Source organism: Barbatula barbatula, assembly GCF_947034865.1.
Source record: "Barbatula barbatula genome assembly, chromosome: 15".
NCBI lineage: Eukaryota > Metazoa > Chordata > Actinopteri > Cypriniformes > Nemacheilidae > Barbatula > Barbatula barbatula.
Window position 1 is genome coordinate 4,917,079 of NC_136778.1, and position 119,998 is coordinate 5,037,076.

Consider the following 119,998-nt stretch of genomic DNA (forward strand, 5'->3'; position numbering starts at 1 on the left):
GGCCAGCTGGGCAAAGAGAAAGTACAGTGATTTTTTCGGCTAAAGTTAATGGAAGCAACACGGCACAACAGGGAATACTCCGTGCGGGAATCGGGATGACAGTCCAGTTTAGACGTAGTTAACCTTTAACGGTTTTGTGAGCCAAGATGTCACATGCAGTTAGCAAGAAAAACACATTCATCAGTGTTGAACTTTCATCAGCATTCAGCCCCCAAACCTTTAACTCCTTTGAACAATTATATAATTATGTTGTTTTGTTTACACGTATGCATTAGGAAAACGCTTTCAGCCAAAGCGACTTACATTGCACTATACTAAACATTTTTATTTCTAGTTATGTGCAATCCACTGGGATCAAACCCACGACTTTTTCATTGCTAACGCCATTATCTAACCACTGAGCTACATGAAAGCCAACAGTTCATACAGAGTTTTAGAAAGTTTTTTTCTGTGTGGGACTGTTGACATTGAGATGAAACAGGAAGTAAGGGGCCGGGTCAAATATAAAAATGTGTGAGGTCACAAAGACACAAATCTCCAGTTTTGATTCCACGCTCTTATACTCTTATTTTTTTGCAATTTCTTTGTGCCATATTGCGTAACACAGTAGAAAATCATTTCAAAATAGAAGTGAAAGCTCAACTGGACCAAAGAACACATTTCTGACCCCGTATTAACTCTTAAGAGGCTCTGAGTCTTCAAAAGAGCAGTCCTGCTGGGCGATCACAGCACCAGAGGAATCTCGCAGGGTGTTCATTAAGCGGCACGTGGTCATATATTAAGAGACCTCTGAACCCTCAGCGCTGCGGGAGAAACCTGCTGAGCACAATAAAACGCTCAATCAATACCGTCCTCAAAAACGCCTGTGCTAGATTCTCAGCTGAACGTTCACTCAAGTGTTTTACCTAACTTATGGATTGTTTGCGGTTCTGCTAGTCATAATCACTACGGCGATCGGCAATGACATAATTGATATCTCTTTATATTGCGCTTTCACATTCTGGTCATTATTCACAAAGCTATTCGAGCAAGATGCAAGGGTGAACATGACGCGCTTCCGAGATTTGAAACTTGCTAAATGGAACTGAATATCTACTTGTGCTTTTTTTATTTTCTCTCTTACACTCTTCTATCCATCACCTAGAAAATGATTTGGCTCCCAATCTGCCACTCCGTTGCTCAGGCCTCGCTAAACACAGGTTGATCAAACGCTCTCTATGAAGCGAAGCCCGCTCTCCACAGAGATCCGGTAATACCTGAGTCAGGAAAACCTCTACAAAAGAACAAAGCTCTCCCTCTTAAGCTTTCTGTTTCAGCAGCTCATAATCCTGGCGGGTGGATAAGTCTAGCTTTGAACGCTCGTCTATTGGCGGCACGGTTACATTTTCACTTTTGTTCTGATCAAATCTGCCGCAGAAATATAAAAAGTGTGAAGGGGAAGAAGAAATACAGCGTCGATTGTACCAGCACAATACACACAGCTCAACACAAAAACACGGCTTTTTATAAGGGGGAACAATGCAAAATGGTAGCGCATAGAGTTCAGACTCCAAAGTGGGAGTTAAAAAATCTAATCCTTACAGTGTTTGGCATGCAAAATATGGTTCCTCGAGAGACAATTCTCAAAATATCAAAGTAAAACGAATACAATGGATTTATTGTCCCAATAGCAGGAAGTGAGAAATGCAATTATCACCTCCACAAAAAACGACAAGTCTGGTTGCAGCTCTACAGTTTCTGCTGCACTGAACAACATCAATTTTCCGAAATTTTGAAACGCATGGCGGGTTGCTGACAGAAAGCTATATTTGATCCTAGCATATGAGAGAATTCCTTAGAGACAGAAAGAAAGACAGCCAGACAGATGACTCCGTTTGAGGAGTCTAACCTCCTGTTTTCAGATCGGGTGGGTTCTGCTCTACATTATTGATCGAATGTGATTCTCTTTCCACAGGAGTCGGAATTGAATATGTTACTCTGGGTCACAAATAAAAATGACAACAAAAACTGTTAGAAGATAGAAGATGGCCGATGTCTGTGCTAATACATTGCAGCGATAATAATTTGCATTCAATGAGGCCGGATGACTGTAATGTGTGATGGAACATTATTCAGAACGAGCGAGAAGCAGAAACACAATCTTTATAATTCAACAGTGTGTGCACATGACTAACTGGTAATACATCCCATTCTTCACAGACACGCTAAAAGTGATCGTATCATCAATCTTCATCTCGTGCTCCGCTTTATGATTTTCATTTAAATTCACAGCCACACTCTCGAGTTTAAAAATACAGATTTCAGAACAAGCACTTTTTTAAGATTCAAAGAAAAATCGAATATATGTTAATCCGAGACATTTGCTTCCCTGTGAGGTGATTGTGTTAATTCTTATCTGAAGTCGCAGTCACTTCGGAGAGTAAATGAAACATCACTTTACCTTAAAACTGAAAAAATACAGCATTTATTGCGGTCTTTTAAAAAGAAGTGTTGCGGTTCTTAGTTTGTGTGTAAGCTGGATGACATCTAAATATCAAAAATCTTTAACAGATACGGACATTTAAAATTCTCAACCACCCACTGTGGCACATTTTAACACCTATTGTTTTGTGAATCAGACATAATGTAGTTCAGGCCTGCAAATAGGCTGTTATTGAAGCATGGGTCTGTGCCAACCTTATTAAACTTGGCCATGAACCCACGATACATAGGCGTTATTGCTCATTTTAAATGCAAAGAGTTTGGACAATCGTAAATTATGCAGTTTGTGTATGCTTTTAACATACAGGAGAAAAAACGGCTTAAAAGGAACATGTTTAAATGTGGAATATGCTGAATGTGGTTCAAAATCTATCAAAGACTCTTTCTCCTGTGGAACACAAAATAATATATTTTGAGAAATGTTTTATGTTTGTGTCCATGCAATGGTCCGGTTTTGTTTGGTAATCAACATTCTTCGAAATGTCTTCTTTTGTGTTCAAGTCATATCTGAGTACATGATTCAAAGAATTACAATTTTGGGGTGAATTATGCCTTTAAGGGTCAAAGAGGGACATAAGTGGACTTAAAAGCAATAATGTGATTAAGAAAAACAGCCCCCTGCAATTATCTTAGAAACATACCCCATTGAAAGTTACTATCCCAAATGATAAACTATAGCTCTTGAATATGCCACCAATGTGCATCGTGCTGCACAGACATCAAACACTCAAACACAAACTGAATTCAGACTCAATTGCTGGCGTATCAACACAACACTCACTGTTCACAGCTGTCCGTACACAGCATTTCTAGAACTTTATACACCACTCCATTTATCTGGTTTCTCGCAGACACGCATGTGAAATTGAGGTTTCAGTGCTAATAGCTTGAAAATGCTTTGATTCTGTTGCAAATGTAATGAGCATGTGCTCTATCTGTTGCTTAATTGGCTGCGATCGCAATTTTGAAACACCTCTGGTAGATCACCATCAGTCACATTCTCTCGAAGCCGAATCAGAGGCGAGCGAGACGGAGGGAAACACTCAGCGAAGCACTATCTCTGATTGAGCATAATTGTACAGAGCTTGAAAACTGCTTTTGACAGCAAGCTATCTTCACTACCCAGCTGCAGCGCTCAAACGCTGAATTTGGCATTGCAGGACACCCTGGGCAGAGCGAGATGCTTTGAGTGGTTAAGATATATGATGGTCCACAGCCCAGCGAGTCGAGATCAGGATTTCAGTCCAATTTCATTGTCAGAAAATACTTTGTTGCAACATTCCGACAGGAATAGACTTTAAAATTAGAAATCCATTGGGGTGGTCAACGTTTGGGTGGTTTGTGTCCACAGTTGGTAGATTTGTAATTACACCACTATGAGATCAAAAATGACTGTTGCATTGACTGGCATTCAAAAGCAGGCATGTACTTTGGTGATATAAATTTTGCCATAGATAGGGATATAAATGGAGCTAGTGAGAGGCTTGGAAGATCTCATGGTGTCATCCTTACCATGGTTTTTCTGGTGAAAATAATAATGAATCCACCCAAAGGAAAGGCTTCTAGACTTTTACCATAACAAAAAAGTCACATGACATCTAGAGTCATTGGCACAAAACATTTGCTCATGATGATAAGACGGCAACATTTAAGTTGTGCATTTTTGTGACCGATGTACAGATCGTCCAACCTGATCTCGTGTGAATTCATAACTATTTTACTAGGTGGCTTATGCCTATGACTTCGTACGTTGTAAATCATACACAAACGTACTATTATTAGGAAAACGTAAAACTGAAGCTGCAGCCATAGCCCCGCCCCTAAACCTAACGTCACTTGCAAGAAAGCAAATCGTACTGAAATGTATAAATGAGATCGTGCGAATCGCTGAATACATTACGCTTTATTGCCTCCCATACATGACCGCCCTTATCGCCCGGCCATAGCAACATTAAAACTAACTTTAACTTTGCACCACAAGATTGTGACACGCAATAACCAGTTTAAAGCTGTTACCGCCTTCAAAGCAGACGCCTGCCTGACCATATTATAGAGAATCAAATGTATTTAGACCCTGAAAAACAACAAGGGAAAAGAAAATGGAAGGTGACACTTAGCGCTCGCTTCCTTAGGTCAACCTGAAAGCAGAGAGAAATGAGAGGTTATAAATTTGAGACTGCAAGGAAACACACAGAAATAAACAGATCCTCGGAGGACAACAGAGCTTACAGAGATATTCTGATGAGGTTGGGGAGACGAGTCAGGATGTCAGATGTTCATATCGACTTTGTTTGCATGGGTGAATTGGAACGGGAATCAATGATTACCTGTGTGCTATCGTAATCCTTTTCATGACGCTGGTTCAGCTGATGTGATCACTTAGAGCCAAAGGGAAATCTGAGAATGAGAAAGCTTAGCACTGAAAGATCCATGAGTGCAAAACCACAACGTCCGCTGAACTTTAACTTCATCAAAACTGAGCTGTTACATGATAAAAACGTATTTTTATATAATATAAAAGTAATGAATCACATCATAAATATACATCCTTAAAAAATAAAATGGCAGATAAATCTACTGTGATTTTTTTGAGAAGGAAAATGCTGTGCACTGAATGCTGCATTCTTTAAAAAAAAAACTATATAATAAATATTTTTAATACCAAATAGACAAAAAAGATTCTTATCGCAGCTTGTTTTAACACTTAGCATGATCTCTGGATCATTTCGATCATATATCGGGATGATTTGGCGTTGATGGGTGTGATGATGCCATGACATAAATGTTTTTTTATGTCTGCAGTTGACCTGAAGCCATGATGCTAAAGCATTAATGACAACAGCTTGTGTGGAAGGTGATGTTTTTTGTATTTTGTTTGCTTGACTATTTGCTTAGATTTTCACATATCTATATACAGTATATGAAATATTAAATGTATTTATTAAAAGTATATTTTATTAAATCTATTATTATTATCACGGATATAAGCATCAATTATTAAAAAACTAATTTAAACAACAAAGCAAGTAATTTTTTTTATGTCCCTTGCCCACTTTTTGCTTACGGTTTTCACTCAGCAATCCATCTTACATCTTAACACCTCAGGCAGTCATCAATCATTTCTCCATCACAAAGGAAAAATCTAGTGGTCTACTGTACATCATGGTCAATATTTTTGGTTCACCCCAAAATAAAATGAATAATTTACCCACCCATGTCATTCCAAAGCCACATTCTGTATGTTGTTTTTGTGTAGCACCTAAGAAACCTAACAAGTTATTTATATGCCGACAGTTTACATTACGTTCAAGTCTTAAAAAACGGTCCATACATACTACTTGCCACTGCAGTCCAAGTCATCTGAAGCATACGATGGCTTTAAGTGAGGAAAAGAAGTGAGGATTTCGTTTTTTTCCTTCATTTAACCTTGATTAAAAATTGCTGATGGTAGGTGACTAGACTTTTATACTTGTGACCACTGAAGCGAGTACCCATTGGGCTTTTTTAATGAAACTTCAATTTAGAGTAGGATAATAAGATACTGCAGGGTACATTACCTGTGCTTTACACATTAGAAAATCTAATATAGCCCATCACTTACTTTGTCACTGTGTATCTGCGGTTTTCTGTACCTAGTCCAGTTGCGTTCACTTTTTTCTTTAAAGCATGGTGAAAAGATATCTGATTCTTCAATAGGGTAACTTTTCAAACTCCTTGAATAAAGAGACAGAAAATCAATTATAGTCGTAAAGGCTTTAAAGGTCTAATGTGTAATTTTTGGGAGGATCTATTGACAGAAGTGCAATGTGATATACAGTGTCCTCAGAGGTGTATAAAGACCTTACATAATGAAGCGTCTTGTTTAGAATGAGCTACTTTTATCTACATGTACCGCAGATCCCCTTGCATGTAATTCGCCTTGTTGTTTTTACAGTAGCCCTAAATGGACAAAATTGCTCTAAAGAACGTGTTTGGCAAATATGTTATCTCCTTTGGCAAAGAATCTCTGTCCTGTGTCAGCTGCCGTAGTGCTTGGAAAAGGAAGGGGGAGGGGTGGTGTGAGCCGTTGGTTGCAATTCGCAACTTCACCTATAGATGTCATTAAATTTTATACACTGGACCTTTAATAGCTTCAATCTCTCTATTAGTGTTAAAATCAGGATCTTTTGCATCATATCTTTAATTCATTTAATTTTAATGCATTTAGCGGATTTGAATATAATATAATTTATACATTATATAATACTATATTGTTTATTATACTAAACGAGATCGTCGCTGTCCTTGTTTTATTAGGTATGGAAAAATCACTGTGCTTTTTAAATTATACAGTATATGTGATTTATGGCAAAATCACAAAATATGGATATACAAGGTTTCAGAAGCGCCGATAATAAAATATAATAGTTTATTATATATGATACAATCTGAGAATAAAAAGCGAAGACGACAACTTTATCCAAAGTAGGGAATCACCATGGAACACAACTGTATTCTACATATACTTAGCACTATGGCCGATAAAAACGACCTATTGGAGTGATTCAGAGCTATAAAGCATCTGAAATGCACATTCACAAAAAGAGCTGACATATTGGATCGCCTGAGTGCCATGAATGACTACAACACACTCGTCAACGGGGAGAGCAATGCATTCTGGGTAAACGGCAGTGTTCTGGCAGGATAAGACCGTAATCATCCCTCTCTCACTCTTTCGGTGTCCGTCTCTCACATGGAATTGTGGAGTAATTTCTGCAGAGGTGGGATAACGTTGAAGGTTTCAGATGAATGGTTAGAAGGGGGCTGATTAAGCCGTTTCATCAGCCCGCTGTGATACTGTGCTGACAGCCCTAAGAGCTTATTCCACTGAAGCCTTGTTATTAAGTTTCTCCAGATAGCTTTAAGTGTCTGCGAGCGACACTTTACATTATTCGCCGCGTTCGCTATGTTGATGAGTTACAGAAACACAGGTCAGGTCAATGCGTCAATTCGGTTAACCTAACGTATGCCATCTCAAAAGCACTTTGTTATTTTCAGATGTAACTCAGATAGAGGCGCTTGCAACCTCAGGGTCACATGTTCAATTTATAAGGAAATAAATTATTAAGGACTTAAGGATATTTAGGTTGCTAAAGGCTCTTCAAAAAAACATAACTTCTATTGTCAACTTTTTTCTTGCTTTTCAGTAAAAATATTTGAACATCCATGGATACTTGATATAAACGCAAAAAATACACTGTATCTTAAATTCTATTTTATTTCTTTCTTACCCCAAAGCTATGTGTGACGTCAACATCATGACCATTTCTGAATAACACATTTACATTCCTCAAATGATATTGACTGACCATACATCAACATAGAATATCAAACACTGTTTCAAAAGAGCAAAGCAAATTAAATTTCTTCTATGATGTACCATTTAATTATCTATGTCCCTGAATTCACATTTAAACTAAATATATTTGATCCTGACATTACAGAAATGAAGAAACAGATGACACAACAAAGCGTTGCTTTTTTCACTTTGTTGTGCACAGACACACATGAATACTCTCTGCACTACTAAAACGTGGAACAGCTTCAAATAGAGGATTTGAGACTTGTTTGATGAGGTTTTGATAGGAAACATCCCACCGATAAACTCACAAGGAGAGAGATTGGAGGCACCGCCAGCCTATCTGGGCCTTGGAAGTAAAAATTTTACTTTATTTATTATTTTAAAGACAAGAAGAGATAAAGATGTATATGAACTTTGAATATGTTCATACTAACAGGGACACAGATCCCTTCGGCTCTGTCAAAATAGGACAGATGCAGGGAATGCTACATTATTAACATTTTATTTAGAAGTGTGTCAATGCATATGCACAGACTAAAACCCAAATTCAAACAGAAATGAAAACTGTCTATTGCAGTCGGGGAGAAAAGTTATACAAGACGATATAACCAGCATACTTAACAACATCTCACATGTGCAGAGTGAAACCCTGAATTCCCAAATCAATACAATCTCCAATGCGCTGAGAAGCACTAGATAAATTTAATGACAGAAGCCATTATGCTGAGTGCTACAGCCGATCGCGTAAGCACGATGCAATTTGTCAGTTGGTTGTTAAATGCAAGCAATCGCAGGAAACAAGCTTACACAGGATAACCAAAGTATCACTGACACAACAACAATCTGTGTAGGCTATAAATACACACCCATTTACATGCTATATGTACATACACTCTTAAAAATAAAGGTGCCATATAATAATAATAATATGTTTTATTTATATAGCGCCTTTCCTGAGCTCAAGGACACTTTACAATAAACAAACAACAAAAAAAGGCGGTTGACAAAGACAGCAGACAAAACAACAGTAGATAAGAATTAGGTGAATGGGCAGCACATAAAAAATAGAAATAGAAATAATAATTATGAATTGTGACATTATGAAAAAAGGTGAGTTTTGAGCATGGATTTGAATTCAGAGATAGTGTTAACAGAACAGAGAGATCGGGGGAGAGAGTTCCACATTTTGGGTGCAACAACACTAAATGATCGGCCCCCCATTGAAGCAAGGCGATGCCGAGGGACAACGAGAAGGCAAGAGTCAGAGGATCGTAAAGTGCGAGTCGGAGTGTAGGGGAGGAGCAGGTTGAAGAGATAAGGAGGAGCCAAGCCATGCAGAGATTTAAAAGTGAGAAGGAGAATTTTAAATTTAATACGGTAAGCCACCGGGAGCCAGTGAAGATCATGCAGAATCGGGGTGATATGTGCAGAACGCTTGGTGTGGGTTAGTATTCTAGCAGCAGATTTTTTGATATATTGCAATTTGGAAATGGAGCTTACAGATAAGCCAATGAAAAGTGCATTGCAGTAATCAAGGCGTGATGTGACAAAAGCATGGATGATAGTTTCAGCATCTGAGATACTAATGATGGACGGAGGTGAGCGATACGGCGTAGATGAAAGAATGCTGATTTAGTGATAGAATTAATGTGAGAGTGGAAAGATAGAGACGAGTCAAACAGTGCTACATGGTTTGATATGAGAGCCAGTGATCTCACAGGTGAAATTGGTAGGAATGTTCTTAGTGACTGACGGAGGTCCGGTGAAAATAATCTCAGTTTTGTCCATGTTAAGTTTTAGAAAATTTGAATGGAGCCAATCTTTTATTTCATGCACACAAGTAGAAATTTTGTCGGGTGTGATAGATATAAGAACTTTATTTGTCTAAATGGTTCCATAGAGAACCATTAACATCAGAAGAACGTTTCTGTTTTACAAGGTTCTTTGTGGCGAAAAAGGTTCTTCAGATTATACAAAGGTTTGAAAGAGATGGTTCTTTAAAGAACCTTTGCCTGAATGATTCTCTGTGGTTCTTCTATGGCATCGCTGTGAAGAACCTTTCAAGCACCTTTACTTTTAAGAGTTTAGACTGTCCCTGACCAAAGATATTACATTTGTATATAACATTATTATAAGGCAACACTGTAATGTAGAATGCATACAGTACATCCAGTGCCACCTTGTAAAAATAAACGTTGACTTTCATTATTTTAAAATTCAAATATCAAACAGAATGTATTTCCGTATTATAGACATTTTAAAAAACACATTTTAGTTTACGTTTTTGAAATGAATGATTTTAACCAAAAAGATCATCCGTTGTTCGGTTGCCAACATTCCCCAAAATATCATCCTTTGTGTTCTGTAGAAGAAAGTCAAGTTTAAGATGATGATTGATAGAATGAAGAAAGGAAGCACGGAAACTAACAGATTTACTTCATATTAGGCTCTTCTCAGTCCCTTGGAGACAATTGATTGGTTTCTAATGAACATGCACCCTATTTAATGTAAGACTGTAGTATTACGGTGTCAATTGATTATAGCACTCAGGTGGGTGCAGGCGTGTGAATTGGGTTAATGTCCTCATCCTTGCCGGGGTGCAAAAGGGAGAAGCTTAATCTAACATTCTGGCCCGTAAACATCTGTCTGAGGACAAAAGCTGGTTGCTAGCCAAATATAATGTTGATTACAGTCGATGTGCTTTCTAATAGCAGTCAGCATCCATTTTTCAACAGATGGCAACACTGTCAATCACAGACAGTCGATTTAACCATCTTAATTCTTGACTACTTATTGAATGTAATGTGATGTGACGCTACCATTTCTAATATTTATCTAAGATTTATAAATAGAAATAAACAGTAAATCATGTATTTCCTATTCCTTTATTTTTCTATAGGACCTGTACGTGATGCCGCAGTATTGGAAACGTACAGAACACTGTGAAAAACTCTGTTAGCGTGCGCTCGCTCAGCGTGTTTCTTTCTGCGCCAGGAAACAGCAAAGAGCTGACAGGACCTGCAAGGTACATCTAAGGCGATCAGTGTTTCTCTGCTGAAACAAATGCTGTGACAGGTGTTCCGGCTGGCTGGATAAAGCCGGCCTCAGACAGAATGCTCCGGAGGTGAATGTGTTAGTATCAGAGATTCAGGGTGTGTGAAGGAACAGCCAGTCTGTGCACGTTACCCTAAATATTCTGCGCGACTCTAAAGTGGTTCTTAAGTGAGCCGGAATACGACGGACAAAAATGAACAAGGCAAAGTGACTTGAAAGCGACTGCTGTATTATTTGGATGTTAATACTCAGGAGGATGTTGCTCTGCTTAAAATGTAAGATGCAAAATGAGGTCGCAAACTGAATTTGTAGCAGAATAGGTTTTGGAAACACATTTTTAAGGAGGCAATAACGGTGCATATTTTAGGATAGATACTATCTATCCTAAAATTTTATTGTTGACTATTTCTAGGGATTTTATGTTGACTATTTCTAGTGTTGCCACAGAAATCAAGCATTAAGGCAATTCTGAATTGTTGTTCAAAATATACCCTTACAAAACAAAACTATATGAAAATAATTGTATTATATATATTACTATATATTGGAACCTAGGCCTTATAATTTTCAATATATTGTCACTGTCCGACTACTATGTTGTCAGGGTTGACAAGTACTTTTATGACAAACATAAAGGGTGACTAATAATAATGATTAATGGCAAAAAAAGAAATATCACAAAATATGGAGATACTTGTTTTCAGAAAGACAGCAGCTATATGAAAAGTGGCAACTCCTAATGTATTACTCAAGATATTATAATATTGTGACGCAAAATACACTTTTGCTGATCAATAGATTACAGTTTCTCTCGAATGTGTGTTCAAATGCAGAACATTAGCTGTATAGTACTGCAGGTTTCACAGTGTCAATGCTAAAGATCTGTGTGTCTGAGAAGTGCTTTTTTCAGACAGCATGAAAGCAACTTTGCAGAGAATTCAAACTTCTATAACTAATTCCTCCTACACAAAGGGCTGTTCGGATTGTAGACGGAGAAAGAAACCACTTAGAGAGTCAGAATATAATCGCTTGTCCATGCGGGGAACGTGGGATTTAAAGTCAGAGAGCTTAAAGCATAGATCAAGTCTATAAAAACCTGGTGAGAAACTATAAAACAAACAATAAAAGAAGCTATGAAATACAAACATCCAGGAGCGTGCAGCAGACATATATTTATTGTCAATGCATGTCTGCTGCAGTCAGACAGTATAGTTTTAATGTCTAATGAATAAGAAATTCTGAAATGTGGAAATGTGTTGGAAAACACGTCATCATTGAACCATGTTTAAACAGAAATTAACACTAGAATAAGCATTCCAGATGTACCCAATAACGCTTTTTGTGTGAACAGTCACAAGAAAGAAATGGTTATATTGGAGCGTGTTTAAAAGTAGACCAAAGCATATGGTGCGCTCTCCCTTTTTTCCAAAAGTGTGATTCAGGTCAGGGGCTGGCAACATGCCTGGTCGTAATGCCATTGTGGCTCTCAGGAGCAGCTGTTCAATGGTGAGTAATTTGACAGCAGGTTGGATTTTGTTTTGTGGAGATAACAACAGGCTATGAGGATGATTATGGTGCACAGACTGAAACCACAGCTACACGCTGGTACTCCTTTGGGTTTCACTCAAGGTGCAAAGTCTACCATCAGCATGGAGTGTACATCTACAAGGACTGCTGTCGGTAAAAGAAAAGTGAGCTTTTGAGTACATTATCTTATGTATTAATACATAGGGTTAGGGAACAAATATCTACATCGAACTTGCATGCTATTCTTTTTCTAAATGATCAGATTTACAGTGAAGGAAAGATCTGAGCTTTATTTATGGTTGAGAATAATACACGGGATGGGCTCTTATAAATTGGTAAAGGTAAAGGTAAACTTTATTATCCACAGGTAGGAAATTCATGTGGTCACCATTACGCTCCTGCCACATGCCAATAAAAACAAATACATTAAATACAAAAACATTAAAACATTTAAGCATTAAAACTAAGAAAAAAAATAAAAAAAATAAAAACCAGACGGACAAGACCGTAAACTTCATAGAAGCATGACAAGCATGTATAAATAAACTACCTGAGTGCCAGCTGATTATTGTACAGTCTAATTGCTGTAGGCACAAAAGAATTGCTGTACCTCGTGGTCCTAATTTTCCTCTGCAGTAGTCCCATAAGCAACCATTTAACAAACACCCAGAATACTCAGCAACTGAACACTAAAAATAAAGCTTTATAGCAACAAACTGGTTACCAAACACAACAATCTAGCATCATTGCTGCAAAAAGCTGTTTTTATATGGTAATACTGCTCATGGTTTGACAAATATTACTTTACAATTCATAATAAGAATGACTTTTTTTAATGTATTTTTAACTTGAATGCTGTAGTTTTGAACGCAGGTGGCACTATAATTTCTCTGGAGTTCATCCGACCAATGCTTAACAACTAATGGTTTTAAAGGGAAACTTCACCCATGAAGTACAAGTCTGTATATATTTCTTTGCTCTGTTGAACACAAATAAATATATTTGTAAGAATGTTAGCAACTGAGATTTCTGGGGCACCATTGACTACAATTGAAATGGTTGTCTAAGGTGCACAAGAACTGTTTTTTATAAACTCTTCAAAATATTTTCTTGACATATTTCATGACATAATTAAAATTTTTGGGTGAACGTACCTTTAAGCAGGAGAAATTAAATTGTTAAAGATTGGATAACACATGCAGTTTCTGCCAATCTCATATTAATCTTGAGTACCTATAGAGTAGTGTCGCATACATCTTCAAAGAGTATTTCGTTTGATCGAATTTATAAAACAGAGATACAGCTATTTTTTGGAAAATGATGAGCTGCTGGAGGCAGGCAGGGGGGAAGGAACTACAGCACGAGCATACAATACATCATCGCATTATCCTTTTGTGTTGTTTACATTATGCACGTACGTGCTGATTACCAACAAAACACAGACATATGACTTAGTTGACCTTCCGCGTGCAGTTCATGTCTGGCATCTTTTAGCACTGGGACCACGCCATTCATCAGTTTCAAACATTCTCCAAATCCAGTATTATATCCAGCGTTTATCACCAATCACCGAAATGCTGTGATCAAACAAACACAGCTCAACTTCTCTCACTATCGCAAGAGTACAAGCTGCAGCTGTAGGCGCACAGCGCAGCCAATCTTGATAAGCAGGTCTTCCTATAGGTCATCGGTTAGCGAGTGCTTTTCTGGGAAAATTTCCCAATAAAAGGAATAGGATCCAGACTTATAAAAAACTTTCCGAAACAAGTTGGAGTGCATCTAGCAAAGAAATACTACATCATACGTCCAGCTAGTTTTTTAACAAGTTAACCATGTTAAGCATGAGAAGCCAGCACGTTCAACAGTGTAAAGAAGTCAGAATGCATGACATGGCATGTAAATCTGGTGGAAGTAAATGTGTTGGTTGTACATGTCTTAAAACAGTGCTTTAGAGTTTAATGAGTGTATAAAAGCGTGATTTATACACATTGGCTAAAAGTAAAAGGTTCATATGATTTCAGGTCAGGTTATTTCTGAGATTTAACAAACTTTAAGGGAAGCAGATATTGAAATCGATTTCAAAAGAGTTCAACACATCTAATAAACAGACTCAACACAATATCTGATATCTAAACTCAACGCTAACTTTAACATCCTCTATTATACATGTCCCAATACACGTGATGTTCCCCGAACAAGTGATCAATACCTGAAAGGGAAGAGAGATTGATTTCCCCCTTGTTCTCATCCATCAGGCGTCTCCAAAACGAACACATCCATCTGTAAGCATATTGCTTATCGACCCTGGGTAAACACAGATACAAAGCAAATGCACAATTATCAAGATGCATTCCGCTGTTGGAAGAGACTGTCTGTCACTGGTCAGGTGATTTGTACCAAGCACTTGAGAATAACAAACTAGTCTGTTCGTACACCCACCCTACACTGTAAAATTGTAAAGATGGTCAAGAAAACTCTAGGCGCCAATTAAAAGAATGCCAAATGTACTATTTATAAACTTTGAAATATAATTTGTATGCCTTAAAGGCATTATGATGGGAGTCACTGGAGAAATCGTTGACGGTCTTTCTCGTGGAGCTGAAGGGATGTTTGTGTTGTGAAACTCAGTTTAAATTATTAAATCATATCATTTTCATTTTTGAAACCTCGAAAGACCTAAACTTTTTTTATCGTCTTCTGATCAATACACTAAATAACCGAAGTTCATTCAACACATTAATTCACTCTCAGTTAATAAAGTGTTCAAATCTTTTCATCAGGAGTTTTGTCTTCTTTTTCTCTTTTTACCAAAAAACATATTGAAAAGCAACACGTCCAAAACACAATTTGTATTTACATTTTAACATGATATATAGTATCAAAATACATTCTCTAAAAACAGCATGCCTTAACATATTTGATCAGCTTGATATTGCGTATTCCATCAATTTATAGAAAGATTTATGACTAAATCAATCCAACCCAGCAATAAATAGTCTCTCAAATCACAATCATGCTGTCGGTTGATATTTCCGTCCATATTAAGCAGCAAAGCTTAATAATTCAATAACTAATGATTTGTAAATCAAATTTTCAAGTGATCATAATGTTTATATATTTATTAATATTTTATATTTATTATCGAAACCAATACACAAATGTTTAGTAAAAGTAGATGCTGATGGAAGGCTATAACGTCTTTGAAATATCTAACATGTGTTGATGGTCTCATCTCACATCTGACACATGATGTAGTAAGGGCTGGATGCTATGACCGAATAAATCACTAGATGAACTTCCAACTCTGCTTTCAGTGTTCTGTGCTTTATAGATTTTTTTCTCTCTACATTAAAATCTGATATACTACATTCTTGGCACTTTGCGATCTGCTTCAACAGAATGTTGTTGTACTTGCACATCTTATGCCTTCTGTGTTGCCTGGTCTTGCAGCTTGAGATAATGGTTACAAAAACAGTCCCGAGCAGCACTGTGGCAAATTGCCTGCTAGATTTCAGCCTGTCAAATTTGAGGGTGTGAGTCTGATATAATAAAAGGAAAGGAAATTAAAAACATATTTAATAGGCATCATGCTATTGCTTGTTCTTTCAGGAATGCATCTGTCTTTCGGATAGCCAAGTTTATCAAGAATCTATTCATAGAGGTTAAAATGAAAAATTGTCTTGTCTGATGCAGACGCAACCAAAGGCAACAGAGCAGAAATTGACCCTCCGAGAACAAGCATTGTGCCTGATGTTTGGTTAAGAATTACTTGCGTCTCTCAGATGCCCTCCAGTTATCAGATCATGCAAAACCAAGACAACAGCTAAAACTTCCACGGAATCAAAAGCTTGAAAAGAACAATAATATCTGTTTACATTCAGAAAGCCCATGAAATTACACTTTAAAATAACGTGCATGTTTTCCCTCCCCACAGTGCAACCTGGAAATTGAGATAAACAGACAGCTAAAAAGAGTTGAGGAAGGCATGTCCGAATTTGCATCCTGCAGAGACGTGGCAGGAATGTTGGCCATGGAGACGAGCTTCAGGCTTGAGATTTAATATTGATAAGATCTAAGAAGGCACTTCTTCTTGATTTCTCCAGCTCAACCTTTAACTTCCTCCAGCACTGTTGTTTTTACTTCCGTATTCGGACACATTTCAGAGTGAAAAGGAAAATTTTGTGGCCATGGCTTGCGTTTTTCACTGTGAATTGGTTGGATTTGTAAAAACAGCTGTTGCATTGGCAGCAGACTGACAGTTGAAGGGGAGGGGTTAACGGATGCTTCGGCCAAGCCGTCTAATTTACGTCATTTGAGATTCATTTCAGGGGGGAAGTGGATCTTCAGACTTTAAATGAAGGTTATGAGGGCACGTGAATTTTGAAGAGAAAATGACACACATTGATAAACTATTTACAATAAACGCTGCAATATTTCATGAAAAAATAGGCTTTGCAAATTTTTATTTCACTTGGACAAATGCAACCTTACTGTAAAGTGTCACCACTATTTTATACCCAAAACAATACAAATCCCCCCAAAATTAATGAATTAATCAATAAGTGACCAGATTTATAAAGCACTCTGGCCTTTTGCCCATTATAATCCAATAATAAAATCTATAGTAAAATACAAACATAATTGAAGATCAGACGTGATAAATAGACGGCATGAAATAACAGATCAAACAAAAGCTCGATTTCCAACAAAGTCACACTCGATAACTATACAATCAATATATCTGAGCTGTTTAATTCAAGTTACATTTTACACTCCAGCTTCATCCTATTACAAAGTGAGACGGGAAAGGCCTTTGCATATTAAACTACTAATCTGTCTCTATGCCTAACTTCTGCTTTTTCTGAGTCATAATGAGACAGTAAATTATGGGATGAGAGAGAGAGAGGGAAAAAGGACCGTGAGCTGGGACTCGAGTTCAGGTCGCCCGAAGTACTGCTGCTCAACATGTCAGCACACAGTCCCCAGGACCACTGGCGCCGATGAGTCGTAATGAACCTCTAGGCCCTTTAAAGACACAAAACTACAGAAAACCAAGGCCTGGTAGCTGTTTACACAGCATGCGAAAATTTATTTTATCCAGATGTGATCACTGTACACTGAAGAGAAAATGGTAATAGACAGATTGGATGTTAATCCTGTAATGCACATCATTTGCATTTCTTGGTGTAACTAAATGTTTTTTTTTAAATATTGCATTTAATTTCAGTTGTGGCTCATTTTAAACGGTTTTGCTTTCTCTAACAGTATACAGCAGGGATGCCTGTGGTACTCTATTGAAAGAGTCTCTATTGAGACTGAATGCCTTTCCTAGTGCCTCATTTCTCAATGACCTTTTTCCACATACTGTCCTTGGAGAGTGAAAGTCTAAATGCCTAAATGAATGCAAGACTTGTCTACTTTGACCCATTATTCAAACACTTCTTTAGCCCAGTTCACCAAGCAGTTATCTGTGAATACATGTTAATATTTGATGTGTGTGCGGTCAGAAGGACCAAGGTGAGTCCCAGGAATGCTGACGGTGACAACTGTTGTATGAAAGATGCTGTTAATTTTTCACCACCTGGTTTTTGTGCGGTCGTTTTTGCGGGCGTTTGGAAAGCAGAACGAAGGATAATTCCTGCTGAGAATATCTTTTATTTTTTCATTGCGACTGAAAGAAAACACAGCTCATTTCAACAGACTGTTTCAGTTCACTGTCTCCTAATTATAGTCTTTCTATCAGCATTACCTCCAATTACAGCACAACACCTCCTCTTTCAACGTCCCCACTGCGTCACCCAGATCAACACATTTTTTAACGCCAAATTACACCCACCACTCAGCCATTTTATACTTAGTAAATGAAGACGTTTCTGTGAATTTATGTATTTACTTCTTGGTTTGACAGCCTCAACAAGTAACGATTGCAAAGACAGGTACCTTGGTATTTGTGCAGCAAATGCACAGAGCAACAGGATTTAAAGGAAAAGTTCACCTCAAAATCAAAATTGTGTTATTTTTACTCACCCACATATCGATTGAAGTCGTTATTTTGTTTTGTTTTTTGCACATAAAGTATTCTCGTCGCTTCAAAACAAATTTAGTTGAGCCACTATGAGCGGATGGACCAATTTACTGATGTCTTCAGTACTTTTCCGGACCTTGACAACAACTATAACCATGATGTCTATGAGGAGGCCTGGAAATCTCTCAGATGTCACCTAAAATATCTTTATTTGTGTTTCGAAGACGCCGGGAGGTCTTAAAACATGTTGAACAACATCTGGGTGAGTAAAACATAACTCAATTTAGATTTTGAAGTGAACTTTTCCTTTAATGGGCCGTGTCAGGAGGTAGGGTCACTCTCCCGGGCAGATGGCTAGAGGGTTTTGATACGCTTCTTTATCAAAAAGTCAGGGTTTTTTGGACCATAACAGCTCTGTTTTTGCCCTGGAGGCTGACAAAATCTCAACCCTGCTTAAACTTGGAACACATGACTAGACTATGGTATGGAGGGTTAAATATTCTTGTGTTTTAAGCATTCACATCAAACCCTCAAATGATTAGTAAGTACGTGTTTTAAGAGGGGTTAGGTGCTCAATTTATGATGACAGATTAAAATACATTACTAGAAATAGACTACTAGTGCCCGTCACCCGTGTCAGGGTATGGACCGCCAACAACAGCTCTCCAGAGTCCCCTGTCCTGGGCCATTTTTTTCTAACTGACTCCAGTTGGAGCCCATCTTGGTGGTGTCGGCCTCGATGTCGAGTCGCCAGGTGTTTCTTGGGCGACCTCTCTTCCGCTTTCGGTGGGGGTTCCAATTCAGCGCTTGCCGGGTCACGGTGTCCTATCCATCCCCATCTCCTCTTCCTGATTTCTTCTTCAGCAGGAAGCAGGCGGGTCCTTTCCCAAAGGTCAGCGTTACTGATGATGTTCGGGCCAGAGAATCCTCCTGAGGCAACTGTTTGTGAAGGTCTGGACTTTCCTGATGGTGGTCTTGGTTGTCCTCCATGTCTCTGCTCCATACAGCAAGACCGACTTCACAATGGTGCCTTTACGTCCGTGTCTGTGCCGCCCTGCTGGTCTATGATGCTACCGAGGTAGGTGAAGGACTGCACTTCTTCCAGGGGACTTCCGTTCAGGGTGACTGGTTCGGTACTGGAGGAGTTTATCTTCAGTATCTTTGTCTTGTCCTTGTGGATGTTGAGGCCGACTTCCGACGTAGAAATAGATTAGGCAGTTCATTATTAGTAGTATTTGTTAGCAAGTCACGTAGTTCGTCGTTGGTGTTATCTTTCCTAATATAGTTAATTTGTTTTTGTAACACTTTACATGCTTTTCTTCGTATACCAAGCTCAGCACACGAATTTGAGCTTGAGCTGGTGAGCCACACCAAATTATAGAAGGGCAATACTGAACTCTAGTGGTTAAAAACGTCATTTGAGCACGAGACATGGCCAACAGCAGAGACATGTCCCGAGTCTATCAAAGCCTTGTTTCATGGGTCTTTTCACCCTCTACATTTTTTATTTTTGCTTAATAAAATGTTATTATTTCATTTTTACGTATTGACATGGTTGTAGTTACTTGTAAGTCTGTGGAATTAACAAAGGACACGGATAAAAAACGAATCTAAAAACTTTATCATGGACAAAGTTTGACAATCATCGTATTCACGTGATATATCAAATATATGTCATATCAAAGTACAAACATTTCTAAAAAAAACTATATAGAGGGAATCTAAAAAAACTTTATAATCCATTAAAATAACTCATTATATGATATCTATAGCCTACAGTATTTGGGCGATCTGTTGGTTCCCATCCGTCAAATAACATCAGAAAACATGCCACCAACAGGATCCCTGCAGTGACCCCATCCGCACACCCCAGAGCCCATTTTAGTTTCCATTACAACAAGTTTGGTTCACAGCAAAACCATTAGCATTTCTGAGATGCTTTCTATTGTTTTAACCATCAGGGAAAGCACACAGTCCGGTGAATCCAGACGAGAGCCCACAGTCTCCCGAATGCATTCGACTGCGGCGACGATTTATAGGTGTTTGGCTTCCTGTGTGTATTTATAACAAATTATCAGGTAAGCGACAAACAAATTGGCTTCTGCTATTGACGTTATCGCTAGATCGCGATGGTAACGTTAGGTGAATCGTGATTCAATCTCCGCGGAGGGCAGATTATTATGTGTATATTCTATGCAACACGACTACATTACTAACTTACCCGCAATTATTAGATATTAATCACACTGCTTAGTAAACTATATTCGTCGTACAGCTTAATGCGAAATAAAACAGCACAACGCTCTGTTGTTTCTTGTATTTTGTCACATCGTGCTTTCCGTTGCCACATTATATTAAAACGCCAACGCAGCCGTTCGAGGTAAGTCGCTGCGCTGACTGATCGGCGTGTGACGTTAAGTACCGCGAGAGCAGACGGCTGCTTATACTTTCTAATAGCTCTCGCGTTACTTTTATGACATGCGCGGATCGATCTGCGCCTCGTCTCATGGAGCACAGCTGTTTGTTTTGCTAGCATAAAGCAGTTCTAGACGTCTTTTCTGAGTCGTTTATTGCTTTAGTAATGAGTTTCAACTCACTTAAAATGGTGTTGAAGAGTAGTTTTATGATATGAGAACGTTACATGTCTCGACACAGGAATGTTAACTATGCCAGGCCCGGTGTTTCCTCAAAGTAAGCTTCTTACATATTAGCATCGAGTTTGTGTGTTGAACCCAAGCATGATGCTGTTCGTTTTAACATTTTCTGTTTTACTTGATGACCCTTGTGTGCGTTAAAATACACATTATTGTTCTACCAAGCTTAATACGTGTTCATTTTACTTGAATGAAACAATTAGGTTAACTTTACGTCATATTTTGTCAAATAATACTAGTACATCTTCATTATCATGTGTATTGAATACCTCTTTATAGATTGAAAATAAATTTACAATATTTCTAATAGAATTGCATAACCACAGTAAGTGTTGCCATGGCATTGTTTTTCTAAGCACTGTTTATTTTTCCTCTTGCAGTCATCCCATGTTTGGCCGTTACCTGAGCACGTTGGGCTCACCGCCAGCTCGGACCATTTTGAGACACTGGTATCCGCCTGGTCATTCATGGTGGACACCACCGCCACACTTTCAGCACCAATCTACCTCTTTCGGCTATTTCAGACATCCTTCCAATCGGCCCCCGCGTCCTCCAGATCCATATAACTGGAGCTCCTGGAGGAATACCGGTGTCCTGCCCCACACACACCCCAGACCAGGCGTTCATCTTTCTAGAGGTCTGATGGACCGTTCTGAAAGGGAGCCACCGCAGAAAAGGAGAAAGAGCACGGATGGAAGGTCACCCGCGGAAATATCTTCACGCTCACAAGAACGTTCACCTCCTAAAGGCAGCAGGAGTCCTAAGGGTAGTCCCGAATGGCTTAGAAATGGAGCTAACGGTCCAGGGCCACCTGGGAAATTTCCTTCAAGCCCAAAAAGTACTGCAGACACACCAGGTGAGGCTAAAGGGTTTACATTCGTATTGTTATTTTTACATATGTTTACATAGTAAAAACCATCCACTGTTGTCATTACAGAGTTGACGAGACATTGGAAGGATTTTTCTCACCGCTGTGATGCTAGAACGTCTCCAGAAAGGGGGAAACAAAAATTGCCGTTTGATTTCTTCGTGATGTCCTACAATATCCTCGCCCAGGACCTGCTCTGTGATAATTCATACCTATACAAACACTGTAATGCCTGTGTTCTGGATTGGAACTATAGGTTCTCGAATATAATTAAAGAGTTGGCACAGCACAGCGCTGATGTAAGTGACCGAACCACTTGCTTTCAATTATTCTAGCCACTGTAATGCTATTCTGTCCCTATTTACACATAAAACTATGTACATCCAATAATGTGCTGACATTTCTGCAATCATTTTCACTACAGATAATTTGCCTCCAGGAGGTGCAAGAAGACCATTATGAAGAACAAATCAAACCTTCTCTAGAATGTTTAGGTAATCTTTCAAGTATTTTTTGGTTTCTATGGATTCGTTGGTGTCCGTTCTTCAGTATGCATGCATTTCTTCAGACTTTATGTATAATGTATAATATTCAGTTCCCTGCCATTTAAACAGGTTACCACTGCGAGTTCAAACGAAGAACCGGCGTGAAGCCTGACGGATGTGCTGTGGTCTTCAAACGCGAGCGCTTCTCTCTCGTCTCCTGTCATCCTTTGGAGTATTTCCGTCGTGGCGTCCCTCTCCTCGATCGTGATAACGTAGGCCTGGTTTTGCTGCTGCGGCCTATTGACTGCAATGGCTCTTTTGCAAACATATGCGTGGCCAACACACATTTACTGTACAACCCCAGACGTGGTGACATTAAACTGGCCCAGCTGGCTCTGCTGCTGGCAGAGATAAGCCAGGTGGCCCGGTTACCTGATGGCGGCGTCTGTCCTGTGGTGCTTTGTGGGGATTTTAACTCCGTTCCTTGGTCTCCTTTGTATCACTTTATTAAGGAAAGCAGACTGGAATATGATGGCATGCCTATTGGAAAGGTAGAAAAATCTTGGAATAAAAAATAGTTTTGTATTATATGAAATTAAATGAAAAATGTACTACTGTTTTATCTTTCACACCCTTGGCATCTCTAAAATTGTTTGATTTTGCAGGTGTCAGGACAGGAGGAGAACCCAAGAGGGCAGCGTATTCTCACCGTGCCAATTTGGCCCAGAAGTCTGGGCATCTCTCAGCACTGCCAGTATGAAAGCCCAAGCAAAGGTGTTCACTTTTTAGCCCTAATCACGTATTATATATTACCTGATATAAAACAGCAACCGATTTGTTAAAGATGGCAACAATCTATATTTCACCATTTACAAATAAAGAACATTGAAAGCGTTTTTTCTGTAAAAGCCTGCATTGATTTGATTATATATTGAATAATAAGCAGTAATTGCGTTTTTTTGTTTAAAATATTTCATGTCGTAATTTATTTTCACAGATGCTGAAGTGAAGGATTTGGAGCAGGCGGCTTTAACAGCAATTGATGGGTAAATCCAGATGTCTAAACCTATATTAATTTATCATCACAATTATTAAGATGCTCGAATATTTGAAATGCTCTTTTGGAAAAAAGATAATACAGTTTTTTTTATTTGAAAAATCTGGTTTTTCATTGGGCATTCCAATTCATATCAAGCAAACTGCAGTTGGGTCGTTTTATTTAAATAATAAGTATAAAATACTTATATAGTATAGTATAATGCGATGTAAGTCACTTTGGATAAAAGCGTCTGCCAAATGCATAAATGTAAATAAAAAATACATTTTTAAAAATGTAATTACTGATAAACATTTAATTTCTAATCTCTTTTTGTATATTTATGTTTTCAATTTTGTCCTTTTAAAACCCAACTGACCTGACAGTCAGCTCTTCTGACAGTCAGACTTCAACTCTTTCCTCTGAATTTCTCATGTCAGCACGTTCATCTTTAATTACCAATATTAATCATTGTTTTCTCATGTGATGTGTTGTGTAGATTTACTAAGCCCAGCATTCAGCACAGTTTAAAGCTGACCTCAGCATACTCCCACTACCTGAAAGAGAGCAGACATCCTGAGATCACCACCTGCCACTCACGGACGGCCATCACTGTCGATTACATCTTTTACTCTGCAGCTCTGGGAGATGTGATGGCTCATCCAGGTTTGATTTATATTTCTTGCCGCAGTATTTTATAAAGTGGCTGTAGCACTTTGCAGGCGACCTTGTCGCATGAACTTGTATGTCCATATTTGTATTCTGAAAATGTGCTCTTAAAGGGATGCAGGGAGACTACCAATGTAGCTGTTACATCACTGCTCCTGTCAGCATGTGAGCCGTGATGCTGCAGTTTGATGCAGTGCAGTAGATTCTAGAGAAAAAACATTACTGTGGGATTACCCACATTTATACCTTACAACAAACCAATGACCACTGTCAAAGCATCGTAAACCCCAACAACACAAAGATTGAAATAAATGAGCAACAAAATATGAATCAAACATGATGAAAGTTTTTTGGAGGGATGAACTATTCCTTTAAGTAAAATCTGCAATGCTGTGCATATATAAACTGACTTTTTTATTTCTTACCCAGAATACAGTGTGTCACCAGACAGGGGTCTGCAGCAGCTGGGCAGACTTGCCCTTGTGGGGGAAGCTGAACTCCAGAGGGTCAATGGCCTTCCCAACAAACACAACTCTTCTGACCACCTGCCCCTTTTGACCCGTTTCCGTCTGCACCCTCAAACCGAAGGCTGAGAGATCTGCAGTGTTTACTTGCACCATATAGGTGCTTGCAGTGTGACCAGATTAACAATGACTTTAAACTCACAGTTCGATGAAAACTGTTCAGTCATGACTGTGTGTGTTACACAGGAACTTGATCAGAACTTAATCAGAAACTTGATTATGAATTGTCACATATTTAAATTCCCTTTTTGTCTTATGACAAAATTTAAATAATTGGAGCTTGTCTGTAATGGGACAGTCCCGCACAGGTCTCACTCCAATGTATAAGGGGTGTTATATAAAAAAATAAGAACGTTTTGACATCAAGCAAGTCAGTGAATAAGATATTTTTATTTTCAGTTTGAACCGATTTTAAAAGTTGTATCCGTTTCATTTGCATACATTTTAAAGATGGAAATAGGAATATGTAAAATAAATAATTTTATCAGTCTTATTTGTGTATTGTTGATATGTGTGCTGTTTTCTTTAAAAGTAAATTTATCCTTTTGTAGATCTCATAAAAGACAGTGAAAGGCATTGGTCAAAATGTGCAGGAACAAACACGTTTTGTAATTAAAATGACCTGTGGACTTTTTGGTTCCTTTGACATCTTTGTGGCGAAAGGTTCTTCCGATTATTGTCTTTAAAGAACCACTGACTAGATGGTTCTTTGTGGAACCAGAAATGGTTCTTCTATGGCATCGCTGTGAAGAACCTTTTAAGCACCTTTATGAGTGTAGAGAGGTGAGAAATCTCATATTTCACAGCAGTTTAAAAACTAGTGATGACAGACTGTACAGATTTTCATTTTGCCCCATGTGGTCTGACAGCTGGATTTAAAGGTGTCTATAGAACCTCATATGTGCTAAGCAAGAAGACAGACTGATGATTTAAGCATTTATATTTTAATATCTTTGGGAGCTGTTGCTATGCAGATGTATCACTCAGTGACACTCAAGAGAAATGTTACAGAGCGACATTTTGTAATTCTGCCAAATGAGAATGATTGAAAAAAGATTGATATGCTTTTTACAAACGTGCATTCACATAGTTTATCCTTTTCATCCTATACATCCATTCTTAGAGAACTGGCTCACTGTACCAATGAATATTTAGATGAGAGTCACACAGAATGTCACTGTCTGAGCACACAGAAATACACAAATCTATACAAAAAAGATTTTTATTAAAACATGCTACAGAGGAAAATAAACCGATTACAGAAGTATTTCGTCATTGGCAAATGCAGGTGACGCAGAAACACATTTATGACTGAATAAGACTTCCCGGTACAGACAGCGGTAAGGCTTTCGAAAGAAACAACTGAGGGTCAATCCAAATTCATAGTCCTTAATCCAAATTCAAGTCCTTTTTTAAACTAGATTTATATACACAAACAGTTCAATCGCAAAATTGAATGCGATGATCAACATTCGTCTCTTAAAAATACATTTACAGTCAACTTCTGATCAATAAATAATTTGTACAATACATCAACATTGATTGTATTTTCAGACACGTCAAGCCTGCATTACGACATAAAACAAAATTCCACAAAAGTATCGCTACTCTTGTGAATATTAATTCTAATGAATTTTGTGGCAAAACACAAAATATGTGTATTGTCTTGAATAAAGGTAAATGAGTCATCAGTGTGCTTCAATATCAGTTCTATGTGCTCTTCAATCACAAAAACAGAGCCAATGCTAAAATAATGTTATTTAATTCTTTAAAGACGTGTCTTGTCTTAGCACCTTTCAGGAGAGATCATTGCATTTTCATTTTACCAAAACTATTTTTTGTGATTAAAAAGTTCCAAACTCACAATTTCACAAACATTTGCTCAGTTACCAAACATCAAGTTATGAATGCTTAAAATCTGTAACAATTCGTCAGGTGCCAAATAAAGCGACAGATCACTTCTCTACCATAAAGTGTCTGATCAATGGTACGACAGGTATAAAACCGGCATGATCTTCATGTCAAACCTTCAGTCTTACAGGTGAGTTTAACCTATATGATAGTCTGGCACTTGTGTGGTTCAAAGCTTTTGATAGAAAGCTGGTACCAATTACAAGGCAGAATGAGCTATAATATGATAATTCAGTCAACAGCACCTGTTCAGAGTGAAACGTTCAGGAACTGCTCGAGACACATCCAAAGAATAGATATCAATATAATTGCTACAATGTCAAAGACAGGTGTACTGTCAAGATGAACAGATCCAAAGACCTGTTCCACGTGCATAGCTTATTCTCATACGAGGTGGTATGCTGTGGATTCATAGATATGGGGTCTATAAAAACGGGCAAGATATGCCAGTGGATGCTCTGACGTCACCACATTATTCATACGAAAATGAGTATTGATTGTTGCATGTTGAAGGGCAACCAAAGGTTTTACATTAATGTAAAGATAAAACAAGAAATGACACAATGGGTAGCATAGATATGTATACATAGATGCCACATTCGACCCCTCCAGTCATCGAGAGATCCGCCATATTGGCACATTCAACATTTCAGCTACAGTCAAACTGTGAAATGTGTTTTCTGGTTGTAAAAGCACAAAAATGTCTCAGGTGAGAATGTGATTGTGTTTTATATGTATAATATCAATATAACAGTACTTGTTGTAACGTGTTAGCAATTATAATGTTTATGTGCATCAACTACTACTGTTACAGATGCACAGTCAACTTCGCAATTATAGACGGCACAGATACAAATAGGCATCTATGTATAAATATCTACGATGTGTGGTACGTCATATAATAGACAACCACGCCTCTCAAAGAAAGTAACAAAATAACGAAACCACGAAACACTGCACTGGCTAACCAACCAGTTAAAAACAAAAAAGAAATATAACAAAATAAAAAATCCTTAAAGTGTAACTTTTTGTTTTTATCGGATGTTTTTATAGAGGAGGGAAGAACAGCACAAAGCATTTTTATTGTACGGCAGACTTGAACCTTAGTCAATAAATCATTTATATTACAGGAGTGTCTGGGTTTTTGTACAGAATAAAGCAGACTGGATACAGTCCTGTGGGCAAAGTGTAGCTCTCAGATGTTCAGGTCCCCTGTGTCCTTATGCCTCTGGCGAAAAAGCATCTGACCTTTCCAAAAGGGCCAGACATCCCCAAAATATCTACTGTACCAAAACACGAGGCACCGAGGTTTACATCTACGCCAAGCACAACACGTTCTCACCGCTAGTGACGTTTCTAACACAATATTTGATTGTATGTTGTTGTATATTGTGATATCAATTCTAAATGCTTAACAATGATTGGGGTAGTTATGTTTTCATTTTGGTTACTTTTAACCTTCCACCTTTGCAAAGATAAATATTTAATGGCTGGTAAATGTAATTTTTTGTTCTTCATCTAAAAACTTTGTTTGATGTTTAAAATACAGTTGGTCTGAAGGAGGTGATGGAGAGGACGGCTGGTGGCTCAGATTCTGATCTGATATCCATCACTGAAGGTGCTGAGCTCTGCTGGCTTTCTGTCCAGTGCTGCTGGCCTGCAAAATAAACAGAGATGAAGAGATTGCAATATTACGTAATGACGAAAGCTCCTCATGGTTTAAAAATCGCGGAGAAACAAGGGTGCCGAAGTGACTAAAGAAAAAGAGAAGGTGACTGGACGGATCCAATGCCTCCGCCTCTGTAAAAACAAGTATAGAATGATAGATTACTAACTAAATCTTTTTTCTCACGTCTTGGTTTTCATTTCCAGCTTCTATATAAGAACACACAGACAGCCGCTGAAGAACAAAGCGGTCCATCACAGACCTGCTCTACTGCCTTGACTTTTGATGGCTTCAAAGGTTCTCCACCAAGTTCTCTCTCTCTCTCTCTCTCTCTCTCTCTCTCTCTCTCTCTCATCAGTGTCATCATTTACTTTCATTGTGTTTCTCCAGTGGAGAAAATCAATAGTCCTGCGTGTTCTTCTGACTGATGTAGGCTATTTGAGCCAATGGGATGAACGTCAGGAGATCAATCGCATATATCTGCTCCAGCCCTGCCTTCTACAGTTCTTTCACAAGAACTGAGAATAACGGTTTCTCATGCATAAAGTCATCAGGGTTACCAAACAAAGCTAAACTCGTTTGTTACTTGGAAACCATAGCAGCCTGCCTTGCTAAAGCACCAGAAACGTTTCTTTAAACCTCTATAAACTTTTCTATAAAATACAGACACATTAGACACAATTTATTTTGTGTAAATTGCATTGAATTCAATGTGATGACTTGCAAAGTCAAATGATTTACACAATTCATAAGGCTTCGAAAAAACAAGCGAGAAACTGGATACGAACTATCTAAAGGAACAGATTACTTAAAAATGAAACTATTCATCATTTACTCATCCTCATGTCATTTCAAACCTGTAGGGAACACAAAATATGTTTTTTAAGTATGTTGGAAACCAAACACCACTGGCTCCATTGACTTCCATTGTATGGACACCAAACATTTCTTCAAATATCTTCTTTTTTCCACAGAAGAAAGAGTCATATACAAGTTTTGAATGACACGAGGGTGAATACATTGACAGTGTGGTATAATCATTTAGCAATGTTCTGTACAGCACTCTGCGTTCCGAACAAAGGAGGCAGCCGAGGAACACTGAAAGCTGGAGACGGAGGAGGTGGGGATGAGATTGTAGACAAACATCCGTTATAGAAATAGCCCAGACTTCAGATAATGCACTTTGACAGAGACTGGACTCAGGAAAAGGGCAACGGCATCTCTCTTGTAGCAGAAGTAAATATCTGTTCCCAGTAGAGCCCTGTTCACGGAAGAGTACTGATGTAGACAGTCTACACAGCAGATCAAATGGCATTTTTGTTTCATATTTGTTTGGTGAACTGTGTGTCTTTATTGAATGATATGACATGAACATGCATCCTCAAGAGAATAACCCATCCTTCGCACATCAAAAAAGCATAGTATTGATGCAACCTGGCTGTGATCCAATGGTATTTGAGAGGCTTGTTTAAAAAGTACTATAACCAACCAGCCAAATAACCAATCTGAGATATACAGTTAACTCAATATTACATTTGTTAAACCCACGTGGTGTTGTTTCTAAAAAAACTAAATCTTAATGGCAAGAACTGCCTTTTTGGTTTTTACCCTCCATCCATATTTGTATGCTAAAGAGCATCATGAAGATTCTTTAAAACAACAGCATGTAGTTTTGAAAAGACATGAGGATGAGTAAATATTTAGACTGTTCCTCGAGGCATTTATCTTTATGACAAGTCCTTATAATTATAATCTTAAAAAACGTGGGGGACTAAAGAACAATTTCCTAAAAATGTTCACTTACATGACAAATTCAAAGCCAGTTAAGAGAAAAATTACAAATAAATCAACACAAACTCATATAGCAAGAGATATATATGTGTTCTGTGCAGTTCTTCCAACGCGTGTGTAATTGCGGGTGGTATTCTACTGACGTTAAATGGGTGGTGTGATTCACCAGCTGTCTGGCAAACTTGTGTATGTGTGGAGTTCAACAATTAACATATCAGATGTGAAAGGGAGGGAGGGGGGCTGTGGAACATAGCAAAAAATAGCTCTAATCGTGATGCAGGAGGTCCAGAGATTTATAGTCTAAACTTTGGTGCAATTTCTTCCAATGTGCAGCTGAGCTTCTCTGCATTACCCAAAACAAAGTTTTTTTGTAAGACATATAATAAATAATAAATCTGAGGTTAAACGCGCAACCTGTAATAATTATTGTTACATAACTTAATTAAATTGCTTTAGGGCGAAGACTTAAATGATAGTCACCCAAAAATGGGATTTGTGTCTACAGCAGTGAATGGAAAAAAGACTAACTTATTAAAGTCCAGCGTATGAAATCATTGCAAGAACAGCTCACTCCTCCACTCACCCCTCCCTTTCGAAGCACTGTGGCGGCTGACACGGTACTAAGATGTCGTCGCGTTTTTGCTTCAATCTCGAAGGAGATAAAGTATTTATGAAACGCACTCTGTAGAGCAGTTGGTCCGTTTAGGGCTGCTGTCGAAACAACATGATGAATTCCATGCAAGGGGACGTACAGCTCATTCTAATAAAACATAACGCTTCATTATGTAAGGTCATTATACAACTCTGAACACATAGTTAGGTATATTATTTTACGTTTCCGTCAATCTATCCTTCAAAGACTTACACATAGCACCTTTAGTAATTATAACTATAAATATGCTAAATATGCTCAACTAATTCCGCTAGTACTTTTTTGTAGCATCCCCAGATGCTGAAACTCAGCATGGCTTATTATCTGGCTGAATGGATTAGTGGATGCACATTGGTTCGTCTTGGTTTAGTGTGATATATCTGTGATGGCCTCGCTCACCCCATCTGTTCCACCCAGCCCACATCCACCTCACATTAGAGTGAATGCCAACGCATGTAATGCCTGAGGGCAGCTTGTACTGACAGCGAAGCAGTGTCACATTAACAGAAAGTGTTTGAAACAGCAGTCTCCATAACTAACCGGCTCCAAACCACGGGTCTATTTCCACAGCTTGGGGATCCTTTTGTGTGTGCTTATTAATAGCAAAATATGTACTCTTATTTAATGCATACCCATTTTTATGTATATATTAGTGGTGAAAAGATACAACGGTTTTGCTTCCTGTGCAATAGTAATACAACTAGAGACAGAGCATTGCCTATATTCCCATGGGCACCGCTAAAAGGAAAGGAGTCTTATTTCCTCAACGCCACAGACAAAAGCAAGCCAACGTCTCGCTTGTAAAATGATCGGCAAGGTCGAAAGAGGCGTCGTGCTCCTCTCAGCACAATTACAGAGTGTATTCACCAATGCTTGTGTCGTGCTGCTATAGAAACTCTGAAGTAAACCGGGTTACGCATGAGTAACCGGAGATGAGGGAAACCGTGTGCAGATTTTCAGCGTCACCAGCACAGCTCTAAGGAGAATGCAGTGGGTTAAGACCTCGGTGTGAACTCGACACATGAGTGGATGTTAAATGTAATGTCCAGTGACAGCTGCAAAAGAACACAGAGTTCCAAAATTGTGAAGGAGCTCACAATCTGACAACGATCTGCAGTGATAAAACTCCATCAGTAAGAGTTCGTAATGCGAAACGACAATGCAAAGTTCATGTTATCTGCCCCATGATTGGGGATCATAGAACAAAATGGTCAACTAGTCATGGAACACCTACAACTAGGTGAAGCGGACTACCTAGTGTAGATGTTTTCTTTACATATAGATCGAGTAGCATACATATCTGCTCTCTCACGGAAGTGACTAAAACTGCAATTCATAGAGTGTCATGATTCTGCCGCATCATGTCATGTTTCTCTTGGTTTAGTGGCAGGATCATGACAGAGTCACATGTCTTGTGTGGAGAGACGCAGTTATGGCCCTTATGGCCATCCATACACTCGCTCCGGTCTCGTCTCTGTTCCAGTATTCTCGTTTCCTCGTTATTGATTCATGCCCTACACCTGAACTGTGAACTGTTCCTTTAACTGTGGTTGTGAAAGATCTCAAGTAATTACAGCCTCTTGATACAAGTTTACTGTACAAGAACATCTTAACATATAGCATATATATTAAAACTTAATGTACTATTCTACCAAGAGCCAAAAAGAGGATGTATTGCACTGTGTATTTCTCTTGTTTGGATTTTCAATGGAGTGTCCATTACTTACGATTTGTCTCTTCTGTGGACGTGTTGGCGCCTTTGGGGACTGGTGCCGGATCGCCGCCGCGGTGATAAAGATTTGCCTCGGCTTCGCTCTTTGATGGGAGACTGAGCGCTGGACGACTTGAGGATCTGCAATGAAACCCACATAATAATTTTTACTAATAGTCTATTGAACCCCGACGCAAACAGAACATTTATTTTTCAGTCTGTAAAAGTCTGAAATTTAAGGCAATAAGAAAAAGAAAACGTAAAACATTGAAATCTGAAACAGAGGAACAGATAATGAAGATTGCCCATCTTCAGCCCGGCAGGATGCCAGTTCTAAAAAATAAAACGTCTATAATGGATTTACTAAAGGCGTAAAGCTTGAGCACTTGCACACTACGGGGAGTAAACGCTGTATCACTCTCAATGTTTTTTCTCATTAGTAACTGCGGTCTCAACATTCTGTTCATTAACTTTATGATGCTCATTAACTCCATTACGCCACTAGTCAACATATTTCCGAAACTCTCAATCGCTTGATATTGCTTTCCTCAAATAAACAGCAAAGGCAATGAGGAGTAACTTGGCATTATAATGTTCTCATTTGCTTTATGCTGATTTAAAAGAAAAAAAATCTTTGCAAATGTTCATCCCTTTACTCCTTTCTCATGCTTTGAAATGAAATGTTCATCTAGCTAACAACAGATAAAACAGAGGAAATCTAAAATTCCTCATCGAGAAAAAAATTGAATTTCCACTCTCTACCAATGTGTTGGATGGAAACTATGTCACAGCTGACAGTGATCTTCCACAGAAGTCTGACCTACTTTTACTGTCTACATGATAAACGTGTCCCATGTTACAGTCAAACCAGCTGATCTCTTACTAGTCTGTTGTTCTAACTGTTCATGGATGTCCAAAGACGGACTAAGGGTTAAAAAATGTAAAACATAGATGCATAAAGGCATCTGTACTGTGGCTCTTCCTCCCAAAGGACATCTGACCTTATTTAGCTCTCACAGTTTCCATAAACTTCTGGTACTTTTCACAAATAGGGTAGAAAAAAAGGTGCTGAAATGCTTCAAATTCTCATGAGATTGATAATTTTTTCAACCAAAATCAGCTATGGCCTCACCTTCATCCTCATATCCCGTCCGTGCTTCTCCAGCTCTTTCCGCATGTCTTCGCGGACCTGCTTACTAGCGTTGATCACCAGGTAGTTCCACTCGATAGGCTGGAAAACATGTGGATTGTGGGGCACATACAGGCCGATCTTTACTTTCTTCATCGTGTGCTGGTAACGCCGGTACGAGTCCTCAAAGTCGAACACCAACTCGCTGAGCGTGCGGAAGCTCAGGGATCTGTCCATGAGGTCGGGACGGCGACTCATGCCCAGGGTACCGTAGCGACCGTTGCAGTAAACGCCCAGCACCACATGATGGAAGTGGTGCCCAGAGAACTGCGTCTTAAAGCTGATGGGGAAACGCTCCACAGAGGTCAGACCGTTGGTTAGGTAGCTAGTAAGATGGAGTCAAGGGTCTTCCTAAAAGATGATTTTATTCATCAAATGATTAAATTCATTCATTGGTCTTGAGTTGATTGAAGTAGGTTGTGTAAATCAGGCAGAAATTCTTGAATACATCACTTTCAAGTGCCGGATTAGCAGCTCCTTGCGAATGAGGTTATAATGAAATAATAGATCGATTTTCAACAGTGTGTTAAAATTCAGAGACTTACCCATGTGTCTCAGGAAAAATACCAAGCATCCCCAAAGTTTCTCAACTGCCTGTGTGTTATTGCTTTTTCAGAAGTGATGTCTTTGAACTTTCAATAGCTTTAGTTCGCTTTCTGAAAATCAATCAGCTTCTGTCTTGCTGTATCAACAAGAGACTCTGACGGGAATCATGCAGTGAATTACAAACTACCTTACCTAAATCTTCAGAGTGTAATCCATCCCACACAATTTGGAATACAGATATGAACAATGCAACAAATCAAAAACTTTGCCGAGGAGTCCAATAAGTACTCAAACATATTTTCACCTGACAGACAATAAAATGTTTAATACAACAGCACAGATTGAAGGGCTATAACAGGGCAGTTCACCCATAAATAACAATTTTGTCATCATTTCTTTACCCTCATGTTTGGTCAAAACCTATATATGACTCAAGATATTTTGAGAAATGTCTCAGTGGTTTTGTTATCATACAATGGAAGTCAATAAGGCCGAATATTGTTTGGTTACAAACATTCCTGAAGATATATTTTGTGTTGTGCAGATGAAAGTCATACAGGTTTAGAATGACATGAGAGTGAGTAAATAATGAACGACTTTAAGCTTCCACCTGACAATAGCCTGGCAACCACCCAGAACACCCTGGCAACCATAAAACAACACTATAAATTACTGAGTATGACATGACCGCGTGGCACCACCCTGGCAACCCCCACAGAATCATGGCAACAACTTGTGCACACTTTCAGAAATGTAATACAGTCCAGTTTTTAATACAGTCAATACTGACAACCGATAAGTGAAATATGGTAATAATGTGATATTTGTAGAGATCGGATTGGTCAGCAGGTAATCGGCTAGACTGCTTGTCCCCTCTGGGCTTCTCCCTGTGTCTACCTCATCTCTTCTGTAGTGTTATGAAAGAGCGATCAGTGTTCACTGATACGATAAGCTGTTGCCAGCCTGTGAGTGCATCCGCAGGGTTCACACTAGAACTCATTTGCAAACCTGGAGATAAATCCTAAAAAAAACTTGTGCTTTGATCTCATACATATGAATGACAGCAGTAAAGGGAGTGATTTAGGGAGAACTTTATTAAACAGAAAGATTTTGAAAAAAATGTTGACATCCGAGCATGCTGTGCCGTCAACATGATGAAATGCTTTGTACTTTGCAAACATCTCTTTCATGAATCACAATTGTCACACTTTTCAGTAAACAGTGTGCGGTTTCACTTTGTGTTAAGCTTAAACTGCCAATTCAGCCAAAGGCGCAGGCAACAGATCTGTTAAGCCTGCGCGTCCAACAATGCGACGTAAGGTCCTGGAACTGCTTCGCTGCTTTACCATCTGCCCTTCCAAAACGATCACCAGCGTACCCGTCTACACAATCTGCTGATATTCCTAACACAAGCTTTTCTGTTTATTAATGATCCATCACAGACCCCATACAAATGAGTAATATGACATCTAGCTGAAACTGAAAACCAGTGTAAAATATTGTATAGGGTGTCCATTACAAATGATCATTATGACATTATTGGTTAATGTAAATCTTAGTTTCAATAGAATTTCGGAAGTTGTCAGTAGACGGTCAAACCTATTGTTTCTCTGTGCTGATGTTTCTTATTGCGTAACTGCCTCTGTGTACACACAAATACACACACCCACATAACCCCCTCTAGTGATATAAAAGTGTCTATAGGAGATGCATAGGGACAAGGAAGGCCTCGAAACCTTGTAATACCAAATAATAAATGATTGAAGATCCTGGATGTCCTCTTTCTACACCTTAAATCGAAATTAAAATCTAATCTTCTGGCCTGAGTAATTCTTAAGTATGTTTTATTCGTACTATGTCTCATTGCTCTTTTCTTCCTTTTTTTGTCTGTTTAGCCTGTAGTGTTGTTTTATATTTTGTGTAACACAGTGGTCAAATAAAATTAAATGAAGACACCACGGTTTCACATTACCCATCCACAAGATCACGTGATCTGCTCAGCAGCGGTGCTGTGAATTTCAACATTTTAATCTGTAAAGTGTTGGGATTACTTCTGCTATAGGCTCCGAGAACACGGTGTGGAATTATCATTTTGATTTACGTCTTTTACATTTGCAGACAGCTGGCGAGTTTAGTCTTTTATGAGTTTGCAAAGCATTACATAACTAAACAATACATGTTATGCAATGCAAAGTGAAGAAAAATTATGTTATGTACAGGACCAAAAACTCCCTGTTCGTGTCACAGATTTCCCGAATGAACTGATATGATCAAAATGTATTTACAGGATTATAATAGGTAAACTTTCACCTGTTTTATATTCATGTGCTTAAATAAGTAATCCATGATGGACAAACATCTAGGAAATGTTTTTATCTTTAACTCGGGACACAATTAAAATGTGTTTATAGCTTCGTAAGCCATTTCTTTTTTTCCATTGCATTTTATGAGTTACATAAAGATATGAATATATCTATACATACATGGCAAATGCCACAAATCAGCAAATACCAGCTCAGCAACAGCTTAAATCAGCACATGGCCAGTTTAGGACCACCTAAAACCAGCACATGACCATCTTACACCAGCGCAAACCAGCTACCATACTTCAAAACCTACCTAACCAGCATATGCTGTTTTAAAAAAAATGCAAATACTAGTAGTATCACACAATCCCATTTTGAACGAACCAGCTTTCACATAACCAAATTGAGAAAAACAGTTCAAATAAATTGCCCATTAAAAAAAGGTAGCATTCTAAAAGTGCAGTGTGACTGTGGCATTAGCCACCAAAAAATAAATGAATAATACAATTAGAAACTAATTATATACAATTAGAAAATAACATGAATTGCCTTAAAATCGTGTTAACTGACTACGCTCTAAAAAACATTTTAGCCAATTAAACTAGTGTGACTAGCTGGGTAGTTTATTTTCCCTCGTCTCCGAGCCTAGCAACCAGCAATCTAACCAACTTAACCTCAAACTTCAGGAAATAGATCCATGATCGTTGCCTCATTGTTCTCTGATACTCTGTCCATTAGTGTTTGGGTCCTCTGGGACCTTACATCATTAAGTCACAAGTGTATACTGTTTTACACTGTTTGCCTGGCCGGGGGGGCTGCTAGAATTTTATAGTTTTATTTCTTTAACACTGCATATAGGAATTTATGGTCTGATATTTTACCTGTGTTTTGACTTGCATAACCGTATATGTTTTGCTTATAGTCAATATGTTTTCTTGTATAGCTGTGTGACAATTGTAAATAAACTTGACTTGACACAGCCCTTAGAAAAAGGCAAAGAGCGTCAGATTAAAGGACTAGTTTAGTACACAAAGACACGATCACAGAGAGAAGTTAACTAGAACCCCTCTTTCAACAGCCTGACACAGCACTACAAATCTGAAAACAGAGAAAGCATCCATTCATTACTAATGACCCATGAGATGCTTTTCAAAGAGCAGTCTACACTGAAACCTTTTCATCTCACAGTAGCCCCACGAAACATGGTACGATCGGCAAAACAGATCTCTTAAACGCATTTCCGCCGAAGAAGTCTGAACCAACAGTGCGTCTTTGTGCGTTCGGCTTCTGCTTGGACCCGGATGATGACATCAACCTTGTGTAAACCCATGACCCCTGATAACTGACGCTAATGGTTTTCGAAGGAACTCAACCTCCCGGCGTCACTAAATGGCACAGCTGCCTGTACAGCATGCACTGCGTCTTTCTTTAGAAGGAGAATCTACTACGACTCCTAGTTTCCTAGCAACAACTGAATTTAAGTTCCTCACGCTTAAAGGCTTCCTCAGGCTTCCTCAGAGTTAAAGGCTGGGAGATCATAAGGAAATAAGTGATGTGAAGCACATCGCTTTTGATAGATCAATGCTACTTATGAAGCTCTCCATCTCAATTTGAGTCCAAATGAGTTTTTAGGAATAATTATGCTAGTAAGAAAGTGAAATGGGGTTTTCCCAAGAAAAGTAACTTTACTTGATGGTTTATTCTGAAGGAAGTGGTTTATGTTTGTTTGCTTCTACATGGCTGCTAGGTTATATCATACCGGATCAAGTTTAAACTGCTAACCCTCAAGTCTCTATATTCTGGTCTCTAAAGCTCAAGTCCCTTCCTCCAACCAAACTAAAAAGTCTTACTGACAGTAAGGGTGTTTAGAAAATCCGACATCTCAGCAAGCTGCAGGATTTGCGGCATCACTCACAAACAGTGGTGCAAAATTACACCAAAGTGAATACGTAGGCTTGAGGATAATGTTAAAATGCCTGAGCTGTCGTAACAGTGATGCAGCACTGAGGGATTTCACCGGTGTCTCAAGAAATCAGGTGCAAGGATACATTCCAAGGATAACTGCTTCAAGGCATTTAATGGGAAGTGATTCTCGTATCATCTCTCTGGCGGTCTCCATCAACCTGAAGGACAGGGAAAGAGATTTGATCAAGTAAGGCAATTACAGGTTTTCAAATTGAAATTAACCTACATGTTTAGATACACTTATGGGAAAACAACCAAACTAAAACTTCTTTTTAACTGCAAATCTAAACTAAATGTGTCACAGGCCTTTTATCCTATTTTGTAAGCCCTAGGGTTATCTTGTTTTGTTTCATACTTAATATACAAATAATATTAAAATAATAATGTGTATAAATAATATTAAATAATACATTGTTAATAATACATTTAAATTGTTTTAAAAAATATTAAATATACATTTTACATATAAATAAACAATTTGCAAAATGGGTCGTATAACTCTATCGCATTTAAGTTTAGGCATGTAATGGTTGCTAGCTAATGTAATTTACTTATTTATTTTGCTTGTTATCAGAAATAACCTGCAGGGACTCTATTCTTGGATGGTGTTAAATTCAGGCCACAAAAGTGTGCGTGCACAGTAACGTTTGTTTTGTTTATGCTGTTGCTTTGAAACTGTCTATAGACCACTTCGAAAGACTTAAACAATGCTGGTCCAAAATAACTTCCTGTTTCTATTTTTTTAACTGCCTAAACATTTTTAACAATTGTTTTTTTTAAGTTTGAACAAAATACAATCAATGAATAAAAATGCTAAACGAATATATTTATGATTCAATTGTATATGTAAGATTATTTTCTACATTTACTGTACATCTTGCGAAGTGGTCTATATGCACGGTCAAGAGCAGTGCGGCCCCTTTAAAAATCACAACCGTAAAACTTCACTTTACCTTGAATTGAAATGTGTAAAATAAATTATTGCAAGGTTATGATCAGTGTTAAGTGTTACATTTAGTTGTTGTTTTTTTGTGAGAGGACATATCAGCATTTTACATTATGGTTGCCAACACTGCAGAAAACAACAAATCGATGTTTTCAATAGTGTAAAATTAGTAGACAAGTACAAGAATAACAGGAAAAGGGGGGATGATAAAAATGTCAGGATGATGTCAGCACTCACCCGCTCAGAGGTCTAGTTTTCTTTATCTCAAAGAACTGGGTTCCAGTGTGGTTGTATCTGTCGGCAGTTAAGGAGCTACGTGAGGACGTTAAGTTTGTTCGCCTCATTTAGGAAGCTCATTTTTCCTGTTTTTTTCATTATGATTCATGCGTGTCTAAGCGCACAGCTGCTAACAATATCCTGCTGAAACCTACATCCTCATTTCCTCTCACTGAAATATTCCTCACACACAGTGATGAATGTAAATATCCTCAGCAGCTGAAAATATCTTACAAAGACTGCTGAAGACATTGTGTTAGACAAGATGTTATGACGTGATCGAAATTATAAGTTACATAGAAATCTATATCAATACACAAAATCCTTAATCTGTCTACCTTTAAAGTACAACATAACTCAGCTAAAAGAAACATCGCATTTCTGAGTACCTAAAGTATTCAGACCTGTCCGTAATATCAGTCTAAATTAAAGTGACTGACACTTCAACTGAATGTTGTTTTGAGTGACTCAAGTAACAAATTATACAAAGAGGAAGAACATCACTGAAATCCTAAATAAGTATGTTTGCCTCAGGGTGTTAAATGCAAATGGTTTGCACGGGGTAAAGGATACTGCAGGTTTCTCATGTAGTTCTGGACGGCGTGCAGCCAGTCAGGCACAGACATGGATGGCTTAAAGTTTGGAACCGATGGCACGGGGGGCTGAAAAAACAAAGACAGTGTTACTGAAATAACAGAAGAGTACATTTAAAGTGTCACAGGAAGGGGTCCATTCAAAAGGTATGTATATTGCCTAAAAATATCATTTTAGCTCAATGTCAAGGTAGCTTTGGATGAAAGGCCCAGACCCAGAAAAACTAATATTTAGTGTGAATACTTTGAGTAAATAATCCTTTAACTCCAAACAAAACCCTTTAGGGGATGGTTCACCGAAAAAATGAAAGTTCATTTATCGTTTACTCACCCTCATACCATCCCAAACCTGTATGACTCGCTTTCATTTGCAGAACACATTATATATTTTGAATAACGCTGGTAGCCAAACAACATTGGCCTTCTTTGACTTTTTATTTTTGGGTGAACTGTGTTCAATAAGAAGACCAGATTCAAACCAAGAGGGTCACAAGTCAACTTCTCCTTTCCAATAGAAGTCACCATGAGTTTCACAACCACAAAATCTAAAGCACATCAGTCTAATTTAATCTGATGTCTAAAAGGAATGAAAGGTCTTTATCATTTGATTCTGTAGAAACAATAACTTACTGAGCATTTGCACATAAGATCTGCGTAACTGTAAATGACCCATGAAGAGAAAAGAACAATTGAAAATACTGTATGTCTTCTTGCACACAAGAAAGAGGAACAGAAGCTACTAATGGAATGACAATGACATTTATAGTACATATAGTATCAAAGCTTTTCACATGCAGGCAAGGTCTTATTTATATTAAGCTCTACGATAAAAGCCCCATCTCTACTGTAGAAAGATGAGGAAATGAGAATTAGAATCATCTCCTGTTTCTTCTTTATCTCTTCCCTCTCGGTGCAGAGGAATGAGAGACTAGAGTTTCAAAAAGGAGAGAAGTCTCATATTGACTGTTGAAACCTTTAACAACCCGATAAAGAAATGAAACACACATTACAATGTTCTTAGTTCTGCAGCAACGTTATGATGGCAGAATATCAATGCTGCTGTTCTGAGCAAACTAACTCTGAGCAGCTTTTTTAAGAAGATGCAAACACACCTTCATCTTCTCAAGAAAGGTGTTTGGAATCCTGAGGTGCTACAAACGTCACTGGAACATTAAAGCCTTGTGAAAGTAGTGCTATCGAACAGTATAGCATATCTTTTTTTATTTACAAGAAACATTGTTACAGTACATCCCTATGTTTGGACCGTGACCCATACATTCTAAATGATCTTATCACAGAACTGGTTACTGATAGGCTTTGGGTTTTGTTTCCATACAATGGAAGTCAACGGGGGCCAGTGTTGTTTGGTTACCAACATTCTTTTAAATATCTTCTTTTGTGTTCTGCCGGACTAAGTCATACAGTTTTGCAATGACATGAGGGTCAGTAGATGATGAAATAATTCTCATTTCTGGGTGAACTATCCCTTTAAATCGCTTAACACCAAGCACATTTTGTGAACTTGAATATCGCTGCTGTCCTAAATTCGCTATTTTTCAGAAAATGGTAAAAGCAATGTCATTTTAATCGATTAAACACTGTACAGCACTTTTTAATACTTTGTATTGGTTAGATATTTCCAAAACCCGGTGACAAACATAAATCATTATTATTAATCACCCTTTATGGCAAAAAATTTTAATCACGAAATATGGAGAATTCAGAAGGACAAAGCAGCGATGTCTGAATACATACGTCATTTCAAATATAGATTTTGACAGTCTGAATTCTCAGAAGGAGTGTTCATTTACTCTTCTCTACTCCATTGGCTTGAGTCTAAACTGGGTCTGTCCCTCCCTGAAAAGAGGTCAACAAAAATAGGACACTCTCCACCATCACGGTACTGTTAGTTGACCACTGCCCACTCGTGGGACTGTACCGAAACTCGAGACTAGCTATAGATGACACTACAGCCCAGCCAAAACATTTGTCTATCTATAGCTTTTGACTTTTTGGTTGGTATGTTTTCCATCTTTTAGGTGGTTAGTAGTACATCATTTGCTAGTTTGGTATGTATTTTAAACATGTGATGCATCAAAACAATTTCATTAGCATTTTTGATCTACTTACTGTAGTTTGGTTGCTGTAAAATTCAAACCACTAGTCAAAACAACTGGATTGACAGGGATTATCTCCAGTAAATCTAGACAATGGATTATATCAAACTCAACTCCAAGACTCTATGGGGCGGTTTCCCGGACAGGGATTAGTTTAAACCAGGACAAGTCTTAGTTAAATTAGGTTGTTTTTATAAAACGTACTTTACCAAAAACATTACCGGTCTGCATCTCGAGACAACACAATCGCATTGATATATTTTAATGTGAGTGCAAGTTGTTTTCGATCAAGACACTTCTAACATTTAAATTAGTCTGGCACTAGGCTTAAACCCTGTCCGACAATTAGACAAACACAACAAAGTGGTTTTAAATATGTATGAAGCATAAAATTCACTGAATAGTGCACAGAATCGTCTTTTTAAATATTGTTTACTACACTAACACGGATACTGCTGAACATTCCGGTATGTCATTTGTTTGCATGAGAACTGCAGTGTCCTCGCATCCAAGGTTACCACAACCAGAGAATGTGAATCTTCGTCAATAAAGGCGTTTGTATGTTCAACAGCACGACAGTCACTCTCTATCCATCAGGATTTAACAGGAGGGTCAGGTTTGTGCCGATCTGTCTGATCACATGATTCACTGTACGCACCTGTTCAACACCTGCTGGTGAGAAATGCCTTATATAAATCACTCTAACATCTGGGGAGCTGAAAAAACACTTTTGACCAATCAGACACATGTGCTTTGCATTCATCAGCACTCTGTCAGACTGTGTAGGAATGAACAACTGTGGTCTAACAAAACAATACACGTCGTCTGCTATGCACATACAGCTTGACCCATCTGCTTTGAGGACTAGGGATTACTTTGTGAGTCACTTTATCCCTGATTCCAATTTATAAGGTAACTCTATCAAGGGTCATTCAGGCATTACTGGTTTATGCTTAGAGGATATTGTCTCAAATAATCAAATTTTTCTATCTATAGATGTGCGTAAAAGCACATCATCTAAATAAACGAACAGTGTAGTTTTCATTGGATCAGATCTCTAACTTGCCTGGATTGTAATTAAATTATATCAAGGGACAATGTGGCACACTGTTGGAAGCCAGAGGGATGAGTAGATAGGGATGAGTAGATCGGTTCACGTGTCATACACTTCCTCTCATTGGAATTTGGGTCACATAGCTCGCAGTTGTGGGATGTCCTTTATATATCGAACGTATTGAATACAATTCTTAAGTGACTCAAATACTTAATTGACCGACTATAAGCTGTTATATTATAGCTATCAAATTATGGTTTCAGTGTGGTAAGCAGGGTTTAATTCTAGTAATGAAATATAAGAAAATGCTTACTACACTTTTACCATAATAAAATCATGGTTGATATAACAATCCTAAAAGGAGGTTCAGTTATCAATATGTTGCATCTGTGTAAAACTTACCCGTATAACTTCAGTATATGGGGCAATTCTAACTATTAGTTGTTATTAGCATGGCTATTACTACTTATAAAGAACGTATTCTGCATGACCGTATTCTACATCCCCAATCCTACCCAATACCTAAACCTAAAAAACTACCTTACTAACTATTAATAAGCAAAAAATTAAGAGTTTAATAGGGGGAAAGTCGTAGTTAATGGTTAGTTAATAGTGACAATTGCCCCCAATACTGAAGTGTGACCAACTTACCGTACAAACAAATACTGTGCCACAGCCATGGTACATAATGATTACCCTAAATACCATTGTATCTAAAAAACTAGTATTCCCATGTCCAAATAAACCATGTTAGAACAAATAATACAGGGTCATCTGCACAAATATAAATCAGTTGACCAAAAACTGCTGTCTTGGTAGTTATTTAAACTTACTTTAGGGAGGTGTGTTGCATTTAGTATCCTATCGACCATATCATGTCCATCAGGGTGAACTTTGGCGACGTGAGACCACATTCTCTCCCAGGTGACAGTGTCTATTGGAAAGCCCGTCCTGTTCACGTAAAACGGAACCCCTCCATCTTTCTCATCTTCCTCACCGGACGACCTACCGGTGTTGTTTGCGGCAGTGGACAGGGGCGATTCGGGGGCCGGACCGGTAGCGTGACGGTAGGTACTGGTGCTTTTGGACCGACCGTGTCTGCTGATCTTGGCCGTGGAGCCGCTGCTTGTGGCGGTCGGTCCGGTCATTGTTCCGAAGTCTTTAGAGGGGGGAGTTTCCCGTGCTGTTCCCCAAATCAGTTATGGTCGCCCCGCATTCATACGAAACGACGTGTTGCGCCGCATTCTTGCATAGTGATGTACCGAAACCGCATGGTGCTGTGAAAATTCTGGTGGTTTTGAAAGAGATTCGGAAAAACGTGGAGTAGGGTTGAACGATTCGGTTCAGATTGGAAAACGCATTCGCGGAAACGGCTGTGCCCAGTGTGAACGGTACCGGGTGTACAGTACCGCATACTGTGGGTGCCGATCAGCACCAGATGTCCAAGGTGAAGCTGCTTCTAGTCCAGTTAAAGGTCTGCCGCTGAAACTGTTTCATCCTTTCGAACCAAACCCACTGCGAGGGCGTCCGACTGCATGAAAAGAATGCATCACATGCGGAATGATGCAAAAGAAGTATACTTCGAAATTGGACTGTATACTATTTATGACTATGAATATGACACTTATGGATGTAGGCGTGTAACCGCATCCCCTGACGGTCTCAACAAATGGTTACTGTAGCGCTTTGATAGTGTTATTCCATCGCCGTAAACGACAGCCAATCACGTTCCGACCGCTTCTCATTGGACGATGCAACAAAGCGAGGCGGGATGAATTCCCCGTCAAGGCAACCGATTGGTCGATGATTGCTTTAAATTGCGGAAATGGGCGGGGACATTAGTTTTGTATGCACTTTTGTTTCCTATTAAATATGTGGTGTTTAAAAACGTTACTCAGATGCGACGGTTGCCTTTAAAACATTAGGCCTACTATAAATGAATGGTAACACTTTGCAAATGCAACGGGCAATATAGTTTATAATCTTTGTTCATCATTTTAGTTCACTGTGCGAAGTTAATAGATGCAACCTTTGATTTAAATACACACACACACACGCACACAAATGTTGGGTTCCTATTTTTTGTAGGGACTTTCCGTAGTACTGATTATTATAGGCTACTATAGAAATTGGATATTCCCCTAACCTTAAACATAACAGAAAACTTTCTACATTTTTACTTTTTCAAATAAACATTTATTTTTAGATTTATAAGCGTTAGACATTCTTAAGGTCCCAACGAGAAAATAAATAATTTACCTCTTGCTTTGTTTTATTGTTTTCGTGATAATACATTTGAGTGGACTTTCTACAAAGAAAGCGAACAAAACATAAAATACTTTGTAAAATATTAGAATCCTCTGTTGGGGTCTAAAGAAATGCAATCGTTTTTTCCTGCTGTTATACTATTAAAATCGTTTTTACTTCAATAAAAACTAGAAGGCACAAAATAAATGGACATGATTGTATTGCAATCTTGAATGGATGAAATTCAATTTTTATTTATTCCGTGTGATCACAAGAGGGCGCTAGAGTTCTAAAATAAAAAATGTGAACCACTGTTCTGTAATTCTGCACTATTTGACATGTCCAATTACTTTTCAACATCCAATTTTGCATTGGTTATCCTCCCAGGACAAATGCATGATCCACACATTTATTATTTACAGCAATGATGGATCCATGAAACACGTTTTCCTCCAGTGTAATGTTCAATACCAGAAGTTTTTGTACTTGTATGTATTTCCCAGCATCCTTTGTGGCAATCAGTTACACAGCTGCTTTTATCAAGCAAAAATCCTACTGTACAGAAACAGTAAAAATTCAAACCAAGAATTACTAAATATAAAAGACTATAATGACAAAAAGGCATTTCTTAATAAATATGCATTTACAATACAAAAATTAGCAATAGAAAGCAAAGGTTATCAAATGCTTCAAAATAAAATAACAAGAGTGCTTTTTTCTACCACACTTAAAATAAACCACAATCATACCTAAACAAGTTACTTTCTTTATGTAGCACTAAAACACATTCTTTAAACTCTTGTGCAGTATGTGCTATCTTTAAACCAATTAAATCAGTATGGTCAAGATGTGAATGCCTAACTGCAACGGTTTAAACCCTTAAAAGTGGTTTAGTTGCATAAGCACTTGAAATGACTTCAGTGTTTTGTTTTGATGATTTCCTTCACTAAGCAGTTCCATGCACTTCACTGTGCAGCATTTTCAGTTGAGCATTCATGGCAACCTAGACTAGAAATGTTACTAGCAGATGTGTTCTAATGCATTTGTAGATATTAGAAATGAACAACAGATATCCACAGGGGCACATTCGAGACAGGTCATTTGTGACAGAACACACATTCATATATAATGTACTGTGCTGTTTTTAACACACAAACAGGATGGTGCATATGGGCATTACCAGCCATGTTACCAGATCCCATATTTGGTCCACAGTTCTTGAAATGTTGTACAATACTGACCATTATTACATTACGGCAAAAATACAATTTCAAGTAGTCTCAGGAGAGTCCATAATCTGTTGTTGTGATGTTTCATGTGCTTTTTATTAACATTTATATCGAGGTCTCGTTGCTAGAGGATACTTGTTTGACAGCAACGGATCCCTTCTCATAGGGTGGTGCAGTGGGCACCTTTGAGGGAGAAAAACACATCTTTATTAAAACCTGAAACTTTTATTAAAACCTGACATTTTTATATCCCATATGGCAAATAAACACTCAAATTATTTTGTAAAATAGATTATATATCTATTATATATCTACCATTGTAGCTGTGTCTCTGTTTTTATACTATACAATGTTCAAAATAATTTTTATAAAATATTCTATAAAAAGTCTGAATGCATTTTATTTTCATATTTTATAAACTTGATTTTAACCATAGCACTGAATAATGAATATTCCCTTTTTGATGAGCGTTGTTCATCTCTCTCATTGCTTGGCAGTTGTCCCTTTTAACTTTGATCTTGCTTTGTAAACTAACTATAAACTTAAGTCACTGAAATCAAATGATCAGATACAGTACGTCTTCTTCAGCCTGTCTCTGTTTCTCATACTTAGTTCACAAAAGACATCAGTGATTAAAAGAACACTGGCCTTTGTGAGTTTAACAACCAAAAACGCATAAAATAAGATGGACTTACAGCTTGGCCTTTGTTAATGTTGCCCATGTTGACGTTGTGTCTTTTGAGGTCTGATTTAATCAAAGCTGTAAAAACAAGAAGATACTTTTATATTGCATGTTAACTTAAAAGCTGATCAGTAAGAGATTAACAGATGTCCTCTAAATAACAAAAGTAACCTGTTAAAATGATGCCCAGAAAGATCCATCCACACAAGAAAATGTTTCCGATGAATGGGCCGTACTCTGTGGTGAGTTGTCCTTGAATGAGAGTAAAAATGATGCCAAACACCTAAAATGAAAGATACAGCAGAATAACAGTCTATTTTTTTACAATGCATGGTTCATTCGGTTAGAATGTGAACCTGTCTGGCAGGAATAGGGAAAAAGCCTTATTGTGTCTTAGAAACGGCAGTTGCTAAAAGTGACTACTTCATTTGGTGGGAACGTTAGATGTCATTGCGCATATAAAGCTCACAAATAATGCAACGTGGCACAAATCTCTTAAAACGTAAGAGCACGTTTAATTAACAGAGTACTTACTTAGCAGGGAACACATTTTTAATAAAGTTTGAGAGAGTCGTCGGAGGCTTGGTGGTTGTGACGTTAATATTGAGTGACCTTTGTGGTCTGTTTATAGCATTGTGTTAGCTTTTTACTTCTGCCGATTGTATTTCGGCTTTGAAAGTAGTGCGTAAGTCTGCTATTTACTTTGTTACTTTGTTTTAGCTGTTGCCTAGACTGTTGCCTGTTGTTAGTTAAGATTATTTGTGATTGTTTATTTAACCTACTTGTTAACCGAGTGCTAAGGTGTTTTTCTTCCGTTGGGTACTGTGTTACTGAAGTCACATTAAGTTGGCATTAACCGCTCGTTATGGCTAGACATTATAGTTTTGCACTTAAAAGCACAGAGCTAGTTGATCGCTGTTCAAGTTGTTCAGGCTTTGTTTAGCTAATCGAGAAGGCGAGTTCAAACGACGATAAGTGCATTTAAGCTGCCCGATCTCCTCCCATCTCCTCCAGGCCCTTTCCAGCACAGTCACACCCATCATCAACGCCTCCCTGCTCACCGGCACTTTTCCATCCAGATTTAAACAGGCCCAGGTCATGCCCCTACTTAAGAAACCCACATTGGACCCCTCTACTATCGACAGTTACAAAAAAAGGGCCGTTTTCAACCAGGTACAGTGAGGCCGGTGATGTAAGTGATCTCGCATCTCTCAAGGAGAATGTAACAACATTCAATAAAAGAAAGGAAGGAGGCGGGAACCGGCAAACGTAACACAAACTTCTAATAAAATAAACAAACAATCAAACGAAAGTAAAATGCCGGCAGCTGACAGACAAACGAAAATGAAATAAAATACATCAAAATGTATAACCACTGACTGAGAGTCTTGTATGTGCATATATTTTACCTGTGCAAATGCGTTCAGAAGACCTGAAGACGTCCCCTCAGGTTCCGGGTATGTGATTTCGACACCAAATTCAAATCCAATGGGAAGATATCCGGTCATGAAAAACCTGTCAAACATGAAAGATGATGATTTAGATGATGAGATATACGGATCTACCAGGTGGAACAGTCATTTTACATTTGACATACAGTACGAAGAAATTAAACATACAGCATGTACAAACATGTTTAATAGAGTAATTTAAGAAAGTTCAACTACTGACACCTGCTATGGCTTTAAGAACACAACTTAGACAATGGAAAACACTTCATCATGAACCTCCTATTAGAATGCTTTAAATGGTTGTTTAAAAATGGTGCTCTAATAACATGTAATAATTAATAAAATAAAAATAGTATCAAAATCATCCCTTTATAAACTGTCTGACAAACGATCCATGTGTTTGTTTATTACAAAAAGGGCTCATGCAGACATACCCCAGGACTCCAGAGGTGAAGAAGACCACGAGCAGATTTTCTAAGTTCAGAGTGAATGTGAACACCAGCATTCCAATGAAGGACAAAATGTAGACAATCAATGTTGTCATTCTAAATAGAGTAAAAAAATGGAAAGTTAATTGAAAGTGACAAATTTGTATACCATTAAAATAAGTTACAGAGTTTAGCAGCTACTTATCATGAAAATCCGACACGTATATGAGTGCCATCAAAGCCATTTCTAGTAAAATGAAATAAAAACACTGGAAGAATGATTTCCATGAGTAGACTTGACACACATACTTGTACATTTTAGTACGATCCAGCCAGAGTCCACAGAGTATGGAGCCCACCATTCCAGCCACCACCAAAGTCAAGCCAATTCTACCTGCATTTAACTCCTGGTTCTAAAATGTAAAAGAGTTTAAAAGTTATATTCTACAATGTACAATGCAATACTCAGACATATTTCATTCGACAAGCCAAAACAAATAGGTAGGAAGATGCTAAAAATATAGAGCAGAGAGCTTCAGAGTTCAAAACAAGTAAATTTCATTAACTGTCCTTAAAATGCTAGAATTAGTGTACTTCAGCAAGTTTTGATATCAAGATTATAGCAGCACCTACAGACTAGGGATGCACCGAATGTTCGGCAACCCAAAATAGCAAAAAAAGTGTGATATGATCAAGCAGCAACCAGCGCAGAGAGAGAGAGAGAGCCTTACCAAAAAAGTCTGCGTTAAAATGAAGTATGCAGTAATATAAAAGCTTTCTAATATCAGTATATACTTTTCCCAATAGATTTCCCTTCAAATGATCCCTGCAGACATTGGGAATAACCCCAGAAGGAGAACTGTTTAAGGAGTCAATTATGTTTATTTTGAATTACTTTATTAGTGATGTAACAAATTAATTTACTCAGAATGTTAGTTTACTCTTCACATGTTTTAGTGTATGAAAATGCAAGATATAGACGCCATGTTGTGTTCGGTATCAAGTGTTTCATTTTTATTCGGCCAAGAATTTTCATTTCGGTGCATCCCTACTACAGACCTAATCGTACATTTTTGCATTGTCTACATTTGTCAGCAAGACATTCTATAAGAGAAGGAAAAACAGTAAGAAATGTCACATGGTGTGTGCCCCAGTCCCCATACATACTAAGCCTGGTGGGAAAGCCTGCAGAATATTCAGACAAAGACCAGGCGATGCTCACCAGCATTTTGGACTCTTCATGAGTACCAGGCATGCAGAAAAGTGGCTAGTGGACTGCAAGAGCCAGCTCAATAAATCAATTGCCAGCTCTCTTTTCCATGCTAAAAGTACAGTTGTTTGTGTGTGGAGGATCTCAGTTACCTATACACAGGCCCTCTTCCACACTGGGTTTGCTACAACTATTCAGCCGCCAAGCCAAAATTAATTTCGGTTAACTATTTACAAATATGTTTTTATTTAATTTTATTCGCTAGTGACAACTTTTCCTCCAAATTCCAAATGAAACTTATTCATTAGTTACTTGCATTTCTTTGCAGAAAATGTGTAGGATAAAATGCTATGTTTGCTGATCTTTAATACTGCAAATAAAACAAGATCATTTTCAAACAACACAAACACTAATGTTTTAACATGCATATTTGGAGAAGTTTAAAAAGGAATATTGCGTGGTATGGCATAAGCCTGTTTTTACAACATTCATGCATCTTTGCGTTCTCTGTCTTTCACATTGATTTTGGATGACTTTATGTCATCCTTGAAGTTTGCATATTGAAATTCAACAATGGACTGGAATTGCCACAAAACATACAGAAATGGTGGTTAAAGGCAGTTCTCTTAATATTATTCTGTGGCTATACATGCAGAGTTTATTAAAGGACACTTACTGGATAGTAAGTGATTATCGTTTGATTGAGAAGCGTAGATACCGAGTAGAATGATCCCGTCATAATGCCTGAAAGTTTTTAAAAATTGTAGACTTGACCATGCAGAAAACATTAGCATTAAATACTTTACTATATTAATTGTTATGTTTTCATTTGATGGCGCTTTTCTCTATAAAGCCCCAGACACAGAGTTGAACAGTTGGTGCTTTTACCATACGTGATGAGGAGCAAAATGAAGGGCTTGTTCTTGAAGAGATTGATGATGGATTTCTTATAAGAATAATCTTCAGCTGGGCCCGTGGACAGAACAGCTTGAGCGTTGCTGGGTGGCAGTGGAGGTCTGTCCCTAATGACTGAAAAGAATGCAAGAACAGCACATTCATTCCTAAACCAGGTTTAATATATACATAATATCTAAATATATATCGTCTTATAGTGTGTTTAGAGTTATTGTGAAGGATTAACTGCACTTGTATTATTTTTATACTCTTTTAACATAATTATTGCCTATAATTAAAGTTTTTCTTACAATCAAATACATCCTTTGCAAATAAAATATGCAGGGTCTCTAATTTTCTCCATCCATAAAGTGTTAGTTTGACTTTTTTCTAAATACTTGTCCAGTGTGTCCCACGTCAACACATTGATTTACTTTTTCTATTGTACACTCTAATAACAGTATGCAAACGATAACGTTTTTTGCATGATACGCTTGGTCAAAATACTCACGCAGTATTAACTAAAGTAAAGTCCTCTGTTGCATTATTTCTTCACTGTCTCTCGTTTGCTGCAACAAAGTTCTGACTATATGTGATTTAGACATTTATGCTTACCAAATAGTGTTAAAAAGAACAGCAGAGTTGAAACTCCGGCTGTGCCATAAAACATTATGCTGATGTTGTGGCCCATAAGCTCTTTGTCGTCTGCAATATTGGGAACCAGGACAGGTGGCAACAAGAAACCAATAGCTACACCAAGCTACGGGGAAGTAAACATTGAATGGACACATTAGCATACATCTTTTAAAGGGATACTTCACCCAAAAATGACAATTCTGTCATGTTTTACTCACCTTCGAGTTTTCCAAATCTCTTAAATGTATTTGTTCTGATGAACACAGAGAAAGACATTTGGAATAATGCTTATAACCAGACAGATTTGGCCCCCCATTGACTACCATAGTAGGAAAAATTGAATGGTAGTCATATGTTCCCTGGACCTCTTTGCTGTCCTTTATTCTTCAAAATGTCTTCTTTTGTGTTCAAAGAACAAAGAAATTATAAAGTAATTTTTCCTACTATAAAGGTCAATGGGGGCAAGATATATTTGGTTCTAAGCATTCTTCCACATTTCTTTATCATTTTGTTCATCAAATTTAACTTGAAGGTAAGTAAATGATGACAGAATTTTGGGTGAAGTGTCCCGTATAAGTAATGTAATACAGGTACATTAGTGTGCATTACTGTGCGAATAGGCAAAGACTGTCTATGTACACCTAAAATACTGTGTTTGTGCATGTGTGAAATTAATACAAATACGGTTATGAACCATCGTGGTTTAGCATTAAAACCATTACATCAATTCTTGAAATGTTTATTTTGGACTCAATTATAGGATTATAGGAGAACCCAATATATCACCTCAGAGAAACCATTATAATTTACATTAAAGTCAACACAATTCCCATTTTAACCATTAGACTCTTTAGAATTTCTTTAATGGTTTCTTTTTTCTTCAGCAGCGTTTATAGAGGCTAATTGTGATTATATTAATAAAGTATTAACTGTAGTGACATGTAACGGGTAATGCAAATATTATTTTTAACCTAATTTATCAATGAAGACATGTTGAATTTAAGGGTCACACCTGATTGCCCAACACAGCTGTGGCACACGCCGTGGAAACTTCACTGGGCCCGAACCAAACGGACGCGATTCTGGAGGGCAGACCGAGAATGAACACCTGTGCCACCGAACATATGATCTGTGCCGTCATGGTAACCCAAAAAAGGTCGGGCCCCGCACTGGCACATTTCACCCACGCGCCCACCGCGTTCAGCCCGGCGCCCAGTAACACTGTCATCCTCAGCCCCTTCTTATCCAACAGCCACGTAGCGGGGAAGATCAAAGGCACATACGCGACCATATAAACCACGGAGAGCCAGTCAATCATCTGGCTTGATACATTATAATAGTCCATGAAGATGTTGGTGATGATGCTGTACTGGATCCACTGAAAGGCGTTCACGAGCGAAAAGAGGCTGAACACCGCCAGTACCGCGAACCTCCTCCAATACAGTTTGGTTTCCAGAGGTTCGTCCTGTTCGCCGGGTAGCATCGCTTCTTTCTCGTTCGGCGGTGGAAGCTCTTGCTCCAGCACCTTGGGATCTACGGGTATATTAACGGATCCATTGGAAATCGCCTTGTAGCCCCTGTCCTCCGTATTTCCTCCAAACGGCGTTTCATTGACAGTGACACTCTCGTCAGGTGTACTGTCGGGCAGTGGGAGCAGCTCTCCCGCCACCATTATGATCCAAATGTATATCAAACCGATACGCACGCGCTAGGTTGTAACCGAAACATGGGTACCGCTTCAACTCGCCGCTTCCTGGAGCGGCACGCGTATGAAACAAAGAAGAAAAAATTGAAAATAACGCGAAATAATAAAATCTTATCAAGATTGTAGGTCTTATTCGGAGCTACGTTTCCGTACAGTGCCGGCTTTTACAGCATGTTGGAGATAGTGATGGCGTGATGTACGCATCCTCTTATTTGGTTAAGGCGGGGTTATCCTGTAGGCTGAACTCAGTACAGTAAGTGGCTTCATACGCATAGCTGGTCCAATGAGACTGAAGATGGGCGGGGCAAACAGGCGATATTTTGCGTATGAACGTGTTCTGTGCCAGCATGGCCTTCCTTCTGTTTCCTTTCTCCGTCCTCACACAACGTAAGCTACACTCGAAGGGTAGTTTTAGTTTAGAGAGAGAGTCGAATGACTCGCTTGTAGTGTACGATGTGATGTAAAGGTCAGTTTTATTATTTCATATTTATTATTTGCACACTTTTACGGTAATAAAAACATGGTTCATGTGCATGGGTTCTTAATGCACGTTTAAAACATAGTACTTATATTTAAGAACACCTCGATGACGACATAAAGTATCACATTTGACCCATATTAATATGGGTCAGAAGCTGCGACACTCCGTTTCCGGTTGTTAAGGCACGCGCATATCCGTGGTTACCATGGTTTCTGCGATCCAAATAATCGGGACTGCTCGTTCCACGCGTTCTTTCGGCTGAGGATATATGATATGACAGTACAACATGTCAAATTCAAAGCAGGAGAAACTTTACGAGTTGAATATGCAAAGGGAGAGCTGGTGTCTCGTAGAAACAACCAGCAGGTTCTGGAATCTACCGGAAAGGCGACACTTCCGCGGTCACCTGCAGGACACCTTTGACTTCGGCGCGCTACAGAAGGCGAGTCCGGAGCGACGGTCCTCCTGGATGGAGAGCAGCAACACTGGACATCCAGAGAGAAGACACTTTGAAGAGAGCTGTATGAAGTAGTTTAATCCGTAGGGGTTTCAAACAGGGATCCGAGGGATCTTTTTGTAAAGTGTTATTCTTTAAATTTACATTTATTATTTACATCAATATTAATGGTTTGCGATGTCATGTTGTTATTATTATAATACATATATTATTTAAATCAACATTAATGGTTTGCAATGTCATGTTGTTATTATTATAAAGCTGAGAAACTGAGTAGAGGTCCCTGGATCTGTAAAGGTTGAAATTCCCGGTGGCAGAAATTCAAGAACTATTTTGACAATATTGAACATTTCTTTTATGAGATAACCAGTAAAATATGTTGTACTTTTTTATTACAGATAAAGCTCATCTGGTGTGAAGAACTGCAATCAAGCTCAATACAAAGCAAATGTTTTTCTCCAGACAGTAATAAAGCTTTATAATCAAACAATATGCAATAAAGCAAAGTGCTTTATTTAAATGTATGCATTATATATATATATATATATATATATATATATATATATATATATATATATATAAATGATGTACAGTATATAAATGAATACAAAACGTATTTGTAGCTTCAAAATATCACAGTCATAGAGAAAAGCTCTAAAGTTTGTTAATATAGGTTTATAAGTGAAGATAAAAACCTTTTCTGACCATGTGACACATATTTAGATATACCACTACACTATGCTTTTCCTTCAATATTCAGTCCAAGTCATCCATTTCAAAAACTTTTGATTTCAAAATGCAGTTCAAACTATTATTTCAGTTTTATAGTAGATTGAGATCATGAGAAAAAATTTAGCCAGTGCCTATTGAACGGTTGTGTTCATTCAATGTACAGGATGTTCTAACTTGTACCAACTGGCATTAGATTTGGAATAGGATAAGATTGGATTGTGCCCGATTTATACCATGTTTTATGGCAGACTTGCATGGTTAGTTGTATTGACAAGTAAATGTGAATCCTTATATGACCTGTTCCTTTCTGAAGACTGAAGGGGGGGGGGAGGAGAAGCAGAATCCAGGCTGAACTCCTTCCATGGCAACTTTATGCAATAATGCTTGTCTAATCCCTAAAGATATACAACCCGACTGACGCAAGACATTCAACTTTGAATTGTAAGGTCAAAGTGAACATTGATGTGTAAATTATACTGACAGAGATAACTCTTACCTTGTTCTTTCATTGTGGCTATAGTAACCGTGGCTGCGGAATGGGAATGTACATTCCTTTTAAGATAAGAATGCAAAAGTATAAAAATGCAAAAAAGTAATCTCTTAAAGTAAGCACCGTAATCTTTATTACACTTCGCAGAACTCACACTTGTAAATGCAGTTCTTTTGATATTTCAAGTAGCTCTTTAAAGACTTGATATTTCAAGTTGCTCTTTAAAGACTATCTGTTCATCACGCTCCTGAGTATTTGTGCATAGCAGGGGGTGAAGTCAAGACCAATCTGCGCTGAAAAATTATGACCAAGTATAAACCGTATTGCAATAACCAGTTTTAAAGTTAACAGACAAATATTGAAACAAGAGTTGATAAATATTTAGAGATTTATAAATGTTTAATTGGTTTTATAAAATTGCATTAATTGTTTAGGTTAACATTTATCATACACTAAAGTGTTAAACTCATGTCATTGGGTTTATTCCATGTTCCTTTGTCTTTGTTACAATAATACGGCAAGGTCAAAACAGGAATGTAAACAATATAACCAAAATAATCATTGTGTTTTCTTTTGGTTCGGTAAGTATTTGATCTTTTGTTTAAAATGTTATTGTTTTAATTCACTAACAGCATCTGTTTAATGTGATTTTAGAAAAGAATATATACATTCTTTCATGCTTTACCTCCCCCACTGCAACAATATCATCTTTCTTCTTCTGGAACAGTGGAAGGAATGGTTCCAGAACCTATAAAACAGAGCTGATGTTTTTATTATCACCATGAGGTCATAAAAGAAAATCTATAGCATATAATATAGCACATAAACTACCTTTCGTTGTGGTGTTATATCCACCTGAATCTTGATACTATGCAAGTCCTGCCCAGATCCTTGGAGAGGAGGAATGCCGACACAAAGGAATATAAAACCAGGATACCTAGAAACATGAAATATTATTGAAACTCTATGTGTTCTTAGCTATGTATATGCAAGTTCATCTTTTACAAAAGCTAAATTGGGCTCATATTGAGATTCAGGAAATATTTTTAGTAGGAGCCATTGAACAAAATTATCTCTGAAAGCTCTGTGACATTGTTGGGAAACATTGTATGTGCAGTGTAGTGTAGCATACTTACACTTGCATAAGTTAATAACTCTCTCAAATTTCCTCTATAACTGCACCCAGGCTTTCAATCCAGCCTAAAATCACATTAATTATACAAAATATATTATTGTTACAAAATGTAACTCTTCAGAAGCGCTGTTTCTTTTCTGTATTCTGTAACAAATAATGTGAAAACAAACCCACTGAGTGCAAATAGTTAATATTAAAAACAATGGTACAGATTACATACATTTACAGTTAACACATAAGCAAGGTACATAATCGCATGTTCTTTGTTTTAATCTTTATTTAAGATAATAAGGAATCAAGTATAAGGCGAATACAGACATAGGTAAGGTAAAGGGGTCCAGATATTGTGGGAGTGTCAAAAAAGTGTCAAGATAAGGGACACTTCCTGTAAATAATTTTAAACAGCCTTTCCACAACTACTATACTTGTTTTCCCAGATTTTGCAGATTTTCATACGGAGGGTATATTTGTTTTATATTCTTAACAAACAAACAAACAAGTAAATATATCCTAAACACTAGATATTGCACAGTATCGTTATGAACTCTAGCACACTTTCAAGAAGTGGTGACCGATCAACTCATAAAGACTTTAATGAGGATCTTATTAGATAAGAATTTTGCAATAGATTTGATGGCTCCATGGCTATTCTTACCCGTGCAAACTCATTTGCTGACACGTGACTGTAGCAGTCAATGAACTATCTAGCCATTATGATTTCAGGGCATATTAAAACAATGCAAAAATTGAATTCTGTTCTACATTCAATTTCATTTCAATCTCACTCGATGTCTCGTAGTTGTAATTAAGGCATCATTTGCTGCGTTGATCCTATTTTCCCATTTGTTCGTGCGGAGGCCGGAACGCTTCTTGCACTAACGCGTTACCGTCCGGTTTTATTTTCTAGTAGCACATTTCGATTCAGTTTCCGGGCTACGTTTTGAAAAATAGGCGGCAGTTATGGAGGAAGAAGATTGTGCACGTGAGACAGATTTTAGAGTAAATGTCAAATCAAAAGCCATCGTTCGTGAACACCTTGAAAAATATAAAGACTTGTTTAAGAAGTTGCTAGATGGCCAATGTCAAATTTCGGAAGAGGACAAGGCCAAGTTGCTGCAAGAAATGGTCGTCGTAAGTCTACTAAACCGTCATGATTGATCATTCTTGCATATGGTTAATTGTTCCGTGATTTTACACAGTAATGCCACAAACTGTGAGGTTAAATATCGTGGCGGAAACGATAAAGTGTATTTTTTCATTGAAACTGGGGGCTATGATAGATTCTTTCACGTATAGCAATATCTTTTAGTCTACTTATTTTTCCACAATAACGTTACTATGGTTCAGAGCGTTACCTTGATCTTTCTGTACTTGTTGTTATAATAAATACAAATGTTATAATATCATTTATAAGTGTATTTTCATAATGGATGAATTTGGCTGCTTGGTTTTTATTTATGTATTCACCTTATTGTCTTATTTATCTTTCAGAACTTTGAGTTTACAGTACAAGAAAATATACTTATTGGTGGCTTATCATGGGATGAGGCATCAGAGGACTATTGTGAGGGTAGGATACTCGTATATTAAACATGCAAATAAATTTTTCAGTAGCCGTTCCCTTATGTTACTTTCATTTTTTGGGGGTTATTAAACTGTATTCAATGTATAATCGACTAAAACCAAGGCTATGCCAAAATGTATTACAGTATGCATTTGCATATTCAAATTTATAACTGTTGTTTGTATGTGACCATTTTATGTTTAGACCATGGGAACAAGTTAAATGACATACTGGATGAGAAGATTGTGGAGACCGCTTGGAAACGCAGCTCCTACCCAAAGCAAATACGCAACCAAGTTGTGCGTTCATTGCGAGCGGAGAGAAAGCTCATGGTGAGACATGTTTCTTTCTTTTCTTGTTTTTTGTTATCCAGAGTACAAATAAAAAACTCGATGTAAGTACAAAGAGTATACCTTCCTTAAAAGAGGGCTACATATTGATTTACGTTGATGTTAATTGTTTTATGTGTCCCGGCTCTGGCCACTAGAGGTCACAAGAAAATTTAGATCGTGATGTCTTGTTAGCAGTGTCATTAATTTGATGGGAAATGGATGATAGGAATTGCTCAGTTTGGAGTTCTAGAAACTCAGAATATCCCCCGGTGTTGTGAAAAACCTAAAATATTTTTTACTAGAAATTACGCTGTAGCTGTGTCATAACATCATATGATAAAACATATTAGTCTTTTGTGTCTTTTTGTTTTTACATATTCAAATCCTACAGTAAAAACCCTGATGTTTAAATATTGTAAAATCCCAATGAAATCAAAACGGTCATCTATACGAATGGACTGTCACAATATGTTTGCCCTTTATTCATCATTTTAGGGTTTGTATGAACAAGCAGTAAAGCCAGAGGACATAAAGCCAGACCCTGTTCAAGGTCTGCTCCCCTTCTCTTTTTTTTTTTCCTCAATTAAAAGCATAAAATATTCACACTAATGGTTAAACAATATTTTCACAGACGCTATCATGAAAAATGTAGCTACCAGTGCCCCTACAATGTTCAGGCAAGCCAGTGATGTTATGAAGGTATCTGTAATACTCCACCACCTTCTGTCTTTGACCATGTGTGAAACTTTAAAGTATTTTAGTGAACAAGATCGTTGGAAGTCATAATGGTTGTAATATGTTTACATTAACATGCAGTTTTTCTGTTCAGTCTTTGAAAAGTCTGAAGCAGGCAGCTGAGGGTTTGCGTCAAGTGCTCGATATGAAGCCTTCCGCGGAGTCGGCGGAAATCTACAGAGAAGTTTTAGGCGGGTCAGTGGGAGCTGCTTGTCCTGATCTCCATCACAGGCTTCCATCTACCATCAAAAGAGCAGCGTCTGATGTAGAATACAGTGCAGATTATGCACCCGCTTCAAAAATCATCCATAATGAGACTAATGATAATATGTAGTGTGTGTTTGTGTAATTGTAAATAGATTATTGTGTAAATGTAATTTTTTGTATGCTGACAAATACATTTATTGTGTAACAAATTTTCACTCCAGAAATACTATTTAAATATAATTTATACAAAAATAAGCGTGTCACTATTTTCCGTTTTCCTTAACAGCCAATAAATTACCTTTTTAGAGAACTGACGTGCTGATGTGGTCCAGATTCATACCACACGTTGTTATTGGTCTACCAGAGTTTTTACACCACCCTTGATTCCTGTAATTACTTTACAAGAATAACCAATAAAACACAGGACCCCTTATTTAATGGAAAACCGAAAATATAGACACGCTTATTTCAGTGCGTGATTGATCCATAATAAAAGCGATCAAATACGGCAAGTCTATTACATCGTTCATCTACATTCACCGTAACGCTGACACAGTCCCCTAGTCACCACGTGACTTCAAAGAAAAGGCTTGTTTGAGATGCGCCTCGCCTCGCCTGAAATGTAGTAGGTCGCCGAGAGTAGGCGGCTGCAGTAAGGGGAGGAGTCAAAAAAGACCTTTGAAGTCGGACACTTTGTGAATCTCGCTGTTTTGTCGCTTGTAAACGTGAACAGTGGAGGAGATCGCGTTCGCGTTTTTTATCGCAGACGAAGTGGATGTAATCGAAACACCACTATTTTTACATGAATATGGTTACAATAATAATCACTGAATGTAGTGTCAAATAATGTCCAAAAAAAACATCTTACACAACAACATGTAAGACATTTTCAAGGATTGTATAAACAAATGGTAAATTAAGTAAATAGCAAGTTGCTTTTGAGAGACAGAGGTCATAACAAATGTTTGTCATATTTAATAACAAGCAGGTTTCTGCCTCCATTTCACGTCCATAGTATTTTTCCATACCACGCAGGTCAAAGCTGTATTGTAGCAAACGTTCTTCAGAATTTCTTCCCTTGTTTTAAGACCCAGACACTTCTCAGATGAAACCACACAGAGATGAGGCATAATGGCTAAACAGTCCATTTATATATGATTATCTTTTTGGTTGATATTATGTGATGTATACTTTCTCCTTTGTTATGTTCCTGTTCTAAGCATCAATAAAAAAAATTAATAAAAAAAATATATATTTATGTGTGCATGTATATTTTTAATGGATTGATTTATTAATTCACACAAACATACAATAGAATAAAGTGAAAATTACAACAAGGAAGAATTCTAATGAAGAGAAATATAAAATAAACGCATGTCCTAATTATTAACTTCACAAGGCGTGTTTTGTTTTTGTTTAGTTTGCATGTAAATATAAATAAATAGATGGGTAATCTTATTCTTAGAATAAAGAGAAAATGTATCAGTTGACATTCTCAGCCAATGAGCATGAAGCTGTGTCGTCAGTCAGTCGTTTCCCATCATGCTTTTGAATAGCGCAGTCGGTGGAGAGCAACTGCGCTCGACTGCTCAATCAGACACAGCCGCCTCGCCGTCGCGAGAGTTTTTTTGCACACGTCAGCATGACATCAGAGCAAGGCGGACGTAACTCGGACACTTTTTTTTTAAATCTTTATTAGATCTTTATGATACAAACAGTAAAATACACAAATAAAGTCATTAATACAAAACAACAAATAGTAGACAAGAGCAGAGCCAGGGGGAATTTCAAATGAAAACATTAAAGATGGTTTTAGCAGCTTATTCCTTGAATCATAAATGGATTTGATGTACCGTTCCTTCTCCTTACCAAAAGCAATAAAAGAAGGTTTAGAATGACTAAATTTGTCTTTGTGAATATGATATTTCCCTAAAATGATAAAAAGATTAATTAGGTATATTTCTTTCTTGTTTTTATTTTGGTTATCATGGAAACCAAACAGTACATTCTTCCAAAACAAAGAAAAATCAGCGATACGTTTAATCGTAATGTATCGGGACAGGTCTTTCCAGAAAGTGATAGTGTAGGGACATTGCCAGAACAGGTGTATCATTGTTTCTGGACATATTCCACATAAAGAACAGTTAACACATATGTCAAGCTTAAACCTAAGGAGATATTGCTTAGCAGGATAATACCTATGTATAATTTTGAAAGAAACTTCTCTTATTTTATTCGTAAGGAGGTATTTGTAAGGAAGGTTCCAAATATTCCCCCAATTCAGGTTGTCAACAAAATTAGACCAATAAGGTACAACATTAGGGATGCTGGTTACATCTCTCTGGAATAAAGAGCGAATATTACGATTATTATTCCTCGTTGTAGTTACGAAACATATATTACCACTTTTCTAACCGGCATGCAGCTCGCGGTGATCACCGGTGATCGGTTCTGCGCAGATTTTGCTCATCTCAAACAAGCCTAATATCACGAGAACGTTCTGAAACGACCTGCTATCGCGATATCTGCGTGTCACACGCCGATCGGTCTTCGCAGCGCCGCATAGAGCAGAAGACACTTATAATGTCACCCAATAAGTTGCTGTTTGTCACTCAGGAAAAGGTTAGCTTGGGGTTTTCGCGGGTTGTTGCATCTGTCATGTCACTTTTCAATGTGATGAGTAACTTGACTCAAAACGGTGCTCCGTCCTTACGACTGTTTCGGAAAAGCGAGGTAAGTTACTGTTGCATATACATGTTGTTACATCTGTTTTCTTTTGATCCTTTTAAACAACTTTTTATGTACAACATAGCCTACTGTGACACATAGAAAAGTGTCATACATTAATTTGACAATAATCAATTTTATTAGTAATATTACGAATGGCTATGTTATGTTTTTACTAATAACTAATAAGCTCCTTATTTTATTTTCACAAATAGTCTATATCATTATAAAAAGGACTCGTTTATGACGTAAACAAGTTAGAAGTTGAATAATTTGAATATTCTTGCGATTTGTAAAATTTTTAATTGTGCAATCGATTTGTTTTGCTTTATTAATATGTTAATACAATTATTGGGACGTTTGAAGTATTATACATCTAGCCTTTATTTCCGTAATCTGTACTGAAAACGTACAAAACAACTCCATAATTTCCCACACGCTGCAGTCCCCTGAACAGATGATGTACTGTGATTTAGAGCTCTGATGATGAAGAGAAGAGGTTAAAAAGAAGAGAAAAGAACCGCGTGGCTGCACAGAGAAGCCGGAGGAGACAAACACATAGAGCCGATGAGCTGCACGAGGTTTGCAAACTGTAGCCTACGTTATACAGAACATATAGTAGGGGCTCTGCTCAGTAAGATGCAGCGATGATACAGTATTTATTTATGCGCTTGGGACCCACGTGGGTTGTTTTGATATCTGTGGGCTGATGTTGGGAAAAAAACGAAATGCACATTGATGTTGGTGTGGTTGATGTGGCTTTTGAAATATTTTCTAACCAGGCTTATGAGTGTCTGGAACAGGAGAACAGCTTGCTGAAGAAGGAAGTTCAGTTGTTGATAGAGGAACAGCAACGCTTGACAGAAGCCCTCAAAGCCCACGAGCCTTCGTGTCCTGTCCTCAACTGTGGTATGACCCCAACAACAAGGTGCACAGTGCCACATGAGTTTGTCTAGATGGGCCTCATATCTAATCCGCACAAAGTCTCAGTTTGCAGTATTTATGTCATGATATAATTTTGAAATCTTTCTTGAATTATGATGTACAGTCTGGTTAAACAGTTAACTGGTAAACATGCTGCTTTTTTCAATTTTATGTGAACATTTAACAGTTAACCCACTTTTGCTTTATTGCCATCATGCATACAGCTAGAGCGGTCAAGATTTCCCAAAAAGCATCTCGGTAACTCTTAACATACGCATGGAAATCTTACATTTTATTCAATATTGCCACAAATTTGACTGTTTGACACAGTCTTAAACTGTTATAAAGCCATATTTTACATGAGGACTCAAACCCACTGTATATAAAAAAACGAACTTAATAGTCCTCTGTTACTTTTTCCAATGTCAGTACATATACACTTTAGTATTTAATCTGATAAATGACCTCTAACAAACCAGATTATCAGTTTCAGAGTTTTGTTATGCATTATTAAAACTAACAGTAACAGATTAACACAATTTATTACACCTTGCAATGAGGTTAAATGCATTAACTTAATGTATTGGGTATAATTTATTAACAACAAATAATATTTACACGATTATTCTTAATTCATATTAAATAAATAGAAATCTTATTGTAAAATAGTACTGTAAATGTTATTGATGTCATAAGGTGTTATTGTACAACTCTACCGTCATAATAATTTAAACATGCAGTCAAGCCTTTGTAGGCTTTTTAATACATTTCTGTATAAATTTTGTTTGTACATGCATTTTGTGACGCAGATTCTGTGTAACAAATCAAATGAATTGAATGTGTTTTACTCAGTATGTGTGGAACTATATTGGGGTGGTTGCGGTAAGACGATGGTCAGTTTTTTTTCTGATTGTATCATTTCCTCAATGCTCTCTGGATTTACCTTCATAACCAGTGTTGGGTGCATACTTCTACATTTCTCTTCCAGTTTTTCTCTTCTCTTCTGAAAAGTCCTAGAGATCTACACGATAGGTACTGCTTTCATATCTAAACTAAAAATAAAGAATCTACTGGTAAATTTCAGTGTGCTAACAAAGAAAACATAAAAACATGCCATTTCAGTACTTTATGTTTGTCAGTGTTTGTAGTATTTTGCTAACACAATTAATTCAATCGTTTATTTTACTCAAAGAACACATGGTTTGCATTGAAGGCTTTGAGATGTTATATTATTTGAAGTTGCTTTGGAACAATTAGCGGCATACAAATAAAAGATTTAGCACACCACTTTGCTGGTGTGATGTATTTGATGTGTGTAAGATGCATAGTATCTGCAAAAACAAAAGTATTTTGGGGACTTTTTCAAATGTATTATACTTAACACTGTAGCAACTGCAGCAATCACATAAAAAGTAAATATTCTATACATGCATTCAAATGAATGTATTATTTTTATTATTTATTTTATCATGAGGAATTTTTTGACTTTGTGGACCAATTAAATTATTTGATTGTTGTGCCCTCTTGTGGACAGAGGCATTTCAGATTTTATCTACGTCGTTTTTTAATAAACCTTCTGAAACGTTCGGCCTGTTGAGTGAAAATGTATTTAAAGCATAATTTCCAAAACACAACATAAACACAAATGTAACAAAAAATGTCTTGAAATGACAGTTAGGCTACTTCTGTTATTTATCTATTTTATCAGGAACAACCCATTAATAAGATAGTCCTATATCCTATAAAAGTCCTGTAATTATCCTTTTTATAATGTGCATGCTTTATTAACAGAAACATGTCCACATTTTTAACATGTAATTCTATAAAAATTCCCTAAATGGTCATACATCACTATCTTTTATGGGAGTGGATATTTATGGTACTAAAAATAGGGGGAAGTTTATCCTTTTATCATTTGATGTTTCACATTTACCTTTGCATTTTGGAAATATTTTAAAATCTGAATATGCAAATATAATTGTTAACTGGAAAATGAGGGGTGTGTCCTGTGGATAGCTGAAAATGACACAAGGCGGAATGTACTGTAATGATAACTCTTCCTTCCTGATCCGAGTTCCTGGTAGCAATTGTAGGCGGTTACCCTGCAGCTCAAACTTTTGTAACCTTTACAGGAATTAAAGAAGAATGTAAACTTGCTAAAGTAAAAAGAGATGACATTGTTTATTTTACTGAAAAGGATGTGGTGTAGACTGTTCTTTAAATGCATTCATTGACCTATGCGCACTGTAGGAAAAAAACAATGATTTTAAAGTCAATGTATTTTACACCTCAGGGAAGTTGATAGCCTTACTGTAAAGTGTACAATGACAACTATGTACCATAACACTCCTAAAATGTCTCTTATAGTTTAAAACCTGTCAGTCATGCCATGCTGTTTCTGACAAATAACATACAGGAATTACATACACATGATATTGTAGCTAAACTTCTGTTAAAGGAATACGACATTAATGTTTGAAATGAAATAATCACAGTGCTGTTGCAACTAATTGACATCTGTAGATTCCATTGCAACAGTTTTAAATAGTTGCATCAGAATGTGAAGTTTCCTCCGGTTGCATTTATCGCCAAATGCCATGACCGTATTAGTTAACATCCTGGCAGGACAAAGTGCAATTGCATCATGGATGTCAGGTCAGTGTGTTAGGAGTTGGGGGCACTGCCAACTTTGAGATGTGAAATGAATACATTCACATCATAAAAACTCAACTGTTTCCATTACACATTCATGATATTGATTTGTCTTGCATTACATATTGTTTTTTTCTTACTCCACTTTACTTTGTAAGTCACTATGTATAAATACAAATCTTTATCTACATTAAAACCTAAAAATGTACCTCATTTATTTAAAGAGGTCACCTAAAAAAGAGAATTTCATCATCATTTACTCACCTTTCCGACATTTCAAACCTGTATGGTTTTCCTTCTTTCGCAGAACAACTGTTGTACCCATTCACTTGTATTGTATGGCCAAGTGAATACTGCCATTGTTCTGTTACCAACATTGAACAAAATATATTTTTGGGGTTCTACAAATGGAAGAGAGACAATAACAAAGGTGTATTGGTAAAGGATGACAACATGTTTGTTTTTGGGTCAACTATCACTAATATTGCTGAATCACTCTATCTAGGCTGCACCAACGGATTTTTTATGGTGTAGATCAGGTAGAAACAGATCCTTAATGTGACTAATTTGAGTCTACAGTGTTTCGGAAAAATGTGGAAGCAGTTATTATGACATATTCATATGACATAATTCTCCATTAGCAAGGATGAAGTAATAGGCAGCAGCTTTGACCTGATTGCCACATAAGCGTGTTTTTTTACTCGAAGCGATGAAAGCAAACAAAAGAAGCTGAAACTAAACTTGAAAACAGAGAATAAAGAGGCCAAAAGAGACTGTTTTTATGATGCATCACAGAAAGGGTGGAGTCCAAAGCATTGAACTGCAGTGAAAGATTACAAGGCATTATTCTACCTAGAATGATTGACAGGTAGTGTGTCTATTGAATTCATGTTAGACAACCGATATAAGATATAAAAATGCCTTGTTAATGCTTAGTACACTCTTTATAAGAGGTGCTTCAAAAGAGGCATCGAAGAACCTTTTGGTTCCATGAAGAACCTTTAACATCTGAAGAGCCAGGCAGAAAGTTGATCCATATGCAGTTTAGAATTTAATAAAATAAACCAAAATGAACCAAAACAAACCAAGGTAATCCACGAGCAACACAGGAACATACAAAAAAAAAACAAAGACCAACACCAAACAAAGGAAACACTAGGACTTAAATACACCGGGATAACAAGGAAACTAGAAACACCTTGGGAAACTAATAAACACAACAAACTACAAAAGACTACAAACATGGTATGCAAACAGGAAGTAACCTAAAAGTCCAAAATAACAGGGGAATGCAGAACAGATCATAACAACCACAAGTTGTGAAAGGTAAACGCGGGCATTTCTTAGCAACTATTCAGAACTTTCCCAAGGAGAAAATTTCCTAAAATAGCTCAATGGTTCTGTTGGGAACACATTGAGCTTTCCAAAGAATTTCTGGGGAAGGCTGTCACAAAGTTTAAAGTCCTTTGACTTCTTTTCTTAATTCATGAAATCATAATGTAAGTATTTCCTTTGTATAAAAAACACCTGTCCGACAGCATCAGCAAAAAATGCTGTATCATTCCAGTCCAGCAAAACGAATTTGACTCACCCTTTGCACACTGTGTCATCACCTCTAGGTTATACATGCGTGGACTTGTCCTACCACTTGCTCGTATTTCTCAACACAACAATAAACAGAGCTCCTAATTTATGCATGTCATTTGCGGTAGACCGTAAAAGGATACTGAATAGTGATCATATTTTTTATCTAAAACCTGTTCATTTACATCAAGCACATTTTTGTGCAGTTCACCTCAAAATGACTCTTTCGTCATTTACTCAACCTTGTGTCACGTCAAACCCGAATGATTTTCTTCGGAAGAACTAAAGATATTTTCAAAAATGTTGGTAACCAACCACCATTGGCCCCCGTTGACCTCCATTGTACGGACTCAAAACCACCGAGAGATTTCTCAAAATGTATTTTGTGTTCCACTGAAGAAAGAGTCTATCCTTTTAAATCAACAGTTTGAACAACAAGAATTGCGGTGGTAAATGTTTTTTATTAATAAAGTATCAAAAACACAAGAACAGACAGTCAAAAGAAACCATACAGACGGTGTAAATAAACGTTACATTATCCCAGTCATACAGTTTTGGTATAACAATTTAACTTCCATCCTTTTACGTGGATGGAAGGTGTGATGAATAAAACTTGGTTTAACCACAAATAGTACGCATAGCTTTGTTTCCATTACACATTTAATGTCAGTAGTACACGTGATTTGGCATGCCTGAACCATTACAAAGCAAAAGAAAAGCAGTCTGACGCCCGCGCCATTTAACCTTTCACTACACCCCACTGAAAATATGAAAAAGTCCTGAATCAGTTTGGTTGAAATGGAGTGACATAACTTCAAATTTTCCCACGTTTTTTTGTACACCTTTCTCAAGTTTAACGTGGTGAGCTGGTCACACGGCTTGATCAGATGTCTCGTGGTATGCGCTTCTTCAAAACAGACACCAGCAATCGCTTGACACATGATAGTAGCCAGGCAATTAATAAGAGCTTTACTTCAAGTGTTTTTCTTTTAGAATAAGGTGCATCTAGACAAGAACAACACACAGCTACAATATATGAAAAATGCAACATCGAAAAATAAGTACATGTCCCTTAATAAACAAACAAAAACACGATATACTCTTGGTACAGTGGGCTGGTGAACGCAGACCCTCCTTCTCACAGCATGGTAACAACAACATGTTCAGACAGTTGAGGTGATAACACAGACAGGCATATAGTGGTGAAGGTTCAGTCTCTGATACGAGAAACTTGTAAGTAGGTTGCCTGACACCCCGCTGTCTCAAAGTCCACTTCGCGGCGACTTCTCGGTTATTTCATCTATTTATTTAGTACGAGTGTGAATTTTCCTTTAATATACAGACCGTATCCTGAGAGATTAGCAGCTTGAGATACTTTACATGGCATTTTGTGTGTTTATCAAGAGGCCACTGACACATGTTACTGAATGAAATAACATCACCCTGTTTTTTACTATAGTAAATTTTCCCTCACATTGTACTTGTTGTCAAACACACCACCAGGGTTTCTTTCAACCAACCAGATGATCAATAAATGACAGCATGTTGCTTAAGCATCATGACATATAGCTACAAAAAGCATGTTAAGCATACGATAATAAGAAAAAGTGATCACGCATCACATGTCCTTCATCACTTTAGTGCTTCAACAGTCCGTTTCAGTGTACATCCGACCGACCTTGACTGGCAGGGTGGGCACCCACAGTCCTTCTCGGGCAAACCCTGCTATGTTCATTGGCAAACGCCGACCCATTAGCTTCTTGCCTGAATTAGAGATGGCCACAACTTTGTGGTACTGTGGTGTGAATTGGTCCATTTGTGGTAAGATCTAGCAGGGTGGTATTCTTGATCTGCTCGATGAAGAGTTTCCTCTCGTCCTCGGGGGTCTGACCGTTCTGGGCGCGGACAATACAGGTTGGCCGGTGTAGGTTGAGCATGTAGACTAGCTGCTGCTTTTGGTTCTTCAGCTCCTCGATCTGGGCCTTCAGCTCGGCGTTGATGGACTCCAGTTTCTCAGACTCCTATATAAAAAACATCAACATGGATGTAAATTTTTGTAGTAGTAGAAACAAACTTGAATCCAAAATTGTTGCACTGTAAAAATGTTAATAAAGGTCACCTTTTGTAAAACGTCGGTTTTCTCCTTTTTCTTGTTTCGACATTTAGCTGCTGCAACTTTATTTCGTTCCCTTCTCCTCTTTTTCCTTTCACTCTCCTCTGGGGTGACCTGAAAACATAGTGTGTTAGAGCCCAGATAATAGACTGTTTGAACGCGTTGTGTAAGCATGGCTTTTCTACAGTACCAGTTGCTCAATGTAACCAAAATGAGACACAACAAATAACGTGTTTAAATGAGTCGTACCTCCCGCTTCATGACAGGCAGTTCAGTGGATCTGTCTGTGTTCTGACACCGGTCTGAGGTCAGTGCGCTTATGCCGTTGGACAGCCTCTTGTTCTGGATGGCGTAGCGCAGCTCCTCTTTGACAAGCGGAGTGAAGTTGGTGAAGTCGTCCAGCGTGAGCGAGCCCGGCGGGGAGAGGCAGGGTACCAAAGCTAACGCGCTGATATCCGAGGGACCCAAACCGGGATGTTGAAGCATCATTCCGAAATCTAAAAGATTGGACGCAAGATTTAAACTTCACCGCGCTTTTTGGAATATGTAGGAGGCTGTATTATTACCACATACTTACAATTACGCGAAACACACTACACAGCGTAAATGTATATAATTTGTTATTAATATCATTAGATAGTAGCCTATAGGCTACACTTTCACTCTGTTCAGACTAAAGCCTATTAAATATGAATATATGTTTGCGAATGATACAATTATAGCGAAATAACATTCCTGAGCCTATGTAGGCTAACCACCAAGTAAAAAAGTCAACTTTTATAGTTTTACATTTTTCTACAATATAGCGATAACCATTTGAATTAATAAAATAGTAAGAAGCGAATCCGAATTACACAAAAATTAACAATGGTTTAAAAACACGTTACCACAATTCTTTGGCTTTATTTGTCATAAAGTAAATTCGCTAAAAAAAACATAGTGAGCCTACTTCACTACACTAAAATCGTTGTTATTTTTTCTAAGGGACTTAGCCAGCGACAACAAACAATATATATTTATAAAATACAATCTTAGAGTTTTTAGTAAACTTTTGAATTAACAAATCCACTTGACCCCCAAACCGTTTGATACTGAAATCAGTCCCGCACACTTCGTTTATAAACGAGAACATGCTATAGGCTACTCAGTCTATTCAAACTACATAAACTCACAAACAACATCTGAAAGAAAACATTTCACTCACCTTGTTTTGACTGAATCATGCCCGCGTGTTGTGATGCTCTTCTCTGGCAGCAGTGCGACCTCGCGCTCAGCTGGTAAAGTTACAGTTCTCGCCGGCTCGTTGCATCACCCGTTTTTATATACAGATTCAGAGTACTAGAAAGGGGCGGGCCGAATTACGTCATCCTATTTATAGTATCAGGGAAGCTGTTTTTGCGATGATGCAATCCGGCAACCCTCCGCGCGCACCATAACTGGGCAAGCTCTGCCCCCATTACAATGGAGGATTTGAAGTCGTCGGCTCTGACATGTTAACCTAATAAGCAAATAAAGACATGCCCGTCTAATGACATTGGATCGCTGGTATGCTCTAATGTCATGGATGGAATAGTATTGGGTGGGAAAGACATGGGAAAGGAGAGATTGACAGGTTACTTGGTCAGAATGAGTCCAGCAAACCTGACCGAAGTAAATCCCTCTCAGTCTGTAAAAGACACACAAGCTTGGTTCCTTCATATTAGCTGTTAATGGGTAAGGGTATGGAGAGATGATCTTAAGGTAAATACTCTGTCTTCCTGGCCGTTTAATCTGTTTAGTCCATCGGTTTATATTTAGTTATCTGAATGATAAATGGTTTAACTGTCTTGATGTGATACTAATTCAATTCTCATATTGCGGTTGTTAGAATAGTTTTTGTTTATGTAGTTGCTGTATTTTAATTTTTTTAACTAAAATCAGTTGATATAGTGCAAATGAGTATTTGTTCTTCTATATCTTGCCAGTAAAGCAGCAGTTTTCCATTTTTTATAAAGAAGGATGTGGTTCAAGGTTAGCCAGAGAAACATTTCTTCATAAGTTTAGTAATAAAAACAAAGACATAAATCTGTCTGACGATGCGGTACAGTATAGACAATGAAATGTTAAAAAAATATGTTTTCTGTGTGTTTACTGTGATTTGGGCTAGATTGACGTTCAATAGAAAGATTATGAAAGGATTTTAGGGAGTGGGCAGTCAACAGTGTCAGCATTCCTCTACTGAACGTGAAGCACATCAGCTTTCTTGCTCTAGTTGGGTCATACCCACCCCAGTACACACTCTTACCTCTGTGTTCTGGAAATTTCCAGTGATCTCTGTTACACATTTGATTTGATTGAATAAACAAACTATGTTATGGAGAAGTTATGTCTAAAACTGAGATTTGTTAGTTTAGTTTATGACTTTGGATACTTGAATTTCATTTAACCATAGTTAATTGTTTTCCAATAAATATTTAGTTATAGTTGCTTCAACGCCCTCCAGCATAATAAATATTCACATAAAGATATATATAAAGAAAGATATTTGTATCGGTTGATGTTGTTTTATCTCCTCTGTAATTAATTATAAAGTGACATTTTGTTTACTTTTGTTGCTGTTTTAACATCCACATATAAATGAAGATATATGGAAATCATTTTGATGCATGTATGATAGGACAGATTTTCGGTACAGATTCTTTATTGGTTTTGTTGTGATTTTTATTTGTTTCATTGCCTGTTTTTTCCAAATTGCTACAAAATTCTCATATAAAGTCAGACAGGTGTTTAAAGGTCTGTGGCCATCGGGTGTCGTCAAAATGATCCCGGAACATGATTACTGCTGTTATGACATTAGTATTGACCTGTTAGCTATTAATATACAATGAGGTTTCAGGAGAAGTCATTTCGCTTTTCCATCGGTAACTTGTTGATCTACCAAAAGTTAGTGACTTACACTAAGGTTCATGGAATTAGGTTTCTCTTTTCCAGATGAGTTTCTTTATGATGCAAGGCATAACTAACAATCAAACGTTTTGTCATATCGTAAATACAAACCAAGTGTTCTAAGCCTTATCAGATTTTTGATAAGCATAAACAAACAAAGTTTTGTGATTCTACATAACAATGTTGAAAGACGAATAAACAATCAAAATTAATTCAAATGTAATTTCAATTTTCAATGTGACTATAAAAAAGTAATCTGCAAGTCATTCATTCAGCTTTATTCATAATTAATCTATTTGTATGTACACTGGCAATCTTTCACTTTTGTTTTCACCATACGTTTGATATGTATCTTTATTTGATATACTCAATAGCATATTATGTCTTTTGACCGGAAATATGTATTTGTTATTATTAACAAAGTTTCTAATGCTATCATTGCATTTCATTAATGTTCCTTTTTCATAACACAAGTTAACATAACAAAAACGTTACATTTCAGGTAGCAGTATAATTGTAATATTTTTTATTATTATCAGCATTGCTGTTGTGATAAAAGTTATCTATTTACCTGGTACCATACTGTATATAAATATATTGCAGTAGCAGGTAATTTCTCAAAATCAAAACAAAAATTTCTTCTTTCACGTTTTACTATTCTTTTAGTTTTCACTTTATAATTTTTATATTCTTTTTATTTCAATTTTTTACTTGATGTATCGTGAACTACCAGTTTCAACGGCCAACTAGGGGTTAACAAAATATATAGTTTGTTCAAAAATGATGTAATAACAGAAATTGTACAATTATTTTGATATTTACATATTTCAAATGTCCATTTAATATTCCTAATTTTATATCGCTTTCTTAAATGATGGTGGATTAGTGCCACATACTTAAGCACAATGCAGTCTCGATGAGAACACAAACAGCTCGTTGTTTCTTTAAGACGACTGCTTAAGTATTCTCACCAGGCGATGACAATACGTCATTCTTCCGGGAAATTGAGACTAGAGTAATCCTCACGCTGTTTCTGTATTGGTCTGGAGGTGAGAAGTCGATTGGCAAATTTCCAAAACACCACGCGTTTTAAACGAAACCTTTATTGCTGGAATTGTTAAATATCGGGATCGATGTTTGGTTTGCACTTTCGGTCTGACCAATCTCATTCCAGTCAAACGTTAGTCATCGAAAGCGCCTGCTGGTTTCTCTTTATGGACATTAAATATACACATCGAAGAAATGAGTACAGCCATATACTGTATATGCTTATTATGTGTGATGTGGTTTCTGAAGGTAAACGATGAGTTCAACCATGGTTCAATAGGTTTTTATTGCTTTAATAGTAAAACCATAGCATTCATAGTGTAAACATACATGTGTTTATAGTAATAAAGACACAAATAGATAACTGTAGATAACTGTTTAAAGTAGATGTTATATTATTGGTTTTTACCTTCTGTTATCACATCTTATCTTGATGTTTCCGGTTGCCCAACGCCTACAGATTTATACAAACAATAATAATAATCAGAGCTCATAAAAAATATTTACGCACAAAAGTAAATGCAATAGTAGTTGTTAGAACTTTTCTGAAAGGTTTTACCTCGTAGATCTCCAAAATATTTTTAAAAGCCTGTAATGATCTGACAGCCATATGTTATACAATTTCACAGTTGGTAGCACATTGTTTTTCTCCAATTTAAGGTTAAGTAACAAGCAAGAAACTAATACAACCTTGATGTAGCTTAATTTAAATCACGTTTAATTCATTGCCCTATCAAATAATGATTTTTAATAAGCTTATTCTTAACGTAGTATGTCCTATGAATCTACATCAACGGTTAAAGTGTGAATAATGTGGTCAAACATGTACAGTAGGTACTAAAATGACTGCAGCAGCGGGGCCAAAATAACATGTATAGCATCACTCGCTCAGTATAAGTAGTTGACACTGCTTTCTCTAAATAATAGTTTATAGATTCCCTCTTACATATGAAACGTAGATAGCTGAAGCACTCATAGTTATTAATAAAGTCACGGTTAACTTGGCGCTACCTTCAAACTGCCCTCGCCGGGCACACCCACCGGACACTGTGTACGTGTTTACACGGCTGCGTCCATAGCGACGCACTCATGCCCAGAGGACTTTCATCGCAGACAGGAGGAAAGCCGTAGCCAGGATTCCCAACCCTGTCACAGGCCGTGACCTCATTTCTCTCGCCAGCGGGCCTCCTGCGTTTTTGTTATTTCTGTCCTATGTGCAAACAGTTTGTAGGGTGGGAGTAAATACCTAAAGGTCATTCTTAACTAAACTATGGATGCCTTACGTAATTCATAAGGAAACCAAATTAAACCACGCTTGTAACATATTACAATGAACCACTTTTAGCCAGGACTTCCTCTTATTCGGGGCACTCGTTTTCCTTTCACCTGTTCTTATAATAAACCTCTGCATATGGTAAAGCAAATAAAGACTTCCTCTACTACTGGCTTCCTGCTGATCTGAAAGTAAAATTGGTGCTCTACATATTCACCATTTGTCTGACCGAGGAAGTTTCTAAGAAATTTCACATACAGATATTCCAGTTAGCATCTGAGTAGGCTGTTTCCTCCAACAAATCTGCATTTCACCATTCATTTCCCATTCCCTGCTAAGCATCACTTCTTCATTTTGCACAGAAGTCGAAGAATGTTAGACATTTTACCGGCACGTAGGACGTAACAGGCTTTGAAAGGACACAGGCCTGCTGTAAACAAAGCACTTGCTCACATTTGAGAAGTCACGTGACTGCCTGTAAAGGATCTATCTCGGAGTGATATAAAATTGATACGGTGAGCACAGAGCTGCTTGGAAGGCTCTATCCAACCAGCTTGCTCGAATGTGGTGACATCATCGGACCGGTCAGTGGTGTGACTACAGAATGCATCACTGCAGCGTAGGATTAATACTTAATGATAATCCCTTGAGATCACCCAATCAGGGCGGAGGAGAAAGAGCATGGTCAGGGCATGTCCACAACATCAATGCGGTGCCAGAACAAATCCTGTATTGCTGTCTGAGGCAATACCTGTGATAATAATGTAAAAAATGTCTTATTATGTCAGAATCAAGGTGCATATACACAAATTTAGTTTCTTAAAAGGAGCACTTTTACAACATATGAAGAACAAACATTCGATTTCAGGATAACAGAAACTGATACTTCTTAATAAAATACAATTTGTTTTTATTAAATGTCATCATATAATTTTAAATGAATGTTTACGAAAGTAAATATTGATTGTAGAGTAATATAATAAATGATAAAGCAATATATAGATTACTTGCCAGCAATTTGCAAGCATAATATGTTTTGACAGAATATTAATTTGCACAATCTCATGTGATGATGACTTGTTCAGTCCATGACATCATGTTGAGTCAGACATCGAGAGTGTAACACAGGACGACTCTTGAAATGCAGGTAGAGGCAGATGAGTCATAAACTGGAAACCTGAAGACCAGCAGAACAACAAAAACACCCAGTTCCATCTTTTCCTTTATTATCTAACAAGAGGAATGTTATGAATCAGTGTTAACAGTTCAGAAAATAAAAATAATTCTGTTATCTTGTACTTACCATTAAGTTGCACCATCCTGTATGTTTTACCTTAACAAAATGTTCTTTTCCAGATTGTAGGTCTATAGTGACCTGGCTACCCAAATACCACAAAAAAAAAACCCTTATAGCTTTGTGTGACAAACCTGGATGAATCTATTGGTAAAGTAAATTCATGTTATTTTGTAACAGCTTTTTGTGGATCTAACACAGTAAACAGACTAAAAGGCTTTTCTATCTTATTTTTATCTTGAAGTTTTATTATCTTATGTTTTGATCAATAAAACAATATAACAATTATGACTTTGAATTAACATGCTCTAATATTTAATAACAAAACAGCCCATTGGTTGATCTTGGTCAATGTTTTCTTCACAATGGTACACTATATACACTTTGACAATATTTCATCTAAAAAAATATGTAAAAAATTCAAGTGAAACCAAAAATGCTTAGTCATTGAGTATGTTGTAACCAACACAAACAACAAAGAATAAAAGTATTTTTGATTACGAGAAGATATTTCCATCTTATTCCTGAACTCGATGTAAACAGTTTCAGTAACAGGGTCACGGGACTGAATCAAAAACCTGAGTCATGTGACAAAGGGGAATTTCCTGTTTGCTGGTACACAACAGAGCATGCGTTTGGCAAGTCATGTGACCTGAGGAGCAACAGTACAAGGGGAACGTGCGAGGTGAAAAACACCCTCATAGTTATTCAGCACATCCAAGCGGCTTATGTAACAATGAACCCATTCTTGTTGTTTACTCTGACTATATATAGCCAATCTCTTGTCCAACGACTGTCATAAACATTAACCAATGGCTAATCGCAGGAAACAGTTGTCATCGCTTTATAACATTTTAATCGTGAATTTCTTGATCACTTTATGGCAAAGGCTGGTGTGTTGGTTTTGCCTGTGGAATTAACCACAAGCCAACCGATACAGTTGTCTGATATTGCATCATTTAGATGATTTATCTAGGTACTTTTGTTCAGCATTGTGATTGGTCATTTACAGGAGTCCTTATGTAAAGGAAGATACTTCAGTATTTAAGGTTTATAGGAAAGTTTAGAGTAGAAGTGGTGAGCATAACGATTCATGAGTCACCTCACCACAGGATTCAGACTTCGATATCAGCAAAGATCCTAAACCACTGGGCTGTTACCAAAGCAACATTTGTATGAAGCTTTTTCACTAGTGGTCTCAGACTTCTGAAAGCCATTACAGATTCATATTTTATTATAGGATATAACAGCGGCCATAGCATTATTGCAAATATTTCAACTTAAAGTGATGGTCAAGACAAAGATTCTGCCATCATTTACTCCCTCTTGTCGTTTCAAATCTTTTTGACTTTCTTTATACCGCAGAACACAAAAGAAGATATTTCAAAGAAAGTTGGTAACCGAACAGCACTGTACACCATTCACTTCTGGACACAAAACCAATGCAAGTGATATTTTGTGGACATTTTTCAAAATATCTTATTTTGTGTTTTGTGGAAGATAGAAAGTCATACAGGTTTTCAATAACAAAATTGGTTAGTTAATAATGACATCATTTTTATTTTTATTTTAGGGTGATCCTTTAACTCAAAAGACACTTAAACTGTAAAACATTGTGATGATTAAGTCATGGCAGAATGTTTTTACATGAATTTCTCAAAGCGATTAAAATAAATAAAAGTCACAGCAATTCATCTAAGGACTAAAATATTAACATTTTTTAATGAAAACTTAAAGGTGGCAACACATTTTTACAGTGCAAAGTTATTAATTTAGCGTTGACGGTTACCTTTATAATTCATTTATTATTGACCCCACACTAGGGCAGCATACGGTACATATAGTTTCATTCATATCAGTCCAAGTAAAGTTCAAGGGCCTGTATTCACAAACCATCTTAAGGCTCAAAGTATACTCCTAACTTGCTGAATTAAATAAGTGTCTGTCCCTTTTGTGCTAAGAGTATTTCACAAAGCACTAATACTAGCTCCTAAACCTGTGAGACACAGTGAAGAGGACTCCTAAGTCACTCAGACCAACTCGCAACAATCCTAATATGGCTGTAACAACGTCAGTTTACCTTGAAACGTAAACATTTTTAGAAAGTTTTCATGACAATGAGTTTAACCGTAAAGACTACTCGTATCCGCTAAATGTTTGAGACAGGCAAAATGCTTATAATTAGCTGAACATATACTTTACATGAACATATATTTACTGTCATATTTTCATAGAACATTCCTACTGCAAAATATTTTTATAGTCCATGCCCACTGTATTATATTCGCTCATATTGTATTCTGTATTTATTCTAACTGTATATCCTGCACTTGCTAACTGCACTTCTGGTTAGACCTAAACTACATTTCGTTACACTGTACTTGTATATGTGTAATGACAATAAAGTTGAATCTAATCATCTAATCTAATATATATATAAACTCTTTTCTTTAAAATGATTCAAAAACCATGTTGTTTATTGTGCTTAATAAAAAGCAATACAAAACAAATGGTTTGATTGATATTATTGGAATGCACAATTAAAACTTGAACTTTGAAAAAGTTAGTTAGTTATAGAGTATATTTAATAATCGTAATTTTAATATGGCATTAGTTATATTTCAAAATATTTTATTTGAATTTGACTACATTTTTATTTTTATTAAGATCTTAATTTTAAAATGTCAGCATGAGACCTCATTCTATAATATTTCTATGATTAAATGACTGACAGAGACCCATCCTCTATGAGCCAATCACTGCTGATCATAATCAGTAAGCTTGCTGACATCTCTTCCATTGCAACAAGGTCAACCCCGCCCTTTTTCTAAGCTTAAGATTTCTTTCTGCTCCTTATTGAAACGGTTGCTCTCAGCAGAGTGGTGAATAGGGTTTAAGAGGAAACGCTTAGCTAAACTTTAACAGCTGTTAAGGAGAGCTCTTGGTTAGATAAAATGTTATGTGAATACGGGCCCAGGTTTCTAGGGCACAAGGAAGTTGCATCAAAAGGATGATGATGTCTTGTGTAAGAGCAGTCTCAAATCATATGCTTCCCTCATGTTCAGGCCTCATACAGTGTGTGAACTTTATGACAGATATTACTTCATTTATTCCTGTTTAAGTGTAGGCCTACTTGAAGAGTTTGATATATTTCAAGAAAACTTGATATATTTCCAAAATCTTGTTTTTTTATCATGTTAACTTGTTTTTATTCTGTCTTATTGTAGTTAGCTGTATAGTTATTATTTGAGTTATTATGGCTCAAATCAAAACAAACCCAACTGAAGTTTGAGTGATATTAATTTGTGCTTCACAATGAAAAAAACATGATTTGTGAAACTTTTTAAAAATGTAGTTCTCACTTTGGAACCAAACTCTTCACTTACGGATCAATATGCTTTTTCTAAGTACATGATGGCACTGAAATGTTTTCTAGTGGTATTACAATTATAAATGTGTGCTGCCCCCTTGAGGGACATGTAAGAATTTCAATAATATTATTCCCCCACTCTTAAAAGCATCTGCTAAATGCGACATGAAATAAAATGGCAACATATTGCAGTATTATAATTTCTCTTGATATTGCAACACTCACTCCATTTTCGTTATTTTTATTAACATTGACATTCGTGGGTCATCATACTAAAGGAGTAGTTCAATTCCCATCAATCAGAAGCATCCCAAATCAAAGTCTAAATGAAAATGCTCCTGAAAAAGCCCTTACATAATACGAAGTACTGTCATGCAGGAAATCTGGGGGCTGTAATGTCAAAATAAGTACGTCAACACAAAAATCTTGATCCATAAAAACCCATACCACACCTTACCTTTTAAATCCACAATGCAGGTCTGAACGCATGGATGATCAATTTTATCGTTAGTCTGTGACATATCTGTACATTAATGAGATTGTTGCTACAAGGATTTAAAATAAATAAAATACTACAGTTCATTACAGCCTGTAAAACCTTGGCATGCCTGGGACATGATCGAAAGTTATTTGCAACTATCCTGTTTTGTTAGGGAGGTCACGAGAAACAGATAGGACAGCTGGCAGGTCATAAGAAGCTATCCCATAACGCAAAGTGATCGCAAAACCAAGCACTTCTCTCAGCAGATTTCAGAACACGGTGTCTATTCTGCACAGGATGAGACTCCGTGCTGAAAGTAGATTTGTACGACGTCTCGCTCGATCCTGTCCTCACTTTTGAAGTTCATGGGGGGTGCTAAACGTTTCATACACATTGGCGGCGAACTCTTTTACTTGGTCAATTAACAAAAGATCCTAAAGAATATAAGACAAAAATCATTAGCTCCACAGGCAGCTTTATATCACATACACATCAAGTGAATTCATCACAGATTCTCATGCAACATGGGCATTGAATAAAAAAGAAAAACAGTGTCTCACCTGGACAAAGTGACTTGGTATTTCACTGCATATTGAATGTATCTGTCCGTTAATGATGGGGATGATTTTGGCAAGCGGGAGGCTTACAGGAGACAGTCTGCAAAAAAGGACATGAAAAACAGCCATGACCAACTAAACTAAGGATTCTGCTTAACAATTTGATATAGTTGTACTTTATATTTTGATTATTTTAAATGCACCTACACTGAAGTTTCAGGTGGGCTGCAGACTGTGGAGTCTCCCTGCGAGGGACGGAAGAACTCTGCCATGTTGTCAAGGAATCGGGCGAAGCCTCGAGTCAAGCATGTACTGAATACAGTACTAAAGTCCGGACTAAAAAAAAAGGTCATAGCGATTGGTAGTCAGTAAAAGACATAAAACAGTTGTGCATAAGTAGATGTTGTCCTTTACGTATTTGTATTTAAGACCAATCAGAACATTATGTTCAAAACTGAGATCCTGATCGTCCTCACCTTTCAAGCAAATCTCTCGTTTCATTTAGCAGTTTTATCGTTGTGACATCATTCTCTGTCAGACCACAGGCCTAAAACGAAACCACATTGGTATGACACCGCTTTCGGCTATTACCACAGAGATATTAATGTCGGGGATCTACCTGTGATGCTAGCGTGTTCTCTTCATCGGGCATCATGTACCAGGAAAGACTCTTGTGTTTCGAGGAAGCACAGCCGTCTTGGATTTCCTGTCTGATGTGAGTTAACTGTTGTTCCAAATCTTGCAGGGATAAACACTGTTTTAGCGACACCCTGAGGAGACATGGAAAGTCAACAGTTAGGTCTCTTGCTAAATATATGGGATGATTGTCACAGCACGCAATGACATAGTTAGATGCAGCGTCATTGAAGGGATGAATGGCTTAAAAACACGAATCATCCGATCACTCAACGTACGGTCCGAGAACTTCCTGGACAGCTTTCTTAACCACAGTTATCAGTTCAATGAGCCCTAAAAAGGCAGAAGGGAACATCAGTACCTCTCAAACAGATTGAGGATTAAACTCTAATACTGATTAGACGCACATATACAGCTGACATGGTACTCACCTTCTCCGAGAAGATGTTGAATACTTGACAAGTATTGTTGCTGGACATCAGGAGGGGCTAAAGGGGTCTATAATAGCAAAATACATTTATTAGTACCACTAAAAAGGGAATACGAGGATGTAAAATTATAAAATAAGTGTTTTGCTGCAAAACATCAAGGTTTGGAATACCGTTCCGTTCTTTATCACGGAGTTGTCCAGGTACAGATAGCCACCAATTATGTTAAGTTGCACTCGCAGCAAGACCACTAACATGCAAGTGCTGTAAATAGCAACAATGCTGCGGGTAAAACCTGGAGAGTGAAGATATTTCTTTTAAAATATGAATGGATGAGATTTTAATCCAAAACAAATGCTCATACAGACCTTTTTAAATAAATACTTTAAATCTTGCACCACTGTCTAGTATTGCATAATGTGTATTTTATTAGTTTTCTCTCACTACATATGTATTTTATGTAACGCAGTTTTTTATGTTATATGTATTGTGATTTAAATTTCTTCCCCAAGATCAAAACAGTACCACCTTATGTTATGACTAATATAACCCCTAAATATTTTGAACTTACTGATTATCTTTAGATCCTCCCAGATTTCGAGCTTATTGGCTGGCCTGTGTTGAAAAACAGAAGAACTTAGTCGGTTCGACTCCTTTATACTTTATTATGTAACGTAGAAAATCATCTATAATTTACATGAATGACTCACTTGGTCTTCAGCAAAGAAGTGAGGCTGTCTGAGTTCAGATGATGTATGATCGCCTCTCTTAAAGTGGGAAGCATCGATAGCACTACAAATAATAAAAATACAGTTAGATACAGTAAGCATAAACTACAGTAAACAGGAAGTATGTGACTTTTACCTGTCATGTTACACGTCCTTTGGTTACTTTCAAAATGAAACTGTCTCCGAGCTTGAGCAATATATTCTGCTGCCTCTCGCTCTTGTATCTCCTGAATCTTTCTCTGTGCATATTTACCAAGTAGATACACACCTGGGTGTGAGAATGTATAGTGTATATGTTAAAATAGGGGAGAAATGACAATGCAATAACCCAGATCCATTCAGCGATGACACTATAAACTGCATAACATTAAATGGGTAAAGTCCATATTAGATGTATCTTCACCAGAACTAAGCCTGCAGGCAAACTAGGTGACAGGTGAACTGATATTTACAGGATAAAGGCGTACATGAGATCCAAAGGCTTGGAAACACAATAACAACGTAATAGACATATTATATAACACAATAAACATATCACTCAATGCCAAATTAATGCAGCTACTAAAAACCAGCATTAGTTAACATTTAGTTATGCTCTGAATACATGAGAATAATCTCTAATCTATAAAGCATGCACGTTACCTCCAACAAAAACTCCCGTGAAGATGAATTTCCTCTTATGGCGTTTGATGAAATTCCATGTCGAACTGAACATCGTTACAAAAGCTGACAGGAAAAACAGAAAACGAGATGTAAAAGCGTGTTTTGACACCAGTTAGCACAATGCTACATGGCAATAAGTTCTCGTGTTAGCAACAGCAAGGCGAACTAAACCCGTCAGATCTCGCGATTCATCGATTGTGCGGCGCTCGGCTTCCATGTCGGTGTTCGACTTCACGCGGCGCTGCGCAGAATGATCGCTGTATGACATCAAGATAACGCAAGTTCGCGGGGGTTTCGCGACTTGGGGATCAAGTCTCGCGATATGTTGTAGATCGTTCTGCGCAGTAATGCATGAATGTGTACACGCCTATTATTACGCGCTTCCTTCAACACGCGCACATGTGACAAAATGTCAATCGTTCCTGCTTTGTGCAGCGTTCGTGATAGTCATTCCTACACATCGTAACGATTAAGCTTTTATAATTTTAATAAGGACTTTGATAGACATGCAGGCGGAAAACGATTCAGGGAAGACCGACTTTCTACAGCCGTCTGACAGTGAGATACACACGTGGATGTCAAAAGCGTTTGACATGGTGATGATTCCTGTTTATCTTCTAACAATCTTCTATTTTAAGTTTTCTCTTTATCGGGAATGGTAACCGAAGAGGTCTTCGCAAGATACAAATGCTTAGACCAGTTATTTTCAATGTAGTCTTTATACATCTATGTGAGCTGTCTTTCAAACAGTTCTTTTAGTAAAATATATTTTAAGTGTCATTTGCTTTTATTACAGTGATTGTTGTTATCAATTTTCTTTGTGACAGATTTATTGTGGTGTGATGTGTTTTTGAATGTTTCTGAGAAAATATTGAATACTTTAAAAGGCATCAGATGCTCTTGAGAATGGAGAGGTCCCGGTTGGCTGTCTGATGGTTTATAACAATGAAATCATTGGGAAAGGAAGGAATGAGGTCAACGAAACTAAAAATGTAAGTCATTTCATATTATTCCAACATGATTTACGATTTTTTAATTTGTATTAAAAACAATTAAAATTAAAGCTGCAAGCAGCATTTAGCGGGTTCGAGCACTTTTAAAGCATCTAAAGCAGCTTTGCCTTCATCAAGTAGGCCGAGGACTCTCATCCTTAAACACCCAAGTGGACGATACTCCCAACGCCTGAAAAATTATAGATACGGTCAGCAACGGTTCATAGACACTACGCATGATTACACACATATGCACATATAGTACACTTGAGGGGAATAATTTTTTCAGGTTCATTTGGTCACATCCATTTAAGAAATGATCCCGTCTAAATGCATTGAGTTGCTGCCATGTGACTGCTGAGTAGCTATTTTGGTTTACATGCAATTAAACTGGTGTACATGATAAAGGTGCGTGTTATGTTTAGCAAAACAGCATCTTACAACCAGCCAGACATATTCTATATTTATAGATGTCTAAATAGGAAGCAACGTTTAATCTTCAATGCATTATATGTCTAACACCTTGTTCCTGTGAGACAGGAAACGTATCCCTTGTCCGATCACCATCATATTTAACATGCTTGTTTAGTTTAATAAGATGTATGATTGTACTTAATGGCAAGTCAATTGGATTATTTGTTAAGGAGTAGCGAGCTTTCAGGTACACCGTTCACTTTAATATAACAAAGGACCCTGTAATGGTCACGCAAATGAAAAAGTTGAACTTGTTTTTGATAGTTATTGATCTAGAGAGTCCAGAGAATTGTACTGTGGAGGAAATTTTGAAATCGCTTAAAAAACCTAGGAAAAGTTCGCAAAAGCAGGTTCTTAACATCATCACAGATAACTCACAAACTGTTTGATCGACATCAATGGTTCAAGAGCCAAAATTGTTTGGAATTATGAGAGCTTTCATATGATATTGATAGTTTGTGTAAATGTCAAATGTCACGTGATACACAATTGTTAAGGCAACAAAAGATGTCAATTTTGCCATTTTTACTGTTATAGCGCCACCTAGTGTCCAAACGCAGCGGTATTTTGTAAGTCATTTCGGAGTTTACATGGTTTACATTCACACTCAAACCGCGAAAGTAGGTAATTTTGTTTTTGCATAAAATGCAAATTAGCGAAAACATTTGCATACCGGAAATGAAATCGGAGATATACGTTTTTTAAGTTTTGAGCCAAGGATTACAATGATATAAAACACTTGGGTGTGCGACAAACGGTTTAGGGGTTACAAACGCAAACGCGTTCAGCATCGCTGTAGCGCCCCCTATGGTCCGACATGGCTGGCTCCGAGTATCTGAGTAGCGAGCAAGACTACTACCATCTGACCGAATCTCAGCTCTGTCGGCCTTGCGGTTTAGGCTGCCCATTCAGTTTTAGGGAAGAATAATAATAAAAAGAAGAAGAAGAATAAAACCCACAAATACAATAGGTTTCTAGCCCTACGGGCTTGAACCCTAATTAACTACTTTAACTGCTAAATTAACTCATGACTTCAAATGCCAACTATGGACTTACTAGTATGTTAGGAATATGCCTTATACATTTTCCTTGCACGTCACAGAGAAAGTTTGGGATTTTTGTTTGCTTTGCCCAAGGCTACACGACATGCAGAAATGGTTGCACTTGATCAAGTGCTCGACTGGTGCCGTTTGAGAGAAAAGGACCCAAAGGTGGTGTGTGGACAGACTGCTCTATATGTGACAGTGGAGCCATGCATCATGTGTGCAGCTGCTCTGCGTCTGCTACGTATCCTTACAGCGACACTATTTCCTATGATATACTCTGACACTTTCAAGAAAACTTTAACATTTAAACAGATATTCCTTTTGTTGTTTACGGGTGCAAGAATGAGCGCTTCGGAGGCTGTGGCTCAGTCCTGGATGTCTCATCGGATGATTTACCAAAAACTGGGACTTCGTTTAAGGTATAAGCAGAAAAACTCCAAGTGTTTAGTTAAGACAAAAATTTCTGATTTTCTGTGTAATACCTGTTTATTATACTATATTATATTATATTATACAGTGCATCTCAGGCTATAGAGCAGAAGAGGCGGTGGAAATGCTTAAGACTTTTTATAAACAAGAAAACCCAAATGGTAAGAGAAATCTTGTTAAAGGGATAGTTCACCCAAAAACACAAATTCTGTCATCTCGCCCTCTTTCTTTCTTCTACAAAACAAAAAAAGAAGATATTTCAAAGAATGTTGGTAAGCAAAAACCGGCCTTCTATTGTATAGACACAAACCCAATGTAAGTCAATCGAGACCAATCTTTTTAAAAAATATCTTCTTTTGTGTTCTGCACAAGAAAGTCATACAGATTTGACAAGAGCAAATGACAGAATTTTCACGTTTGGGTGAACTATCCCTTTAATGCATGCACATATTCTGACTCTTGTGCATGCTGTGTATTGATGCTTTCATTTATGCTTATGTTTTGTCTCCCATCTTTAAGCTCCTAAACCTAAAGTGAGGAAAGATTCAAGTTGTCCACCAGGGGGCGATGTAGTCATTCAGATAAAGGCACAAGAGGAGGGGAAAGAAACAATAGCTCCTTTGAGCTGAAATGGAAAAATAAGTATTTTGGCTTGTATTTCTTTCGTCTAATAATTTGAACCTTCAGACGTTTACTAGACGTTGCCATTGCCTGTATTTCAGAGATTTTCAATCTGACTTTTTTGTAGATGTATCTGCTTTTTGTGGAATCATAAGGAAAAAGCTATCACATTGATTCATTAGCTGGACCACATCACTTGTAAACCTCTGACTTCCAGCATTCTCCTTGGTGGCTTTCATGTGCGCCGCAGAGCCGCCTGTGACTTGTTAACACTGTGTTAAGGTGATAGACTGAGCCTGCAGTGCATTACAGCACGGTTTCCTCTTGCTCTCCACATGTCCTCGTTTAACCCAGACGATTGCATATGAACCCTCGATGATCTCAGTCCTGGTCTCACCGAGCAGATGCATGGGCAGAACCTGGAGGAGTTTCTACTTACCTCATATCAGCAGACTAATTTGAAAGGGCACCTGTGTTGAATTTTGTACCATACTAACTTTCAGCAGTACTCGGGATATGTTTGAACTTTCATCACTTCCACTTGTCATGTTGCATTTCTGGTTATTACTGTAGCTCACATGAAATGTACCGTAATGGTTGCTGAATCTCACATTATTAAACTGTCATGTAATGTGTTATTAGTGGCTTGAAATGGGTGTGGGTGCGTTTGAAAGGGAAATCGAGTGGTTTTGGATGGAGATGTGAGGTCTACGAGATTGTTAGGATCTGCTGTATTTCAATGCTTGTCATCTTGGTTACGGGTTCTGCTAGCCATGTATTTGAAATATACTGTCATCAGTCAGTTATGGCTCTGTTTTTGTCATTGTAAAGTGAAGATCGCATGCGTTTTATTGTTTTGTGATGAATGATCTGACATTGAATACTCACAGCTGGCTTTTTTTCTTTAGAGGTTAATGTACTGTCTTGATGTTGAAATGACGGGATTTCACAAATAAATGTAAAAAGCTCATTGTGTAATTGTTATGGCCTTGGTAACCTGGCCGCCGGTCCCGCACCTGGTCTGGCGTTTGACAGGTGTCACGCCAAGGCAAGTTTTACGGCATGAGTCAGTGCAAAAAAACAAGCTGCGCCCACCTGCGCTGCTCACAAGCAAGAACGATATTTTATCTTCTAATTCTTTATCCATTGAACATATTTCATGAAGCTGCCTTTATTGTAGCAGATACAAGTTTCAATTGCGTTTGAGGTATTAAAATATAGCTTGTTGCTTATGAAAACTGGAGGTTTTCATCACAAGAACAGACATGAGGGTAATTCTTTTGACATTTTTTATACAAGAAAGCATTTTTCAACCTGAGTCATAATTTGATTGTTTACAAAAAGAAGCAGTAAGTAAAGCTTATTGGAAATCACAAAAGAGCAGACTGTCAGTATACCCAACCCCGAATTCCAGTTTCAAGAGGAATCATTACTATTGTACTGTGGAGCCTACATATCATTTGCACTTCTTCACCTATCTTTACTCCTTTTTGTGGCAAAGTCTTCTGGGTTTTTTTAAGCTTGCTAATGCACGTTAGTTTGGCACTTGTGCATGCAAGAGAGGTAGTGCTAATGAGGAGAGTATGAAGTGTTGTTCTGAAATTAACACCCCGACAGAGATAACTTCTTCACTCTTTCCGTTCACACAAACGCTACGGTTCCTCTCAAAACCACACAGCTGATCTGAGGAGTGTTGTCAAGCAGATTTCGTAATTGTTGCCTTGTAGGGGAATACGTACAACAAATATCTGAACTTAATAGAAATGATGCATGATGAGGTGTGAATGTAAATATACTGCGAATGTGCATTGACAGTGAAATTTAGATGTGATTAATACTGTGATTTATTTTTGCCCAAAGTGCTTCGCATCTCAAATATTTGTAAAATTGTTAACTTTTTATGACATGGCATTTTGCACTTTGATATTCATGTGTAGATGTGTAAGGTGAAAATGTGTTTGCTTTATGCAGACGGGGTTAAGCAGGGCCTGGTTGTTTGGATTGGCCTGTCAGTAGGTGATTGTTATTTCTTGTGGATCTGACTCCTTTTCCTCAGGCTTGGAATGTGTGTGTTTCTCATTAAAAGAATGTCCAGCTCGGCACAATGGAATTGTTATGTTTGGGCAACATCTGCGTCTTAAAGAGCGAAGGCGAAAAGGCCAGAGAAAATATAGGACAAACATTAATTCATGAGTACAACAATTTGTCTTTAAAATTGAAAGGTTGTCTTCGCGTTTCTCACAGAATGGTGGTATGTGCGAGGGCCTGAAAGTAAAATGACAAAAAAATAGGCAGATAAAAGTTTAAGGTCTCAATTCACTTCTTGTTTTTTTATCTACTTCTACAGGTTTGCAAGTGTTGGGTGAAATAGTTTACAATATTTTTTATTCATATTTATGTTTGATTTTGCTTTTTAGTTTGCACTCTTTTTATTTGACCGAATTGGTTCCTTAAGTGATACTAGTCACCAGAGTTAATGTTATCCAATGGCATTTTCATCTTAATAGTCAGTATGAAACAAAAGGTAAGTCTTTTCTTCCTTGTTTTTACTTTTTACAAGCAAAATAGCCATTTTGTTTTCAAATTATGAACATTATATTTAACATTTGATGGTTTGACATGGTTAGTTTTAAGTTACAACTGTATACAGCAACATAAAAATGAGACCAATTTAATTTCAACCTTTTTTATTAATAAAAATAACAAAAACCCATTAGTGAAGAAACTTACTAAACAAGGCTACACTCATATCCATATGATATGAAGAAATTAGGGCTGTCAAACAATTGTGATGAATCGCATCCCGAATAAACATTTGTGTTTACAAAATATATGTCCGTGTACTGTGCACACTAATTTTGTATTTATAAACACAAAAATGTACATGCCATGTATTTAAGAAAAATGTGAAATTAATAAATGTTTATGTATAATTTAAATTATTGGAAAATACAAATAAATACACTTGATATCGCAATATATATAACTGTATGTGTACGTTTTTGTGTTTATAAATACAAAATGAATATGCACAGTACACAGACATATAACTTAAGCGCAAACCTTTATTCTGTTCTGGATGCGATTGATCGTTTGACAACCCTAGAAAAAATACATCCCTTTAAGATAACCCAAGAAAAGACCTTTCAATCTGTTCATTTCTCTTTCGACACTGCGCTTGGGTTTCATGCAATGCGTCTGCTCAACAAAAGCCTGCCCTCAGATCACGTGACACGACAGTTTGATCAACAGCCCATCCAAACAAATGATCTTGTGCTCGTTCTCAGCTGACATATGTGACCCTGGATCACAAAACCAGTCTTAAATAGCACGGGAACATTTTAAGTAAAACCAAAAATATATTGTATGTGTCAAAATTATTAGGATATTAAGTAAAGATCATGTTCCATGAAGATATTTTGTACATTTCCTACCCTAAATATATAAAAACTTTATTTTTGTGAATGGATGGCCTGCTACAGTGCCTAAATTTAACAATTTCAAAAGCAATTTTCTCAATATTTGGATTTTTTCGCACTAAGATTCCAGCCCTTTATTGTCATATCCTAACAACCCATTCATCAGTAGAAAGCTTTATTATTCAGCTTTCAGATTATGTCAAATTCTTAATTGCGAACAATTGACCCATAAGACTTGTTTTTTTTGTCCAGGGTCACATATGCTGAAGTGGTGGCCATACACCTGTTGCTTATTTGTTAATGAACAATATCTGATGCGAGTTGTATGTGTGATTGTTTGTGATACTGGCCTTGGAGTACAGCATGTGTACAGTAATTATAATTCAGTGCTGGTACAATACTTGAGGTATTCTGAAATACTGTAACATTCATACCGTAAATTATATACTGTACGTAAAATAGTGGGTTTAACGTTCAAGCCGATACAGGTCTGTGCTTAACAGTTCAATGTCAGTAATGAGGATGAGATAAACGTAAAAAGCTAACTTAAGAATGAATCTTATTGATGTGAACTCCAGAGTCAAACTGATTTCAATTCAGATGGAGAGAAAAGAAGCTGGGTAACTCCTATGGCGGCGTTCACGTCACAATGAACTTCATTCAGTTTTGGCTTTGTCTGATTCCAGGGAGCCTGTAAAAAGAAACAAAACAGTCTTAGTGTTAGATTATAGTCATTCTAATGGAGATGCCTTAATGTAGACATTTTGATTAAAATATGTTGCAAGCCTCAAATATCCATATTCGATCTGAAAAATGTTCTCTTATATATTTATGTTGAATACTGCAGTGAGATATGAATGATAATGATATCTGTAGTCTTGGTAACTGTGCATTTCAACAAGCTGTTCAGAAAAACAGTGCGATGCATTCATAGCTATTGGGTTTTTGGCTGTTTTGGCTCTAGGAGTTTACCCTCTGACATTATGGACGTAATGGTTAGATCTAGTGCACAGGACAAAGGAATATAGATCAACTTCATAAGAGGAATCCTGAGGTGGGAGTGTGTGTGTGTTTGTGCTCGCCACAACCTAGCTGATTTACAGTTCAGGGTCAAGCAGGTGGGAGGAAGCAAAACCTTCGCCGTCTGCTGCTCTCAGACTCCGTTCCATCTGCTCTGCGCTGCCTTGGGCGGCACTACACCCACGATGCACTGTTCCCAGGCTATAATGCTAACAGTCGGAGTAGTGCGCGTAGGTGTATCAGGAAGCTAGGAGGGATGTATATGTACCCAGGGGAAGTGTATATAAGCGTCTCTTGCCATTATCGTAGCGTGGGTTGGAGAGCATGAAATGTGTAGACATGATAGACGTGCAGTTGCAAAGAACACATGCACTTCTATACAGTAGTTTCTCAAAGATTTAAATGCATTTACTTAAAGGTAAAGTTGACCATAAAATTTTGTCAGTCAAACTCATGTTATTCTAAACCCATATCACTCTATTTCAGGATGTGGCGAATCATACAGTTAAAGGAAATGGACATTGTTGAACACCAAAAAATGACGTAAAAGCTCTGTAAAAGTAGTATTAATAACTTGTGTGTCTAAGTTAAAAATAAATTGTATTTGCTGAAAAGATTTTAAATCTTCAAATCTCAAGATATTTTGGCATTTGATGTGCCTGGTGCCCTGCATTCGTACATGCTATGTTTATATACAGCTGTGGAAAATATTAAGAGACCACGCCAAAATTATTTTCTGAATTTACTAATTGTAGGTATGTGAAATGATCATGTTTTATTCGGTAAACATCTGACATCATTTCTCCCGAATTCCAAATGAAACTATAATTTTTATTATTAATGTAATTTGCATTTATGTTGCAGAAAATTCAAACAAGATCACCTGGTCCAATGTTTTAAGATCTTAAATTCCTCAAAAAAATAAGTTAATGTTCATTTTTAACAACACAAAACTAATGTTTTACATGTATTATAGGATGAGTTTGAAAAGTTAATATTTGATAGAAAACCTTAATTTTTAATGAACCTTACACGAGGCTTGGCTTGCTCTCAGTCTTTCTCATTGCTGTTGGGTGACTGTCACTCGTACGATTTTATTAAATTGGAAGACACTGAATTAAAATTCCCACAATCCTTATCGAAATTCTGATTTAACACAAATCACGGCTGTGTATTCATCAAAGTTGGAAATTGTTAATCACAACTTTAATCTAGTTGTGTTCCTAAATTAAAACCATATGTTCTTAAATGCTTTCACTGTATGTGAGATTATTCAAAATTTCATTTTGGTGATCCATGAAATGAGGTCACATGGGTTTGGAATGCAGGAAGCACAACATTTCTCAATTTCCATTCCTTTAAATCTTACTCTTTGAGGAATCCCATATGTAGTTGTTCAGAATCTCTCCCAAGATGTAGTAGACGCTGATCAGTACCGTAAGGCAGATAAAGAAGAGAACTCTGGCCGTCTGCCCAATGTGCTCCAGCAGAGGATATACCCACACCCCTGTCACGCTGTGTACCCAGCACATCCTATGAGAGCGAGAGAGAAAATCTGTTACCTTTGCACTGTCGTGTCCTTCTGTCTAAAAATGTGGTCATTTGAAAAGCTGCAGAAACAGTCACCAGGCTGTCAATGTGTCTACCATCCGTGTCTGTGAACCGCAGACACTGCTGTTCTTCTTACAGTGTGGTTACTTCAATTCTTTTTGCTGGAGTGCTTTCAGAGTCTGTCAGTCTGTTTAAGTAATGGATCCTATTTGTATAACCTTCTCCTGCCGTGGCTTTAATTTGAATGAACGTGTTAAATAAGTGACACCTAGGCTTTGTTTCTCGTGAATGTCTATGAAAGTGTGTGTGGGAGTACATAGCACTTCAGGACGGCATACAGATCTAAAGTGTCTGCATTTGTTTACGTATTAACAGAGCTTCAGGAATGAGGGATCCCTCTAGCTGTCTCTGTAAGGTAATCCTTCTGTAAAACCGTTTACAAAACATTTTCACATTGCTTATTAATCGGATATATGCAAGACTAAACGAATCCTTTGCTTATTATTTTTCAAAGATTTCCTGTGCACGGTTTTGCTTTTGTCTGCTAAATGATTTTGAGGGAATGATTTTGAAGGTCAGATGGCCACAGAGGGAAGTTTACATGTGATTGACGCTGCGTCAATTTCTCCTAGTCACGGTACCTGCAGGGAATTTTTTCAGATTTTTGAAAATGAACAGGCCATGTTGAGTATAAATGTGCTAGATGGAGACATTTACCATACAACATATCCCACCGCAAACGTGCACACCGCCAAGAGTCCACAAGACCTGCTGGGATATCGATGGTGTGTTGTTCTCATCTCAATAATGATGAAAGGAAGGACCGTCGTGTGCTGAAAGCGACAGAAATAGAGCAGTTAGCTTTACAAATCACTGCACGGAATATGGAAACCGGCTATAATCAGGTTTCATTGCAAAAGCCAAATATATCAAACATGTTGTGTGTGCAAACTATCTAATTGTGGTAACACTTTGGATTGATAGATCATCATAACTCCAATACACAGTGTCTGTCTTCTGTTGTGAACACCTCATTTGTTAGTGTAGTGTTCTGTCTGACAGGATCTGAATGATCCCAGATTTAAAATATATTTCTATTTTCCACAACACCTGCGTTCCCTCTTGGTGCATGCGTGACTTTTGACTGGATCAGCTGGTATGTGTTGGATCTTCCTAAAAAACCTGCTGACCCTTTCTTTCATATTTATCGATGTTTTAAACATTTAAAAACTAGGATCTACCAACTATGAAACTGTAGTTGTCTGAATTGTATTCAAAAGTTTAGAAGTTTAGTTTAGTCTTTTGCCTGAATTTTATTCAAAAGTTTAGATTCGCATATTGAGTTGTAAGAATAGGTTAGTATGCCTGTAGCTACATTGGTAGAGCATTGCATTACAAAAAAGACTCTGGGTTTGATACCAGAGAACACACATTCTATTAAAATGTATACCTTAATGTGTTCACTTAAATGCATCTTCCAAAAGCGTAAATGTAAATGTAACCCACCCCTCATTTTTGTGCATGGCATTAAAACGATCAACTACAGAAAACATCTGTGCCTGTTTTTCTTTTCGAGAATACCATGTGTCGACTTGTCGAAATCTACACTCATTAAACTATCCAAAATGTGAGTAACAAAATGATGTCTATGTTTGTGACAGGTGCAAGCCACAATAGATTATGAATATCCATGAAAACAACATTTGAATATTGTCATAACGAGAAAAGGTATTTGGTATTCAAAAGTTTAGAGTGACTTAAAGGAGCAATGTGGGATTTTTTTGGAGGATCTATTGACAGAAATGCAATATAATATGGTGTATAAAGAACTTGCATAATGAACTGTTATGTTTTTATTACCTTAGAATGAGCTATTTCTATCTATATACAGAGTGGGTCCTCCTATATGGAATTTGTCATGATGCGCCGCCATGTTTCTACGGTAGCCCTAAACGGATAAACTGCTCTATAGAACACGTTTCATAAATACTTTATCTCTTTCGGCAAGGACGTGAAAACACAACGACATCTTTGTCCTGTGAGAGCTGCCGTAGTGTTTCTAAAGGCAGGGGTGGAGTTAGCCGTTGATTGCAATATGCAACGCAATGTTTGTCTTGACCTTACAAACCATTCTAACTGAAGGTGGCATACATTTCTCATATTAGTTTAGGATACAAAAAAAACAGTTTCTTTCATTACGAAGCAAAAGGCAAAAATGTGACTTAATAAATAATAGGAGCTTTTTCAGTATTGTTTAAAAGTAGAAGAACATCCCAAAATGAAAATAATGTCAAATGTTCCAAACTTATATAGATTTTTAAGTTCTGCTGAACACATAGAAATATATTTGAAAGAATGTTTGTAACCAAACATTTCTGGGCAACTTTTGACTACCATAGAAAAAATCTACTATGGTGGCTTCTCACATTCTTCTAAATATTTATTTTGTGTTCAACATAACAAAGAAAGATAAACAGGTTTGGAACAACTTGAGGGTGAGTAAATTATTTTCATTTTTAAATGAAGTACCAACCATCTTTTAATGTACTAGTTTACTAGTTCTGGGCCGATCACTGATTCGAGTCCTGATCAGGATAGATTAGAACCAGTTACACAAGCCAAAGCCAGTTACAGTACATCCTTGCTTACATACATGTTTGAGTATTTGATTTTGTAATGCTGCATAGTATTACTTGATATATGAACTGCCATCGAAAACTCAAAAACATCTAACCTTCCCTTTGACAGAAAAGTCAAAAGCGATATTTTCCGGCAATGATCTCAAATAACTTGTTTCTCTCTACTCTTCCGACCACCTGCGTTTCCACCAAGAATAGAACGGTCACACAACCCAAGGAAAAATTGACTTATTAAACGAGATGTGAGATGGAAGCTGGGTGTGGATTGAAGCTTGGCGTTTGTCAAACACGCTGACACAGTTTCAGGCTGAAAAGAGTGGGCATACCGGGCAAGCCAAGTTTGGGCGGACTCAGCAGGGCTCTAAATGATATTTCTGAGGCGTCTTCTGCTGTTTAATAATGGGAGTGAGCGTATGACTGAGCTGTCATCATTACAACTATTACCATCACCACCCAAGCCAATACAAACACTTCAAGAGTTAGATCGTATCATAAAGTTGGTTTATGGTTATTTAAACTGTGAGCTGAACAAGTGATTTTTATGAGACTGAAATGATGTAATATTAATGATATCACGTGTCTTGTGTTTGAGAAAATAATCACGGCTGAAGTCTGTGATTTCTGCAGTGCTATTATGCCCACGGCAGCTTAATATGGAGATACATTGATAAATAATGAATTTTTCAATTCCTGTTGGCGATGCCAATTTTGGAAATTGTGCAAGTGAACATTAGGTCAATTCTGAATCGTAACAATTCCTTCATGTGGTTCAAAATCTGTATGTGACTCTTTCTTTAGTGAATCACAAAAAAGATATTTTGCAAAATGTTCATGTGTAGAAGAAAGAAAGTCAAACAGGTTTGGAATGACATGAGGTGAGCAAATAATGTAAGAATTAAACTGTTTAAATTAAAACCCTAGCTAGATATTCTAGGCAGGGTAGTGGCAAAAGTTCCCTCACATGTCAACCCAGTAAGAAACCTCTAGTCCATATTGTATTATTATCTTCCCACTGCTTTTTAAACAAAACGACTCAAAACTATTTTGCAATATGACGCTGATAATGTTTTGCACGGTAGAATAGTTTTCCTTTCAAACATCTATATGTATTTTTATTGCTTCTCATACTGACCCACCCACCATATCCAAATGCCCAACCCCAGGATGGCATCCTTGATGGCACTGATTATGGGACATTCATGCTCACTTCCACCACTATTCACCAGATGGCGCTCATCTTACATAAAGGCAGTCACAAGCCTCCCAGTCCGGCTGTTCTCGCCTCATTTGACCCTGTAAACTGTGTTAGAAAAGGCTTCTGATGGAAGATTTACGAGCCTTCCTGAAATGACATGCTGATATATACGCTTTAAATATGCCACTCCATGGATAATTTCGGCTCCTAATATTGCCCCTCTTAACACATAATCATATTTCCGTGCTAAATCAAAAACAGGCCGTATTTACCGGGTTTTCCCTGGATTTGAATGCGCTGACACACTTTACTCAGATGTTGGCCATTGTTGAGGTCTTTTGTGTGTAATTTTTTGGATGTCTGATCACATAGGCAGGTCTGAACAGATCTGAGGTTAGAAGGCTTATTATCATATTTGACGGGTGTCAGAAGTGAGATGTACAGTTAGTGGGGAAGCAGCTATTTTCAATGAGCCCTGCAGTCTGTGTGTGCAAGTTCCGCATGTCATTTTGTAAGTGAACCAAGCCATAGCCGATGTTTTAGTAACCGGTAATGAGTCACATTGATTAAAAGCAAACAGATAATAACATCCCAGGAAAGCGGGCATTGATAATCAAACATTACACAATAATGTAATTCTGACTCATGTACTCTCATACACACGGTATTGCTCAAGTTTGACAAGTTTTAACCTTAAAATAAAAAAAACGATTAAAGGAAATTGGTGAGTTAGGGAAAAATAAGATGCACTGAGATTTCCCTTAAATACTTTCTTAATTCTTTACACTACATTCAGTTAATTTGAGTTAAATTGTTTGTTTACTAAAGTCTATTCAGATAATACATTGCTGTTAATGCGACAATAGATGTTTTTGTTCCGTCATCATTTTCTTAACCGTGTCTTAAATTGAGATTTATACATAATCTGAAAGCCGAAGAAATAAAAAACAACTTTCCAGTGATGTATGGTATGTTAGGATAGGACAATATTTGACTGAGATACAATTATATGAATATCTGGAATCTGAGGGTGCAAAAACAAATTTATTTTAGAAAATCGCCTTTAAAGTAGTCCATCAGAGGCGATGTAGCACGCTGTTGCTACGAAGAAACAGGTTTGTTTTAATGCTCTTTATTTTCTTACCACAGTTATGATGTTGTGGAGAGTCAATGAACCCGAAAGCAGACATTCTAAGCTTTACATAGATACCAAACTTGAGTGGGTAATGCCCAAAGAGCGGGCAGCAGCGAGTTTTTAGGTGTATTTTCAGTCATTTTTGTTTGCGATTGTGTTGCATCCACTCACAAAAATAAAGTTTGAATATATTTACAGTAGGAAATTAAAATATATATTCATGGAACATGATCTTTAGTTAACCTCAAAGTCATTTTTTACTCATTCACATGACGTTCAACACGCTGTATATACAGTAATCTGATCTTCGCAAAATGTCTGACGATTTCGATATTGAGGAAGACTTGCACTTTTTTGCCCACCAGTACAAACCGTATGCAAATGGTATTTTCCTTTAATATCCTAATGATTTTTGGCATAAAAGAAAAATCGATAACTTTGACCCGTACGATGTTTTGTTGGTTATTGCTACAAATATACCTTTGCTACTTATGACTGGTTTCATGGTCCAGGGTCGCAGATTATGTTTTTACTTCTGCACCAACAGTGACTGTAAGCCTCAGTCCCCATTTACTTAAAAGAGAAGAAGCAAAGTTCTCGTAAATGTTTCCTTTTGTGTTTTAATTATGTCAAATTGTTTTTTAGTGCGGATGAGAAACTGCTGTTGAGTACAAGAATGAGCTCTTAATTCCACGACAATCAAATAACATGGATGACAAATACATTAGAAACAAAACAATGTTTTCTGTAGCTACTTGAATTGAAAATGTAAAGCCAGAATGGTTTGAAAAAATGAAATCATGTACATGTTTATTCATGCCACCGTGCATGCTGGGAGCTGGCAAATCGGCAGCATTTTTCAATATGTAATTGAAAATATGTATAAGCATGAGATATAAAACATTTTTCAAAGTAATTTACATGTCCTAGTAATGTATCTCTGACTCACAATGTGCATTATGTTGGCTAAAATGTTGTTTTACAGTAAAGTTTTTCTAAACAGTTGTACGTTCTCCATCCTTCCTGTGTATACACGTGTTCATCTTTGTCTGGTTTAGCATATAGATTTGTCCCTCATTCACTTCCCTCAAATATTTACAAAACATGTTTTTGACAAGTCTGAGAGACAAAAGAAAAACCTTTTCATCTGTTCCCACAAGCTGCTGTCAGGGAGTTGAAGTTGGCACTGGGATAATAGGTGGTTATTCTGTTCATTATGGTGATTATGGTTTAATTGCTATAATGCCAAACCTCCGCAGGTAAAAAAACAAAGAACGCATGCCTCTGGAGATGTGGAGATATGTTTCAGCATGCGTGTAACTTCGAAGTTTCCCCAATGAAGCATGCTCACCCACACACATTCCATCTTTCAGATCGCAGTGAGGGCTAATCATTAATGCCCCGTTTTCCAAAGGCCTCATGCTCCTCTCCAATGACTCTTAAGCGCTCCAGACTGAACCGGAGAGACTTGTGGCTGTGATCACTTGTGCAGAAACCGGACGTGGGCTCTGAAGTTGCACACCAATAGGGCACACGACGATTTCAATTTTTTTCTGCATGACTCATTATCATAAAATGTCTTTAAAGACTGCATTAAACCTTTTTTGCTTTTAGTTTGCTAATTATGCCCATTCGACATACTTATATCTAGACAATTTTATTTCCTATAGCCTGCTGCGCTCCACGGTTTTGTTTTTAGTCAGAGCATGCAGGATGTCACAGCTGTAGTCAGTTTGGATTTAACCCAACACCCTGTGGTCGAGGTGTCAAAGCCTTGGTTACTGCCACATTAGCATCTAGCCGTTTTCTGCCACTCTGACCTTGAACTTTGAGTTCTCAGTTATGCTCAAGTCATACATTAGCTTTCCTAATGTTTCCTAGTTTTCTTTAGGTTTCACAAATAACCCATCTAAGTGCAAGGTACAAAAGGAGGAATACAATTATTGTGGATCGTATAGCTCAAATAAATAATCTTGGAAGGTTTGGGCTGCCTCTTTTTCAGAGACCGGCTCCCCTCGACCTGTCAAAGCCATAGAGCCCCATGGAATCTGAACGGGAGATATGCGTGCTAACTCTGTACGGGACCGCCTGATAGAAGGCTCACTGAAGGTTTAATGTAACAGAGAGAGTGCTCCCAAGGTCAGGTGTACTGTTTCCCTGCATAAGCCTCCCAGGCCGGTTGTAATATACTCCCTACGGCTCCAAGTCCACTGGGGCTCACACGACCTCTTACCTCTTCTGCTATTGGCATCTGTGAAGTCCCCACTACACACAAACCGGGCTGCATTTCTTCTCTCCCTGCATCGCAAACAGGCACAACCACACGAAGAGCCTGTTTAGGTCCCCGCTCAGCTGTATAAGTATCAGTAGATTTAGCCTGACAGTGCATTTTCGACCCAGACGTGTTTTATTTTAGCTTGTGTTTGTGGGACCCAGTCTTAATTTAACATGGCAGCTCTTTTTCTCTTGACCACCGGGCCAGAGAAGCTCTCGGGGTCTTGTGGTTTTGGCCAGCGTTCCTGGAGTGTCTGTGGAAAATCCCCTTTCTACAAAATGGCACAGAGGACTCTGAACTCTAAACAGGGCAGGCCCTGTCATACACACCCACATCAGGGAGAGATTGACTCTGTACCCTCCTTTAACAGCGAAAGGTCCACGCGCACTTCAAATTGATAGCGCTCGAGTGTCACACACTTGCTCTGTGATGACAGAACGGATGGAGAGATATACTGGCTTGTTTGCACAGATGCCTGCCTTATTGGAAAGTAAAATCAAAGATTTATAATTTGAATTTAAGTGACTTGTAAAGCATATTTGATTTAACTGGAAAATTGTGCATCTCAAGATATTTCTCCACACAAAAAATACACAAAAATCTCACAAATATCTCAACTAAAGTTTCAGGAGAAGTCTCAGCAATGTCTGAGCTCTGCAATGAAATATCAAACTCATTTCTTATCAAATTACTTTAGCTACACAACCTACATTCATTTTATTGCTTCATACTGTTAATGTATTTCAACAATTTTCAATCATTTGTTTATGTCCTTCACCAAAGCAATTTAAAGTGATAGTTCACCTCAACATAAAAATTCTGTCATCATTTAATCACCCTTATGTCATTTCAAACCTGTATGTGTTTCTTTATGCAGAACACAAATGAAGATATTTTGAAAAATGTTGTTAAATGGCACCCCTTCACTTGCACTGGTTTTGAGTCCATACAATAGAAGTGAATGGGTGCCGGCGCTGTTTGGTTACCAGCTTTCATCAAAATATAAATTTTTTATATTCTGCGGAAGAAAGTCATACAGGTTTGAAATGACAAGTAAATGAAGAAGGGGAAACATCTTAGAAAAAGCTGATGTAAATGAAACATATCTATTTTGATTAAATTGTCATATCTTAAGATAAAAGAGCATTCTCTGAGCAATGAAATTTGTGTGTGCTCGCCATATTGCGCAAGACATGGTCAGCGTGATATTCATGACTGCATTTTGTGTGAGATTTCACAAGCTCATTATGCACCGTTGATCGCACCTCACCAGCAGCCTGCTATATCAAAACTGGTGTGAACACAGATGTTTCTATGTGCAAATTAAAAGCATGGGTTACTGGTTGCCCTACTGTCAAAACACAAGAACTTTGAGTTAGAGGGAATAGTTTTACAGTCCCTCCGTAACGAAAACTTCGCTGAGAAATACGCAAGAACGCAAACTTTCAATGGATTGAGATGGGTAAATATTTTACCAGTTGTTAAATGAATTGTTTCACTTTCAACATACATTTTCATGATAATTTACTCATCCCTGTTGTAATCCAAGATGTTTATTTATATTTATTTCTTTATTCGCAAATAAATTAAGGTTTTGATGAAAACATTACAGTATTATTCTCCATATAGTGGACTTCAATGGACTCCAACGGTTGAATGTCAAAAATAGTTTTAGTGCAGCTTCTTGGCGAAAAAATCCATCTCATCTTCTCCTCCAAGATCGTCCAACATCATGGTTTTACCTTTTAACTCCCTTTTTTTGTAAACAGCGTTTGACTTAGTGTTTACAAGTTGACTGTGCAAATACTAACTCGGTACATCAGCCAACGTCAAGCGTGACCTTTTCCACGTTATTACGTAGAACAAGGCGAGCGTTTGTGTTTTTAAAGCATATACTTTTTTGTTTGTTGAACAAGACAGATCGTTTCGCTAGATCAGACCCGTATTCATCGTCTGGTATCGTTAAAAGCCCTTTGAAGCTGGAGTGAAACTGTAATTTTGACCTTCAACTGTTTGGAGTCCATTGAAGTCCACTATATGGGGAATAATCCTGTAATGTTTTCATCAAAAACCTTAATTTCTTTTTGACTAAAGAAAAAAATACATTAACATCTTGGATGACAACAGGGTGAGTAAATTATCATGAAAATGTATGTTGAAAGTGAATTAGTCCTATAAGGATGAGCTAGTGGTCTAGCTATGAGCTCGGTTTAGTGACATGGTTCGGATGGAAGAAATTCACCTGGTAACTTTTCCAGGCTCAACATGGCAACTTAATCACGGGCGCAAGCTAGACATTGTACACTGCCGTGCCTCAAACAGCACTGAAATATTAGCGTCCAGAAAAATCCCCAGCACTTGCGAAAAACCAAAGGAAATAGCTGAACACAGAGTACTTCAAACTGGGGAAGGATTATTTCCCCGTGGAGAATCAATATCATTGAACATAGTTGTTTTTCTCTTGTTTAAGACTTTGAGTTCATTCTGTGTGAACCCAATCTGTTTTCTTTGCGGCACGTTCAGACCACATAGAATCACATTTACTGACAGCTGAAATGTCCCATGCTTGTCCCAATGATACGCCATATGCATGGCTGAATATATAATTTAACAGTTCACTGCCAACTGAAGTGTCTGTTATTTTTTTATAGTGCTCAAAGCCTCCTTTTTAGCTTATTTCATAGAGGTTTATGGTTTTAACTGCTGGCACGTATAACGCTAAATGATCAACAGCACAGTATACATACAAAGCTATGTGACCAAGTGGGAAAATAATTGACGCTAGATAAGAAGAGTTTTTTGTATTGTTAATGTTAAACAAAGTTAAAGATCCAGTGTATGATATTAAGCGACATCTAGCAGCGAGGTTGCAAATTGCAACCAATTAGCTACTCCACTGAAAGATATTTACATTTTCTATTACTTTTTTCCAGAAAATTTCTTCATTTTGGTCTGAAGAAAGCAATTTGTTTGATTTTAAGAAGTTTGTCCTGAAAAACGAGACAAAGATACAAATTTTTTGCAGTGTGACACAACAACATTATTTAAATAGCCTCTAGGTTTTTTAACAATTCTTTCAAAATACAGAAATATTTACCATCTATTAAATATAAAACTCATACGTACAAATAACATTGGAAAGCCACTTAACCTCTCACATTTACATTTACATTTATTCATTTGGCAGACGCTTTTATCCAAAGCGACTTACAAGTAGTTTTATACAGTGGCACATTACTGCAGAGCAATCAGGGGTAAGGTGCCTTGCTCAAGGGCCCTTCAGTCATGACCTGCTGGTACTGAGATTAGAACCGGCAACCTTCTGATCACAAGCCCAACACTCTAACCATTAGGCCACAGCTCACGCTCTCACATGACTTTCCCCCTTAAAATACTTCATAAGTTCGGCCCAGCAAATTCTAGCTTAAACAAATGGTGAACAATATGACCACTGTCTCCAAAACATCTGCTGTTAACATTCAATTCACCTGCTATATTTACAAGTCTCATTGGGATACACAGTGCAGACAGAGAACGGTCTTAAAACTGCTTGACCGCTACACTTGGGGCCCAGAACCAAACGATTGTAAGCAGGTGTAAAGCGTTTAAGATGTGGTCAGCATCATTTAAAGCAAGCCTCATTGAAGGTGTGTTGGGGTTTCCAGAGAGGTTTTATATTAGATGATAGAAAACAGAGCTCATTTTCTACTGAGAGCCTCAAACAAAGCTCATGTAGATCATCATCACACAGTTTTCCACATAGACACTTAAAGGAATAGTTCACGCGAAAATAAAAATAATGTCATGGTTTATTTAACCTCATATGTTCAAACTTGTATATCACTCTCTTTTTTTCCTGTGTAGCTCCAAAAAATATATTTTGAGAAAAATCTCAGTGGTTTTGTGTCAATACAGTGACAACAGGGTTCAATGTTGTTTGGTAACTAACGTTCTTCACAATATCTTCTTTTGTGGTCTGCAGAATCATACAGGCTTGGAATGACATGACACATTTTTGGGTGAAATATCCTTTTAAGGTACACCTCAGCTCTCAACACAAGATACCAAATGACTATGAAACGACCGCTCCTTGGGGATAATTTGTTTCCTTCTCTGTTCTCTCGATAAGAGACGGCTGTGTTTCTGCATATGAACAGAGGCCTGCATTCTGTTGGCACTCTCTGGAGGAGATCATCTTTTGTTATGACAGACACTTTTGGCTGGATGAGTACAGCTCCAGGGATCTTCTCTGGCATCAGAGGATACTGTACTGGCATGATGGGGCTGCGAATTACTTTGTGCCAAAAAGCGTGTTGGTTTGGTAGCTGATCTTTGGCCTTTCACATGACAGAAAGCTGATCTAGGATAACACTTTAATGCAGGTTTAATTCATCCTCACGACTGGCCTCGATTTAATTGAATCCGTGAAAAATTTGAACCTGACCGTTGTAATCAGATTGACGAATTTAAAGATTGTGCACACAAATGGTGCCGTGCCTTTTTGTTAAAATAACAATCTCGGATAAAACATGTTTCAATAACATCATTTGATTTCACTACTAAGGTTTACTTGCAGTGAACAGTCATTGCGTAAGACTTTAGTACATTATATCCCTAGTAAGTGGATGGACTCCTGCCAGATAAAACAAGCAAATCCCTCCTGTCAATCTGGAGCTTTAGCAAGTGTTGTGGTTGCCAAGCGAAATGTTAACGCTAACACCACAGCACAATGACAAAGAAAACAAGAACAGCCACTCCGTAATGCGGCATGCTGTACATAGTTAAGTCACAATAAGGGGAGTTTACAGAGTTGAAGCTAAATGCTTTTTTTAGTGCTTAAATGTTCTAACACGCACTCTTGAATAATGCATCAAGCCCTGCTTTAAAACCTTACCCTAGGTTGCATTTTGAGGCATAATATGCACTTTCCTGATGCAAAGATTGTCTGGTTTTGGCCAACTGTAAAAACTTTGATACAATAGATGTAAAAATAAAGGGAGAGAAATTATGATTACAAATTTTAAGTAAATGTAAAATGTTTCAAATAATTAGGAACGTAAAACTATATTTAAAGAAACTGACTTCTTAAGCCAAAACCCTTCCTGCAAGTGAGATATGTTTTGGGTCACCTTGTATGATGAAGCGTTATGTTTTTATTACCTTAGGAAGGGCTATTTCGTAGAAAAGACCACAAAAATGATAATTTATTTGGCCTCACTCTACTTCATTGCATACGAGGAATGGCAAGCCACGGGACAAACGATTTTGGAGGGAAACCTCAATGGCCATAATGAAGGGGAGCCTTGTTTAAACATGTCATTAAAATGATTTTGCATCTTGCTGCAATCTGAAGAATTACAGTCTGGATTTGTGTTACGTGTCAGGGTTGGCAATAACCACCAGATAGCAATTCATCAACAGCTTGACTTACTTTCACAACTATGGCAAATTCATGCGTTTATTAACGGGCTTATGGGTAAATGGTAATTTCTAGTTGTGGCCTCTGTTGATGTTTTCATTGTCTGTACAGAAGAGATTTGAGTAAAAGTGTCTCGAGTCTGTTGACACGGCAAGCTTTACAAGCGACACATCATCTCACAATCTTTGCTAACATGGATATTTGTATATAATCACATTATTTAATAATTCTTTATATAAAATATATAAAAAATAGAAATCAATTTGCATTGCAAGGGATGCTTCCCACCAGTGGCATAACTTTGTTTTGAAAAGTGGTGGTGACAAAAACAATGAATACTTTAGTATATCGTTATTACAGAATATTTATCATATATCATGGCCGATCGGTCCATTGCCTAGGACTACACCGCCTTTGACGCCAGCTCTCACAGTATGTGGTTCCTAATTTAGTTTTGACGCATCACGCTTACATCCGGTGTAGACAGTGAATAATATAAAGTATAGCAGAGTTAAAAAATGTCTGACAGATACAAACACATCTGGTTCTTATCCTCCTGGTGTCCCAAAGACGGTCTGTGTAAAACCATTGGTTAGGCAGACACAACTCTGTCTGGCACTTCTGAGGTTCATCTGACAGCGGCTTACCAAACATGTTATTAGCTACAGAGAAAACACTGCTGGAGAGCTTCAATTGCCAGGACCACTTTAATGCAGCCATGGACGACGACATTTATCAATTTTAGAACCCACGGATATATCCCCCCCTTGCTCGGAGGATACATTCTTGTTACTGTAAATGGTTGAACGCTTATCCTGACAGTCTCAACATACTGGTACTCGCAGCGGGAGCGCCCGGTTCGAGACAATTTTCAGAGGAGAGCGCTCTCCAAATTGGCCTGTGGGCAGAGCTATTTTCTACTCTAAACAACATCCCACAAATCCAGCAGAAGGAATTGAAGAGAAATGCCACAAACAGGTCGAGAGACAATTTAAAGTAGGGCCTGCATAGCCGAGTTCCTCCCAGTGTGAGTTTATCTTCACAGGCCAAGGGAAGCTAGAAGAGTTTTAAGAACTGGATTTTATTAGTATGGCTGGACTACTTGGTTAAATGGGGTGCTCGGATGGAGAAATAGATGCTATATACTTTGAAAAAAAGCAAGAGATGCCAGCTTACAGCAAAATTGTTTTGTATATTTGGATGTTCACATACGGTACACCACATATCCAGTATGTTATGTGATATATGATGAAACACTGTATACTGTATACTTATTTGATTACGTATATTGTTCTTAAGTAAAGTTCAAGAATATTTAAGAGTACTTTATGTTGAACTAGTAGTGTAGGCCTACTTGTACAGGTAAGTGTACTATTCTTGGGACTAAATTGTCCCACTTTTAAATTGTAAAGTGTATTTTGAAGTACTGCATACTATAAGTGTAACAGTAGTAAACTTTAAGTAGACGATTAGTTTACGAAAGTACACTTTGAAGTATACTCTCAGTAAACCACAAGGCTAGTATACTTGTAGGTTTTGTTTAAGTTAACTTTTACTATTAATATATTGTCAAAGTTATATTGTATGTATTATGTAATATATTGTAACTAAACTCAATGAACATGTACGTTTATAAGACAGAAAGTTTACTTACAGTACACTTTTAAGGTTGAGTACAAGTATAGGCCAATATACTTTTTAAGGATATAAAATGTAATTGTGTGTATATTACTGAGAAGTACATAAAAAGTAGTATGAAAGTTTTTTTTACTAGGATTCACACTTGAATAAACTTATATTTTGTAAGGGTGTGCATGTGTGTGTGAAACACTCTCTGCCTTACCATCTCCACCTGTAAACAGTGACATGCAAAGATAAAAGTCTTTTGTTTGATGGAATAGTGAAAGTTGTTTTACCAACATACCAGCATAAGGCTTTATAATGTTTAAATGTTAGTTTATCAAAGAAGCGTGTACCAGCCTCAGGAATATCCATGAAGGTTGAGCTCATCAAACCGTAAGTAGCTAGTAAATATTTATGACATTGAACTTATGATTAATTAGTATAAAGAGGTGCCTTCAAGGTCACGGCGTGCAAAGGCAATTGCTGTGTATCGTGTTTGTTTCCTCCAAACAATTAGCAGCGTGAATAAAGGGCGATGGAGAACTTGGGGTTGTTTACCACAGGTAATCAGTCATAAAAGCCCCCGTGCACAATGACCTGTATCTTTCAAAGCTACCGTGAACCTGACTGCTGAATTAAATATGAGGAAAGTTAAACGCTGAGAGCTCAAGCAATTCGTCCGCTCCTGAAATATCTTCATCCTCGAATTCTGCCTCTCCGTTTCTTTACCTACCGCAATTTTGAGCCGAGCACCAGTTGTTTCAAGCCCGGTCTTTGAACAGGGCTCTCTAAGGAGGTTTAAGATGTTTATTTGTGGTATGCGTTTCAAGCGAGGTGCTTTGAACATGGGGGCTGTTCAGCGGGGGTCCGCTGCCATTAGCATTAGAGGAACGCAAGACTTCTCTGACAGGCCTCTCTCTACAGTGAAGTAATTGAACAGAGGAGACAGGATTATTGTCACAGATACTTTGATGCATGTAAACCGTCTCTCGAAGATGCCGTGAAAGTCAAGCACGGGCCTTTTAGTCTGGAAGAGGCTTGTTCTGATTGTTATCGCCCTATTAAAAGTCTTTATAGGCTTTCCAAATATACATCAACGACTTTTACAGCTTAAAAACAAGAAACTGTCCTTTCTCTGTCAGAAAAACTCTTTTCATGTACCTTCCTGTCTGCACTCATATTCTGTAGAGAAAAAAAGCAATGTGTTTACATAGATCTGGAAAGTTTCAATTTTCTTTGCAGCCTTAATGCCACACAATAGCATAACTAAACCTGTCCTGTGCATTGAAATAAGTTGCTTTGCATTATTTTCTCCTTGCATTGTTCTACTTCCTCTTTCCAGTTCATCACACTAAAGGATAAGTGCCCTGCCGTGAGGGCTTTACTTGATAGGCAAACATGAATACTCCATGGTTGAGATTTGACTCCTGACTGAATGTACTTCCTTGTTTCCCCAGAAACTGGTCTTAGTCACTTGACAAAGCAGCCCGTGAACACAAGACAGTCACTATGGAAGCATGGGTAAACAAACAATTGTGGTACCATGGATCGCTACAAAATATTTACAGTGAAGTAACCCTCCTTAGGCCGTCGCATAGCAGACGGGCTGATCTGGAACTTTTTGCATATCTCAAATTGTTCTCAGCTGTAAGGTACTCTTCTCCCTTGGGTCAATTCAGAAACCCACTCGACTCGAATCACAAGGACTGGAGAAAAACAACTTTCACAGCGAAAAACTGGCTTGATCAAATAAATGGAGACTGAATTGACCAAAACACATTGGGGATATGAGCCGTCTAATTATGTAAAGATGCAATAATATAATTACGGGGGGTCTCCCTACCTTCTCCCAATTCACATTGGTAAGCTGTGGTAAGATTTAGCAGGAACTGTTAGTTTGACGTCATTTACGTACATTGCATGTAAAGATAATTGTGTAAAGGAACCTGCAATGTTATGTCCGTATTAAAGAAAGAACCAAAGATTTAAAGAATTAAACTAAAAAATATGGCTTTAATTCCTTATGTGCTGATGTACTCTTCCTCTGACTGTTTCAATGACCCACCAAGGAAGGCATTTTAGGGCCTCACGGGTTTAAAGAAATTGGAAGAAATGTTGTTTATATATATATATATATATATATATATATATATATGGTTATAAGATTTGTTTGCGCTATGTATTTTAAAGCTTGTAATATAGAGATGATTGTTAGCTTACGCAATATGTTAAAAAAATTAAATCCATTGTCAATTGTGAGTCAAATCTCATGTACAGAACGTTATATGTTACCTGTGTAGCACATTACAAATCACTTATGAGGTTTCATGTGACATGGAGGCTGTCTATGTAGGCAATGAGGCTGCCCACTTGGAACCGAGCTAAAAGGTATCTTGTGCTTTAGATGGATAGCTCATCCATAAATGAAAAGTCTTTCATCATTTACTCACGCTCATTTTTAAGAACGTTAGGCCTACTAACCTTGGCCACATTGGCTTCCACTGTATGAGACATGTCTCAAAATATCTTCTTTTGTGTTCCACAGAACAAAGAAAGTCATATACAGGTTCTAAATAAATAAATAAAGATTTTTATTTTTGGGTAACCTATCCCTTAAATGACGAATGTTCAAAGGTCTAAAAGCCTGCGGTCTTTTATCAAACTGCTTGTGCTTTCGCAATGCCACCGAGCATTAAAGATAGACACAATTTTTGATAAGGCTCGAAGGTTACATTCATGTTGATTAATAACTCAGGCATGTTTCCCTAGCAACCAGTATATATGTTGTCCTTGGCTCTGGGCTATTCCCAACACAAGTGAGTACATCCCACAATTAGCGACGACTGAGACATTCAAGCACATTTCCAATAACACCCTTATTCCGTGTCATGTTTCCTTTCAAAACATCACAAGCCTCTAGGTCCCCAAACCTCTTTGTTAGTGGCCACCTCAGCAGATTAGGGAAAGATTGAATAAGAAGTTTAGGTTATTACGTTTTTTCTTGTAGGGACTCTTCTAAACTAATTGAGCCTTCGCATAACCCCGCCCCCCTTCGTTCCTGTTGCTATGTTCGACAAGCTTTCGGTATCAGCCATGCATGCACTCCCAGTGTAAATGTGTGCACTCCATGGGGAAATAGTGAAGTCCGCCTTAAAACACCACTTTGCGAACGCTCCTGTCTGTAATTCGTACATTAATGATTCCAACAATATCGTGTCTTGTATCTGTATTGGTATACTAGCGATGTGAACTCCTTTATTCTCTTTTATTTAGAATGAAGTTATAACTTAGTTATCGTTTATCGGTATAGTGTGAACGTTTATAAAAGCTGAGTATATTACTCATTTAAAAGCAATTTTTTCATTGGTCGGTTGGTTGTTTGTCAGAAAAAATGGCGGTCAGTCACGGGAGCAAATCATTTCGGCGTTATGATTGGTCAGATAGCATTGTCAACCAAGCTACTTACGAAGGGTCAATTGCAGTTGAGTCTTCACAGATATGATAACATCTTTATTAAACAGATACATACTACATAAGGAAATACAGTTCATCCAATAAGACTAGTGCTGTTATTTCACCGATTTTTAAATAAGAGACGAGACACATTTTAGATGTTTTTTTAAATCATTGGAAATGTATACATTTGTGGACTAAACTATCAGCTATTGAGTTATGTATGGGAAAAGGTTTTTTCCCAAAAACGTCATTATTTGTGTCAACGGTCACACACTAAAAAGTTTAGTAAATAAGCTAAATGATAAAATACACTCACTTCTATTGTATGGACACAAAACCAATGAAAGTCAATGAGAGCTAGTAAACAACATTCTTCAAAATGTCTTCTTTTGTGTTCTGCTGTAGAAAATAAGTCATACAGGTTTGAAATGGAACATAACAGGATATGTTAGACAGAATGACTGACAGCCTCAGTCCCCGTTTAGTTTTACTGTATGGGAAAGAACAGCGTCAGTTTCCTCCTGGGTCCCGTGTCATAGAAGTTGGAATAACATTTTATTCAGTAATGCTCTATTAATGTTGACAATGCGTTTCGGGTTCATAAAACACAAACAGCACCTGTTCACTGGAGCCAACAGACATTGTTGGGAAATGGTGAACCATGGGGTTTGTGATTTGATACTTAATCACTGAACATTCCAAATAGCCGCAAGTCATCAAACCCACCTGTCATAGAAAATACCTGCTACTATCTGACCTCAGAGCTTTTGTTCCACCTGAACGCACAACCCACACCAACTATTTTCACATCTGACATCAATGTGCCCCAGGAGAATGAAAATAGTGCCTTCCTGATAATATACATCTTGTTTATTTATAGTGACAGTGATAATGTCAGTGATTTTGAGGGTGCAATCTTGTAATTTCTAGTAAGGAAAAGAGCTTTTTCACACTCACCATGCCATGGTTTAGCCACTGAGGTATAAAGTTGTCCAGAAGTCTTGGGTAAACCAGATCTCTGTCGTACAGGTACAGAGCCCAGAACATAGTCACCACAAACTACAAACAAAAAAAGATGAAAGTTTTTTATTTAATCTATATATTGAGTGCATAAAATTGTGCACAGTTCACAACATAATAAAAATTCTATCATCATAATCTCCTCACATTCAAGTTGTTCCAAATCAGCATGCATTTCTTTGTTCTTTGTCAGAGAAAGATATTTGGATGAATGCTTGTAACCAAACAGTTCTTGGACCCCACTGACTACCATAGTAGGAAAAATGGCAAAGGTAGTCAAAAGTGCCTCAGAACTGTTCGCTTTCCTTCATTCTTTGAAATATATCCTCTTATTGCGTTCAACAGAACAAATAGATTTATAAAGGATTTTTTTATACTATGCCTAGAACTAGTAGCCAAGAACTGTTTGGTTACAAGCATTCTTCCAAATATCACAACAAAGAAATGTATACAGATGTGGAGCAACCTGAGGGTATTTTAGGTGAACTGTCCCTTTAACACCTGAACCTCATTATGACCAAAATTAGAACTCTTTGCTTCCCCCACATAAAGGACACAATACCTACGCAAAACCCATGACGAACACTTAACCCAGCCATGAGAACAGCCGAACACGTGGAGCGGATATTTTTCCATCAGCATACCATAATTAATCCCTGAGAGCTGTGAGTTCTTCTCCCTGCTTACATCCAGCCCTCACTCGGAGCTACAGATGTCTTGTGTAGTAAGGACATTGTTAAGCTTAAGAGAACATCACACGCTGTTATAAAACAAGCATGCTTGAGCTGAGCGTGCAGGCCATCTGAAAGAGCATTCCAAGTAGTTTGAGAGCAGAAAATTCACTTCCTCAATTCAGAATTGCTCAAACATTATTTGCATTAACAGGCCTCATTTATGGGCATGACAGGTTCTTGTTTGGATTGGGCGTCTACGATTATTTTGCAGGGTTCTGGTTTCCACGGCTTGGGTGATGGTCACTGTGCCCAAATAAACAGGTGGCGCTATGATGATTCATGTTGTGAATGGGAACTGTTGTGCTTCGAAAGCATAAAAAGCGTAGAACACAAATTGAATTAAGTTCAGTCCGGCAGGTGGTTTATTTGGTTTTGATGGCTCCACACTCTCTCATCGAGCACTACTGTGGATAAACCGCATAACACACACCAAAGCTTCTATAATATACATCAACTGAGGGAATTTATACATTTATGTAGCAACATAGACTACCTGGATAGTGCAGAAATCTGTCCTATTCTTTTGTGTAAGGTAATATCAGAAAAGAAAGTTTGTAGAAGAAATGTTTGGAGCACTCCTCTCAATTTATTTCTCTGTGTTCATCAGAACAAATACATTTATATAGATTTGGAACAACTTGAGGGTGAATTAATAAAGACATATTTTTCATTTTTGGGTGAACAGTTCTTTCAAGCTGGGTTTTCACAGCCAGAGTCACATCTATCGGTAATAATAAGTACCAGGAAGTGACACGGCAATGTCTAACAAAGGATGCATATCACGTGAACTCCGTACAGTTTCCCGATATTGCCGTCAGCACAGATGATGGTCATTGTGATGTCTGTAAACTGAGCCTCATATTCAGCTCCTACACTGAGGGCCACGGGCAAGTCAAGCATCCACTCTGTGTTCATATCACGGCTGTCTGGCAGCTTCTTTTTTTACACGCTAGCAACGATGGCTTCCTCGGTCTGTCATCACCTCTTCTTTACACCGAGCTATTTACACCGTGCAGAATTAATTATTACTTATAACTCTGAATTATTTATTTATTATTTATTACTCATTGCCCTGTTTACTAAGAGCAGGTTTCTGTTATCTGTGATATGGGGATTGCCTGTGTCTCGTTCATTAAAATGAAATGAGCAGAGTCAATTTTCTTTCCACTTAACGTTTAGGTCACATCGACACTGTTCTTTGACATCTTAAACTTCCCGCTAACATTGCGCCATGCAATATTAAAAGATCTTTAGCTGGCTGGAGACAAAGCAAGACATTTGTGAGCAGAATTTTAATATTTTCCTTGCAATTATCTGATGGCCATGACACACACACACACACACACACACAGACAACAGCGTTTCCTTTTCCACTAGAGAAAAGGATCTTACATCGTAGCAAAGCTGGTTGTGCAACAATGCAGTGCACCCCATGCAGACTGATAGTATTTGCATATCAAATGGACTGTACTTTTAAGGCAATGTGTGTTGGTGTCTGTAGCCCCATTATGCAAAGTATCAAATGTGAATGTGTCCAGATATAGCAGTACATGCCGAGAGAATACAGATGCTGTCTGACCCGACCTGCAGGCTCATGACTCTTCCGTCAGCTTCCCTATTGTGTCTTTGAGGTATTGGATGATTCAATGTTTTCATGGTCTAAATACAGACCTGAAGGCACCTACTGTCTATTCATGTCTGATGAATAAGTCTCAATCTACTTTTCTGGTTGTCAGGCATTGTGGAACATGCCCTTGATGACCTAAAACCTTTGTTAGAACACCTGTGTGAACTTGTGGGTAACTGGCGTCCGACATCCACTATACAGTAGCCTATGTCACCCTGAGTATTTAATAGTTGTTTTTTAGATATTTTGAAGAATGTGGTCACCATTGCATTGCATTGCATTGGTTTTGAGTCCATACAATAAAAGTGAATGGGGGCCAGTGCTGTTCGGTTACCCACTTTCTTTGAAATATCTTTAAATTGCCCAATAAGAGCCCTGTATAGAGGGGAACTTCTATATTGTTTAAAAAGCAACCCAGGGTGAGATCTTACCTAATTCTTTGCTAATTCAAGGCAAACTTTTCGGCTTTAAGGCTCTAGCAACATAGTTTTGATTTATATGTGTGTTTTTTTGTGACAAAATCATTTCCATTAGTTACATTTGTGTTATACCATAGTTTTGATGATTTTACTATTATTCTAAAACGTGTAAAAACATAAATATGGAATGAAAAACCCTAAGTGACCCTAATCTTCTGAACGCTAGCGCAAACACAGAATATAAATGTAACTGTAAAATTGCATGGTTGTATTTAATGCTTGAATTGCAAAATAGCATCTGTCAGGCATTTTGCAGCGTGCAGTATTTTACCGTCATCAACCCCTACCAATGTGCCTTTACACAACCCCCATTTTTTTTAATCCACTGAACGATTGCTCGAAACAAGTTTTGAATAGTCGCCTCTGTTTTCCTGCGGTTTCAGATCTTAATGTCAATGACACGAGTGGGAGGAGAAGGGTAACTTTAGACAAAGTATTGCATTCATGTTGCATTACAGTACTGTTTTTTTCGTTCCCACACATTAACAATGGAACTTGATGGCTCAGAGAGTTTACTGTAGGTTCACACACTTAAGCTAACCGCACCGTAAGTCAGCCAGCCAACGACTGATTTGGCTGTGTACAAAAAAAAAGCTGAACATTTTCTGGTTTATTTTAGTTGCACATAACTTATTTCAAATGTATGTTTTTATCATTTCACTAATCATTTTTTATGTTGATTCTATCTAAACATCATCTTCATAAGCTGGAATCAGCATGTTTTACGAAGTTTATCTAGGTCATGAGTTGGCAGTGATGCCCAATCTCTGGCTGTAGTTCCAACTAACACACATAAACAGAATTCTCATCGATCTCAATCAGTTAGTGTACATATGCGAAAAGAGAAATCTCATTGGTGGATTGTACGCACCACACCAACAGGAAAGGCCAGAACAGCCATCATCCAGTCCCGCAGTCCAATGAGTTTCTTCAGTTGTCTCTCTTGCTCCATACTTGCGCTGCCTTTTGTTAACAGGCTAGAGAGATCAGTCAATACACAGATTCCAAAGAATACAGCCTGAATGACCTGAAAAAATCATAACACACGGTTTAGGCAACAACCATTTAAAATGTTCACACTGTCAAAAATGAATTTTCATTGTGATACTCTGGTTGAAGCTAAAATTTCCATTTTTCTATTGAGGACCTCTCATCAACATTTCAAGACCAAAGGCGTTTTTAAAAAGAAACACAAAGGGAAGTTGAAGGTAAAGTTGATGAAAGCAAGACATTCATTATCTCAAAATAGATCAGAGTCTTGTAAGTGCCATCATTTTCCAAGAGCAAACAGTCTCACATCACAAGAAACAGAATAATATACAGACACAGTTAACAAGCTTTATCATTTTACAATGCAAACACACACAGCACACAAATTGACATTAAAATACTTTAAAACACAACCCTTCCTCTGGTATTTCTTGTCTTTAGATAATAGGTATTTTGAAAGCCCCCTCCATTAGTGGGCAGTCATGATAAACGCATAAAGAGATTGCTTTGACATTAATTTACAATGGAACATTATGGAAGTATGAGGGTTTCTTTATTAAATCTCCACCATAGATATCCAACATGCAAAAATGTCTTCCATTAATATACTCTTTAATATTTCATTCCTCATTATCTCCCCTAGATTTGTTTCCTGGTATCTTAAGACAGAAGAACAGCCCAGCCGAGATCTAACAAGCTCTCAGTGCCAAACGTAAATGTTCGATTTGTCCAAATTATTTTAAACCCATTTTCCCAAAATGACCTATTTTTCTTACTCTACCTCGCAAATGCTTTTGATCTTTGCGTTAGCTGAGCTAAAAATGGACGCCCATCCTTTCCTCACATCAACTGAACACATTTTAAAAAACCTTAGAACTTGGCTAGGAAGCCATTAAAGGCCTAAAATCATTTACTAGTTAATACAAAGGCTTATAAATAACCACAACGATTCCTGGACCGAGACTCAAGTTTCCATGAAATCTAATGAATTGCTCGCTTGAGGCTTGGAAGGTTTTGACTACAATCGAGTACTTCCACGTACAGACTGATAGTATACTACAGACATTTTGAAAGAGATGTTGCTATTTGACTATTTTTTGTAAAATAAAGGATAGTATAACAGTGGCTGCACTCACAAAAAGTACAACACACCTTTTCATAGCTACCTTTCATCGCAGCAATGATACATGTGCATCTCTGCTGATGAAATCCTGAGTATCTCAATGTCACATCACTGAAAGCTTCAGCCACACTTGACCGGGTGCTTTATGTAGGACACTGAGAGCCTAACTCAGTGCCAGGTGCCTCCTATTGTGAATGGAAACCCAAATCTGAGCCCCTGTATTAAATAATTAATAAAGTCTGATGAAAACATAAATGGGTGAAATCAAAGTGGCACAGTAAGAGTCAACACAATGGTAGTTACTTAAGAGTGTTGATACATTTAACAATGCTGTGAGTAGATCCATCATGAGATCCGTGAATCTTTGATCCAGACATACCCATAATTCTTCTATCAAGCTGAGACGATCAAAACTCTGTGAACATGACATGCGTTTACCGAATGTTCTAATAATAGATTCACACTGTCTCCCCCATAACAGGCACCATCCAGGTTCATTACAGCGGCGCTGGAACTGATGTCTCTCGATGCTGACATTATTCATCATTACAATACTATGCAAAGTAGCACAAACAAAACAATCACATCCATAGAATATCTTTGGTTTTGGTGAGGCACTCAAGTTATATTTATCAGTATTAAATGTGCACGAACATGTGTTCTTCAGTATCAAAATGCCAAGCATTTCCAAGGTCAAAAAACACACACATGGGAACTTTGAATAACTTTGTTATTCTGTTTATGAAACATAACATTCGAAACATCGAAAACTGGTCATATAATTTATTCCAAGACCAGAAATTAACAGTGCCCTGGAACGTGGGGTGTAACAAAACAACTTTTATTGCTAGTTTGCATTCACTATTATTGCTTTTAAAATCACTGTTCAAAAAGGGGAGAAAACGGGCCGTTTATGTGGAAAACATGAGTCATTGGCTCTCAGTCTGTCATAACAGTTGATTCGTATTGTGCGTGCATACAGATCCTGGCGCCTAAAGTGACCTGCATTCATTCTAACAGACTGGACCCTTACGATGCCAGAACGCATATAAGAAACTGTCAATTCGTCCTTCTAATTCTTCTGAGAACTGCTCGTAATTCAGCACAACCCCTTCATAAAAAGATTCATTATTAATGAGGGTGTAAGCATTACATCGCCGTTAGATATTAAACAGACACCACGTCATATGATTAACAAATAATGATCACTATGACGTATTTGTGTTGGCGTTTGCACTCCTGTTTGTGAAAACCTGACGTATTTCACCATAACAGGGGTCTGTCTATAATGCATTATGGCGAGGTACCACAGTGATGCGCTCGTACAAACAGGCACTGCATGGCAACGATGCACAACGCACTTACCAAATCTATGAACGTTAGAAACTTCCAGCTACCGCCGTATGTTTGATGCGCGGGCATGTCTATGGCTTTGTAATTGCAGAGGATGGAAAAATAAGACAGGAGTATCGCTACTCTTAGGATCTGAGATGGGATGAGCGCCATTTTCCTTCCCCCGGCGTATTTCCGTCTCAGGAAATATCCTGTTGACAGAGGGATGCTGTTATCAGAGCCGCGTGGCGGTGGTGGGGAGGAGGAGCAGTGTGTCGCGCGGAACCGTGCGAGATGTTGACGGTGGCGACGGATGTGCGCGAGAGAGCAGAGACAGTGAGGTGGGAGGATGGAACTTGTTGCCATAGTAACAAGCATCACAGCTTGTGCACGGCTGCGCGCGTATTACAGCGGTGGCGCATGCTCGTCGTGGACAAATGTTGATTAGCATTAGTGATTGTTTATGGATTACGTCATAATCTGATACATTTGATTTGTAATATATAGTGCAAAATTCTGTGCAAAAAGTAATGTCAAGTGTATGTACAAGGTTATTTTGTAATACTCCTATTGAAACTTTTTATATTCATATAAAACGTGCTGGGTTACATCAATTGCACTTTTATTTCTAATGTGCTTTTGCTTTTATAATTTTTATATATACACACATTTTAAGATAACATAAGATTTAAGTTTTATTGTCTTTTAAAATCTAAAATTGTATTTGTAATTTTAAATCATCTGCTTTTTAAAAATGTTTTATGCATAATGTGTTTTATTTTTCCTCATATGTAAAGAACTTTGAATAACCCTGTGTATGAAATGCGCTGTATAAATATACTTGCCTATTTTTGAAAGGCAATCTTTAAAATGTCCAAGACACACACTGTAAACTTTTTTTTCTGTAGTTATGCAGCTAGTTGCCAGTAACTTACTGTAGATTTATATTTATCTAATTTATTGGCAACAGTTTGTTCAAAGCTTAAATGAACATTAAAAGTCTTTATCTTTACAGAAACAAAACGATAAAATAAAAGCCTCATGCAAAGCAATCCAATTTTTCTCCTTTTTTTTCTCAATTTGCTTCCCAGAATGCTTTGCATGAGGCTGTTATTTTACAGTTTTTTCTTTAAGGATAAAGACTTGTTTAATGATAATGTATCTTTGAACAAACTGTTGCCAGTAAATTACATAAATGTTAATCTACTGTAAGTGACTGGCAAACTGCTGCCAGTTATACTGTAATTTCTACAGATATTCTTTACGGTGTAGTCTTGCTTACAAAGATTTTAAACATCAAATCACATGTAAATGTGATTGCCCAGAAAAAGGAGCTAAAGTTAAGAAAGGAACTATTACTTGATACTTGTTATTAAACAAAACATAATTATCCAAATAAGCAGAATGCATCTCAGATCAAAAGAGAAGCGATGTCTTATACAGCACAGTACAATATTGTAAAGTCATTATAAACTTAAAAACATGTTTCTACACTTTATTGACAGTTATCGGCTACTTTTGTGAAAGTTTCAAACTGTCAGTTAAACTTTTATTTTAAAACTTTGGGACAAGATTTAACTAAAATAAGTAATGCATTTCCAAACAGAACTGTTTTAGAGATGACAGATGGTAGCATACAAAAATGGCAACCCCCGTTCAACCTGTATTATGATACAACAAGCCAGCCAAAGAGGTTACAGTGGAAAATCCCTGGCCACATGCAGACAAATGTTTCCCAGAACCTAGCCATTAGAAATGAGGATGAAAGAACTATGCCCGCCTCCACTTAAGGCAACTTTGGATGGGCCAGTTTGACTTCACACTTTTTTTGTACATTATGCATATTATACAAAGATTTATCCATTGCATTTCAAACTTTGTAATGAAACTGGTGGTTTGTTTATTTAAACTAGCCATTTAAAGTATATGCCAGATTATGTAACATTTACTTTTAACCAACATGTTATTGCTGTCTTAAATACATCAGGCCCCTGA

At 37.5% G+C, this 119,998-nt stretch overlaps 10 protein-coding genes across 16 annotated transcripts; 5 read left to right on the forward strand and 5 right to left on the reverse strand.

Moving 5' to 3' along the window:
* The first annotated feature begins 20,306 nt into the window (after positions 1–20,306).
* Positions 20,307–25,401, forward strand: angel2 (angel homolog 2). Of its 4 annotated transcripts, none has more exons than XM_079475289.1 (9): positions 20,307–20,506; positions 21,463–21,938; positions 22,020–22,249; positions 22,375–22,444; positions 22,565–22,986; positions 23,101–23,209; positions 23,433–23,481; positions 23,971–24,137; positions 24,570–25,190. In XM_079475289.1, exons 2-9 carry the CDS (start codon positions 21,470–21,472, stop codon positions 24,731–24,733), a joined length of 1,680 nt encoding a protein of 559 aa, XP_079331415.1. In that variant the 5' UTR covers positions 20,307–20,506; positions 21,463–21,469; the 3' UTR covers positions 24,734–25,190. The 4 variants fall into 4 exon arrangements, with proteins under 4 accessions (XP_079331415.1, XP_079331412.1, XP_079331414.1 ...); XM_079475286.1 differs by lacking the exon at positions 20,307–20,506 and adding an exon at positions 20,902–21,119 and having other exon boundaries at positions 24,570–25,401; XM_079475288.1 differs by lacking the exon at positions 20,307–20,506 and adding an exon at positions 20,902–21,119 and having other exon boundaries at positions 24,577–24,840.
* A 189-nt stretch (positions 25,402–25,590) lies between these two features.
* Positions 25,591–45,133, reverse strand: vash2 (vasohibin 2). Its single transcript, XM_079475461.1, has 7 exons — positions 44,221–45,133; positions 40,197–40,285; positions 39,585–39,641; positions 38,485–38,559; positions 33,528–33,909; positions 32,412–32,536; positions 25,591–28,232 (listed from the first exon to the last, which is right to left on the reverse strand). Exons 1-7 carry the CDS (start codon positions 44,533–44,535, stop codon positions 28,163–28,165), a joined length of 1,113 nt encoding a protein of 370 aa, XP_079331587.1. The 5' UTR covers positions 44,536–45,133; the 3' UTR covers positions 25,591–28,162.
* Positions 45,134–45,640: 507 nt separating this feature from the next.
* Positions 45,641–54,110, reverse strand: flvcr1 (FLVCR choline and heme transporter 1). Its single transcript, XM_079474948.1, has 10 exons — positions 53,177–54,110; positions 52,144–52,288; positions 51,523–51,663; positions 51,311–51,378; positions 49,734–49,837; positions 49,431–49,541; positions 48,955–49,060; positions 47,717–47,828; positions 47,559–47,623; positions 45,641–47,046 (listed from the first exon to the last, which is right to left on the reverse strand). Exons 1-10 carry the CDS (start codon positions 53,834–53,836, stop codon positions 46,969–46,971), a joined length of 1,590 nt encoding a protein of 529 aa, XP_079331074.1. The 5' UTR covers positions 53,837–54,110; the 3' UTR covers positions 45,641–46,968.
* Positions 54,111–54,279: 169 nt separating this feature from the next.
* Positions 54,280–55,292, forward strand: spata45 (spermatogenesis associated 45). The gene is made up of 2 exons (XM_079474949.1): positions 54,280–54,871; positions 55,206–55,292. The coding sequence occupies exons 1-2, from the start codon at positions 54,637–54,639 to the stop codon at positions 55,223–55,225; spliced, it is 255 nt and encodes an 84-aa protein (XP_079331075.1). The 5' UTR covers positions 54,280–54,636; the 3' UTR covers positions 55,226–55,292.
* Positions 55,293–57,921: 2,629 nt separating this feature from the next.
* On the forward strand, positions 57,922–61,226 carry nsl1 (NSL1 component of MIS12 kinetochore complex). Its single transcript, XM_079475051.1, has 6 exons — positions 57,922–58,295; positions 58,656–58,734; positions 58,933–59,060; positions 59,556–59,610; positions 59,692–59,759; positions 59,890–61,226. Exons 1-6 carry the CDS (start codon positions 58,125–58,127, stop codon positions 60,127–60,129), a joined length of 741 nt encoding a protein of 246 aa, XP_079331177.1. The 5' UTR covers positions 57,922–58,124; the 3' UTR covers positions 60,130–61,226.
* A 1,377-nt stretch (positions 61,227–62,603) lies between these two features.
* On the forward strand, positions 62,604–65,239 carry batf3 (basic leucine zipper transcription factor, ATF-like 3). 2 transcript variants are annotated; one of them, XR_013787629.1, is made up of 4 exons: positions 62,619–62,735; positions 63,206–63,310; positions 63,512–63,957; positions 64,083–65,238. XR_013787629.1 is itself a non-coding variant. In XM_079474288.1 (3 exons), the coding sequence occupies exons 1-3, from the start codon at positions 62,661–62,663 to the stop codon at positions 63,683–63,685; spliced, it is 354 nt and encodes a 117-aa protein (XP_079330414.1). In that variant the 5' UTR covers positions 62,604–62,660; the 3' UTR covers positions 63,686–65,239. The 2 variants fall into 2 exon arrangements, 1 of the variants encoding a protein (XP_079330414.1); XM_079474288.1 differs by having other exon boundaries at positions 62,604–62,735; positions 63,512–65,239.
* A 3,093-nt stretch (positions 65,240–68,332) lies between these two features.
* atf3 (activating transcription factor 3) lies at positions 68,333–71,350 on the reverse strand. The gene is made up of 4 exons (XM_079474273.1): positions 71,207–71,350; positions 70,252–70,499; positions 70,009–70,116; positions 68,333–69,910 (listed from the first exon to the last, which is right to left on the reverse strand). Exons 1-4 carry the CDS (start codon positions 71,223–71,225, stop codon positions 69,659–69,661), a joined length of 627 nt encoding a protein of 208 aa, XP_079330399.1. The 5' UTR covers positions 71,226–71,350; the 3' UTR covers positions 68,333–69,658.
* A 6,734-nt stretch (positions 71,351–78,084) lies between these two features.
* pex3 (peroxisomal biogenesis factor 3) lies at positions 78,085–83,597 on the reverse strand. 2 transcript variants are annotated; one of them, XM_079474058.1, is made up of 12 exons: positions 83,384–83,597; positions 82,878–83,009; positions 82,724–82,805; positions 82,585–82,628; positions 82,187–82,308; positions 82,017–82,083; positions 81,864–81,918; positions 81,569–81,719; positions 81,426–81,496; positions 81,157–81,285; positions 80,953–81,049; positions 78,085–80,826 (listed from the first exon to the last, which is right to left on the reverse strand). In XM_079474058.1, exons 1-12 carry the CDS (start codon positions 83,454–83,456, stop codon positions 80,743–80,745), a joined length of 1,107 nt encoding a protein of 368 aa, XP_079330184.1. In that variant the 5' UTR covers positions 83,457–83,597; the 3' UTR covers positions 78,085–80,742. The 2 variants fall into 2 exon arrangements, with proteins under 2 accessions (XP_079330184.1, XP_079330183.1); XM_079474057.1 differs by having other exon boundaries at positions 79,019–80,826; positions 82,585–82,649; positions 83,384–83,592.
* A 154-nt stretch (positions 83,598–83,751) lies between these two features.
* On the forward strand, positions 83,752–89,066 carry adat2 (adenosine deaminase tRNA specific 2). 2 transcript variants are annotated; one of them, XM_079475607.1, is made up of 7 exons: positions 83,752–84,000; positions 84,292–84,396; positions 86,007–86,157; positions 86,229–86,335; positions 86,434–86,506; positions 86,865–86,987; positions 87,094–89,066. In XM_079475607.1, exons 1-6 carry the CDS (start codon positions 83,911–83,913, stop codon positions 86,972–86,974), a joined length of 636 nt encoding a protein of 211 aa, XP_079331733.1. In that variant the 5' UTR covers positions 83,752–83,910; the 3' UTR covers positions 86,975–86,987; positions 87,094–89,066. The 2 variants fall into 2 exon arrangements, with proteins under 2 accessions (XP_079331733.1, XP_079331732.1); XM_079475606.1 differs by having other exon boundaries at positions 83,777–84,000; positions 86,865–89,063.
* Positions 89,067–89,639: 573 nt separating this feature from the next.
* Positions 89,640–118,198, reverse strand: aig1 (androgen-induced 1 (H. sapiens)). The gene is made up of 6 exons (XM_079474216.1): positions 118,037–118,198; positions 115,430–115,585; positions 111,656–111,757; positions 93,674–93,789; positions 92,775–92,938; positions 89,640–91,076 (listed from the first exon to the last, which is right to left on the reverse strand). Exons 1-6 carry the CDS (start codon positions 118,175–118,177, stop codon positions 91,042–91,044), a joined length of 714 nt encoding a protein of 237 aa, XP_079330342.1. The 5' UTR covers positions 118,178–118,198; the 3' UTR covers positions 89,640–91,041.
* Positions 118,199–119,998: the final 1,800 nt, after the last annotated feature.

Coding starts and splice junctions, on each gene's coding strand:
- angel2 (XM_079475286.1), top strand. CDS start 21,070: ATGTCTCGACACAGGAATGTTAACTATGCCAGGCCCGGTGTTTCCTCA. Junction 23,482..23,970: donor GCTTTAACAGCAATTGATGG/GTAAATCCAGAT, acceptor TGTGTTGTGTAG/ATTTACTAAGCCCAGCATTC. Junction 24,138..24,569: donor AGATGTGATGGCTCATCCAG/GTTTGATTTATA, acceptor TTTCTTACCCAG/AATACAGTGTGTCACCAGAC.
- vash2 (XM_079475461.1), bottom strand. CDS start 44,535: ATGACCGGACCGACCGCCACAAGCAGCGGCTCCACGGCCAAGATCAGC. Junction 40,286..44,220: donor ATGCAACACACCTCCCTAAA/GTAAGTTTAAAT, acceptor TTGTTTTTTCAG/CCCCCCGTGCCATCGGTTCC. Junction 32,537..33,527: donor GACGGGATATGAGGATGAAG/GTGAGGCCATAG, acceptor GTTTCATTGCAG/ATCCTCAAGTCGTCCAGCGC.
- flvcr1 (XM_079474948.1), bottom strand. CDS start 53,836: ATGGTGGCGGGAGAGCTGCTCCCACTGCCCGACAGTACACCTGACGAG. Junction 49,838..51,310: donor CGATAATCACTTACTATCCA/GTAAGTGTCCTT, acceptor TTTACATTTTAG/AACCAGGAGTTAAATGCAGG. Junction 47,624..47,716: donor TCTGGGCATCATTTTAACAG/GTTACTTTTGTT, acceptor TTGTTTTTACAG/CTTTGATTAAATCAGACCTC.
- spata45 (XM_079474949.1), top strand. CDS start 54,637: ATGTCAAATTCAAAGCAGGAGAAACTTTACGAGTTGAATATGCAAAGG. Junction 54,872..55,205: donor AAGACACTTTGAAGAGAGCT/GTATGAAGTAGT, acceptor TTTTTATTACAG/ATAAAGCTCATCTGGTGTGA.
- nsl1 (XM_079475051.1), top strand. CDS start 58,125: ATGGAGGAAGAAGATTGTGCACGTGAGACAGATTTTAGAGTAAATGTC. Junction 58,296..58,655: donor TGCTGCAAGAAATGGTCGTC/GTAAGTCTACTA, acceptor TTTATCTTTCAG/AACTTTGAGTTTACAGTACA. Junction 59,760..59,889: donor AAGCCAGTGATGTTATGAAG/GTATCTGTAATA, acceptor TTTTCTGTTCAG/TCTTTGAAAAGTCTGAAGCA.
- batf3 (XM_079474288.1), top strand. CDS start 62,661: ATGTCACTTTTCAATGTGATGAGTAACTTGACTCAAAACGGTGCTCCG. Junction 62,736..63,205: donor GACTGTTTCGGAAAAGCGAG/GTAAGTTACTGT, acceptor ACTGTGATTTAG/AGCTCTGATGATGAAGAGAA. Junction 63,311..63,511: donor GAGCCGATGAGCTGCACGAG/GTTTGCAAACTG, acceptor TTTTCTAACCAG/GCTTATGAGTGTCTGGAACA.
- atf3 (XM_079474273.1), bottom strand. Junction 70,117..70,251: donor TGCCTGTCATGAAGCGGGAG/GTACGACTCATT, acceptor CTATGTTTTCAG/GTCACCCCAGAGGAGAGTGA. Junction 69,911..70,008: donor AAACCGACGTTTTACAAAAG/GTGACCTTTATT, acceptor TTTTTTATATAG/GAGTCTGAGAAACTGGAGTC.
- pex3 (XM_079474057.1), bottom strand. CDS start 83,456: ATGTTCAGTTCGACATGGAATTTCATCAAACGCCATAAGAGGAAATTC. Junction 82,650..82,723: donor ACTTCTTTGCTGAAGACCAA/GTGAGTCATTCA, acceptor GAACCGACTAAG/TTCTTCTGTTTTTCAACACA. Junction 80,827..80,952: donor TACCAAGTCACTTTGTCCAG/GTGAGACACTGT, acceptor TATATTCTTTAG/GATCTTTTGTTAATTGACCA.
- adat2 (XM_079475607.1), top strand. CDS start 83,911: ATGCAGGCGGAAAACGATTCAGGGAAGACCGACTTTCTACAGCCGTCT. Junction 84,001..84,291: donor TGTCAAAAGCGTTTGACATG/GTGATGATTCCT, acceptor ATACTTTAAAAG/GCATCAGATGCTCTTGAGAA. Junction 84,397..86,006: donor AGGTCAACGAAACTAAAAAT/GTAAGTCATTTC, acceptor GCTTTGCCCAAG/GCTACACGACATGCAGAAAT.
- aig1 (XM_079474216.1), bottom strand. CDS start 118,177: ATGGCGCTCATCCCATCTCAGATCCTAAGAGTAGCGATACTCCTGTCT. Junction 111,758..115,429: donor TGGCCTTTCCTGTTGGTGTG/GTGCGTACAATC, acceptor TTTTGTTTGTAG/TTTGTGGTGACTATGTTCTG. Junction 91,077..92,774: donor CATATGGGATTCCTCAAAGA/GTAAGATTTAAA, acceptor TTCTTTTTACAG/GCTCCCTGGAATCAGACAAA.